This window comes from Chiloscyllium punctatum, chromosome 28 (assembly GCF_047496795.1).
Source record: "Chiloscyllium punctatum isolate Juve2018m chromosome 28, sChiPun1.3, whole genome shotgun sequence".
NCBI lineage: Eukaryota > Metazoa > Chordata > Chondrichthyes > Orectolobiformes > Hemiscylliidae > Chiloscyllium > Chiloscyllium punctatum.
This window is the reverse complement of record NC_092766.1, coordinates 23,283,534-23,427,712: the sequence shown is the minus strand read 5'-3', so window position 1 is coordinate 23,427,712 and position 144,179 is coordinate 23,283,534. Positions and strand designations below refer to the sequence as shown.

At 48.1% G+C, this 144,179-nt stretch overlaps 1 long non-coding RNA gene across 1 annotated transcript; it reads left to right on the top strand.

Annotated features, from left to right (window-relative positions):
* Positions 1-73,191: 73,191 nt before the first annotated feature.
* On the top strand, positions 73,192-138,357 carry LOC140453842 (uncharacterized). Its single transcript, XR_011952500.1, has 4 exons — positions 73,192-73,436; positions 96,776-96,991; positions 136,069-136,174; positions 137,525-138,357. It is a non-coding gene; the product is annotated as an uncharacterized lncRNA (long non-coding RNA).
* The last annotated feature ends 5,822 nt before the right edge of the window (positions 138,358-144,179 follow it).

The following is a 144,179-nucleotide window of genomic DNA, read 5'->3' as shown; positions in this document are numbered from 1 at the left end:
TTGAGGGAAACCTATCTGAGGTTTGGAGGGAGCGCTTTCTGATGTAGTGAGGAAGCACTATCTGAGGTATTGAGGGACAGTTTCTGAGATACTGAGGGAGCATTATCTGAGGTGCTGAGGGAGCACTTTTTGAGGTACTGAGGGAGCACCTTCTGAGGTTTTGGGGGAGCATCATCTGAGGTACTGAGGGAGCACTTTCTGAGCTACTGAGGAAGCACTACATGAGGTACTGAGGAAGCATTATCTGACATACTGAGGGAGCATTATCTGAGGTACTGAGGGAGCACTTTCTGAAGTATTGAGGGAGCAATTACTGAGGTATTGAGGGAGCACTATCTGAGGTACTGTGGGAGCACATTCTGACGTATTGAGGCAGATCTATCTGAGGTATGGAAGAAGCTCTTTCTGAGGTATTGAGGGAGCACTATCTGAGGTACTGGAAGAGCTCCTTCTGAGGTATTGAGCGAGTATTTTCTGAGTTTTTGAGGAAGCACTATCGGAGGTACTGAGGGAGCACTTTCTGAGGTATTGAGGGAGCATTATCTGTGGAACTGAGGGAGCACTATCTGAGGTACTGAGGGAGCACTTTCTGAGTTATTGAGGGAGCACGTTCTGAGGTATTGAGGGAGCATTATCTGTGGAACTGAGGGAGCACTATCTGAGGTACTGAGGGAGCACTTTCTGAGTTATTGAGGGAGCACTATCTGAGGTATTGAGGGAGCATTATCTGTGGAACTGAGGGAGCACTATCTGAGGTACTGAGGGAGCACTTTCTGAGTTATTGAGGGAGCACTATCTGAGGTATTGAGGGAGCATTATCTGTGGAACTGAGGGAGCACTATCTGAGGTACTGAGGGAGCACTTTCTGAGCTACTGAGGAAGCACTACGTGAGGTACTGAGGAAGCATTATCTGACATACTGAGGGAGCATTATCTGAGGTACTGAGGGAGCACTTTCTGAAGTATTGAGGGAGCAATTACTGAGGTATTGAGGGAGCACTATCTGAGGTACTGAGGGAGCACTTTCTGAGTTATTGAGGGAGCACTATCTGAGGTATTGAGGGAGCATTAACTGTGGAACTGAGGGAGCACTATCTGAGGTACTGAGGGAGCACTTTCTGAGGTATTAATGGTGCACTTTCTGAGGTATTGAAGAAGCGCGATCTGAGATAATGAGGGAGAACTATCTGAGGTTTGGAGGGAGCGCTTTCTGATGTAGTGAGGAAGCACTATCTGAGGTATTGAGGGACAGTTTCTGAGATACTGAGGGAGCATTATCTGAGGTGCTGAAGGAGCACTTTTTGAGGTACTGAGGGAGCACCTTCTGAGGTTTTGGGGAGCATCATCTGAGGTACTGAGGAAGCACTTTCTGAGCTACTGAGGAAGCACTACCTGAGGTACTGAGGAAGCATTATCTGACATACAGAGGGAGCATTATCTGAGGTACTGAGGGAGCACTTTCTGAAGTATTGAGGGAGCAATTACTGAGATATTGAGGGAGCACTATCTGAGGTATTGAGGGAGCTCCTTCTGAGGTATTGAGTGAGTACTTTCTGAGGCATTGAGGAAGCACTATCTGAGGTGCTGTGGGAGCGCATTCTGACGTATTGAGACAGATCTATCTGAGGTATTGAAGAAGCTCTTTCTGAGGTATTGAGGGAGCGCTATTTGAGGTACTGGGGGAGCTCCTTCTGAGGTATTGAGCGAATATTTTCTGAGTTTTTGAGGAAGCACTATCTGAGGTACTGAGGGAGCACTTTCTGACGTATTGAGGAAGCACTGTCCGACGTATTAAGGAAGCACTGTCTGAGGTACTGAGGGAGCAATCTCTGAGGTACTGAGTGTGCACTATCTGAGGTATTGAGGGAGCATTATCTAAAGTATTGAGTTAGCACCTTCTGAGGTACTTAGAAAGCCCTATCTGAGGTATTGAGGGTCCACTACCTGAGGTGTTGAGGGAGCACTTTCTGTGGTATTGATGGAGCAGTTTCTGAGGTATGGAGGGTGTACTATCTGAGGAATGGTTGGAGCATTTTCTGAGGTATTGAAGGTGCACTGGCTAAGGTATTCAGGGTGTACTATCTGAGGTATTGAGGACGGACTATCTGAGGTACTGAGGGAGCCCTTTCTGGAGTATTGGGTGTGCACTATCTGAGGTACTGAAGAACCACTATCTGAGGTATTGGGGAGCATTATCTGAGGTATTGAGGGAGCACTTTCTGAGCTATTGTGGGAGCAGTATCTAAGGTATGGGGGAGCACTATCTGAGGTATTGAGTTAGCACTTTCAGAGGTATTGAGGATGCTACTTCTGAGTTATTGAGAGAGTGCTTTCTGAGGTCTGGAGTGAGCACAATCTGAGCTATTGAGGGTGCACTATCTGTGGTACCGAGGAAGCACTTTCTGATGTATTGAGGAAGCACAATGAGTGTACTGAGGGAGCACTATCTGAGTTACTGAGGAAGCACTATCTGAGTTATTGAGGGTGCACTGTCTGAGGTACTGAGGGAGCATTTTCTGAGATGTTGTGTGTGCACTATCTGAGGAACTGAGGAAGCTCTAAATGAGGTATTGAGGCAGTACTTTCTGATGTACTGAGGGAGTACTTTCTGTGGTTTGAGCAAGCACTATCTGAGTTACTGAGGAAGTAGTATCTGAGTTATTGAGGGTGTACTGTCTGAGGTATTGTGGGAGTACTTTCTGAGGTACTGAGTGAGTACTTTCTGTGGTATTGAGCGAGCACGATCTGAGGTACTGAGGAAGCACTATCTGAGGTACTGAGGGAGCATTATCTGACATACTGAGGGAGCATTATCTGATGTACTGAGGGAGCACTTTCTGAGGTATTGAGGGAGCACTATTTGAGGTATTCAGGATATTTATCTGAGCTATTGAAGGTGCACTGTCTGAGGTATTGAGGGAGCATTTTCTGAGGTTCTGACGCTGCACTATCTGAGGTACTGAGGGAGCCATTTCTGAGGTATTGTGTGTGCACTATCTGAGGAACTGAGGAAGCTCTAAATACGGTATTGAGGGAGTAAGTTCTGAGGCACTGATGGAGTACTTTCTTTGGTATTGAGCAAGCATTATCTGAGGTACTGAGGAAGTATTATCTGAGGTATTGAGGGAGCACTTTCTGAGGTGTTGAGGGGGCACTTTCTGAGGGAATGACGGTGCACTATCTGAGGTACTGAGGGAGCCATTTCTGAGGCATTGTGTGTGCATTTTTCTGAGGTACTGAGGGAGAACTATCTGAGGTATTGTGGGAGTATTTTCTGAGGTATTGAGGAACACTATCTGAAGTATTGAGGCAGAACTTTCTGACGTATTAAGGAAGCACTGTCCGACGTATTGAGGGAGCATTTTCAGAGTTGTGAGAAAGCACTGCCTGAAGTACAGAGTGTGCACTATCTGACGTATTGAGGGAGCACTTTCTAAGGTATTGAGTGAGAACTATCTGAGGTATTGAGGGGGCACTTTCCGAGGTATTGATTAAGTATTATCTGAGGTATTGAGGGAACATTTCCTGAGGTATTGAGGGAGTACTATCTGAGGTATTGATGGAGCACTATCTAGGTACTGAGGAAGCTGTTTCTGAGGTATTGAGTGAGCACTTTCTGAGGTAATTCGGGAGCATTAGCAGAGGTATTGAGGGAGCACTTTCTGCAGTACAGCGGGAGCACCTTCTGAGGTACTTAGGAAGCACTATCTGAGGTACTGACGGTGCACTATGTGAGGTATTGAGAGAGCCATTTCTGAGGTATTAAGGGAGCATTTTCTGAGGTTCTGAGGGTGCACGATCTGAGCTATTGAAGGAGCATTTTCTGAGGTATTGAGGGAGCATTTTCTGAGATACTGATGGTGCACTATCTCAGATACTGAGGGAGCACTTTCTGAGGTATTGAGGGAGTACTTTCTGAGGTATGGAAGGAGCTCGTTTTGAGATATTGAGGGAGCACTATCTGAGGTACTGAGGGAGCACTATCTGAGATATTGAGGGAGCACTGAATATTGAGGAAACAGTTTTCTGAAGTACTGAAGGTGCACTTTCTGAGGTATTGAGTGAAGACTTTCTGAGATATTGAGGGAGCGTTATGAGGTACTGAGGGAGCACCTTCTGAGGTATTGAGGGAGCACTTTCTGAGGTATTGAGGGAGCATTATCTGTGGAACTGAGGGAGCACTATCTGAGGTACTGAGGGAGCACTTTCTGAGTTATTGAGGGAGCACTATCTGAGGTATTGAGGGAGCATTATCTGTGAAACTGAGGGAGCACTATCTGAGGTACTGAGGGAGCACTTTCTGAGTTATTGAGGGAGCACTATCTGAGGTATTGAGGGAGCATTAACTGTGGAACTGAGGGAGCACTATCTGAGGTACTGAGGGAGCACTTTCTGAGGTATTAATGATGCACTTTCTGAGGTATTGAGGAAGCGTGATCTGAGATATTGAGGGAGAACCATCTGAGGTTTGGAGGGAGTGCTTTCTGATGTAGTGAGAAAGCACTATCTGAGGTATTGAGGAACAGTTTCTGAGATACTGCGGGAGCATTATCTGAGGTGCTGAGGGAGCACTTTTTGAGGTACTGAGGAAGCACCTTCTGAGGCTTTGGGGAGCATCATCTGAGGTACTAAGGGAGCACTTTCTGAGCTACTGAGGAAGCACTACGTGAGGTACTGAGGAAGCATTATCTGACATACTGAGGGAGCATTATCTGAGGTACTGAGGGAGCACATTCTGACGTATTGAGGCAGATCTATCTGAGGTATGGAAGAAGCTCTTTCGGAAGTATTGAGGGAGCACTATCTGAGGTATAAAGGGAGCACTTCCTGAGGTGTTGAGGTAGCAATATCTGAGGGACTGAGGGAGCATTATCTGACATACTGAGGGAGCATTATCAGAGGTAAGAGGGAGCACTTTCTGTGGTACTGAGGAAGCACTTTCTGAGGTATTGAGGTGCACTATCTGAGGTATTGAGGGAGCACTGTCTGAGTACTGAGGAAGCACTGCCTGAAGTACAGAGAGTGCACTATCTGAAGTATTGAGGGAGCACTTTCTGAGGTATTGAGTGAGCACTATCTGAGTTATTGAGGGAGCACTTACTGAGGTATTGTGGGAGCATTTTCTAAAGTATTGAGGTAGCACTTTCTGAGGTATTGAGGGAGAACCTTCTGAGGGACTTAGGAAGCACTATCTGAGTTATTGAGGGTGCACTATCTGAGGTATTGAGGGAGCCTTTTCTGAGGTATTGAGGGTGCACTACCTGTGGTATTGAGGGAGCACTTTCTGAGGTAGTGAGGGAGCACTTTCTGAGGTACTGAGAGTGTACTATCTGAGGTATTGATGGAGCATTTTCTGAGGTACTGAAGGTGCGCTGACAAAGGCATTGAGGGAGCACTATCTGAGGTATTGAGGGAGCACTATCTGAGGAATTGAGGGTGCACTTTCTGAGGTAATGAGGGACGGACTATCTGAGGTACTGAGGTAGCCCTTTCTGAGGTATTGGGTGTGCAGTATCTGAGGTACTGAGGAAGCCCTATCTGAGGTATTGAGGGAGCACTTTCTGAGGTATTGAAGAAGCCCTATTTGATTTGCTGAGGAAGCACTCTCTGAGGTACTGAGGGAGCACTTTCTGAGGTATTGAGGAAGCACTATCTGAGATACTGAGGGAGTAATGTCTGAGGTATTCAGCAAGCACTATCTGAGGTACTGAGGGTGCAATATCTCAGGTATTGAGGGAGCACTTTCTGAGCTATTGAGCAAGCATTTCCTGAGGTACTGAGGGAGCACTCTCTGAGGTATTGAGGGTGATCTATCTGAGGTATTGAGGAACACTATCTGAAGTATTGAGGGAACACTATCTGAGGAACTGAGGGAGCACTATCTGATGTACTGAGGTAGCATTTTCTGAGGTTTTGAGGGAGCACTTTCCGAGCTATTGAGTGAGCATTATATGAGGTACTGAAGTAGCATTTTTTGAGGTATTGAGGGAGCACTATTTGAGGTATTGGGGGAGTACTATCTGAGGTATTGAGGGAGCACTATCTGAGGTATTGAGGGAGCAAAATCTAAGGCATGGGGAGCACTATCTGAGATATTGAGGGAGCACTTCCTGAGGTATTGTGGGTGCTCCTTCTGAGGTACTGATGGAGCACTTGCTGACGTACTGAGGGTGCACTATCTGTGGTACTGAGGAAGCACATTCTAAGGTATTGAGGAAGTACAATGTGAGTGCTGAGGGAGCACTATATGAAGTACTGAGGAAGCACTATCTGAGGTACTGAGGAAGCACTATCTGAGTTATTGAGGGTGCACTATCTGAAGTAGTGATGGAGCATTTTCGGAGGTATTGAGGGAGTACTTTCTGAGGTACTGAGGGAGTACTTTCAGTGGTAGTGAGCAAGCACTATCTGAGGTACTGAGGAAGTACTATCTGAGGTATTGAGGAAGCACTATTTGATTTACTGAGGAAGCATTCCCTGAGGTACTGAGGGAGTACTTTCTGAGGTATTGCGGAAGCACTATGTGAGGTACTGAGGGAGCAATATCTCAAGCATTGAGGGAACACTTTCTGAGGTAGTGAGGGAGATCCATCTGAGGTATTGACGAACACTATCTGAGGTATTGAGGGAGCACTTTCTCAGGTATTGCGGAAGCACTACGTGAGGTACTGAGTGTTCAATAACTCAAGTATTGAGGGACCGCTTTCTGAGGTACTGAGGAAGCACTGCCTGAGGTACTGAGGGAGCACTTTCTGAGGTATTGAGGAAGCACTGCCTGAGGTACTGAGGGAGCTCTCTTTGAGGTATTGAGGGAGATCTATGTGAGGTATTCAGGAACACTATCTGAGGTATTGAGTGAGCACTCTCTGAGGAACTGAGAGAGCACTATCTGAGGTATTGAGGAAGCACTATTTGATTTACTGAGGAAGCATTCCCTGAGGTACTGAGGGAGTACTTTCTGAGGTATTGCGGAAGCACTATGTGAGGTACTGAGGGAGCAATATCTCAAGCATTGAGGGAACACTTTCTGAGGTATTGAGGGAGATCCATCTGAGGTATTGACGAACACTATCTGAGGTATTGAGGGAGCACTTTCTCAGGTATTGCGGAAGCACTACGTGAGGTACTGAGTGTTCAATAACTCAAGTATTGAGGGACCGCTTTCTGAGGTACTGAGGAAGCACTGCCTGAGGTACTGAGGGAGCACTTTCTGAGGTATTGAGGAAGCACTGCCTGAGGTACTGAGGGAGCTCTCTTTGAGGTATTGAGGGAGATCTATGTGAGGTATTCAGGAACACTATCTGAGGTATTGAGTGAGCACTCTCTGAGGAACTGAGAGAGCACTATCTGAGGTATTGAGGTTGCACTTTCTGAGGTATTGAGGGAACACTATTTAAGGTATTGGGGAGCACTATCTGAGGTATTGAGGGATCACACACTGAGGTATTGAGGGAGCATTATCTGTGGTACTGAAGAAGCACTTTCTGAGGTATTAAGGGGCCACTTTCTGAGGTATTGATGAAGCACTATCTGAGGTATTGAGGCAGCACTTTCTGAGGTTCTGATGAAGCACTCTCTGAGGTACTGAGGGAGCATTATCAGAGGTACAGAGGAAGCACTTTCTGACGTATTAAGGAAGCACTGTCCAACGTATTGAGAGAGCAATTTCTGAGTTGTGAGGAAGCACTGCCTGAAGTACAGAGTGTGCACTATCTGAGGTATTGAGGGAGCACTACCTGAGGTATTGAGGGAGCACTTTATGAGGTAGTGAGGGAGCAATTACTGAAGTATTGAGGGGGCACTACCAGATGTATTGGGGGAGCGCCTTCTGAGGTATTGAGCGAGTATTTTCTGAGGTATTGAGGAAGCACGATCTGAGGTACTGAGGGAGCACTTTCTGACGTATTAAGGAAGCACTGTCCGACATATTGAGGGAGCAATTTCTGAGTTGTGAGGAAGCACTGCCTGAAGTACAGAGTGTGCACTATCTGACGTATTGAGTGAGGACTATCTGAGGTATTGAGGGAGCACTTTCTGAGTTATTGAGGAAGCACTATCTGAGGTACTGAGGGAGCATTATCTGACATACTGAGGGAGCATTATCTGAGGTACTGAGGGAACACTTTCTTTGGTACTGAGAGAGCACTTTCTGAGGTACTGAGGGAACACTTTCTGAGGTACTGAGGGAGCACTTTCTGAGGTATTAATGGTGCAATTTCTGAGGTGTTGAGGAAGCGCTATCTGAGGTATTGGAGGAGCAATTTTTGAGGATCTGAAGAAACGTGATCTGAGATATTGAGGGAGCGCTATCTGAGGTATTGAGGAAGCGATTTCTGAGATAGTGAGGAAGCACTATCTGAGGTATTGAGGGAACATTATCTGACATACTGAGAGAGTGCTTTCTAAGGTACTGAGGAAGCACTTTCTGAGGTATTGAGGAAGCACTTTCTGAGGTACTGAGGAAGCACTATCTGAGGTGCTGAGGAAGCATTATCTGACATACAGAGGGAGCGTTACCTGAGGTACTGAGGGAGCACTTTCTGTGGTACTGAGGAAGCACTTTCTGAGGTATTGAGGGCGCACTATCTGAGGTATTGAGGGAGCACTTTCCGAGGTATTGTGGGAGCAATTACTGAGGTTTTGAGGGAGCACTATCTGAGGTATTGAGGGAGCTCCTTCTGAGGTATGGAGCAAGTATTTCTGAGGTATTGAGGAAGTACTATCTGAGGTACTGAGGGAGCACTTTTGGACGTATTGAGGAAGCACTGTCCGACGTATTAAGGAAGCACTGTCTGAGGTACTGAGTGTGCACTATCTGAGCTATTGAGGGAGCACTGTCTGAGTACTGAGGAAGCACTGCCTGAAGTACAGAGAGTGCACTCAGCTGAGGTATTGAGGGAGAACTTTCTTAGTTATTGAGTGAGCATTATCTAAAGTATTGAGTGAGCACTTTCTGAAGTATTGAGGGTGCACTACCTGAGGAGATGAGGGAGCACTTTCTGTGGTAGTGATGGAGCACTTTCTGAGGTACTGAGGGTGTACTATCTGAGGAATTGTTGGAGCATTTTCTGAGGTACTGAAGGTGCGCTGGCTAAGGTATTCAGGGAGTACTATCTGAGCATTGAGGGAGCACTTACTGAGGTAATGAGGCACGTAGTATCTGAGGTACTGAGAGAGCCCTTTCTGAGGTAATGGGTGTGCACTATCGGAGGAACTGAGGAAGAAATATCTGAGGTATTGAGGGAGTACTTTCTAAGGTATTGAGCGAGAACTATCTGAGATACTGAGGAAGCACTATCTGATGTATTGAGGGAGCACTTTCTGAAGTATTGAGGAAGCACTATCTGAGGTACTGAGGAAGCACTATCTGAGGTACTGAGGAAGCACTTTCTGAGATATTGAGGAAGCACTATCTGAGGTACTGAGGGAGTACTTTCTGAGATATTGAGCAAGAACTATCTGAGGTACTGAGGAAGTACAATCTGAGATATAAAGGGAACACTTCCTGAGGTATTGAGGAAGCAATATCTGAGGAACTGAGGGAGCATTATCTGCCATACTGAGGGCGCATTATCTGAGGTACTGACGGAGCACTTTCTGTGGTACTGAGGAAGCACTTTCTGAGGTATTGAGGGTGCACTATCTGAGGTATTGAGGGAGCACTGTCTGAGTACTGAAAAAGCACTGCCTGAAGTATTGAGGGTGCACTATCTGACGTATTGAGGGAGCACTTTCTGAGGTACTGATTTAGCATTATCTGAGGTAATGAGGGACCACTTACTGAGGTATTGTGGGTGCATTTTCTAAAGTATTGAGGTAGCACATTCTGAGGTATTGAGGGAGAACCTTCTGAGGGACTGAGGAAGCACTATCTGAGTTATTGAGGGTACACTATTTGAGGTATTGAGGGAGCCTTTTCTGAGGTATTTAGGGTACACTACCTGAGGTATTGGGGGAGCACTTTCTGAGGTAGTGAGGGAACACTTTCTGAGGTACTGAGGGTGTACTATCTGAGGTATTGCTGGAGCATTTTCTGAGGTACTGAAGGTGTGCTAGCAAAGGTATTGAGGGAGCACTATCTGAGGTATTGAGGGAGCACTATCTGAGGAATTGAGGGTGCACTTTCTGAGGTAATGAGGGACGGACTATCTGAGGTACTGAGGTAGCCCTTTCTGAGGTATTGGGTGTGCAGTATCTGAGGTACTGAGGAAGCCCTATCTGAGGTATTGAGGGAGCACTTTCTGAGGTATTGAAGAAGCCCTATTTGATTTGCTGAGGAAGCACTCTCTGAGGTACTGAGGGAGCACCTTCTGAGGTATTGAGGAAGCATTATCTGAGATACTGAGGGAGTACTGTCTGAGGTATTGAGCAAGCACTATCTGAGGTACTGAGGGTGCAATATCTCAGGTATTGAGGGAGCACTTTCTTAGGTAAGAAGGAAGCACTATCTGATGTACTGAGGAAGCACTCTCTGAGGTACTGATGGAGCAAGTTCTGAGGTATTGAGCAAGCATTTCCTGAGGTACTGAGGGAGCACTCTCTGAGGTATTGAGGGAGATGTATCTGAGGTATTGAGGAACACTATCTGAGGTATTGAGGGAGCACTCTCTGAGGTATTGAGGGTGCTCCTTCTGAAGAAGCTCTTTCTAAGGTATTGAGGAAGCACTATCTGAGGAACTGTGGGAACACTATCTGAGGTATTGAGGGATCGCTTTCTGAGGTAGTGAGGAAGCGCTATCTGAGGTACTGAGGGAACATTATCTGAGATACTGAGGGAACGCTTTCTAAGGTACTGTGGAAGCACTATCTGAGATACTGAGGACACACTATCTGAGGTATTGTGGGAACATTACCTGAGGTACTGAGGGAGCACTTTCTGAGGTACTGAGGAAACACTATCTGATGAACTGAGGAAGCATTATCTGACATACTAAGGGAGCAATATCTCAGGTATTGAGGGAGCACTTTCTAAGGTATTGAGGAAGCACTATCTGAGCTACTGATGAAGCAATATCTCAGGTATTGAGGGAGCAATTTCTGAGGTATCGAGCAAGCATTTCCTGAGGTACTGAGGGAGCACCCTCTGAGGTATTGAGGGAGATCTATCTGAGGTATGGAGGAACACTATCTGAGGTATTGATGAACACTTTCTGAGGTATTGAGGGAGCACTTTCTGAAGTATGAAAGGAGCTCTTTTTGAGGTATTGAGGGAGCACTATCTGAGGTGTGGAGGGAGGACTTTCTGAGGTATCGAGCAAGCACTATTTGAGCTACTGAGGGAGCAATATCTCAGGTTTTGAGGGAGATCTATCTGAGGTATTGAGGAACATTATCTGAGGTATTGAGGAACACTTTCTGAGGTATTGAGGAGGCACCATCTGATGTACTGAGGAAGCACTCTCTGAGGTACTGAGGGAGCACTCTCTGAGGTATTGAGGGAGATCTATCTAAGGTATTAAGGAAAACTTTCTGAGGTATTGAGGGAGCACTATCTGAGATATTGAGGGAGCACATTCTGAGGTATTGAGAAAGCAATCTTCTGAGGTACTGAGGGAGCACTTTATGAGGTATTGAGTAAACATTTGCTGAGGTATTGAGGATGTACTTTCTGAGATATTGAGGAAGCACTTTCTGAGGTATTGAGGGAGCACTTTCTGAGGTACTGAGGAAGCACTATCTGAGGTACTGAGAAAGCACTATCTGAGGTATTGAGGGTGTTCCTTCTGAGATTTTGAGGGTTCTCCTTCTGAGGTATTGAGCGAGGGCTTTCTGAGGTATTGAGGGAGCATTATCTGAGGTATTGAGGGAACTCCGTCTGAGGTATTCAGCAAAAATTTTCTGAGGCATTGAGGAAGCACTATCTGAGGTACTGAGGGGGCATTTTCTGACTTATTGAGGAAGCACCGTCTGAGGTACTGAGGGAGAAATTTCTGAGGTACTGAGTGTGAACTATCTGAGGTATTGAGGGAGCATTGTCTGAGTACTGAGGAAGCACTGCCTGAAGTACAGAGTGTGCACTATCTGAGGTATTGAGTGAGCATTATCTAAAGTATTGAGTGAGCATTTTCTGAGGTATTGAGGGAGCACCTTCTGAGGTACTCAGGAAGCATTATCTGAGGTATTGAGGGAGCACTTTCTGTGGTAGTGAGGGAGCACTTTCTGAGGTACTGAGGGTGTACTATCTGAGGTATTGATGGAGCATTTTCTGTTGTACTGAAGGTGCGCTGGCTAAGGTATTCAGGGAGCACTATCTGAGGTATTGAGGGAGCACTATCTGAGGTAATGAGGGACATTCTATCTGAGGTACTGAGGGAGCCCTTCCTGAGGTATTGAGCGAGAACTATCTGAGGATCTGAGGAAGCACTATCTGTGGTATTGAGGGAGCACTTTCTGAAGTATTGAGGAAGCAGTATTTGATTTGCTGAGGAAGCAATATCTGAGGTACTGAGGAAGCACTTTCTGAGATATTGACGAAGCACTATCTGAGGTACTGAGGGAGTACTTTTTGAGGTATTGAGCAAGCACTATGTGAGGAATTGTGGGAACACTATCTGAGGTGTTGAGGGAGCACTTTCTGAGGTATTGAGGAAGCAATTTTCTAGGTACTGAGGGAGCACTTTCTGAGGTATTGAGGAAGCACTATCTGAGGTATTGAGGGAGCACTTTCTGAGGTATTGTGGGAGCAGTATCTAAGGCATGGGGGAGCACTATCTGAGGTATTGAGGGAGCACATTCTGAGGTATTGAGGGTGCTTCTTCTGAGGTATTGAGCGAGGGCTTTCGGAGGTATGGAGGGAGCACTATCTGAGCTATTGAGGGGGCACTATCTGTGGCACCGAGGAAGCACTTTCTGATGTCTTGAGGAAGCACAATGAGAGTACTGAGGAGCACTGTCTGTCTTACTGAGGGTGTACCATCTGAGGTGTTGAGGGAGCATTTGTTGAGGTATTGAGGGAGCATTTTCTGAGGTACTGATAGTGCACTATCTGAGGTACCGAGGGAGCTATTTCTGAGGTATTTTGTGTGCACTATCTGAGGAACTGAGGAAGCACTAAATGAGGTATTTAGGGAGTACTTTCTGAGGTACTGAGTGAGTACTTTCTGTGGTATTGAGCAAGCACTATCTGAGGTACTGAGGAAGTACTATGTGAGGTATTGTGGGAGCTCTTTCTGAGGTATTGAGGAAGCACTATGTGAGGTACTGAGGGAGCATTATGTGACATACTGAGGGAGCATTATCTGATGTATCGAGGGAGCACATTCTGTGGTACTGAGGAAGCACTTTCTGAGGTATTGAAGGTGCACTATCTGAGGTATTGAGGGAGCACGTTCTGAGTTATTGAGGGAGCACTATCTGAAGTATTGAGGAAGCACTATCTTAGGTATGGGGGAGCACTAACAGGTATTGAGGGAGCACATTCAGAGGTATTGAGGAAGCACTATCTGAGCTATTGAGGGAGCATTATCTGTGGTACTGAGTGAGCACTTTCTGAGGTATTAAGGGTGCACTTTCTGAGGTATTGAGGAAGCGCTATCTGAGGTAGTGATGAAGCACTCTCTAAGATACTGAGGGCGCATTGTCAGAGGTACTGAGGAAGCACTTTCTGAGGTATTGAGGGAGCACTTTCTGAGGTACGGAGGAAGCACTATCTGAGGTACTGAGAAAGCATTATCTGACATACTGATGGAACATTATCTGAGGTATTGAGGCAGCACTTTCTGAGGTTCTGACGACGCACTCTCTGAGGTACTGAGGGAGCATTATCTGAGGTACAGAGGGAGCACTTTCTGACGTATTAAGAAAGCACTGTCCGACGTATTGAGGGAGCAATTTCTGAGTTGTGAGGAAGCACTGCCTGAAGTACAGAGTGTGCACTGTCTGACGTATTGAGGGAGCACTTTCTAAGGTATTGAGTGAGAACTATCTGAGTTTTTGAGGGAGCACTTTCTGAGGTATTGAGGAAGCACTATCTGAGGTACTGAGGGGGCATTATCTGACATACTGAGGGAGCATTATCTGAGGTATTGAGGGAGCACTCTATGAGGTATTGAGGGTGCACTATCAGAGGTATTGCGGGAACACTTTCTGAGGTATTGCGTGAACACTTTTTGTGGTATAAAGGGAGCACTACCTGAGGTATTGAGGGAGCACTATCTTAGGTATGGGGGAGCACTATCTGAGGTATTGAGGGAGCACATTCTGAGGTATTGAGGAGCACCTTCTGAGGTATTGAGGAATCACTATCTGAGCTATTGAGGGAACATTATCTGTGGTACAGAGGGAGCACTTTCTGAGGTACAGAGGGAGCACTTTCTGAGGTATTAAGGATGATCTTTTTGAGATATTGAGGAAGCGCTATCTGAGGTAGTGATGAAGCACTTTCTAAGGTACTGAGGGAGCATTATTTGAGGTACTGAGGAAGCTCTATCTGAGATACTGAGGGAGGATTATCTGACATACTGATGGAGCATTATCTGAGGTACTGAGGGAACACTTTCTGTGGTACTGAGGAAGCACTTTCTGAGGTATTGAGGGTGCTCTATCTGAGGTATTGAAGGAGCACTTTCTGAGGTACTAAGGAAGCACTATCTGAGGTATTGAGAAAGCATTATCTGACATACCGATGGAGCATTATCTGAGGTACTGAGGAAGGATTATCTGACATACTGATGGAGCATTATCTGAGGTACTGAGGGAGCACATTCTGTGGTACTGAAGAAGCACTTTATGAGGTATTGAGGGTGCACTGTCTGAGGTATTGAGGGAGCACTTTCTGTGGTATTGAGGGAGCAATTACTGAGGTATTGAGGGAGCACTTTCTGAGGTATTAAGGGTGCACTATCTGAGGCACTGAGAGAGCACTTCCTGGTATTGAGGGTGTAATATCGGACATATTGTGGAAGCACTATCTGAGGTATTCAGGGCACACTTTCTGAAGTAATGAGGAAATACTGATGAAGCACTACCTGAGATACTGAGGGAGCACTATCTGTGGTATTGATTGAGCAATTTCTGAGGTACTGAGGGTGCACTATCTGAGGTACTGAGGATGCAGTTTCTGATGTATTGAGGAGCACTATCTGTGGGACTGAGGATGCACTTTCTGAGCTATTAAGGAAGCACCTTCAGAGTACTGAGGGAGCTCTATCTGAGGTACTGAGGCAGCACTATCTGAGCTGTTGATGGAGCACTTTCATAGGTCCTGAGGAAGCACTACCTTCGGTGCTGAGGGAGCATTATCTGAGGTACTGATGGAGGACTTTCTGAGATACTGAGGGAGCACTTTCTGAGGCAATGAGGAAGCACTTTCTGCAGTACTGAGGGTGCACTATCTGAGGTATTGAGGCAGCACTTTCTGATGTATTGAGGGTGCACTATCTCAGGTATTGAGGGAGCACTTTCTGAGGTATTGAGGGAGCCATTTCTGAGGTACTGAGGGTGCACTATCTGAGATATTGAGGGAGCACTTTCTGAGGTATTGGGGAGCACTATCTGAGGCATTGAGGGAGCACTTTCTGACGTATTGGGTAGCACTATCTGAGGTATTGAGAAAGCAAAATCTGAATACTGAGGGAGTATTATCTGACATACTGAGGGAGCATTATCTGATGTACTGAGGGAGCACTTTCTGAGCTACTTAGGAAGCACTATCTGAATTATTGAGGGTGCACTATATGAGGTATTGAGGGAGCACGTTCTGAGATATTGTGGGAGAATTATCTAAAGTATTGAGGAGCACTTTCTGAGGTATTGAGGGATCATATTCTGAGGTATTAAGGAATCACAATCTGAGTTATTGAGGGCGTATCTTCTGAGGCATTGAGGGAGCACTTTCTGAGGCATTGAGAGAGCAATTTCTGATGTACTGAGGGTGCTCCATCTGAGGTATTGAGAGAGCCCATTCTGAGGTATTGAGGGAGCTTCATCTGAGGTATTGAGCAAGTAGTTTTTGAGGTATTGAGGGAGCACTATGTGAGGTACTGAGGGAGCACTTTCTGAGGTATGGAGGGAGCACTATGTGTGGTACTGAGGAAGTACTATCTGAGGTACTGAGGGAGCACTTTCTGAGGTATTGAGGAAGCACTGTCTGAGTTACTGAGGAAGCACTATCTGAGGTATTGAGGGATTACGGCTGAGGTATTGAGGGAGCACTATCTGAGGTATTGAGGAAACACTATCTGAAGTACTGAGAGTAAACATTCTGAGGTATTGTGGGAACACTTACTGAGGTACTGACAGAGCACTTTTTGAGCTATTGAGGGATCACTTTCTAATGTATTGAGGGAGCAGTTCCTGAGGTACTGAGGGAGCAATTTCTAAGGTATTGTGGTAACACTTTCTGAGGTATTGAGGGAGCGCTATCTGAGGTCTTCAGGCAGCACTTCCTGAGACATTAAGGGAGCACGTTCTGAGGCATTCAGGGAGCACTTTCTGAGGCATTGAGGAAGCAAAATCTGAGGTATTGAGGGAGCACTATCTGAGGTATTGAGGAAGCAAAATCTGACTACTGAGGGAGTATTATCGGACATACTGAGGGAGCATTATCTGATGTACTGAGGGAGCACTTTCTGAGCTACTTAGAAAGCACTATCTGAGTTATTGAGGGTGCACTATATGAGGTATTGAGGGAGCAATATCTGAGGTATTGAGCAAGCACCATCTGAGGTACTGAGGGATCAATTTCTGACATATAGAGTGTGCATTTTCTAAGCTATTGAGTGAGCACTCTCTGTGGTATTGAGGGAGCACTTGCTGTGGTATTGTGGGAGCATTATCTAAAGTATTGAGGGAGCACTTTCTGAGATATTGAGGGATCACGTTCTGAGGTATTAAGGAATCACAATCTGAGTTATTGAGGGCGTACCTTCTGAGGCATTGAGGGAGCAATTTCTGAGGTATTGAGGGAGCAATTTCTGATGTAGTCAGGGTGCTGTATCTGAGGTATTGAGAAAGCCCATTCTGAGGTATTGAGGTCTGTCCATCTGAGGTATTGAGCAAGTAGTTTTTGAGGTATTGAGGGACCACGATCTGAGGTACTGAGGGAGCACTTTCTGAGATATGGAGGGAGCACTATCTGTGGTACTGAGGAAGTAGTATCTGAGGTACTGAGGGAGTATTTTCTGAGGTATTGAGGAAGCACTGTCTGAGTTACTGAGGAAGCACTATCTGAGGTATTGAGGGATTACGGCTGAGGTATTGAGGGAGCACTATCTGAGGTATTGATGAAACACTATCGGAAGTACTGAGAGGAAACTTTCTGAGGTATAGTGGGAACACTTTCTGAGGTACTGACAGAGCACTGTTTGAGGTATTGAGGGATCACTTTCTAATGTATTGAGGGAGCAGTTCCTGAGGTACTGAGGGAGCAATTTCTGAGCTATTGTGGTAACACTTTCTGAGGTCTTGAGGGAGCGCTATCTGAGGTCCTGAGGCAGCACTTTCTGAGGCATTGAGGGAGCACGTTCTGAGGCATTGAGCGAGCACTTCCTGAGGTATTAAGGATGCACTATCTGAGGTATTGAGGGAACACTAACTGAGGTACTAAGGGATCACCTTCTAAGTTATTGAGGGAACACTATCTAAGGCATTGAGTGAGCACGTTCTGAGGTATGTGGGAGCACGATCTGAGGATTGAGGGAACACTTAGTGTGGTATTGAGTGACAACTTTGCATGGCATTGAGGTAGCACTTTCTATAGTATTGAGGGAGAATTATCGGAGGTATTGAGGGTGCACTGTCTGAGGTCGTTGGGCAGCACTTCCTGAGGAATTGGAGAAACAATATGTGAGGTATTGAGGGAGCAGTTTCTGAGGTACTGAGAGAGCACTTTCTGAGTTCCTGAGGGAGCACATTCTGAGAAATTGTGTTTGCACATCTGAGGTGTTGAGAAAGCACTTTCTCAGTTATTGTGGCAGCACTTTCTGAGATACTGACAGAGCACTTTCTGAGATATTGAGGGATCATTTCTGATGTATTGAGGGAGCAGTTTCTGAGGTACTGAGAGAGCACCTGCTGAGGTATTTAGGAAGCACTTTCTGAGGTAATGAGGGAGAACATTCTGAGGTAATGAGGAAGCACTTTCTGAAGTATTGAGGCAGCACATTCTGATGGACTGAGGAAGCACAATTTGAGGTACTGAGGGGGCACCTTCTGAGGTATTGAGGAAGCACTACCTGAGGAACTGAGGAAGCACTATCTGAGGTATGGAGGGAGATCTATCTGCGGTATTGAGGAAGCACTACCTGAGTTATTGTGGGAACAATTTCTGAGGTACTGACAGAGCACTTTCTGAGGTATTAGGGGATCACTTTTTGATGTATTGAGAGAGCAGTTTCTGAGGTACTGAGGGAGAACTTTCTGAGGTACAGAGAGAGAACTTTCTGAGGTACAGAGGGAGCACTTTCTGAGGTATTGAGGAAGCATTTTCTGAGATACTGAAGGTGCACTATCTGAGACATTGAGGGTGCACTATCTGAGGTATTGAGGGAGCACTTTCCGATATACTGAAGGTGCACTATCTGAGGTATTGAGGGAGCACTTTCTGAGGTACTGAGGTTGCCCTATCTGAGGTACTGAAGTAGCACTATGTGAGGTATTGTTGGAGCACTTCCTGCGGTCCTGAGGAAGTACTACCTGCGGTACTGAGTGAGCATTATCTGAGGTACTGAGGGAGCACTTTCTGAGATACTGAGGTAGCGATTTCTGAGGTACTGAGGAAGCATTTTCTGTGGCATTGAGGGTGCACTTTCTGAGGTATTGAGGGAGCACATTCTGAGGTATTGAGGGAGCACTATCTGAGGTATTGAGGAAGCACTTTCTGAGGTACTGAGGATTCACCATCTGACGTATTGCGGGATCACGTTCTGAGATATTGAGGAAGCGCTATCTGAGGTACAGAGCAAGCACCATCTGAGGTACTGAGGGAGCAATTTCTGACACGTAGAGAGTGAACTTTCTAAGGTATTGAGTGAGCAATATCTGAGGTATTGAGGGAGCACTTTCTGAGATATTGTGGGAGCATTATCTAAAGTATTGAGGGGGAACTTTAAGAGGTATTGAGGGACCACCTTCTGAGGTACTTAGGAAGCACTATCTGAGTTATTGAGATTGCACTATCTGAGGTATTGAGGGAGCTGTTTCGGAGGTATTGAGGGAGTACTATCTGATGTATTGATGAAGTACTATCTGAAGTAGTGAGGAAGCAGTTTCTGAGGTATAGAGGGAGCACTGTCTGAGGTATTGAGGGAGCATTATCTGAGGTATTGAGGGAGCACTTTCTGCAGGACTGTGGGAGCATCTTCTGAGGTACTTAGCAAGCACTATCTGAGGTATTGAGGGTGTGCTATCTGAGATATTGAGGGTGCACTATCTGAGGTATTGAGGGAGCACTTTCTGAGGTACTGAGGGAGCACTATCTGAGGTATTGAGGGTGCACTGTCTGAGACATTGAGGGTGCAGTATCTGAGGTATTGAGGGAGCACTTTCTGAGATAATGAAGCAGCACTATCTGAGGTATTGAGAGAGCACTTTCTGAGGTGCTGAGGTTGCCCTATCTGAGGTATTGAAGCAGCACTATCTGAGGTATTGTTGGAGCACTTTCTGCGGTCCTGAGGAAGTACTACCTGCGGTACTGAGTGAGCATTATCTGAGGTACTGAGGGAGCACTTTCTGAGGTACTGAGGTAGCGATATCTGAGGTACTGAGGAAGCACTTTCTGTGGCATTGAGGGTGCACTTTCTGAGGTATTGAGGGAGCACTATTTGAGGCCCTGAGAGAGCACTTCCTGGTATTGAGGGTGTAATATCTGACATACTGTGGAAGCACTATCTGAGGTATTCAGGGCACACTTTCTATGGTATTGAGGAAACACTGACGAAGCACTACCTGAGATAATGAGGGAGCACTATCTGTGGTATTGATTGAGCAATTTCTGAGGTACTGAGGGTGCACTATCTGAGGGACTGGGGGAGCAGTTTCTGATGTATTGAGGGAGCACTATCTGTGGTACTGAGGATGCACTTTCTGAGCTGCTGACGGAGCACTTTCTGAGGTCCTGAGGAAGCACTACCTTCAGTACTGAGGGAGCATTATCTGAGGTACTGATGGAGGACTTTCTGAGATAGTGAGGGAGCATTTTCTGAGGCACTGAGGAAGCACTTTCTGCAGTACTGAGGGTGCATTATCTGAGATATTCAGGCAGCACTTTCTGAGGTATTGAGGGTGCACGATCTGAGGTATTGAGGGAACACTTTCTGAGGTACTGAGGGTGCACTGTCTGAGGTATCGAGGGAGCACTTTCTGAGGTATTGGGGAGCACTATCTGAGGTATTGAGGGAGCACTTTCTGACGTATTGGGGAGCACTATCTGAGGTATTGAGGAAGCATCATCGCAGTACTGGTGGAGTATTATCTGACATACTGAGGGAGCATTATCTGATGTACTGAGGGAGCACTTTCTGAGCTACTTAGGAAGCACTATTTGAGTTATTGAGGGTGCACTATATGAGGTATTGAGGGAGCAATTTCTGAGGTATTGAGCAAGCACCATCTGAGGTACTGAGGGAGCAATTTCTGACATATAGAGTGTGCATTTTCTAAGCTATTGAGTGAGCACTCTCTGTGGTATTGAGGGAGCACTTGCTGTGGTATTGTGGGAGCATTATCTAAAGTATTGAGGGAGCACGTTCTGAGGTATTGTGGGAGAATTATCAAAAGTATTGAGGGAGCACTTTCTGAGGTATTGAGGGATCACGTTCTGAGGTATTAAGGAGGCACAATCTGAGTTATTGAGGGCGTACTTTCTGAGGTATTGAGGGAGCTCCATCTGAGGTATTGAGCAAGTAGTTTTTGAGGTATTGAGGGAGCACTATCTGAGGTACTGAGGGAGCACTTTCTGAGGTATTGAGGAAGCACTGTCTGAGTTACTGAGGAAGCACTATCTGAGGTATTGAGGGATTACGGCTGAGGTATTGAGGGAGCAATATCTGAGGTATTGAGGAAGCACTATTTGAAGTACTGAGAGTAAACTTTCTGAGGTATAGTGGGAACACTTTCTGAGGTACTGACAGAGCACTTTTTGAGGTATTGAGGGATCACTTTCTGATTTATTGAGGCAGCAGTTCCTGAGGTTCTGAGGGAGCAATTTCTGAGGTATTGTGGTAACACTTTCTGACGTATTGAGGGAGCGCTATCTGAGGTCTTGAGGCAGCACTTTCTGAGGCATTGAGGGAGCACGTTCTGAGGCATTGAGGGAGCACTTCCTGAGGTATTGAGGATGCACTATCTGAGGTATTGAGGGAGCACTAACTGAGGTATTGAGGGATCACTTTCTAAGGTATTGAGGGAACACTATCTAAGGCATTGAGTGAGCACTTTCTGAGGTATGTGGGAGCACGATCTGAGGAATTGAGGGAACACTTAGTGTGGTATTGAGTGACAACTTTGCGTGGCATTGAGGTAGCACTTTCTGTAGTATTGAGGGAGAATTATCGGAGGTATTGAGGGAGCACCATCTGAGGTGCAGTGCTTCCTGAGGTATTGGAGAAACAATATGTGAGGTATTGAGGGAGCAGTTTCTGAGGTACTGAGAGAGCACTTTCTGAGTTCCTGAGGGAGCACTTTCTGAGAAATTGTGTTTGCACATCTGAGGTATTGAGGAAGCACTATCTAAGTTATTGTGGCAGCACTTTCTGAGACACTGACAGAGCACTTTCTGAGGTATTGAGGGATCATTTCTGATGTATTGAGGGAGCAGTTTCTGAGGTACAGAGAGAGCACCTTCTGAGGTATTTAGGAAGCATTTTCTGAGGTGTTGAGGAGCACTATCTGTGGAATTTGAGGAGCACTTTCTGAGGTAATGAGGGAGCACTTTCTGACGTATTGAGGCAGCACATTCTGATGGACTGAGGAAGCACAATCTGAGGTACTGAGGGAGCAGTTTCTGAGGTATTGAGGATGCACTATCTGAGGAACTGAGGAAGCACTATCTGAGGTATGGAGGGAGATCTATCTGCGGTATTGAGGAAGCGCTATCTGAGTTATTGTGGGAACAATTTCTGAGGTACTGACAGAGCACTTTCTGAGGTATTAAGGGATCACTGTCTGATGTATTGAGAGAGCAGTTTCTGAGGTACTGAGGGAGAACTTTCTGAGATACAGAGGGAGCACTTTCTGAGGTATTGAGGAAGCACTATCTCAGGTATTGAGAGATCATTTCTGATGTATTGAGGAAGCACTATCTGATGTACTGAGGAAACACTATCTGAGGTAGTGAGAGAAAACGTTCTGAGATATTGAGGGAACACTTTCTGAGATACTAACAGAGCAATTTCTGAGGTATTGAGGGATCACCTTCTGATGCATTGAGGGAGCAGTTTCTGAGGTTCTGAGGTAGCACTTTCTGAGGTATTGAGGGAGCACTATCTGAGGTATTGAGGGAGCACTAACTGAGGTATTGAGGGAAACATTTCTAAGGTATTGAGGGAACACTATCTGAAGAATTGAGGGAACACTTTGTGTGGTATTGAGGGACAACTTTGCGTGGCATTGAGGTAGCATTTTCTGAGGTATTGAGCAAGCACCAGCTGAGCGACTAAGGAAGCACTATCTGAGGTATTGACGGAGTACTTTCTGAGGTATTGTGGGAGCAATATCTAAAATATTGCGGGAGCACTTTCTTAGGTATTGAAGGATCATGTTCTGAGGTATTGAGGAAGCACAATCTGAGTTATTGAGGGTGCACGATCTGAGGTATTGAGGGAGCACTTTCTGAGGTATTCAGGGAGTACTATCTGGGGTATTGATGGAGCAATATCTGAGGTACTGAGGAAGCAGTTTCTGAGGTAACGAGGGAGCACTATCTGAGGTATTGAGGGAGTACTTTCTGAGGTATTGTGGGAGCAATATCTAAAGTATTGTGGGAGCACTTTCTGAGGTATTGAGGGATCACGTTCTGAGGTATTGAGGAAGCACAATCTGAGTTATTGAGGGTGCACAATCTAAGGTATTGAGGGAGCACTTTCTGAGGTATTCAAGGAGTACTATCTGGGATATTGATGGAGCAATATCTGAGGTACTGAGGAAGCAGTTTCTGAGGTAACGAGGGAGCACTTTCTGAGGTATTGATGGCGCACTTACTGCGGTAATGAGAGAGCACTATCTGAGGTACTGAAGCAGCGCTATCTGAGGTACTGACGGCGCACGTTCTGCGGTACTGAGGATGCACTACCTGCGGTACTGAGGGAGCATTATCTGAGGTACTGCGGTATTGAGGAAGCACTTTCTGAGGTACTGAGGGATCACTTTCTCAGGTACTGAGGGAGCACTTTCTGACGTATTGAGGTTGCACTATCTGAGGTATTGAGGGATCATGTTCTGAGGTACTGAGGAAGCACTATCTGAGGTACTGAGGAAGCACTATCTGAGGTACTGAGGGAGCACTTTCTCAGGTACTGAGGAAGCTCTATCTGAGGTATTGAGGGATCATGTTCTGAGGTACTGAGGAAGCACTATCTGAGGTACTGAGGAAGCACTATCTGAGGTACTGAGGGAGCACTGTCTGAGGTATTGTGGAAGCACTGTCTGAGGTACTGAGGAAGCTCTATCTGAGGTATTGAGGGATCATGTTCTGAGGTACTGAGGAAGCACTATCTGAGTTATTGAGGGTGCACAATCTGAGGTATTGAGGGAGCACTTTCTGAGGTATTCAAGGAGTACTATCTGGGGTATTGATGGAGCAATATCTGAGGTACTGAGGAAGCAGTTTCTGAGGTAACGAGGGAGCACTTTCTGAGGTATTGAGGGGGCACTTTCTGAGGTCCTGAGGAATCACTATGTGGTATTGAGGGTGCACGTTCTGAGTTATTGAGGGTGCACTATCTGATGTACTGCGGGAGCACTTTCTGAGGTATTGAGGGAGCAATATCTGAGGGAATGAGTTTGCACTATCTGAGGAATTGAGGGAGCTCCTTCTGAGGTATTGAGGAAGCACTTTCTGAGGTATTGAGGAAGCACTTTCTGAGGTATTGAGGGAGCACTTTCTCAGGTGTTGTGGAAGCATTATCTGATGTACTGAGGAAGCTCTATCTGAGGTAGAGAGGGAGCACTTTCTGAGGTATTGAGGAAGCACCATCTGTGTTCTGAGAGACCACTATCTGAGGTACTGAGGCGGCATTATCTGAGGTATTGACGGCACACTTTCTGCGGTACTGAGGAAGCACTGTCTGAGGTACTGAGGGAGCGCTTTCTGAGGTATTGATGGCGCACTTTCTGCGGTACTGAGAGAGCACTATCTGAGGTACTGAAGCAGCACTATCTGAGGTATTGACGGCGCACGTTCTGCGGTACTGAGGATGCACTACCTGCGGTACTGAGGGAGCATTATCTGAGGTACTGAGGTATTGAGGAAGCACTTTCTGAGGTACTGAGGGATCACTTTCTCAGGTACTGAGGGAGCACTTTCTGACGTATTGAGGTTGCACTATCTGTGGTACTGAGGAAGCACTCTTTGAGGTACTGAGGGAGCACATTCTGAGGTATTGAGGGAGCACTTCCTTAGGTTTGAGGGAGCACTTCCTGAGGTTTGAGAGAGCACTTCCTGAAGTTTGAGAGAGCCCATTCTGAGGTATTGAACGATCTCCGTCTGAGGTATTGAGCAAGCAGTTTTTGAGGTGTTGAGGGAACACTATCTGTGGTACTGTGGAAGTACTATCTGAGGTACTGAGGGAGCACTTTCTGAGGTATTGAGGGAGCACTGTCTGAGGTACTGAGGAAGCACTATCTGTGGTACTGTGGAAGCACTATCTGAGGTATTGAGGAAACACCACCTGAAGTACTGAGAGAAATACTGAAGTATTGTGCCGACACTTTCTGAGGTACTGACAGAGCACTTTTTGAGGTATTGAGGGATCACTTTCTGATGTATTGAGGGAGCAGTTCCTAAGGTACTGAGGGAGCAATTTCTGAGGTCTTGTGGGAACACTTTTTGAGGTATTGAGGGAGCACTGTCAGAGGTATTGAGGCAGCACTTTCTGAGGTATTGAGGGAGCACTTCCTTAGGTTTGAGGGAGCACTTCCTGAGGTTTGAGAGAGCACTTTCTGAGGTATTGAGGGAGCACAATCTGAGGTATTGAGGGAGCACTTTCTGATGCATTGAGGGAGCAGTTTCTGAGGGAACGAGCGAGCACATTGTGAGTTGATGAGGGAGCACTTTCTGAGGTATTGAGGGAGCATTATCTGAGTTATTGAGGGTTCACTATCTGAGGTATTGCGGGATCACGTTCTGAGGCAATGAGGAAGCATTCTCTGAGGTATTGTGGAAGCACTACCTGAGGTATTTTGGGAGCAATTTCTGAGGTATTGAGGGAGCACTTTCTGAGGTATTGAGGAAGCACCATCTGGGTACTGAAGGAGCACTATCTGAGGTATTGATGGAGCACATGGTACAGTATTGAGGAAGCACTACCTGTGGTACTGAGGGAGCATTATGAATGGTACTGAGTGAGCATTTTCTGAGGTACTGAGGGAGCACTTTCTCAGGTACTGAGGAAGCACTTTCTGTGGTGTTGAGGGTGCACTTTTGAAGGTATTGTGGGAGCACTTTCTGAGGCATTGAGGGAGCACTATCTGAGGTACTGAGGGTTCACTATCTGAGGTATTGTGGGATCACGTTCTGAGTTATTCAGGAAGCACTACCTGAGGTACAGAGGAAGCACTATCTGAGGTATTGAATGATCACGTTCTGAGGTATTGAGGAAGCACTATCTGAGGTACTGAGGAAGGGCTGTCTGAGGTACAGAGGAAGCACTATCTGAGGTATTGAGGAAGCACTATCTGAGGTACTGAGGAAGCACTGTCTGAGGTACAGAGGAAGCACTATCTGAGGTATTGAGGGATCACGTTCTGAGTTATTGAGGAAGCACTATCTGAGGTACAGAGGAAGCACTATGTGAGGTATTGAATGATCACGTTCTGAGGTATTGAGGAAGCACTTTCTGAGGTCGAGAGCAAGCACCATCTGAGGGACTGAGGGAGCAATTTCTGACACGTAGAGAGTGAACTTTCTAAGGTATTGAGTGAGCAATATCTGAGGTATTGAGGGAGCACTTCCTGAGATATTGTGGGAGCATTATCTAAAGTATTGAGGGGGAACTTTCTGAGGTATTGAGGGACCACCTTCTGAGGTACTTAGGAAGCACTATCTGAGTTATTGAGATTGCACTATCTGAGGTATTGAGGGAGCTGTTTCAGAGGTATTGAGGGAGTGCTATCTGATGTATTGATGAAGTACTATCTGAGGTAGTGAGGAAGCAGTTTCTGAGGGACTGAGGGAGCACATTCTGAGGTATTGAGGGAGTATTATCTGAGGTATTGAGGGAGCACTTTCTGCAGTACTGTGGGAGCACCTTCTGAGGTACTTAGCAAGCACTATCTGAGGTATTGAGGGTGTACTATCTGAGATATTGAGGGTGCATTATCTGAGGTAGTGTGGGAGCACTTTCTGAGGTACTGAGGGAGCACTATCTGAGGTATAGAGGGAGCACTTTCTGAGGTACTGAGGTTGCCCTATCTGAGGTACTGAAGCAGCACGATCTGAGGTATTGATGGAGCACTTTCTGCGGTCCTGAGGAAGTACTACCTGCGGTACTGAGTGAGCATTATCTGAGGTACTGAGGGAGGACTTTCTGAGATACTGAGGTAGCGATTTCTGAGGTACTGAGGAAGCACTTTCTGTGATATTGAGGGTGCACTATCTGTGGCATTGAGGGAGCACTTTCTGAGGTATTGAGGGAGCACTATCTGACGAATTGAGGGTGTAATATCTGACGTACTGTGGAAACACTATCTGAAGTATTCAGGGCACACTTTCTGAGGTATTGAGGAAACACTATCTGAGGTACTGACGAAACACTACCTGAGGTACTGAGGGAGCACTATCTGTGGTATTGATTGAGCAATTTCTGAGGTACTGAGGGTGCACTCTCTGAGGTACTGAGTGAGCAGTGTCTGATGTATTAAGGGAGCACTATCTGTGGTTCTGAGGATGCACTTTCTGAGCTATTGATGAAGCACCTTCAGAGTACTGAGCGAGCTCTATCTGAGGTACTGAGGGAGCAGTATCTGAGGTACTGATGGAGGACTTTCTGAGGTACTGAGGAAGCACTTTCTGCAGTATTGAGGAAGCACTATCTGAGGTATTGAGGGAGCACTTTATGAGGTATTGAGGGTGCACTATCTGAGGTATTGAGGGAGCACTTTCTGAGGTATTGAGGGAGCCATTTCTGAGGTACTGAGGGTGCACTATCTGAGTTATTGAGGGAGCACTTTCTGAAGTATTGAGAGAGCAATTTCTGAGGTATTGAGGGAGCACTTTCTGAGGTATAGAGGGAGAAATTTCTGAGGCAGTGAGGGAGCAATTTCTGAGGTATTGAGGGAGCACTATCTGAGTTATTGTGGCAGCCATTTCTGAGGCATTGAGGGAGCTCCTTCTGAGGTATTGAAGAAGTAGCTTCTGAGGTATTGACGGAGCACTATCTGCGGTATTGAAGGTGCACTATCTGTGGTACTGAGCAAGCACTATCTGAGGTACTGCGGGAGCACTTCCTGAGGTATTGAGGAAGCACTGTCTGAGTTACTAATGAAGCACTATCTGAGGTATTGAGGCATCATGTTTTGAGGTACTGAGGAAGCACTATCTGAGGTATTGAGGAATCACTGTCTGAGGTACTGAGGAAGCTCTATCTGAGGTACTGAGGGATCATGTTCTGAGGTACTGAGGAAGCACTATCTGAGGTACTGAGGGAGTACTTTCTGAGGTATTCAGGGATCTTGTTCTGAGGTACTGAGGAAGCACTATCTGAGGTATTGTGGAAGCACTTTCTGAGGTATTGAGGGCGCACGTTCTGAGCTACTGAGCACTTCCTGAGGTACTGAGGGACCACTATCTGTGGTATTGAGGAAGCACTTTCAGAGGTAGTCAGGTAGCACTTTGAGTTATAGAGGGTGCACTATCTGACGTACTGAGGAAACACTATCTGTGGTATTGATGGAGCAATGTCTGACATATAGAGTGTGCATTTTCTAAGGTATTGAGTGAGCACTATTTGAGTTAATGAGGGTGCACTATATGAAGTATTGAGGGAGCACTTTCTGAGGTATTCAGGGAGTACTATCTGGGGTATTGATGGATCACTATCTGAGGTACTGAGGAAGGTGTTTCTGAGGTATTGAGGGAGCACTTTCTGACGTATTGAGGATGCATTAACCTGAGATACTGTGGAAGCTCTATCTGACGTATTCAGGGAGCACTTTCTGAGTTATTGTGTAATCACTATCTGATGTACTGACAAAGCACTATCTGAGGTACTGAGGGACCACTATCTGAGGTATTGAGGAAGCACTTTCAGAGGTACTCAGGCAGCACTTTCTGAGGTATTGAGGGTGCACTATCTGAGGAATTGAGGGAGCACTTTTTGAGGTACTGAGGGAGCAGTTTCTGAGGTACTGAGGAAGCACTATCTGAGGTATGGATGGAGATCTATCTGCGGTATTGAGGAAGCACTATCTGAGTTATTGTGGGAACAATTTCTGGGCACTGACAGAGCACTTTCTGAGGTATTAAGGGATCACTTTCTCATGTACTGAGAGAGCACTTTCTGAGGTATACAGGGAGCACTTTCTGAGGTACTTAGGAAGCACTATCTGATGTACTGAGGGAGGACTTTCTGAGGTATTGAGGGAGCACTTTCTGAGGTATTGAGAAAGCACTATCTGAGTTATTAGGGAGGACTTTCTGAGGTATAGAGGGAGCACTGTCTGAGGTATTGAGGGAGCATTATCTGAGGTATTGAGGGAGCACTTTCTGCAGGACTGTGGGAGCACCTTCTGAGGTACTTAGCAAGCACTATCTGAGGTATTGAGGGTGTGCTATCTGAGATTTTGAGGGTGCACTATCTGAGGTATTGAGGGAGCACCTTCTGAGGTACTGAGGGAGCACTATCTGAGGTATTGAGGGTGCACTGTCTGAGACATTGAGGGTGCACTATCTGAGGTATTGAGGGAGCACTTTCTGAGATAATGAAGCAGCACTTTCTGAGGTATTGAGAGAGCACTTTCTGAGGTGCTGAGGTTGCCCTATCTGAGGTATTGAAGCAGCACTATCTGAGGTATTGTTGGAGCACTTTCTGCGGTCCTGAGGAAGTACTACCTGCGGTACTGAGTGAGCATTATCTGAGGTACTGAGGGAGCACTTTCTGAGGTACTGAGGTAGTGATATCTGAGGTACTGAGGAAGCACTTTCTGTGGCATTGAGGGTGCACTTTCTGAGGTATTGAGGGAGCACTATTTGAGGCCCTGAGAGAGCACTTCCTGGTATTGAGGGTGTAAGATCTGACATACTGTGGAAGCACTATCTGAGGTATTCAGGGCACACTTTCTATGGTATTGAGGAAACACTGACGAAGCACTACCTGAGATAATGAGGGAGCACTATCTGTGGTATTGATTGAGCAATTTCTGAGGTACTGAGGGTGCACTATCTGAGGGACTGGGGGAGCAGTTTCTGATGTATTGAGGGAGCACTATCTGTGGTACTGAGGATGCACTTTCTGAGCTGCTGACGGAGCACTTTCTGAGGTCCTGAGGAAGCACTACCTTCGGTACTGAGGGAGCATTATCTGAGGTACTGATGGAGGACTTTCTGAGATAGTGAGGGAGCACTTTCTGAGGCACTGAGGAAGCACTTTCTGCAGTACTGAGGGTGCATTATCTGAGATATTCAGGCAGCACTTTCTGAGGTATTGAGGGTGCACTATCTGAGGTATTGAGGGAGCACTTTCTGAGGTACTGAGGGTGCACTGTCTGAGGTATCGAGGTAGCACTTTCTGAGGTATTGGGGAGCACTATCTGAGGTATTGAGGGAGCACTTTCTGACGTATTGGGGAGCACTATCTGATGTATTGAGGAAGCATCATCGCAGTACTGGTGGAGTATTATCTGACATACTGAGGGAGCATTATCTGATGTACTGAGGGAGCACTTTCTGAGCTACTTAGGAAGCACTATTTGAGTTATTGAGGGTGCACTATATGAGGTATTGAGGGAGCAATTTCTGAGGTATTGAGCAAGCACCATCTGAGGTACTGAGGGAGCAATTTCTGACATATAGAGTGTGCATTTTCTAAGCTATTGAGTGAGCACTCTCTGTGGTATTGAGGGAGCACTTGCTGTGGTATTGTGGGAGCATTATCTAAAGTATTGAGGGAGCACGTTCTGAGGTATTGTGGGAGAATTATCAAAAGTATTGAAGGAGCACTTTCTGAGGTATTGAGGGATCACGTTCTGAGGTATTAAGGAGGCACAATCTGAGTTATTGAGGGCGTACCTTCTGAGGTATTGAGGGAGCTCCATCTGAGGTATTGAGCAAGTAGTTTTTGAGGTATTGAGGGAGCACTATCTGAGGTACTGAGGGAGCACTTTCTGAGGTATTGAGGAAGCACTGTCTGAGTTACTGAGGAAGCACTATCTGAGGTATTGAGGGATTACGGCTGAGGTATTGAGGGAGCAATATCTGAGGTATTGAGGAAACACTATTTGAAGTACTGAGAGTAAACTTTCTGAGGTATAGTGGGAACACTTTCTGAGGTACTGACAGAGCACTTTTTGAGGTATTGAGGGATCACTTTCTGATTTATTGAGGCAGCAGTTCCTGAGGTTCTGAGGGAGCAATTTCTGAGGTATTTTGGTAACACTTTCTGACGTATTGAGGGAGCGCTATCTGAGGTCTTGAGGCAGCACTTTCTGAGGCATTGAGGGAGCACGTTCTGAGGCATTGAGGGAGCACTTCCTGAGGTATTGAGGATGCACTATCTGAGGTATTGAGGGAGCACTAACTGAGGTATTGAGGGATCACTTTCTAAGGTATTGAGGGAACACTATCTAAGGCATTGAGTGAGCACTTTCTGAGGTATGTGGGAGCACGATCTGAGGAATTGAGGGAACACTTAGTGTGGTATTGAGTGACAACTTTGCGTGGCATTGAGGTAGCACTTTCTGTAGTATTGAGGGAGAATTATCGGAGGTATTGAGGGAGCACCGTCTGAGGTGCAGTGCTTCCTGAGCTTTGGAGAAACAATATGTGAGGTATTGAGGGAGCAGTTTCTGAGGTACTGAGAGAGCACTTTGTGAGTTCCTGAGGGAGCACTTTCTGAGAAATTGTGTTTGCACATCTGAGGTATTGAGGAAGCACTATCTAAGTTATTGTGGCAGCACTTTCTGAGATACTGACAGAGCACTTTCTGAGGTATTGAGGGATCATTTCTGATGTATTGAGGGAGCAGTTTCTGAGGTACAGAGAGAGCACCTTCTGAGGTATTTAGGAAACATTTTCTGAGGTGTTGAGGAGCACTATCTGTGGAATTTGAGGAGCACTTACTGAGGTAATGAGGGAGCACTTTCTGACGTATTGAGGCAGCACATTCTGATGGACTGAGGAAGCACAATCTGAGGTACTGAGGGAGCAGTTTCTGAGGTATTGAGGATGCACTATCTGAGGAACTGAGGAAGCACTATCTGAGGTATGGAGGGAGATCTATCTGCGGTATTGAGGAAGCACTATCTGAGTTATTGTGGGAACAATTTCTGAGGTACTGACAGAGCACTTTCTGAGGTATTAAGGGATCACTTTCTGATGTATTGAGAGAGCAGTTTCTGAGGTACTGAGGGAGAACTTTCTGAGATACAGAGGGAGCACTTTCTGAGGTATTGAGGAAGCACTATCTCAGGTATTGAGAGATCATTTCTGATGTATTGAGGAAGCACTATCTGATGTACTGAGGAAACAATATCTGAGGTAGTGAGAGAAAACGTTCTGAGATATTGAGGGAACACTTTCTGAGATACTAACAGAGCAATTTCTGAGGTATTGAGGGATCACCTTCTGATGCATTGAGGGAGCAGTTTCTGAGGTTCTGAGGTAGCACTTTCTGAGGTATTGAGGGAGCACTATCTGAGGTATTGAGGGAGCACTAACTGAGGTATTGAGGGAAACATTTCTAAGGTATTGAGGGAACACTATCTGAAGAATTGAGGGAACACTTTGTGTGGTATTGAGGGACAACTTTGCGTGGCATTGAGGTAGCATTTTCTGAGGTATTGAGCAAGCACCAGCTGAACTACTAAGGAAGCACTATCTGAGGTATTGACGGAGTACTTTCTGAGGTATTGTGGGAGCAATATCTAAAATATTGCGGGAGCACTTTCTTAGGTATTGAAGGATCATGTTCTGAGGTATTGAGGAAGCACAATCTGAGTTATTGAGGGTGCACGATCTGAGGTATTGAGGGAGCACTTTCTGAGGTATTCAGGGAGTACTATCTGGGGTATTGATGGAGCAATATCTGAGGTACTGAGGAAGCAGTTTCAGAGGTAACGAGGGAGCACTATCTGAGGTATTGAGGGAGTACTTTCTGAGGTATTGTGGGAGCAATATCTAAAGTATTGTGGGAGCACTTTCTGAGGTATTGAGGGATCACGTTCTGAGGTATTGAGGAAGCACAATCTGAGTTATTGAGGGTGCACAATCTAAGGTATTGAGGGAGCACTTTCTGAGGTATTCAAGGAGTACTATCTGGGATATTTATGGAGCAATATCTGAGGTACTGAGGAAGCAGTTTCTGAGGTAACGAGGGAGCACTTTCTGAGGTATTGAGGGAGCACTTTCTGAGGTCCTGAGGAATCACTATGTGGTATTGAGGGTGCACGTTCTGTGTTATTGAGGGTGCACTATCTGATGTACTGAGGGAGCACTTTCTGAGGTATTGAGGGAGCAATATCTGAGGGAATGAGGGTGCACTATCTGAGGAATTGAGGGAGCTCCTTCTGAGGTATTGAGGAAGCACTTTCTGAGGTATTGAGGAAGCACTATCTCAGGTATTGAGAGATCATTTCTGATGTATTGAGGAAGCACTATCTGATGTACTGAGGAAACAATACCTGAGGTAGTGAGAGAAAACGTTCTGAGATATTGAGGGAACACTTTCTGAGATACTAACAGAGCAATTTCTGAGGTATTGAGGGATCACCTTCTGATGCATTGAGGGAGCAGTTTCTGAGGTTCTGAGGTAGCACTTTCTGAGGTATTGAGGGAGCACTATCTGAGGTATTGAGGGAGCACTAACTGAGGTATTGAGGGAAACATTTCTAAGGTATTGAGGGAACACTATCTGAAGAATTGAGGGAACACTTTGTGTGGTATTGAGGGACAACTTTGCGTGGCATTGAGGTAGCATTTTCTGAGGTATTGAGCAAGCACCAGCTGAACTACTAAGGAAGCACTATCTGAGGTATTGACGGAGTACTTTCTGAGGTATTGTGGGAGCAATATCTAAAATATTGCGGGAGCACTTTCTTAGGTATTGAAGGATCATGTTCTGAGGTATTGAGGAAGCACAATCTGAGTTATTGAGGGTGCACGATCTGAGGTATTGAGGGAGCACTTTCTGAGGTATTCAGGGAGTACTATCTGGGGTATTGATGGAGCAATATCTGAGGTACTGAGGAAGCAGTTTCAGAGGTAACGAGGGAGCACTATCTGAGGTATTGAGGGAGTACTTTCTGAGGTATTGTGGGAGCAATATCTAAAGTATTGTGGGAGCACTTTCTGAGGTATTGAGGGATCACGTTCTGAGGTATTGAGGAAGCACAATCTGAGTTATTGAGGGTGCACAATCTAAGGTATTGAGGGAGCACTTTCTGAGGTATTCAAGGAGTACTATCTGGGATATTGATGGAGCAATATCTGAGGTACTGAGGAAGCAGTTTCTGAGGTAACGAGGGAGCACTTTCTGAGGTATTGAGGGAGCACTTTCTGAGGTCCTGAGGAATCACTATGTGGTATTGAGGGTGCACGTTCTGTGTTATTGAGGGTGCACTATCTGATGTACTGAGGGAGCACTTTCTGAGGTATTGAGGGAGCAATATCTGAGGGAATGAGGGTGCACTATCTGAGGAATTGAGGGAGCTCCTTCTGAGGTATTGAGGAAGCACTTTCTGAGGTATTGAGGAAGCACTTTCTGAGGTATTGAGGGAGCACTTTCTCAGGTGTTGTGGAAGCATTATATGATGTACTGAGGAAGCTCTATCTGAGGTAGAGAGGGAGCACTTTCTGAGGTATTGAGGAAGCACCATCTGTGTTCTGAGAGACCACTATCTGAGGTACTCAGCCGGCATTATCTGAGGTATTGACGGCACACTTTCTGCGGTACTGAGGAAGCACTGTCTGAGGTACTGAGGTAGCGCTTTCTGAGGTACTGACGGCGCACGTTCTGCGGTACTGAGGATGCACTACCTGCGGTACTGAGGGAGCATTATCTGAGGTACTGCGGTATTGAGGAAGCACTTTCTGAGGTACTGAGGGATCATGTTCTGAGGTACTGAGGAAGCACTATCTGAGGTACTGAGGAAGCACTATCTGAGGTACTGAGGGAGCACTTTCTCAGGTACTGAGGAAGCTCTATCTGAGGTATTGAGGGATCATGTTCTGAGGTACTGAGGAAGCACTATCTGAGGTACTGAGGAAGCACTATCTGAGGTACTGAGGGAGTACTTTCTGAGGTATTCAGGGATCTTGTTCTGAGGTACTGAGGAAGCACTATCTGAGGTATTGTGGAAGCACTGTCTGAGGTACTGAGGAAGCTCTATCTGAGGTATTGAGGGATCATGTTCTGAGGTACTGAGGAAGCACTATCTGAGTTATTGAGGGTGCACAATCTGAGGTATTGAGGGAGCACTTTCTGAGGTATTCAAGGAGTACTATCTGGGGTATTGATGGAGCAATATCTGAGGTACTGAGGAAGCAGTTTCTGAGGTAACGAGGGAGCACTTTCTGAGGTATTGAGGGGGCACTTTCTGAGGTCCTGAGGAATCACTATGTGGTATTGAGGGTGCACGTTCTGAGTTATTGAGGGTGCACTATCTGATGTACTGCGGGAGCACTTTCTGAGGTATTGAGGGAGCAATATCTGAGGGAATGAGTTTGCACTATCTGAGGAATTGAGGGAGCTCCTTCTGAGGTATTGAGGAAGCACTTTCTGAGGTATTGAGGAAGCACTTTCTGAGGTATTGAGGGAGCACTTTCTCAGGTGTTGTGGAAGCATTATCTGATGTACTGAGGAAGCTCTATCTGAGGTAGAGAGGGAGCACTTTCTGAGGTATTGAGGAAGCACCATCTGTGTTCTGAGAGACCACTATCTGAGGTACTGAGGCGGCATTATCTGAGGTATTGACGGCACACTTTCTGCGGTACTGAGGAAGCACTGTCTGAGGTACTGAGGGAGCGCTTTCTGAGGTATTGATGGCGCACTTTCTGCGGTACTGAGAGAGCACTATCTGAGGTACTGAAGCAGCACTATCTGAGGTATTGACGGCGCACGTTCTGCGGTACTGAGGATGCACTACCTGCGGTACTGAGGGAGCATTATCTGAGGTACTGAGGTATTGAGGAAGCACTTTCTGAGGTACTGAGGGATCACTTTCTCAGGTACTGAGGGAGCACTTTCTGACGTATTGAGGTTGCACTATCTGTGGTACTGAGGAAGCACTCTTTGAGGTACTGAGGGAGCACATTCTGAGGTATTGAGGGAGCACTTCCTTAGGTTTGAGGGAGCACTTCCTGAGGTTTGAGAGAGCACTTCCTGAAGTTTGAGAGAGCCCATTCTGAGGTATTGAACGATCTCCGTCTGAGGTATTGAGCAAGCAGTTTTTGAGGTGTTGAGGGAACACTATCTGTGGTACTGTGGAAGTACTATCTGAGGTACTGAGGGAGCACTTTCTGAGGTATTGAGGGAGCACTGTCTGAGGTACTGAGGAAGCACTATCTGTGGTACTGTGGAAGCACTATCTGAGGTATTGAGGAAACACCACCTGAAGTACTGAGAGAAATACTGAAGTATTGTGCCGACACTTTCTGAGGTACTGACAGAGCACTTTTTGAGGTATTGAGGGATCACTTTCTGATGTATTGAGGGAGCAGTTCCTAAGGTACTGAGGGAGCAATTTCTGAGGTCTTGTGGGAACACTTTTTGAGGTATTGAGGGAGCACTGTCCGAGGTATTGAGGCAGCACTTTCTGAGGTATTGAGGGAGCACTTCCTTAGGTTTGAGGGAGCACTTCCTGAGGTTTGAGAGAGCACTTTCTGAGGTATTGAGGGAGCACAATCTGAGGTATTCAGGGAGCACTTTCTGATGCATTGAGGGAGCAGTTTCTGAGGTATTGAGGGTGCAATATCTGAGGTATTGAGGGTGCAATTTCTGAAGTACAGAGAGAGCACTATCTGAGTTACTGAGTGAGCACTTTCTGAGGTATTGACGTAGCACATCCGAGATATTGAGGAAGCACAATCTGAGTTATTGTGGGAGCACGTTCTGAGGTACTGAGAGAGCACTTTCTGAGGTATTGAGGGAGCACTTTCTGATGCATTGAGGGAGCAGTTTCTGAGGGAACGAGCGAGCACATTGTGAGTTGATGAGGGAGCACTTTCTGAGGTATTGAGGGAGCATTATCTGAGTTATTGAGGGTTCACTATCTGAGGTATTGCGGGATCACGTTCTGAGGCAATGAGGAAGCATTCTCTGAGGTATTGTGGAAGCACTACCTGAGGTATTTTGGGAGCAATTTCTGAGGTATTGAGGGAGCACTTTCTGAGGTATTGAGGAAGCACCATCTGGGTACTGAAGGAGCACTATCTGAGGTATTGATGGAGCACATGGTACAGTATTGAGGAAGCACTACCTGTGGTACTGAGGGAGCATTATGAATGGTACTGAGTGAGCATTTTCTGAGGTACTGAGGGAGCACTTTCTCAGGTACTGAGGAAGCACTTTCTGTGGTGTTGAGGGTGCACTTTTGAAGGTATTGTGGGAGCACTTTCTGAGGCATTGAGGGAGCACTATCTGAGGTACTGAGGGTTCACTATCTGAGGTATTGTGGGATCACGTTCTGAGTTATTCAGGAAGCACTAGCTGAGGTACAGAGGAAGCACTATCTGAGGTATTGAATGATCACGTTCTGAGGTATTGAGGAAGCACTCTCTGAGGTACTGAGGAAGGACTGTCTGAGGTACAGAGGAAGCACTATCTGAGGTATTGAGGAAGCACTATCTGAGGTACAGAGGAAGCACTATCTGAGGTATTGAGGGATCACGTTCTGAGTTATTGAGGAAGCACTATCTGAGGTACAGAGGAAGCACTATGTGAGGTATTGAATGATCACGTTCTGAGGTATTGAGGAAGCACTTTCTGAGGTCGAGAGCAAGCACCATCTGAGGGACTGAGGGAGCAATTTCTGACACGTAGAGAGTGAACTTTCTAAGGTATTGAGTGAGCAATATCTGAGGTATTGAGGGAGCACTTCCTGAGATATTGTGGGAGCATTATCTAAAGTATTGAGGGGGAACTTTCTGAGGTATTGAGGGACCACCTTCTGAGGTACTTAGGAAGCACTATCTGAGTTATTGAGATTGCACTATCTGAGGTATTGAGGGAGCTGTTTCAGAGGTATTGAGGGAGTGCTATCTGATGTATTGATGAAGTACTATCTGAGGTAGTGAGGAAGCAGTTTCTGAGGGACTGAGGGAGCACATTCTGAGGTATTGAGGGAGTATTATCTGAGGTATTGAGGGAGCACTTTCTGCAGTACTGTGGGAGCACCTTCTGAGGTACTTAGCAAGCATTATCTGAGGTACTGAGGGAGGACTTTCTGAGATACTGAGGTAGCGATTTCTGAGGTACTGAGGAAGCACTTTCTGTGATATTGAGGGTGCACTATCTGTGGCATTGAGGGAGCACTTTCTGAGGTATTGAGGGAGCACTATCTGACGAATTGAGGGTGTAATATCTGACGTACTGTGGAAACACTATCTGAAGTATTCAGGGCACACTTTCTGAGGTATTGAGGAAACACTATCTGAGGTACTGACGAAACACTACCTGAGGTACTGAGGGAGCACTATCTGTGGTATTGATTGAGCAATTTCTGAGGTACTGAGGGTGCACTCTCTGAGGTACTGAGTGAGCAGTGTCTGATGTATTAAGGGAGCACTATCTGTGGTTCTGAGGATGCACTTTCTGAGCTATTGATGAAGCACCTTCAGAGTACTGAGCGAGCTCTATCTGAGGTACTGAGGGAGCAGTATCTGAGGTACTGATGGAGGACTTTCTGAGGTACTGAGGAAGCACTTTCTGCAGTATTGAGGATGCACTATCTGAGGTATTGAGGGAGCACTTTATGAGGTATTGAGGGTGCACTATCTGAGGTATTGAGGGAGCACTTTCTGAGGTATTGAGGGAGCCATTTCTGAGGTACTGAGGGTGCACTATCTGAGTTATTGAGGGAGCACTTTCTGAAGTATTGAGAGAGCAATTTCTGAGGTATTGAGGGAGCACTTTCTGAGGTATAGAGGGAGAAATTTCTGAGGCAGTGAGGGAGCAATTTCTGAGGTATTGAGGGAGCACTATCTGAGTTATTGTGGCAACCATTTCTGAGGCATTGAGGGAGCTCCTTCTGAGGTATTGAAGAAGTAGCTTCTGAGGTATTGACGGAGCACTATCTGCGGTATTGAAGGTGCACTATCTGTGGTACTGAGCAAGCACTATCTGAGGTACTGCGGGAGCACTTCCTGAGGTATTGAGGAAGCACTGTCTGAGTTACTAATGAAGCACTATCTGAGGTATTGAGGCATCATGTTTTGAGGTACTGAGGAAGCACTATCTGAGGTATTGAGGAATCACTGTCTGAGGTACTGAGGAAGCTCTATCTGAGGTACTGAGGGATCATGTTCTGAGGTACTGAGGAAGCACTATCTGAGGTACTGAGGGAGTACTTTCTGAGGTATTCAGGGATCTTGTTCTGAGGTACTGAGGAAGCACTATCTGAGGTATTGTGGAAGCACTTTCTGAGGTATTGAGGGCGCACGTTCTGAGCTACTGAGCACTTCCTGAGGTACTGAGGGACCACTATCTGTGGTATTGAGGAAGCACTTTCAGAGGTAGTCAGGTAGCACTTTGAGTTATAGAGGGTGCACTATCTGACGTACTGAGGAAACACTATCTGTGGTATTGATGGAGCAATGTCTGACATATAGAGTGTGCATTTTCTAAGGTATTGAGTGAGCACTATTTGAGTTAATGAGGGTGCACTATATGAAGTATTGAGGGAGCACTTTCTGAGGTATTCAGGGAGTACTATCTGGGGTATTGATGGATCACTATCTGAGGTACTGAGGAAGGTGTTTCTGAGGTATTGAGGGAGCACTTTCTGACGTATTGAGGATGCATTAACCTGAGATACTGTGGAAGCTCTATCTGACGTATTCAGGGAGCACTTTCTGAGTTATTGTGTAATCACTATCTGATGTACTGACAAAGCACTATCTGAGGTACTGAGGGACCACTATCTGAGGTATTCAGGAAGCACTTGCAGAGGTACTCAGGCAGCACTTTCTGAGGTATTGAGGGTGCACTATCTGAGGAATTGAGGGAGCACTTTTTGAGGTACTGAGGGAGCAGTTTCTGAGGTACTGAGGAAGCACTATCTGAGGTATGGATGGAGATCTATCTGCGGTATTGAGGAAGCACTATCTGAGTTATTGTGGGAACAATTTCTGGGCACTGACAGAGCACTTTCTGAGGTATTAAGGGATCACTTTCTCATGTACTGAGAGAGCACTTTCTGAGGTATACAGGGAGCACTTTCTGAGGTACTGAGGAAGCACTATCTGATGTACTGAGGGAGGACTTTCTGAGGTATTGAGGGAGCACTTTCTGAGGTATTGAGAAAGCACTATCTGAGTTATTAGGGAGGACTTTCTGAGGTATAGAGGGAGCACTGTCTGAGGTATTGAGGGAGCATTATCTGAGGTATTGAGGGAGCACTTTCTGCAGGACTGTGGGAGCACCTTCTGAGGTACTTAGCAAGCACTATCTGAGGTATTGAGGGTGTGCTATCTGAGATATTGAGGGTGCACTATCTGAGGTATTGAGGGAGCACCTTCTGAGGTACTGAGGGAGCACTATCTGAGGTATTGAGGGTGCACTGTCTGAGACATTGAGGGTGCACTATCTGAGGTATTGAGGGAGCACTTTCTGAGATAATGAAGCAGCACTTTCTGAGGTATTGAGAGAGCACTTTCTGAGGTGCTGAGGTTGCCCTATCTGAGGTATTGAAGCAGCACTATCTGAGGTATTGTTGGAGCACTTTCTGCGGTCCTGAGGAAGTACTACCTGCGGTACTGAGTGAGCATTATCTGAGGTACTGAGGGAGCACTTTCTGAGGTACTGAGGTAGTGATATCTGAGGTACTGAGGAAGCACTTTCTGTGGCATTGAGGGTGCACTTTCTGAGGTATTGAGGGAGCACTATTTGAGGCCCTGAGAGAGCACTTCCTGGTATTGAGGGTGTAAGATCTGACATACTGTGGAAGCACTATCTGAGGTATTCAGGGCACACTTTCTATGGTATTGAGGAAACACTGACGAAGCACTACCTGAGATAATGAGGGAGCACTATCTGTGGTATTGATTGAGCAATTTCTGAGGTACTGAGGGTGCACTATCTGAGGGACTGGGGGAGCAGTTTCTGATGTATTGAGGGAGCACTATCTGTGGTACTGAGGATGCACTTTCTGAGCTGCTGACGGAGCACTTTCTGAGGTCCTGAGGAAGCACTACCTTCGGTACTGAGGGAGCATTATCTGAGGTACTGATGGAGGACTTTCTGAGATAGTGAGGGAGCACTTTCTGAGGCACTGAGGAAGCACTTTCTGCAGTACTGAGGGTGCATTATCTGAGATATTCAGGCAGCACTTTCTGAGGTATTGAGGGTGCACTATCTGAGGTATTGAGGGAGCACTTTCTGAGGTACTGAGGGTGCACTGTCTGAGGTATCGAGGGAGCACTTTCTGAGGTATTGGGGAGCACTATCTGAGGTATTGAGGAAGCATCATCGCAGTACTGGTGGAGTATTATCTGACATACTGAGGGAGCATTATCTGATGTACTGAGGGAGCACTTTCTGAGCTACTTAGGAAGCACTATTTGAGTTATTGAGGGTGCACTATATGAGGTATTGAGGGAGCAATTTCTGAGGTATTGAGCAAGCACCATCTGAGGTACTGAGGGAGCAATTTCTGACATATAGAGTGTGCATTTTCTAAGCTATTGAGTGAACACTCTCTGTGGTATTGAGGGAGCACTTGCTGTGGTATTGTGGGAGCATTATCTAAAGTATTGAGGGAGCACGTTCTGAGGTATTGTGGGAGAATTATCAAAAGTATTGAGGGAGCACTTTCTGAGGTATTAAGGGATCACGTTCTGAGGTATTAAGGAGGCACAATCTGAGTTATTGAGGGCGTACCTTCTGAGGTATTGAGGGAGCTCCATCTGAGGTATTGAGCAAGTAGTTTTTGAGGTATTGAGGGAGCACTATCTGAGGTACTGAGGGAGCACTTTCTGAGGTATTGAGGAAGCACTGTCTGAGTTACTGAGGAAGCACTATCTGAGGTATTGAGGGATTACGGCTGAGGTATTGAGGGAGCAATATCTGAGGTATTGAGGAAACACTATTTGAAGTACTGAGAGTAAACTTTCTGAGGTATAGTGGGAACACTTTCTGAAGTACTGACAGAGCACTTTTTGAGGTATTGAGGGATCACTTTCTGATTTATTGAGGCAGCAGTTCCTGAGGTTCTGAGGGAGCAATTTCTGAGGTATTGTGGTAACACTTCCTGACGTATTGAGGGAGCGCTATCTGAGGTCTTGAGGCAGCACTTTCTGAGGCATTGAGGGAGCACGTTCTGAGGCATTGAGGGAGCACTTCCTGAGGTATTGAGGATGCACTATCTGAGGTATTGAGGGAGCACTAACTGAGGTATTGAGGGATCACTTTCTAAGGTATTGAGGGAACACTATCTAAGGCATTGAGTGAGCACTTTCTGAGGTATGTGGGAGCACGATCTGAGGAATTGAGGGAACACTTAGTGTGGTATTGAGTGACAACTTTGCGTGGCATTGAGGTAGCACTTTCTGTAGTATTGAGGGAGAATTATCGGAGGTATTGAGGGAGCACCGTCTGAGGTGCAGTGCTTCCTGAGCTTTGGAGAAACAATATGTGAGGTATTCAGGGAGCAGTTTCTGAGGTACTGAGAGAGCACTTTGTGAGTTCCTGAGGGAGCACTTTCTGAGAAATTGTGTTTGCACATCTGAGGTATTGAGGAAGCACTATCTAAGTTATTGTGGCAGCACTTTCTGAGATACTGACAGAGCACTTTCTGAGGTATTGAGGGATCATTTCTGATGTATTGAGGGAGCAGTTTCTGAGGTACAGAGAGAGCACCTTCTGAGGTATTTAGGAAGCATTTTCTGAGGTGTTGAGGAGCACTATCTGTGGAATTTGAGGAGCACTTTCTGAGGTAATGAGGGAGCACTTTCTGACGTATTGAGGCAGCACATTCTGATGGACTGAGGAAGCACAATCTGAGGTACTGAGGGAGCAGTTTCTGAGGTATTGAGGATGCACTATCTGAGGAACTGAGGAAGCACTATCTGAGGTATGGAGGGAGATCTATCTGCGGTATTGAGGAAGCACTATCTGAGTTATTGTGGGAACAATTTCTGAGGTACTGACAGAGCACTTTCTGAGGTATTAAGGGATCACTTTCTGATGTATTGAGAGAGCAGTTTCTGAGGTACTGAGGGAGAACTTTCTGAGATACAGAGGGAGCACTTTCTGAGGTATTGAGGAAGCACTATCTCAGGTATTGAGAGATCATTTCTGATGTATTGAGGAAGCACTATCTGATGTACTGAGGAAACACTATCTGAGGTAGTGAGAGAAAACGTTCTGAGATATTGAGGGAACACTTTCTGAGATACTAACAGAGCAATTTCTGAGGTATTGAGGGATCACCTTCTGATGCATTGAGGGAGCAGTTTCTGAGGTTCTGAGGTAGCACTTTCTGAGGTATTGAGGGAGCACTATCTGAGGTATTGAGGGAGCACTAACTGAGGTATTGAGGGAAACATTTCTAAGGTATTGAGGGAACACTATCTGAAGAATTGAGGGAACACTTTGTGTGGTATTGAGGGACAACTTTGCGTGGCATTGAGGTAGCATTTTCTGAGGTATTGAGCAAGCACCAGCTGAACTACTAAGGAAGCACTATCTGAGGTATTGACGGAGTACTTTCTGAGGTATTGTGGGAGCAATATCTAAAATATTGCGGGAGCACTTTCTTAGGTATTGAAGGATCATGTTCTGAGGTATTGAGGAAGCACAATCTGAGTTAGTGAGGGTGCACGATCTGAGGTATTGAGGGAGCACTTTCTGAGGTATTCAAGGAGTACTATCTGGGATATTGATGGAGCAATATTTGAGGTACTGAGGAAGCAGTTTCTGAGGTAACGAGGGAGCACTTTCTGAGGTATTGAGGGAGCACTTTCTGAGGTCCTAAGGAATCACTATGTGGTATTGAGGGTGCACGTTCTGAGTTATTGAGGGTGCACTATCTGATGTACTGAGGGAGCACTTTCTGAGGTATTGAGGGAGCAATATCTGAGGGAATGAGGGTGCACTATCTGAGGAATTGAGGGAGCTCCTTCTGAGGTATTGAGGAAGCACTTTCTGAGGTATTGAGGAAGCACTTTCAGAGGTATTGAGGGAGCACTTTCTCAGGTGTTGTGGAAGCATTATCTGATGTACTGAGGAAGCTCTATCTGAAGTACTGAGGGACCACTATCTGTGGTATTGAGGAAGCACTTTCAGAGGTAGTCAGGTAGCACTTTGAGTTATAGAGGGTGCACTATCTGACGTACTGAGGAAACACTATCTGTGGTATTGAGGGAGCGAGGGAGCACTTTCTGAGGTATTGAGAAAGCACTATCTGAGTTATTAGGGAGGACTTTCTGAGGTATAGAGGGAGCACTGTCTGAGGTATTGAGGGAGCATTATCTGAGGTATTGAGGGAGCACTTTCTGCAGGACTGTGGGAGCACCTTCTGAGGTACTTAGCAAGCACTATCTGAGGTATTGAGGGTGTGCTATCTGAGATATTGAGGGTGCACTATCTGAGGTATTGAGGGAGCACTTTCTGAGGTACTGAGGGAGCACTATCTGAGGTATTGAGGGTGCACTGTCTGAGACATTGAGGGTGCACTATCTGAGGTATTGAGGGAGCACTTTCTGAGATAATGAAGCAGCACTATCTGAGGTATTGAGAGAGCACTTTCTGAGGTGCTGAGGTTGCCCTATCTGAGGTATTGAAGCAGCACTATCTGAGGTATTGTTGGAGCACTTTCTGCGGTCCTGAGGAAGTACTACCTGCGGTACTGAGGTAGCGATATCTGAGGTACTGAGGAAGCACTTTCTGTGGCATTGAGGGTGCACTTTCTGAGGTATTGAGGGAGCACTATTTGAGGCCCTGAGAGAGCACTTCCTGGTATTGAGGGTGTAATATCTGACATACTGTGGAAGCACTATCTGAGGTATTCAGGGCACACTTTCTATGGTATTGACGAAACACTGACGAAGCACTACCTGAGATACTGAGGGAGCACTATCTGTGGTATTGATTGAGCAATTTCTGAGGTACTGAGGGTGCACTATCTGAGGGACTGAGGGAGCAGTTTCTGATGTATTGAGGGAGCACTATCTGTGGTACTGAGGATGCACTTTCTGAGCTGCTGACGGAGCACTTTCTGAGGTCCTGAGGAAGCACTACCTTCGGTACTGAGGGAGCATTATCTGAGGTACTGATGGAGGACTTTCTGAGATAGTGAGGGAGCACTTTCTGAGGCACTGAGGAAGCACTTTCTGCAGTACTGAGGGTACATTATCTGAGATATTCAGGCAGCACTTTCTGAGGTATTGAGGGTGCACTATCTGAGGTATTGAGGGAGCACTTTCTGAGGTACTGAGGGTGCACTGTCTGAGGTATCGAGGGAGCACTTTCTGAGGTATTGGGGAGCACTATCTGAGGTATTGAGGAAGCATCATCGCAGTACTGGTGGAGTATTATCTGACATACTGAGGGAGCATTATCTGATGTACTGAGGGAGCACTTTCTGAGCTACTTAGGAAGCACTATTTGAGTTATTGAGGGTGCACTATATGAGGTATTGAGGGAGCAATTTCTGAGGTATTGAGCAAGCACCATCTGAGGTACTGAGGGAGCAATTTCTGACATATAGAGTGTGCATTTTCTAAGCTATTGAGTGAACACTCTCTGTGGTATTGAGGGAGCACTTGCTGTGGTATTGTGGGAGCATTATCTAAAGTATTGAGGGAGCACGTTCTGAGGTATTGTGGGAGAATTATCTAAAGTATTGAGGGAGCACTTTCTGAGGTATTAAGGGATCACGTTCTGAGGTATTAACGAGGCACAATCTGAGTTATTGAGGGCGTACCTTCTGAGGTATTGAGGGAGCTCCATCTGAGGTATTGAGCAAGTAGTTTTTGAGGTATTGAGGGAGCACTATCTGAGGTACTGAGGGAGCACTTTCTGAGGTATTGAGGAAGCACTGTCTGAGTTACTGAGGAAGCACTATCTGAGGTATTGAGGGATTACGGCTGAGGTATTGAGGGAGCAATATCTGAGGTATTGAGGAAGCACTATTTGAAGTACTGAGAGTAAACTTTCTGAGGTATAGTGGGAACACTTTCTGAGGTACTGACAGAGCACTTTTTGAGGTATTGAGGGATCACTTTCTGATTTATTGAGGCAGCAGTTCCTGAGGTTCTGAGGGAGCAATTTCTGAGGTATTGTGGTAACACTTTCTGACGTATTGAGGGAGCGCTATCTGAGGTCTTGAGGCAGCACTTTCTGAGGCATTGAGGGAGCACGTTCTGAGGCATTGAGGGAGCACTTCCTGAGGTATTGAGGATGCACTATCTGAGGTATTGAGGGAGCACTAACTGAGGTATTGAGGGATCACTTTCTAAGGTATTGAGGGAACACTATCTAAGGCATTGAGTGAGCACTTTCTGAGGTATGTGGGAGCACGATCTGAGGAATTGAGGGAACACTTAGTGTGGTATTGAGTGACAACTTTGCGTGGCATTGAGGTAGCACTTTCTGTAGTATTGAGGGAGAATTATCGGAGGTATTGAGGGAGCACCGTCTGAGGTGCAGTGCTTCCTGAGGTATTGGAGAAACAATATGTGAGGTATTGAGGGAGCAGTTTCTGAGGTACTGAGAGAGCACTTTGTGAGTTCCTGAGGGAGCACTTTCTGAGAAATTGTGTTTGCACATCTGAGGTATTGAGGAAGCACTATCTAAGTTATTGTGGCAGCACTTTCTGAGATACTGACAGATCACTTTCTGAGGTATTGAGGGATCATTTCTGATGTATTGAGGGAGCAGTTTCTGAGGTACAGAGAGAGCACCTTCTGAGGTATTTAGGAAGCATTTTCTGAGGTGTTGAGGAGCACTATCTGTGGAATTTGAGGAGCACTTTCTGAGGTAATGAGGGAGCACTTTCTGACGTATTGAGGCAGCACATTCTGATGGACTGAGGAAGCACAATCTGAGGTACTGAGGGAGCAGTTTCTGAGGTATTGAGGATGCACTATCTGAGGAACTGAGGAAGCACTATCTTAGGTATGGAGGGAGATCTATCTGCGGTATTGAGGAAGCACTATCTGAGTTATTGTGGGAACAATTTCTGAGGTACTGACAGAGCACTTTCTGAGGTATTAAGGGATCACTTTCTGATGTATTGAGAGAGCAGTTTCTGAGGTACTGAGGGAGAACTTTCTGAGATACAGAGGGAGCACTTTCTGAGGTATTGAGGAAGCACTATCTCAGGTATTGAGAGATCATTTCTGATGTATTGAGGAAGCACTATCTGATGTACTGAGGAAACACTATCTGAGGTAGTGAGAGAAAACGTTCTGAGATATTGAGGGAACACTTTCTGAGATACTAACAGGGCAATTTCTGAGGTATTGAGGGATCACCTTCTGATGCATTGAGGGAGCAGTTTCTGAGGTTCTGAGGTAGCACTTTCTGAGGTATTGAGGGAGCACTATCTGAGGTATTGAGGGAGCACTAACTGAGGTATTGAGGGAAACATTCCTAAGGTATTGAGGGAACACTATCTGAAGAATTGAGGGAACACTTTGTGTGGTATTGAGGGACAACTTTGCGTGGCATTGAGGTAGCATTTTCTGAGGTATTGAGCAAGCACCAGCTGAGCTACTAAGGAAGCACTATCTGAGGTATTGACGGAGTACTTTCTGAGGTATTGTGGGAGCAATATCTAAAATATTGCGGGAGCACTTTCTTAGGTATTGAAGGATCATGTTCTGAGGTATTGAGGAAGCACAATCTGAGTTATTGAGGGTGCACGATCTGAGGTATTGAGGGAGCACTTTCTGAGGTATTCAGGGAGCAATATCTGAGGGAATGAGGGTGCACTATCTGAGGAATTGAGGGAGCTCCTTCTGAGGTATTGAGGAAGCACTTTCTGAGGTATTGAGGAAGCACTTTCTGAGGTATTGAGGGGGCACTTTCTCAGGTGTTGTGGAAGCATTATCTGATGTACTGAGGAAGCTCTATCTGAGGTAGAGAGGGAGCACTTTCTGAGGTATTGAGGAAGCACCATCTGTGTTCTGAGAGACCACTATCTGAGGTACTGAGGCGGCATTATCTGAGGTATTGACGGCACACTTTCTGCGGTACGGAGGAAGCACCGTCTGAGGTACTGAGGGAGCGCTTTCTGAGGTATTGATGGCGCACTTTCTGCGGTACTGAGAGAGCACTATCTGAGGTACTGAAGCAGCACTATCTGAGGTATTGACGGCGCACGTTCTGCGGTACTGAGGATGCACTACCTGCGGTACTGAGGGAGCATTATCTGAGGTACTGAGGTATTGAGGAAGCACTCTCTGAGGTACTGAGGGATCACTTTCTCAGGTACTGAGGGAGCACTTTCTGACGTATTGAGGTTGCACTATCTGTGGTACTGAGGAAGCACTCTTTGAGGTACTGAGGGAGCACATTCTGAGGTATTGAGGGAGCACTTCCTTAGGTTTGAGGGAGCACTTCCTGAGGTTTGAGAGAGCACTTTCTGAGGTACTGAGGGAGCATTATCTGAGGTATTCAGGGAGCACTTTCTGAGGAATTGAGGAAACACTGATGTACTGACGAAGCACTACCTTAAGTACTGAGGGAGCACTATCTGAGGTATTGAGGGTGCAATATCTGAGGTATTGAGGGTGCAATTTCTGAAGTACAGAGAGAGCACTATCTGAGTTACTGAGTGAGCACTTTCTGAGGTATTGACGTAGCACATCCGAGATATTGAGGAAGCACAATCTGAGTTATTGTGGGAGCACGTTCTGAGGTACTGAGGGAGCACTTTCTGAGGTACTGAGGGAGCACTTTCTGATGCATTCAGGGAGCAGTTTCTGAGGGAACGAGCGAGCACATTGTGAGTTGATGAGGGAGCACTTTCTGAGGTATTGAGGGAGCATTATCTGAGTTATTGAGGGTTCACTATCTGAGGTATTGCGGGATCACGTTCTGAGGCAATGAGGAAGCATTCTCTGAGGTATTGTGGAAGCACTACCTGAGGTATTTTGGGAGCAATTTCTGAGGTATTGAGGGAGCACTTTCTGAGGTATTGAGGAAGCACCATCTGGGTACTGAAGGAGCACTATCTGAGGTATTGATGGAGCACATGGTACAGTATTGAGGAAGCACTACCTGTGGTACTGAGGGAGCATTATGAATGGTACTGAGTGAGCATTTTCTGAGGTACTGAGGGAGCACTTTCTCAGGTACTGAGGAAGCACTTTCTGTGGTGTTGAGGGTGCACTTTTGAAGGTATTGTGGGAGCACTTTCTGAGGCATTGAGGGAGCACTATCTGAGGTACTGAGGGTTCACTATCTGAGGTATTGTGGGATCACGTTCTGAGTTATTCAGGAAGCACTAGCTGAGGTACAGAGGAAGCACTATCTGAGGTATTGAATGATCACGTTCTGAGGTATTGAGGAAGCACTCTCTGAGGTACTTTGGAAGGACTGTCTGAGGTACAGAGGAAGCACTATCTGAGGTATTGAGGAAGCACTATCTGAGGTACTGAGGAAGCACTGTCTGAGGTACAGAGGAAGCACTATCTGAGGTATTGAGGGATCACGTTCTGAGTTATTGAGGAAGCACTATCTGAGGTACAGAGGAAGCACTATGTGAGGTATTGAATGATCACGTTCTGAGGTATTGAGGAAGCACTTTCTGAGGTCGAGAGCAAGCACCATCTGAGGGACTGAGGGAGCAATTTCTGACACGTAGAGAGTGAACTTTCTAAGGTATTGAGTGAGCAATATCTGAGGTATTGAGGGAGCACTTTCTGAGATATTGTGGGAGCATTATCTAAAGTATTGAGGGGGAACTTTCTGAGATATTGAGGGACCACCTTCTGAGGTACATAGGAAGCACTATCTGAGTTATTGAGATTGCACTATCTGAGGTATTGAGGGAGCTGTTTCGGAGGTATTGAGGGAGTGCTATCTGATGTATTGATGAAGTACTATCTGAGGTAGTGAGGAAGCAGTTTCTGAGGGACTGAGGGAGCACATTCTGAGGTATTGAGGGAGTATTATCTGAGGTATTGAGGGAGCACTTTCTGCAGTACTGTGGGAGCACCTTCTGAGGTACTTAGCAAGCACTATCTGAGGTATTGAGGGTGTAGTATCTGAGATATTGAGGGTGCATTATCTGAGGTAGTGTGGGAGCACTTTCTGAGGTACTGAGGGAGCACTATCTGAGGTATAGAGGGAGCACTTTCTGAGGTACTGAGGTTGCCCTATCTGAGGTACTGAAGCAGCACGATCTGAGGTATTGATGGAGCACTTTCTGCGGTCTTGAGGAAGTATTACCTGCGGTACTGAGTAAGCATTATCTGAGGTACTGAGGGAGGACTTTCTGAGATACTGAGGTAGCGATTCTGAGGTACTGAGGAAGCACTTTCTGTGATATTGAGGGTGCACTATCTGTGGCATTGAGGGAGCACTTTCTGAGGTATTGAGGGAGCACTATCTGACGAATTGAGGGTGTAATATCTGACGTACTGTGGAAACACTATCTGAAGTATTCAGGGCACACTTTCTGAGGTATTGAGGAAACACTACCTGAGGTACTGAGGGAGCACTATCTGTGGTATTGATTGAGCAATTTCTGAGGTACTGAGGGTGCACTCTCTGAGGTACTGAGTGAGCAGTGTCTGATGTATTAAGGGAGCACTATCTGTGGTTCTGAGGATGCACTTTCTGAGCTATTGATAAAGCACCTTCAGAGTACTGAGCGAGCTCTATCTGAGGTACTGAGGGAGCAGTATCTGAGGTACTGATGGAGGACATTCTGAGGTACTGAGGAAGCACTTTCTGCAGTATTGAGGATGCACTATCTGAGGTATTGAGGGAGCACTTTATGAGGTATTGAGGGTGCACTATCTGAGGTATTGAGGGAGCACTTTCTGAGGTATTGAGGGAGCCATTTCTGAGGTATTGAGGGAGCACTTTCTGAGGTATAGAGGGAGAAATTTCTGAGGCAGTGAGGGAGCAATTTCTGAGGTATTGAAGAAGTAGCTTCTGAGGTATTAAGGGAGCACTATCTGCGGTATTGAAGGTGCACTATCTGTGGTACTGAGCAAGCACTATCTGAGGTACTGCGGGAGCACTTCCTGAGGTATTGAGGAAGCACTGTCTGAGTTACGAATGAAGCACTATCTGAGGTATTGAGGCATCATGTTTTGAGGTACTGAGGAAGCACTATCTGAGGTATTGAGGAAGCACTGTCTGAGGTACTGAGGAAGCTCTATCTGAGGTATTGAGGGATCATGTTCTGAGGTACTGAGGAAGCACTATCTGAGGTACTGAGGGAGTACTTTCTGAGGTATTCAGGGATCTTGTTCTGAGGTACTGAGGAAGCACTTTCTGAGGTATTGAGGGCGCACGTTCTGAGCTACTGAGCACTTCCTGAGGTACTGAGGGACCACTATCTGTGGTATTGAGGAAGCACTTTCAGAGGTAGTCAGGTAGCACTTTGAGTTATAGAGGGTGCACTATCTGACGTACTGAGGAAACACTATCTGTGGTATTGATGGAGCAATGTCTGACATATAGAGTGTGCATTTTCTAAGGTATTGAGTGAGCACTATTTGAGTTAATGAGGGTGCACTATATGAAGTATTGAGGGAGCACTTTCTGAGGTATTCAGGGAGTACTATCTGGGGTATTGATGGATCACTATCTGAGGTACTGAGGAAGGTGTTTCTGAGGTATTGAGGGAGCACTTTCTGACGTATTGAGGATGCATTAACCTGAGATACTGTGGAAGCTCTATCTGACGTATTCAGGGAGCACTTTCTGAGTTATTGTGTAATCACTATCTGATGTACTGACAAAGCACTATCTGAGGTACTGAGGGACCACTATCTGAGGTATTGAGGAAGCACTTTCAGAGGTACTCAGGCAGCACTTTCTGAGGTATTGAGGGTGCACTATCTGAGGAATTGAGGGAGCACTTTTTGAGGTACTGAGGGAGCAGTTTCTGAGGTACTGAGGAAGCACTCTCTGAGGTATGGATGGAGATCTATCTGCGGTATTGAGGAAGCACTATCTGAGTTATTGTGGGAACAATTTCTGGGCACTGACAGAGCACTTTCTGAGGTAGTAAGGGATCACTTTCTCATGTACTGAGAGAGCACTTTCTGAGGTATACAGGGAGCACTTTCTGAGGTACTGAGGAAGCACTATCTGATGTACTGAGGGAGGACTTTCTGAGGTATTGAGGGAGCACTTTCTGAGGTATTGAGAAAGCACTATCTGAGTTATTAGGGAGGACTTTCTGAGGTATAGAGGGAGCACTGTCTGAGGTATTGAGGGAGCATTATCTGAGGTATTGAGGGAGCACTTTCTGCAGGACTGTGGGAGCATCTTCTGAGGTACTTAGCAAGCACTATCTGAGGTATTGAGGGTGTGCTATCTGAGATATTGAGGGTGCACTATCTGAGGTATTGAGGGAGCACTTTCTGAGGTACTGAGGGAGCACTATCTGAGGTATTGAGGGTGCACTGTCTGAGACATTGAGGGTGCACTATCTGAGGTATTGAGGGAGCACTTTCTGAGATAATGAAGCAGCACTATCTGAGGTATTGAGAGAGCACTTTCTGAGGTGCTGAGGTTGCCCTATCTGAGGTATTGAAGCAGCACTATCTGAGGTATTGTTGGAGCACTTTCTGCGGTCCTGAGGAAGTACTACCTGCGGTACTGAGTGAGCATTATCTGAGGTACTGAGGGAGCACTTTCTGAGGTACTGAGGTAGCGATATCTGAGATACTGAGGAAGCACTTTCTGTGGCATTGAGGGTGCACTTTCTGAGGTATTGAGGGAGCACTATTTGAGGCCCTGAGAGAGCACTTCCTGGTATTGAGGGTGTAATATCTGACATACTGTGGAAGCACTATCTGAGGTATTCAGGGCACACTTTCTATGGTATTGAGGAAACACTGACGAAGCACTACCTGAGATACTGAGGGAGCACTATCTGTGGTATTGATTGAGCAATTTCTGAGGTACTGAGGGTGCACTATCTGAGGGACTGAGGGAGCAGTTTCTGATGTATTGAGGGAGCACTATCTGTGGTACTGAGGATGCACTTTCTGAGCTGCTGACGGAGCACTTTCTGAGGTCCTGAGGAAGCACTACCTTCGGTACTGAGGGAGCATTATCTGAGGTACTGATGGAGGACTTTCTGAGATAGTGAGGGAGCACTTTCTGAGGCACTGAGGAAGCACTTTCTGCAGTACTGAGGGTGCATTATCTGAGATATTCAGGCAGCACTTTCTGAGGTATTGAGGGTGCACTATCTGAGGTATTGAGGGAGCACTTTCTGAGGTACTGAGGGTGCACTGTCTGAGGTATCGAGGGAGCACTTTCTGAGGTATTGGGGAGCACTATCTGAGGTATTGAGGGAGCACTTTCTGACGTATTGGGGAGCACTATCTGAGGTATTGAGGAAGCATCATCGCAGTACTGGTGGAGTATTATCTGACATACTGAGGGAGCATTATCTGATGTACTGAGGGAGCACTTTCTGAGCTACTTAGGAAGCACTATTTGAGTTATTGAGGGTGCACTATATGAGGTATTGAGGGAGCAATTTCTGAGGTATTGAGCAAGCACCATCTGAGGTACTGAGGGAGCAATTTCTGACATATAGAGTGTGCATTTTCTAAGCTATTGAGTGAGCACTCTCTGTGGTATTGAGGGAGCACTTGCTGTGGTATTGTGGGAGCATTATCTAAAGTATTGAGGGAGCACGTTCTGAGGTATTGTGGGAGAATTATCTAATGTATTGAGGGAGCACTTTCTGAGGTATTGAGGGATCACGTTCTGAGGTATTAAGGAGGCACAATCTGAGTTATTGAGGGCGTACCTTCTGAGGTATTGAGGGAGCTCCATCTGAGGTATTGAGCAAGTAGTTTTTGAGGTATTGAGGGAGCACTATCTGAGGTACTGAGGGAGCACTTTCTGAGGTATTGAAGGAAGCACTGTCTGAGTTACTGAGGAAGCACTCTCTGAGGTATTGAGAGATTACGGCTGAGGTATTGAGGGAGCAATATCTGAGGTATTGAGGAAACACTATTTGAAGTACTGAGAGTAAACTTTCTGAGGTATAGTGGGAACACTTTCTGAGGTACTGACAGAGCACTTTTTGAGGTATTGAGGGATCACTTTCTGATTTATTGAGGCAGCAGTTCCTGAGGTTCTGAGGGAGCAATTTCTGAGGTATTGTGGTAACACTTTCTGACGTATTGAGGGAGCGCTATCTGAGGTCTTGAGGCAGCACTTTCTGAGGCATTGAGGGAGCACGTTCTGAGGCATTGAGGGAGCACTTCCTGAGGTATTGAGGATGCACTATCTGAGGTATTGAGGGATCACTAACTGAGGTATTGAGTGATCACTTTCTAAGGTATTGAGGGAACACTATCTAAGGCATTGAGTGAGCACTTTCTGAGGTATGTGGGAGCACGATCTGAGGAATTGAGGGAACACTTAGTGTGGTATTGAGTGACAACTTTGCGTGGCATTGAGGTAGCAATTTCTGTAGTATTGAGGGAGAATTATCGGAGGTATTGAGGGAGCACCGTCTGAGGTGCAGTGCTTCCTGACGTATTGGAGAAACAATATGTGAGGTATTGAGGGAGCAGTTTCTGAGGTACTGAGAGAGCACTTTTTGAGTTCCTGAGGGAGCACTTTCTGAGAAATTGTGTTTGCACATCTGAGGTATTGAGGAAGCACTATCTAAGTTATTGTGGCAGCACTTTCTGAGGTACTGACAGAGCACTTTCTGAGGTATTGAGGGATCATTTCTGATGTATTGAGGGAGCAGTTTCTGAGGTACAGAGAGAGCACCTTCTGAGGTATTTAGGAAGCATTTTCTGAGGTGTTGAGGAGCACTATCTGTGGAATTTGAGGAGCACTTTCTGAGGTAATGAGGGAGCACTTTCTGACGTATTGAGGCAGCACATTCTGATGGACTGAGGAAGCACAATCTGAGGTACTGAGGGAGCAGTTTCTGAGGTATTGAGGATGCACTATCTGAGGAACTGAGGAAGCACTATCTTAGGTATGGAGGGAGATCTATCTGCGGTATTGAGGAAGCACTATCTGAGTTATTGTGGGAACAATTTCTGAGGTACTGACAGAGCACTTTCTGAGGTATTAAGGGATCACTTTCTGATGTATTGAGAGAGCAGTTTCTGAGGTACTGAGGGAGAACTTTCTGAGATACAGAGGGAGCACTTTCTGAGGTATTGAGGAAGCACTATCTCAGGTATTGAGAGATCATTTCTGATGTATTGAGGAAGCACTATCTGATGTACTGAGGAAACACTATCTGAGGTAGTGAGAGAAAACGTTCTGAGATATTGAGGGAACACTTTCTGAGATACTAACAGGGCAATTTCTGAGGTATTGAGGGATCACCTTCTGATGCATTGAGGGAGCAGTTTCTGAGGTTCTGAGGTAGCACTTTCTGAGGTATTGAGGGAGCACTATCTGAGGTATTGAGGGAGCACTAACTGAGGTATTGAGGGAAACATTCCTAAGGTATTGAGGGAACACTATCTGAAGAATTGAGGGAACACTTTGTGTGGTATTGAGGGACAACTTTGCGTGGCATTGAGGTAGCATTTTCTGAGGTATTGAGCAAGCACCAGCTGAGCTACTAAGGAAGCACTATCTGAGGTATTGACGGAGTACTTTCTGAGGTATTGTGGGAGCAATATCTAAAATATTGCGGGAGCACTTTCTTAGGTGTTGAAGGATCATGTTCTGAGGTATTGAGGAAGCACAATCTGAGTTATTGAGGGTGCACGATCTGAGCTATTGAGGGAGCACTTTCTGAGGTATTCAGGGAGCAATATCTGAGGGAATGAGGGTGCACTATCTGAGGAATTGAGGGAGCTCCTTCTGAGGTATTGAGGAAGCACTTTCTGAGGTATTGAGGAAGCACTTTCTGAGGTATTGAGGGGGCACTTTCTCAGGTGTTGTGGAAGCATTATCTGATGTACTGAGGAAGCTCTATCTGAGGTAGAGAGGGAGCTCTTTCTGAGGTATTGAGGAAGCACCATCTGTGTTCTGAGAAACCACTATCTGAGGTACTGAGGCGGCATTATCTGAGGTATTGACGGCACACTTTCTGCGGTACTGAGGAAGCACCGTCTGAGGTACTGAGGTATTGAGGAAGCACTCTCTGAGGTACTGAGGGATCACTTTCTCAGGTACTGAGGGAGCACTTTCTGACGTATTGAGGATGCACTATCTGAGGAACTGAGGAAGCACTATCTTAGGTATGGAGGGAGATCTATCTGCGGTATTGAGGAAGCACTATCTGAGTTATTGTGGGAACAATTTCTGAGGTACTGACAGAGCACTTTCTGAGGTATTAAGGGATCACTTTCTGATGTATTGAGAGAGCAGTTTCTGAGGTACTGAGGGAGAACTTTCTGAGATACAGAGGGAGCACTTTCTGAGGTATTGAGGAAGCACTATCTCAGGTATTGAGAGATCATTTCTGATGTATTGAGGAAGCACTATCTGATGTACTGAGGAAACACTATCTGAGGTAGTGAGAGAAAACGTTCTGAGATATTGAGGGAACACTTTCTGAGATACTAACAGGGCAATTTCTGAGGTATTGAGGGATCACCTTCTGATGCATTGAGGGAGCAGTTTCTGAGGTTCTGAGGTAGCACTTTCTGAGGTATTGAGGGAGCACTATCTGAGGTATTGAGGGAGCACTAACTGAGGTATTGAGGGAAACATTCCTAAGGTATTGAGGGAACACTATCTGAAGAATTGAGGGAACACTTTGTGTGGTATTGAGGGACAACTTTGCGTGGCATTGAGGTAGCATTTTCTGAGGTATTGAGCAAGCACCAGCTGAGCTACTAAGGAAGCACTATCTGAGGTATTGACGGAGTACTTTCTGAGGTATTGTGGGAGCAATATCTAAAATATTGCGGGAGCACTTTCTTAGGTATTGAAGGATCATGTTCTGAGGTATTGAGGAAGCACAATCTGAGTTATTGAGGGTGCACGATCTGAGCTATTGAGGGAGCACTTTCTGAGGTATTCAGGGAGCAATATCTGAGGGAATGAGGGTGCACTATCTGAGGAATTGAGGGAGCTCCTTCTGAGGTATTGAGGAAGCACTTTCTGAGGTATTGAGGAAGCACTTTCTGAGGTATTGAGGGGGCACTTTCTCAGGTGTTGTGGAAGCATTATCTGATGTACTGAGGAAGCTCTATCTGAGGTAGAGAGGGAGCACTTTCTGAGGTATTGAGGAAGCACCATCTGTGTTCTGAGAGACCACTATCTGAGGTACTGAGGCGGCATTATCTGAGGTATTGACGGCACACTTTCTGCGGTACTGAGGAAGCACCGTCTGAGGTACTGAGGGAGCGCTTTCTGAGGTATTGATGGCGCACTTTCTGCGGTACTGAGAGAGCACTATCTGAGGTACTGAAGCAGCACTATCTGAGGTATTGACGGCGCACGTTCTGCGGTACTGAGGATGCACTACCTGCGGTACTGAGGGAGCATTATCTGAGGTACTGAGGTATTGAGGAAGCACTCTCTGAGGTACTGAGGGATCACTTTCTCAGGTACTGAGGGAGCACTTTCTGACGTATTGAGGTTGCACTATCTGTGGTACTGAGGAAGCACTCTTTGAGGTACTGAGGGAGCACATTCTGAGGTATTGAGGGAGCACTTCCTTAGGTTTGAGGGAGCACTTCCTGAGGTTTGAGAGAGCACTTCCTGAAGTTTGAGAGAGCCCATTCTGAGGTATTGAACGATCTCCGTCTGAGGTATTGAGCAAGCAGTTTTTGAGGTGTTGAGGGAACACTATCTGTGGTACTGTGGAAGTACTATCTGAGGTACTGAGGGAGCACTTTCTGAGGTATTGAGGGAGCACTGTCTGAGGTACTGAGGAAGCACTATCTGTGGTACTGTGGAAGCACTATCTGAGGTATTGAGGAAACACCACCTGACGTACTGAGAGAAATACTGAAGTATTGTGCCGACACTTTCTGAGGTACTGACAGAGCACTTTTTGAGGTATTGAGGGATCACTTTCTGATGTATTGAGGGAGCAGTTCCTAAGGTACTGAGGGAGCAATTTCTGAGGTCTTGTGGGAACACTTTTTGAGGTATTGAGGGAGCACTGTCAGAGGTATTGAGGCAGCACTTTCTGAGGCATTGATGGAACACATTCTGAGGTATTGAGGGAGCACTTCCTTAGGTTTGAGGGAGCACTTTCTGAGGTATTGAGGGAGCACAATCTGAGGTATTCAGGGAGCACTTTCTGAGGAATTGAGGAAACACTGATGTACTGACGAAGCACTACCTTAAGTACTGAGGGAGCACTATCTGAGGTATTGAGGGTGCAATATCTGAGGTATTGAGGGTGCAATTTCTGAAGTACAGAGAGAGCACTATCTGAGTTACTGAGTGAGCACTTTCTGAGGTATTGACGTAGCACATCCGAGATATTGAGGAAGCACAATCTGAGTTATTGTGGGAGCACGTTCTGAGGTACTGAGAGAGCACTTTCTGAGGTATTGAGGGAGCACTTTCTGATGCATTGAGGGAGCAGTTTCTGAGGGAACGAGCGAGCACATTGTGAGTTGATGAGGGAGCACTTTCTGAGGTATTGAGGGAGCATTATCTGAGTTATTGAGGGTTCACTATCTGAGGTATTGCGGGATCACGTTCTGAGGCAATGAGGAAGCATTCTCTGAGGTATTGTGGAAGCACTACCTGAGGTATTTTGGGAGCAATTTCTGAGGTATTGAGGGAGCACTTTCTGAGGTATTGAGGAAGCACCATCTGGGTACTGAAGGAGCACTATCTGAGGTATTGATGGAGCACATGGTACAGTATTGAGGAAGCACTACCTGTGGTACTGAGGGAGCATTATGAATGGTACTGAGTGAGCATTTTCTGAGGTACTGAGGGAGCACTTTCTCAGGTACTGAGGAAGCACTTTCTGTGGTGTTGAGGGTGCACTTTTGAAGGTATTGTGGGAGCACTTTCTGAGGCATTGAGGGAGCACTATCTGAGGTACTGAGGGTTCACTATCTGAGGTATTGTGGGATCACGTTCTGAGTTATTCAGGAAGCACTAGCTGAGGTACAGAGGAAGCACTATCTGAGGTATTGAATGATCACGTTCTGAGGTATTGAGGAAGCACTCTCTGAGGTACTTTGGAAGGACTGTCTGAGGTACAGAGGAAGCACTATCTGAGGTATTGAGGAAGCACTATCTGAGGTACTGAGGAAGCACTGTCTGAGGTACAGAGGAAGCACTATCTGAGGTATTGAGGGATCACGTTCTGAGTTATTGAGGAAGCACTATCTGAGGTACAGAGGAAGCACTATGTGAGGTATTGAATGATCACGTTCTGAGGTATTGAGGAAGCACTTTCTGAGGTCGAGAGCAAGCACCATCTGAGGGACTGAGGGAGCAATTTCTGACACGTAGAGAGTGAACTTTCTAAGGTATTGAGTGAGCAATATCTGAGGTATTGAGGGAGCACTTTCTGAGATATTGTGGGAGCATTATCTAAAGTATTGAGGGGGAACTTTCTGAGATATTGAGGGACCACCTTCTGAGGTACATAGGAAGCACTATCTGAGTTATTGAGATTGCACTATCTGAGGTATTGAGGGAGCTGTTTCGGAGGTATTGAGGGAGTGCTATCTGATGTATTGATGAAGTACTATCTGAGGTAGTGAGGAAGCAGTTTCTGAGGGACTGAGGGAGCACATTCTGAGGTATTGAGGGAGTATTATCTGAGGTATTGAGGGAGCACTTTCTGCAGTACTGTGGGAGCACCTTCTGAGGTACTTAGCAAGCACTATCTGAGGTATTGAGGGTGTAGTATCTGAGATATTGAGGGTGCATTATCTGAGGTAGTGTGGGAGCACTTTCTGAGGTACTGAGGGAGCACTATCTGAGGTATAGAGGGAGCACTTTCTGAGGTACTGAGGTTGCCCTATCTGAGGTACTGAAGCAGCACGATCTGAGGTATTGATGGAGCACTTTCTGCGGTCCTGAGGAAGTATTACCTGCGGTACTGAGTAAGCATTATCTGAGGTACTGAGGGAGGACTTTCTGAGATACTGAGGTAGCGATTCTGAGGTACTGAGGAAGCACTTTCTGTGATATTGAGGGTGCACTATCTGTGGCATTGAGGGAGCACTTTCTGAGGTATTGAGGGAGCACTATCTGACGAATTGAGGGTGTAATATCTGACGTACTGTGGAAACACTATCTGAAGTATTCAGGGCACACTTTCTGAGGTATTGAGGAAACACTACCTGAGGTACTGAGGGAGCACTATCTGTGGTATTGATTGAGCAATTTCTGAGGTACTGAGGGTGCACTCTCTGAGGTACTGAGTGAGCAGTGTCTGATGTATTAAGGGAGCACTATCTGTGGTTCTGAGGATGCACTTTCTGAGCTATTGATAAAGCACCTTCAGAGTACTGAGCGAGCTCTATCTGAGGTACTGAGGGAGCAGTATCTGAGGTACTGATGGAGGACATTCTGAGGTACTGAGGAAGCACTTTCTGCAGTATTGAGGATGCACTATCTGAGGTATTGAGGGAGCACTTTATGAGGTATTGAGGGTGCACTATCTGAGGTATTGAGGGAGCACTTTCTGAGGTATTGAGGGAGCCATTTCTGAGGTATTGAGGGAGCACTTTCTGAGGTATAGAGGGAGAAATTTCTGAGGCAGTGAGGGAGCAATTTCTGAGGTATTGAAGAAGTAGCTTCTGAGGTATTAAGGGAGCACTATCTGCGGTATTGAAGGTGCACTATCTGTGGTACTGAGCAAGCACTATCTGAGGTACTGCGGGAGCACTTCCTGAGGTATTGAGGAAGCACTGTCTGAGTTACGAATGAAGCACTATCTGAGGTATTGAGGCATCATGTTTTGAGGTACTGAGGAAGCACTATCTGAGGTATTGAGGAAGCACTGTCTGAGGTACTGAGGAAGCTCTATCTGAGGTATTGAGGGATCATGTTCTGAGGTACTGAGGAAGCACTATCTGAGGTACTGAGGGAGTACTTTCTGAGGTATTCAGGGATCTTGTTCTGAGGTACTGAGGAAGCACTTTCTGAGGTATTGAGGGCGCACGTTCTGAGCTACTGAGCACTTCCTGAGGTACTGAGGGACCACTATCTGTGGTATTGAGGAAGCACTTTCAGAGGTAGTCAGGTAGCAGTTTGAGTTATAGAGGGTGCACTATCTGACGTACTGAGGAAACACTATCTGTGGTATTGATGGAGCAATGTCTGACATATAGAGTGTGCATTTTCTAAGGTATTGAGTGAGCACTATTTGAGTTAATGAGGGTGCACTATATGAAGTATTGAGGGAGCACTTTCTGAGGTATTCAGGGAGTACTATCTGGGGTATTGATGGATCACTATCTGAGGTACTGAGGAAGGTGTTTCTGAGGTATTGAGGGAGCACTTTCTGACGTATTGAGGATGCATTAACCTGAGATACTGTGGAAGCTCTATCTGACGTATTCAGGGAGCACTTTCTGAGTTATTGTGTAATCACTATCTGATGTACTGACAAAGCACTATCTGAGGTACTGAGGGACCACTATCTGAGGTATTGAGGAAGCACTTTCAGAGGTACTCAGGCAGCACTTTCTGAGGTATTGAGGGTGCACTATCTGAGGAATTGAGGGAGCACTTTTTGAGGTACTGAGGGAGCAGTTTCTGAGGTACTGAGGAAGCACTCTCTGAGGTATGGATGGAGATCTATCTGCGGTATTGAGGAAGCACTATCTGAGTTATTGTGGGAACAATTTCTGGGCACTGACAGAGCACTTTCTGAGGTAGTAAGGGATCACTTTCTCATGTACTGAGAGAGCACTTTCTGAGGTATACAGGGAGCACTTTCTGAGGTACTGAGGAAGCACTATCTGATGTACTGAGGGAGGACTTTCTGAGGTATTGAGGGAGCACTTTCTGAGGTATTGAGAAAGCACTATCTGAGTTATTAGGGAGGACTTTCTGAGGTATAGAGGGAGCACTGTCTGAGGTATTGAGGGAGCATTATCTGAGGTATTGAGGGAGCACTTTCTGCAGGACTGTGGGAGCATCTTCTGAGGTACTTAGCAAGCACTATCTGAGGTATTGAGGGTGTGCTATCTGAGATATTGAGGGTGCACTATCTGAGGTATTGAGGGAGCACTTTCTGAGGTACTGAGGGAGCACTATCTGAGGTATTGAGGGTGCACTGTCTGAGACATTGAGGGTGCAGTATCTGAGGTATTGAGGGAGCACTTTCTGAGATAATGAAGCAGCACTATCTGAGGTATTGAGAGAGCACTTTCTGAGGTGCTGAGGTTGCCCTATCTGAGGTATTGAAGCAGCACTATCTGAGGTATTGTTGGAGCACTTTCTGCGGTCCTGAGGAAGTACTACCTGCGGTACTGAGTGAGCATTATCTGAGGTACTGAGGGAGCACTTTCTGAGGTACTGAGGTAGCGATATCTGAGGTACTGAGGAAGCACTTTCTGTGGCATTGAGGGTGCACTTTCTGAGGTATTGAGGGAGCACTATTTGAGGCCCTGAGAGAGCACTTCCTGGTATTGAGGGTGTAATATCTGACATACTGTGGAAGCACTATCTGAGGTATTCAGGGCACACTTTCTATGGTATTGAGGAAACACTGACGAAGCACTACCTGAGATACTGAGGGAGCACTATCTGTGGTATTGATTGAGCAATTTCTGAGGTACTGAGGGTGCACTATCTGAGGGACTGAGGGAGCAGTTTCTGATGTATTGAGGGAGCACTATCTGTGGTACTGAGGATGCACTTTCTGAGCTGCTGACGGAGCACTTTCTGAGGTCCTGAGGAAGCACTACCTTCGGTACTGAGGGAGCATTATCTGAGGTACTGATGGAGGACTTTCTGAGATAGTGAGGGAGCACTTTCTGAGGCACTGAGGAAGCACTTTCTGCAGTACTGAGGGTGCATTATCTGAGATATTCAGGCAGCACTTTCTGAGGTATTGAGGGTGCACTATCTGAGGTATTGAGGGAGCACTTTCTGAGGTACTGAGGGTGCACTGTCTGAGGTATCGAGGGAGCACTTTCTGAGGTATTGGGGAGCACTATCTGAGGTATTGAGGGAGCACTTTCTGACGTATTGGGGAGCACTATCTGAGGTATTGAGGAAGCATCATCGCAGTACTGGTGGAGTATTATCTGACATACTGAGGGAGCATTATCTGATGTACTGAGGGAGCACTTTCTGAGCTACTTAGGAAGCACTATTTGAGTTATTGAGGGTGCACTATATGAGGTATTGAGGGAGCAATTTCTGAGGTATTGAGCAAGCACCATCTGAGGTACTGAGGGAGCAATTTCTGACATATAGAGTGTGCATTTTCTAAGCTATTGAGTGAGCACTCTCTGTGGTATTGAGGGAGCACTTGCTGTGGTATTGTGGGAGCATTATCTAAAGTATTGAGGGAGCACGTTCTGAGGTATTGTGGGAGAATTATCTAATGTATTGAGGGAGCACTTTCTGAGGTATTGAGGGATCACGTTCTGAGGTATTAAGGAGGCACAATCTGAGTTATTGAGGGCGTACCTTCTGAGGTATTGAGGGAGCTCCATCTGAGGTATTGAGCAAGTAGTTTTTGAGGTATTGAGGGAGCACTATCTGAGGTACTGAGGGAGCACTTTCTGAGGTATTGAGGAAGCACTGTCTGAGTTACTGAGGAAGCACTCTCTGAGGTATTGAGAGATTACGGCTGAGGTATTGAGGGAGCAATATCTGAGGTATTGAGGAAACACTATTTGAAGTACTGAGAGTAAACTTTCTGAGGTATAGTGGGAACACTTTCTGAGGTACTGACAGAGCACTTTTTGAGGTATTGAGGGATCACTTTCTGATTTATTGAGGCAGCAGTTCCTGAGGTTCTGAGGGAGCAATTTCTGAGGTATTGTGGTAACACTTTCTGACGTATTGAGGGAGCGCTATCTGAGGTCTTGAGGCAGCACTTTCTGAGGCATTGAGGGAGCACGTTCTGAGGCATTGAGGGAGCACTTCCTGAGGTATTGAGGATGCACTATCTGAGGTATTGAGGGATCACTAACTGAGGTATTGAGTGATCACTTTCTAAGGTATTGAGGGAACACTATCTAAGGCATTGAGTGAGCACTTTCTGAGGTATGTGGGAGCACGATCTGAGGAATTGAGGGAACACTTAGTGTGGTATTGAGTGACAACTTTGCGTGGCATTGAGGTAGCAATTTCTGTAGTATTGAGGGAGAATTATCGGAGGTATTGAGGGAGCACCGTCTGAGGTGCAGTGCTTCCTGAGGTATTGGAGAAACAATATGTGAGGTATTGAGGGAGCAGTTTCTGAGGTACTGAGAGAGCACTTTGTGAGTTCCTGAGGGAGCACTTTCTGAGAAATTGTGTTTGCACATCTGAGGTATTGAGGAAGCACTATCTAAGTTATTGTGGCAGCACTTTCTGAGATACTGACAGAGCACTTTCTGAGGTATTGAGGGATCATTTCTGATGTATTGAGGGAGCAGTTTCTGAGGTACAGAGAGAGCACCTTCTGAGGTATTTAGGAAGCATTTTCTGAGGTGTTGAGGAGCACTATCTGTGGAATTTGAGGAGCACTTTCTGAGGTAATGAGGGAGCACTTTCTGACGTATTGAGGCAGCACATTCTGATGGACTGAGGAAGCACAATCTGAGGTACTGAGGGAGCAGTTTCTGAGGTATTGAGGATGCACTATCTGAGGAACTGAGGAAGCACTATCTTAGGTATGGAGGGAGATCTATCTGCGGTATTGAGGAAGCACTATCTGAGTTATTGTGGGAACAATTTCTGAGGTACTGACAGAGCACTTTCTGAGGTATTAAGGGATCACTTTCTGATGTATTGAGAGAGCAGTTTCTGAGGTACTGAGGGAGAACTTTCTGAGATACAGAGGGAGCACTTTCTGAGGTATTGAGGAAGCACTATCTCAGGTATTGAGAGATCATTTCTGATGTATTGAGGAAGCACTATCTGATGTACTGAGGAAACAATATCTGAGGTAGTGAGAGAAAACGTTCTGAGATATTGAGGGAACACTTTCTGAGATACTAACAGAGCAATTTCTGAGGTATTGAGGGATCACCTTCTGATGCATTGAGGGAGCAGTTTCTGAGGTTCTGAGGTAGCACTTTCTGAGGTATTGAGGGAGCACTATCTGAGGTATTGAGGGAGCACTAACTGAGGTATTGAGGGAAACATTTCTAAGGTATTGAGGGAACACTATCTGAAGAATTGAGGGAACACTTTGTGTGGTATTGAGGGACAACTTTGCGTGGCATTGAGGTAGCATTTTCTGAGGTATTGAGCAAGCACCAGCTGAGCTACTAAGAAAGCACTATCTGAGGTATTGACGGAGTACTTTCTGAGGTATTGTGGGAGCAATATCTAAAGTATTGTGGGAGCACTTTCTGAGGTATTGAGGGATCACGTTCTGAGGTATTGAGGAAGCACAATCTGAGTTATTGAGGGTGCGCAATCTAAGGCATTGAGGGAGCACTTTCTGAGGTATTCAAGGAGTACTATCTGGGATATTGATGGAGCAATATCTGAGGTACTGAGGAAGCAGTTTCTGAGGTAACGAGGGAGCACTTTCTGAGGTATTGAGGGAGCACTTTCTGAGGTCCTGAGGAATCACTATGTGGTGTTGAGGGTGCACGTTCTGAGTTATTGAGGGTGCACTATCTGATGTACTGAGGGAGCACTTTCTGAGGTATTGAGGGAGCAATATCTGAGGGAATGAGGGTGCACTATCTGAGGAATTGAGGGAGCTCCTTCTGAGGTATTGAGGAAGCACTTTCTGAGGTATTGAGGAAGCACTTTCAGAGGTATTGAGGGAGCACTTTCTCAGGTGTTGTGGAAGCATTATCTGATGTACTGAGGAAGCTCTATCTGAGGTAGAGAGGGAGCACTTTCTGAGGTATTGAGGAAGCACCATCTGTGTTCTGAGAGACCACTATCTGAGGTACTGAGGCGGCATTATCTGAGGTATTGACGGCACACTTTCTGCGGTACTGAGAAAGCACTTTCTGAGGTACTGAGGGAGCGCTTTCTGAGGTATTGATGGCGCACTTTCTGCGGTACTGAGAGAGCAGTATCTGAGGTACTGAAGCAGCGCTATCTGAGGTACTGACGGCGCACGTTCTGCGGTACTGAGGATGCACTACCTGCGGTACTGAGGGAGCATTATCTGAGGTACTGCGGTATTGAGGAAGCACTTTCTGAGGTACTGAGGGATCACTTTCTCAGGTACTGAGGGAGCACTTTCTGACGTATTGAGGTTGCACTATCTGTGGTACTGAGGAAGCACTCTCTGAGGTACTGAGGGAGCACTTTCTGAGGTACTGAGGAAGCTCTATCTGAGGTATTGAGGGATCATGTTCTGAGGTACTGAGGAAGCACTATCTGAGGTACTGAGGAAGTACTATCTGAGGTACTGAGGGAGCACTTTCTGACGTATTGAGGTTGCACTATCTGTGGTACTGAGGACGCACTCTCTGAGGTACTGGGGAAGCACCGTCTGAGGTACTGAGGAAGCTCTATCTGAGGTATTGAGGGATCATGTTCTGAGGTACTGAGGAAGCACTATCTGAGGTACTGAGGGAGTACTTTCTGAGGTATTCAGGGATCTTGTTCTGAGGTACTGAGTAAGCACTATCTGAGGTATTGTGGAAGCACTGTCTGAGGTACTGAGGAAGCTCTATCTGTGGTATTGAGGGATCATGTTCTGAGGTACTGAGGAAGCACTATCTGAGTTATTGAGGGTGCACAATCTGAGGTATTGAGGGAGCACTTTCTGAGGTATTCAAGGAGTACTATCTGGGGTATTGATGGAGCAATATCTGAGGTACTGAGGAAGCAGTTTCTGAGGTAACGAGGGAGCACTTTCTGAGGTATTGAGGGAGCACTTTCTGAGGTCCTGAGGAATCACTATGTGGTATTGAGGGTGCACGTTCTGAGTCATTGAGGGTGCACTATCTGATGTACTGAGGGAGCACTTTCTGAGGTATTGAGGGAGCAATATCTGAGGGAATGAGGGTGCACTATCTGAGGAATTGAGGGAGCTCCTTCTGAGGTATTGAGGAAGCACTTTGAGGTATTGAGGAAGCACTTTCTGAGGTATTGAGGGAGCACTTTCTCAGGTGTTGTGGAAGCATTATCTGATGTACTGAGGAAGCTCTATCTGAGGTAGAGAGGGAGCACTTTCTGAGGTATTGAGGAAGCACCATCTGTGTTCTGAGAGACCACTATCTGAGGTACTGAGGCGGCATTATCTGAGGTATTGACGGCACACTTTCTGCGGTACTGAGAAGCACTGTCTGAGGTACTGAGGGAGCGCTTTCTGAGGTATTGATGGCGCACTTTCTGCGGTACTGAGAGAGCACTATCTGAGGTACTGAAGCAGCACTATCTGAGGTATTGACGGCGCACGTTCTGCGGTACTGAGGATGCGCTACCTGCGGTACTGAGGGAGCATTATCTGAGGTACTGAGGTATTGAGGAAGCACTCTCTGAGGTACTGAGGGATCACTTTCTCAGGTACTGAGGGAGCACTTTCTGACGTATTGAGGTTGCACTATCTGTGGTACTGAGGAAGCACTCTTTGAGGTACTGAGGGAGCACATTCTGAGGTATTGAGGGAGCACTTCCTTAGGTTTGAGGGAGCACTTCCTGAGGTTTGAGAGAGCACTTCCTGAAGTTTGAGAGAGCCCATTCTGAGGTATTGAACGATCTCCGTCTGAGGTATTGAGCAAGCAGTTTTTGAGGTGTTGAGGGAACACTATCTGTGGTACTGTGGAAGTACTATCTGAGGTACTGAGGGAGCACTTTCTGAGGTATTGAGGGAGCACTGTCTGAGGTACTGAGGAAGCACTATCTGTGGTACTGTGGAAGCACTATCTGAGGTATTGAGGAAACACCACCTGAAGTACTGAGAGAAATACTGAAGTATTGTGCCGACACTTTCTGAGGTACTGACAGAGCACTTTTTGAGGTATTGAGGGATCACTTTCTGATGTATTGAGGGAGCAGTTCCTAAGGTACTGAGGGAGCAATTTCTGAGGTCTTGTGGGAACACTTTTTGAGGTATTGAGGGAGCACTGTCAGAGGTATTGAGGCAGCACTTTCTGAGGCATTGATGGAACACATTCTGAGGTATTGAGGGAGCACTTCCTTAGGTTTGAGGGAGCACTTCCTGAGGTTTGAGAGAGCACTTTCTGAGGTACTGAGGGAGCATTATCTGAGGTATTGAGGGTTCACTATCTGAGGTATTGCGGGATCACGTTCTGAGGCAATGAGGAATCATTCTCTGAGGTATTGTGGAAGCACTACCTGAGGTATTTTGGGAGCAATTTCTGAGGTATTGAGGGAGCACTTTCTGAGGTATTGAGGAAGCACCATCTGGGTACTGGAGGAGCACTATCTGAGGTATTGATGGAGCACATGGTACAGTATTGAGGAAGCACTACCTGTGGTACTGAGGGAGCATTATCAATGGTACTGAGTGAGCATTTTCTGAGGTACTGAGGGAGCACTTTCTCAGGTACTGAGGAAGCACTTTCTGTGGTGTTGAGGGTGCACTTTTGGAGGTATTGTGGGAGCACTTTCTGAGGCATTGAAGGAGCACTATCTGAGGTACTGAGGGTTCACTATCTGAGGTATTGTGGGATCACGTTCTGAGTTATTCAGGAAGCACTAGCTGAGGTACAGAGGAAGCACTATCTGAGGTATTGAATGATCACGTTCTGAGGTATTGAGGAAGCACTCTCTGAGGTACTGAGGAAGGACTGTCTGAGGTACAGAGGAAGCACTATCTGAGGTATTGAGGAAGCACTATCTGAGGTACTGAGGAAGCACTGTCTGAGGTACAGAGGAAGCACTATCTGAGGTATTGAGGGATCACGTTCTGAGTTATTGAGGAAGCACTATCTGAGGTACAGAGGAAGCACTATGTGAGGTATTGAATGATCACGTTCTGAGGTATTGAGGAAGCACTTTCTGAGGTCGAGAGCAAGCACCATCTGAGGGACTGAGGGAGCAATTTCTGACACGTAGAGAGTGAACTTTCTAAGGTATTGAGTGAGCAATATCTGAGGTATTGAGGGAGCACTTTCTGAGATATTGTGGGAGCATTATCTAAAGTATTGAGGGGGAACTTTCTGAGGTATTGAGGGACCACCTTCTGAGGTACTTAGGAAGCACTATCTGAGTTATTGAGATTGCACTATCTGGGGTATTGAGGGAGCTGTTTCGGAGGTATTGAGGGAGTGCTATCTGATGGATTGATGAAGTACTATCTGAGGTAGTGAGGAAGCAGTTTCTGAGGTACTGAGGGAGCACATTCTGAGGTATTGAGGGAGTATTATCCGAGGTATTGAGGGAGCACTTTCTGCAGTACTGTGGGAGCACCTTCTGAGGTACTTAGCAAGCACTATCTGAGGTATTGAGGGTGTACTATCTGAGATATTGAGGGTGCATTATCTGAGGTAGTGTGGGAGCACTTTCTGAGGTACTGAGGGAGCACTATCTGAGATATAGAGGGAGCACTTTCTGAGGTACTGAGGTTGCCCTATCTGAGGTACTGAAGCAGCACTATCTGAGGTATTGATGGAGCACTTTCTGAGGTCCTGAGGAAGTAGTACCTGCGGTACTGAGTGAGCATTATCTGAGGTACTGAGGGAGGACTTTCTGAGATACTGAGGTAGCGATTTCTGAGGTACTGAGCAAGCACTTTCTGTGATATTGAGGGTGCACTATCTGTGGCATTGAGGGAGCACTTTCTGAGGTATTGAGGAAACACTATCTGAGGTACTGACGAAGCACTACCTGAGGTACTGAGGGAGCACTATCTGTGGTATTGATTGAGCAATTTCTGAGGTACTGAGGGTGCACTCTCTGAGGTACTGAGTGAGCAGTGTCTGATGTATTAAGGGAGCACTATCTGTGGTTCTGAGGATGCACTTTCTGAGCTATTGAGGAAGCACCTTCAGAGTACTGAGCGAGCTCTATCTGAGGTACTGAGGGAGCAGTATCTGAGGTACTGATGGAGGACTTTCTGAGGTACTGAGGAAGCACTTTCTGCAGTATTGAGGATGCACTATCTGAGGTATTGAGGGAGCACTTTATGAGGTATTGAGGGTGCACTATCTGAGGTATTGAGGGAGCACTTTCTGAAGTATTGAGAGAGCAATTTCTGAGGTATTGAGGGAGCACTTTCTGAGGAATAGAGGGAGAAATTTCTGAGGCAGTGAGGGAGCAATTTCTGAGGTATTGAGGGAGCACTATCTGAGTTATTGTGGCAGCCATTTCTGAGGCATTGAGGGAGCTCCTTCTGAGGTATTGAAGAAGTAGCTTCTGAGGTATTGACGGAGCACTATCTGCGGTATTGAGGGTGCACTATCTGTGGTACTGAGCAAGCACTATCTGAGGTACTGTGGGAGCACTTCCTGAGGTATTGAGGAAGCACTGTCTGAGTTACTAATGAAGCACTATCTGAGGTATTGAGGCATCATGTTTTGAGGTACTGAGGAAGCACTATCTGAGGTATTGAGGAATCACTGTCTGAGGTACTGAGGAAGCTCTATCTGAGGTATTGAGGGATCATGTTCTGAGGTACTGAGGAAGCACTATCTGAGGTACTGAGGAAGCACTATCTGAGGTATTCAGGGATCTTGTTCTGAGGTACTGAGGAAGCACTATCTGAGGTATTGTGGAAGCACTTTCTGAGGTATTGAGGGCGCACGTTCTGAGCTACTGAGCACTTCCTGAGGTACTGAGGGACCACTATCTGTGGTATTGAGGAAGCACTTTCAGAGGTAGTCAGGTAGCACTTTGAGTTATAGAGGGTGCACTATCTGACGTACTGAGGAAACACTATCTGTGGTATTGATGGAGCAATGTCTGACATATAGAGTGTGCATTTTCTAAGGTATTGAGTGAGCACTATTTGAGTTAATGAGGGTGCACTATATGAAGTATTGAGGGAGCACTTTCTGAGGTATTCAGGGAGTACTATCTGGGGTATTGATGGATCACTATCTGAGGTACTGAGGAAGGTGTTTCTGAGGTATTGAGGGAGCACTTTCTGACGTATTGAGGATGCATTAACCTGAGATACTGTGGAAGCTCTATCTGACGTATTCAGGGAGCACTTTCTGAGTTATTGTGTAATCACTATCTGATGTACTGACAAAGCACTATCTGAGGTACTGAGGGACCACTATCTGAGGTATTGAGGAAGCACTTTCAGAGGTACTCAGGCAGCACTTTCTGAGGTATTGAGGGTGCACTATCTGAGGAATTGAGGGAGCACTTTTTGAGGTACTGAGGGAGCAGTTTCTGAGGTACTGGGGAAGCACTATCTGAGGTATGGATGGAGATCTATCTGCGGTATTGAGGAAGCACTATCTGAGTTATTGTGGGAACAATTTCTGGGCACTGACAGAGCACTTTCTGAGGTATTAAGGGATCACTTTCTCATGTACTGAGAGAGCACTTTCTGAGGTATACAGGGAGCACTTTCTGAGGTACTGAGGAAGCACTATCTGATGTACTGAGGGAGGACTATCTGAGGTATTGAGAAAGCACTATCTGAGTTATTAGGGAGGACTTTCTGAGGTATAGAGGGAGCACTGTCTGAGGTATTGAGGGAGCATTATCTGAGGTATTGAGGGAGCACTTTCTGCAGGACTGTGGGAGCACCTTCTGAGGTACTTAGCAAGCACTATCTGAGGTATTGAGGGTGTGCTATCTGAGATATTGAGGGTGCACTATCTGAGGTATTGAGGGAGCACCTTCTGAGGTACTGAGGGAGCACTATCTGAGGCACTGAGGAAGCACTTTCTGCAGTACTGAGGGTGCATTAAATGAGATATTCAGGCAGCACTTTCTGAGGTATTGAGGGTGCACTATCTGAGGTATTGAGGGAGCACTTTCTGAGGTACTGAGGGTGCACTGTCTGAGGTGTCGAGGGAGCACTTTCTGAGGTATTGGGGAGCACTATCTGAGGTATTGAGGGAGCACTTTCTGACGTATTGGGGAGCACTATCTGAGGTATTGAGGAAGCATCATCGCAGTACTGGTGGAGTATTATCTGACATACTGAGGGAGCATTATCTGATGTACTGAGGGAGCACTTTCTAAGCTACTTCGGAAGCACTATTTGAGTTATTGAGGGTGCACTATATGAGGTATTGAGGGAGCATTATTTGAGGTACAGAGGGAGCACTTTCTGAGGTATTGAGGAAGCACTCTCTGAGGTATGGAGGCAGATCTATCTGAGTTATAGAGGGTGCACTATCTGATGTACTGAGGAAACACTATCTGTGGTATTGAGGGAGCAATGTATGACATATAGAGTGTGCATTTTCTAAAGTATTGAGTGAGCACTATTTGAGGTATTGAGGGAGCACTTTCTGTGGTATTGTGGGAGCATTATCTAAAGTATTGAGGGAGCACTTTCTGAGGCATTGAGGGAGCACCTTCTGAGGTATTGGGTGTGCACTATCTGAGGGACAGAGGAGGCATTTTCTGTGGTATCGAGGGAGCACTTTCTGAGGTATTGAGGGATAATTTCTGATGTATTGAGGGTGCACTATCTGAGGTATTGAGAGAGCCCATTCTGAGGTGTTGAAGGATATCCATCTGAGGTATTGAGCAAGTAGTTTTAGAGGTATTGAGGGAGCACTATCTGAGGTACTGAGGGAGCACTTTCTGAGGTATGGAGGGAGCACTATCTGTGGTACTGAGGAAGTACTATCTGAGGTACTGAGGGAGCACTTTCTGAGGTATTGAGGAAGCACTTTCTGAGGTACTGAGGAAGCATTATCTAAGGTATTGAGGGATCACGGCTGAGGTATTGAGGAATCACTATCTGAGGTACTGAGGGATCACTTTCTGAGGTATGGAGGGAGCACTATCTGAGGTACTGAGGAAGCACTATCTGAGGTACTGAGGTAGTACTTTCTGAGGTATTGAGGAAGCACTGTCTGAGGTACTGAGGAAGCATTATCTCAGGTATTGAGGGATCACGGCTGAGGTATTGAGGAAGCACTATCTGAGGTACTGAGGGAGCACTTTCTGAGGTATGGAGGGAGCACTATCTGAGGTACTGAGGAAGCACTATCTGAGGTACTGAGGGAACACTTTCTGAGGTATTGAGGGAGCACTATCTGAGGTATTGAGGCAGCACTGTAGGGGGTAGTGTAATTTTTAAACGGTTAGCTGCCTTTTAGTCTTTTCTACCTTATAGTAAACACAAGCAGACACTCGAAACTGTTGCTGGACCTCCCCCATGTTTATGTGAATGAAATAGTTGTAACAGCTTTCCTCGATAGTTGAGAGGCCGCCCTTAACCACAGTTGTACAACATCATCCATATAAGGAAAGAATGGGGAGCTCGAACACTGATTGGCCAAGCGAATGATAAACTAATCGCAGGCACCAGAACCCAAATAAGGAAAACAGTGGGGAATCGGAGCACTCGTTGGTCAAGACAGCAGTAGTAGACCCAGCCCACATATACATGTATATAATGCTGGAGATTACAATGCTTGTGTGTGTGTACCTTTGGGAACAGCACCCGACTTTGCAAAGTTGAATGAAAAAGTTTTGGACAGACTCCTCCGTGTCTTTGTTCCTGGGAAGGGAAATAAAAGTGCCGGAGATGGGGCTGGACAGCCACTTATCTCGCACAGCACTTTCTGAGGCATTGATGGAGCACATTCTGAGGTATTGAGGGAGCACTTCCTGAGGTATTGAGGATGCACTATCTGAGGTATTGAGGGAGTACTGACTGAGGTATTGAGGGAGCACTTTCTAAGATATTGAGGGAACACTATCTGAGGCACTAAGTGAGCACTTTCTGAGGTATTGAGGGAGCACACTCTGAGGAATTGAGGGAACAGTTAGTGTGCTATTGAGGTAGCACATTTTGATGTATTGCGGAGCACTTTCTGTAGTATTGAGGCAGAAATATCTGAGATATTCAGGGATCACTGTCTGAGGTAGTGGGGCAGAGCTTCCTAAGGTATTGGAGAAACACTATGTGAGGTATTGACGGAGCAGTTTCTGAAGTACGGAGAGAGCACTTTCTGATTTCTGAGGGAGCACTTTCTGAGAAATTGTGTTTACACATCTGAGGTATTGAGGAAGCACTATCTGAGTTATTATGGCAGTACATTCTGAGGTACTGACAGAGCACTTTTTGAGGTATTGAGGGATCATTTCTGATGTATTGAGGGAGCAGTTTCTGAGGTACTGAGAGAGCACCTTCTGAGGTATTTAGGAAGCACTTTCTGAGGTACTGAGAGAGCACCTTCTGAGGTATTTAGGAAGCACTTTCTGCGGTGTTGGGCAAGCACTATCTGAGGAATTTGGGGAGCACTATCTGAGGTATTGAGGAAGCATATTCTGAGGAACTGAGGAAGCACTATCTGAGGTATGGAGGGAAATCTATCTGAGGTATTGAGGAAACACCACCTGAAGTACTGAGAGAAATACTGAAGTATTGTGGCAACACTTTCTGAGATACTGACAGAGCACATTTTGAGGTATTGAGGGATCACTTTCTGATGTATTGAGGGAGCCGTTCCTGAGGTACTGAGGGACCAATTTCTGAGGTATTGTGGGAAAACTTTCTGAGGTATTGAGGGAGCGCTATCTGAGGTATTGATGGAGCACATTCTGAGGTATTGAGGGAGCAATTCCTGAGGTATTGAGGATGCACTATCTGAGGTATTGAGGGAGCACTGACTGAGGTATTGAGGGAGCACTTTATAAGGTATTGAGGGAACACTATCTGAGGAACTAAGTGAGCACTTTCTAAGGTATTGAGGGAGCACGATCTGAGGAATTGAGGGAACACTTAGTGTGCTATTGAGGTAGCACATTTTGACGTATCGTGGGTGCAGTTGCTGTAGTATTGAGGCAGAATTATCTGAGGTATTGAGGGAGCACAGTCGGAGGTAGTGGGGCAGAGCTTCCCAAGGTATTGGAGAAACACTATGTGAGATATTAACGGAGCAGTTTCTGAAGTACGGAGAGAGCACTTTCTGATTTCTGAGGGAGCACTTTCTGAGAAATTGTGTTTGCACATCTGAGGTATTGAGGAAGCACTATCTGAGTTATTATGGCAGTACATTCTGAGGTACTGACAGAGCACCTTTTGAGGTATTGAGGGATCATTTCGGATGTATTGAGGGAGCAGTTTCTGAGGTACAGAGAGAGCACCTTCTGAGGTATTTAGGAAGCACTTTCTGAGGTGTTGAGCAAGCACTATCTGAGGAATTTGGGGGCACTATCTGAGGTAATGAGGGAGCACATTCTGAGGACCTGAGGAAGCACTATCTGAGGTATGGAGGGAGATCTATCTGCGGTATTGAGGAAGCACTATCTGAGTTATTGTGGGAACAATTTCTGAGGTACTGACAGCACTTTCTGAGGTATTAAGGGATCACTTTCTGATGTATTGAGAGAGCAGTTTCTGAGGTACTGAGGGAGAACTTTCTGAGATACAGAGGGAGCACTTTCTGAGGTATTGAGGAAGCACTATCTCAGGTATTGAGAGATCATTTCTGATGTATTGAGGAAGCACTATCTGATGTACTGAGGAAACAATATCTGAGGTAGTGAGAGAAAACGTTCTGAGATATTGAGGGAACACTTTCTGAGATACTAACAGAGCAATTTCTGAGGTATTGAGGGATCACCTTCTGATGCATTGAGGGAGCAGTTTCTGAGGTTCTGAGGTAGCACTTTCTGAGGTATTGAGGGAGCACTATCTGAGGTATTGAGGGAGAACTAACTGAGGTATTGAGGGAAACATTCCTAAGGTATTGAGGGAACACTATCTGAAGAATTGAGGGAACACTTTGTGTGGTATTGAGGGACAACTTTGCGTGGCATTGAGGTAGCATTTTCTGAGGTATTGAGCAAGCACCAGCTGAGCTACTAAGGAAGCACTATCTGAGGTATTGACGGAGTACTTTCTGAGGTATTGTGGGAGCAATATCTAAAATATTGCGGGAGCACTTTCTTAGGTATTGAAGGATCATGTTCTGAGGTATTGAGGAAGCACAATCTGAGTTATTGAGGGTGCACGATCTGAGGTATTGAGGGAGCCCTTTCTGAGGTATTCAGGGAGTACTATCTGGGGTATTGATGGAGCAATATCTGAGGTACTGAGGAAGCAGTTTCTGAGGTAACGAGGGAGCACTATCTGAGGTATTGAGGGAGTACTTTCTGAGGTATTGTGGGAGCAATATCTAAAGTATTGTGGGAGCACTTTCTGAGGTATTGAGGGATCACGTTCTGAGGTATTGAGGAAGCACAATCTGAGTTATTGAGGGTGCACAATCTAAGGTATTGAGGGAGCACTTTCTGAGGTATTCAAGGAGTACTATCTGGGATATTGATGGAGCAATATCTGAGGTACTGAGGAAGCAGTTTCTGAGGTAACGAGGGAGCACTTTCTGAGGTATTGAGGGAGCACTTTCTGAGGTCCTGAGGAATCACTATGTGGTATTGAGGGTGCACGTTCTGAGTTATTGAGGGTGCACTATCTGATGTACTGAGGGAGCACTTTCTGAGGTATTGAGGGAGCAATATCTGAGGGAATGAGGGTGCACTATCTGAGGAATTGAGGGAGCTCCTTCTGAGGTATTGAGGAAGCACTTTCTGAGGTATTGAGGAAGCACTTTCTGAGGTATTGAGGGAGCACTTTCTCAGGTGTTGTGGAAGCATTATCTGATGTACTGAGGAAGCTCTATCTGAGGTAGAGAGGGAGCACTTTCTGAGGTATTGAGGAAGCACCATCTGTGTTCTGAGAGACCACGATCTGAGGTACTGAGGCGGCATTATCTGAGGTATTGACGGCACACTTTCTGCGGTACTGAGGAAGCACTGTCTGAGGTACTGAGGGAGCGCTTTCTGAGGTATTGATGGCGCACTTTCTGCGGTACTGAGAGAGCACTATCTGAGGTACTGAAGCAGCGCTATCTGAGGTACTGACGGCGCACGTTCTGCGGTACTGAGGATGCACTACCTGCGCTACTGAGGGAGCATTATCTGAGGTACTGCGGTATTGAGGAAGCACTTTCTGAGGTACTGAGGGATCACTTTCTCAGGTACTGAGGGAGCACTTTCTGACGTATTGAGGTTGCACTATCTGAGGTATTGAGGGATCATGTTCTGAGGTACTGAGGAAGCACTATCTGAGGTACTGAGGAAGAACTATCTGAGGTACTGAGGAAGCACTATCTGAGGTACTGAGGGAGCACTTTCTGAGGTACTGAGGAAGCTCTATCTGAGGTATTGAGGGATCATGTTCTGAGGTACTGAGGAAGCACTATCTGAGGTACTGAGGAAGCACTATCTGAGGTACTGAGGGAGTACTTTCTGAGGTATTCAGGGATCTTGTTCTGAGGTACTGAGGAAGCACTATCTGAGGTATTGTGGAAGCACTGTCTGAGGTACTGAGGAAGCTCTATCTGAGGTATTGAGGGATCATGTTCTGAGGTACTGAGGAAGCACTATCTGAGTTATTGAGGGTGCACAATCTGAGGTATTGAGGGAGCACTTTCTGAGGTATTCAAGGAGTACTATCTGGGGTATTGATGGAGCAATACCTGAGGTACTGAGGAAGCAGTTTCTGAGGTAACGAGGGAGCACTTTCTGAGGTATTGAGGGGGCACTTTCTGAGGTCCTGAGGAATCACTATGTGGTATTGAGGGTGCACGTTCTGAGTTATTGAGGGTGCACTATCTGATGTACTGAGGGAGCACTTTCTGAGGTATTGAGGGAGCAATATCTGAGGGAATGAGGGTGCACTATCTGAGGAATTGAGGGAGCTCCTTCTGAGATATTGAGGAAGCACTTTCTGAGGTATTGAGGAAGCACTTTCTGAGGTATTGAGGGAGCACTTTCTCAGGTGTTGTGGAAGCATTATCTGATGTACTGAGGAAGCTCTATCTGAGGTAGAGAGGGAGCACTTTCTGAGGTATTGAGGAAGCACCATCTGTGTTCTGAGAGACCACTATCTGAGGTACTGAGGCGGCATTATCTGAGGTATTGACGGCACACTTTCTGCGGTACTGAGGAAGCACTGTCTGAGGTACTGAGGGAGCGCTTTCTGAGGTATTGATGGCACACTTTCTGCGGTACTGAGAGAGCACTATCTGAGGTACTGAAGCAGCACTATCTGAGGTATTGACGGCGCACGTTCTGCGGTACTGAGGATGCGCTACCTGCGGTACTGAGGGAGCATTATCTGAGGTATTGAGGAAGCACTCTCTGAGGTACTGAGGGATCACTTTCTCAGGTACTGAGGGAGCACTTTCTGACGTATTGAGGTTGCACTATCTGTGGTACTGAGGAAGCACTCTTTGAGGTACTGAGGGAGCACATTCTGAGGTATTGAGGGAGCACTTCCTTAGGTTTGAGGGAGCACTTCCTGAGGTTTGAGAGAGCACTTCCTGAAGTTTGAGAGAGCCCATTCTGAGGTATTGAACGATCTCCGTCTGAGGTATTGAGCAAGCAGTTTTTGAGGTGTTGAGGGAACACTATCTGTGGTACTGTGGAAGTACTATCTGAGGTACTGAGGGAGCACTTTCTGAGGTATTGAGGGAGCACTGTCTGAGGTACTGAGGAAGCACTATCTGTGGTACTGTGGAAGCACTATCTGATGTATTGAGAGAGCAGTTTCTGAGGTGTAGAGGGAGCACTTTCTGAGGTATTGAGGAAGCACCAACTGAGCTACTGAGGAAGCGCTATCTGATGTATTGAGGGAGTACTTTCTGAGGTAGTGTGGGAGAATTATCTAAAGTATTGAGGAAGCACTTTCTGAGGTATTGAGGGATCAAGTTCTGAGGTATTGAGGAAGCACAATCTGAGTTATTGAGGGTGCACTATCGGAGGTTTTGAGGGAGCACTTTCTGAGGTATTCAGGGAGTACTATCTGGGGTATTGATGCAGCACTATCTGAGGTACTGAGGAAGCAGTTTCTGATGTAATGAGGGAGCACTTTCTGAGATACTGAGGGAGCACTTTCTGAGGTATTGTGGGAACACTTTCTGAGGTATTGAGGGAGCTCCTTATGACGTATTGAGCAAGTAGTTTCTGAGGTATTGAGGGAGCACTTTCTCAGGTATTGTGGAAGCACTATCTGATGTACTGAGGAAGCTCTATCTGAGGTAGAGAGGGAGCACTTTCTCAGGTATTGAGGAAGCACCATCTGTGTACTGAGACAGCACTATCTGAGGTACTAAGGCGGCACTATCTGAGGTATTTATGGCACACTTTCTGCGGTACTGAGGACTCACTGTCTGAGGTACTGAGGGAGCACTTTCTGAGGTCCTAAGGAAGCACTATCTGTGGTATTGAGGGTGCACTTTCTGAGTTATTGAGGGACCACTTTCTGAGGTATTGAGGGAGCAATTTCTGAGGTATGAGGGTGCAATATCTGAGGCATTGTGGGAGCACTTCCCGAGGTATTTAAGGAACTCCTTCTGCGGTACAGAGGGAGTACTATCTGGGGTTTTGAGGGTGCACTTCCTTAGGTTTGAGGGAGCACTTCCTGAGATTTGAGAGAGCAATTTCTGAGGTATTGAGGGAGCACAATCTGTGGTACTGTGGAAGCACTATCTGAGATACGGAGGAAGCACTATCTGAGGTGCTGAGGGAGCACTTTCTGAGCTATTGAGGTAGCACTTTCTGAGGTACTGAGGCAGCACATTCTGAAGTATTTCGGGAGCACTTTTTGACGTATTGAGGGAGCACTTTTTGAGGTATTGAGGGAAGGACTATCTGAGGTATTGAGGGAGCACTTTCTGAGGTATAGAGGGTGCACTATCTGAGGTATTGAGGGAGCACTTTCTGAGGTCTCTCTTGTCATCCCCGGTGTCTCTCGCCCCTGGTCTCTCCTCAAACCCGGTCTTTCTCGCTCCCAGTTTCTCTTGCCCCCGGTCTCTCTCGTCACCCCTAGTCTCTCTCGCCCCCGGTCTCTCTCACCCCTGGTCGCTCTCGACCCCGCGCTCTCACCCCCACCCCGCCCCATCTCTCTCGCCCCCGGTCTCTCTCGATCCCGGTCTCTCTCGTCACCCCCAGTCTCTCTCACCCACAATCTCTCTTGCACCCGGTCTCCCTCTCCCCCGTGCTTTCTAGTCCCCGGTCTCTCGACCCCGGTCTCTCTCGTCACCCCCCGGTCACTCTTGTCACCCCCGGTCTCTCTCGCCCACAGTCTCTCTCATTGCCCCCGGTCTCTCTCACCTCCGATCTCTCTCGCACCCAGTCTCTCCCTCCCCCGTGCTCTCTAGTCCCCGGTCTCTCGCCCCCGGTCTCTCTTGCACCCAATCTCTCTCGTCATCCCCCTCTCTCTAGTCCCCAGTCTCTATCACCCCCGGTCTTTCTCTCTCTGTGCCATGGTCTCTCTCTCGTCCCCTGGCCTGTCTGTCGACCCCAGTCTCTATTACCCCGGTCTCTCTCTATCACCATGGTCTCTCTCTTGCCCCCGGTCTCTCTCGACCCCAGTCTCTCTCACCCTCCCCAACCCCGTCTCTCTCGCCGCTGGTCTCTCGCCCCCCCGTCTCTCTCGCACCCGGTCTCTCTCGTCATCCCCTCTCTCTTGACCCCGGTCTCTCTCTTGCCCACTTTCCCTCTTGCCCGCGGGCTCTCTCCACCCCGGTCTCTCTCGTTATCCCCTCTCTCTCGCCCCCAGTCTCTCTCTCACTCCCCCCACCCCCATCTCTCTTGCCTCCAGTCTCTCGCCCCCTCCCGTCTCAATCGCCCCTGGTCTCTCTCGTCATCCCCTCTCTCTCAACCCCAGTCTCTGTCATCACCCCCGGTCTCTCTTTTGCACACAGTCTCTCATTGCCTCCGGTCTCTCTCGCCCCTCGTCTGTCTCATCGCCTCCGGTCTCTCTCGCCCCCGGTCTCTTTCGCACCTGGTCTATCTCGCCCCAATTCTCTCTATCGCCCCCATTCTCTCTCTCGCCCCCGATCTCTCTCTTGCTCCCATTCTCCTTCTTGCCCCCGGTTTCTCTCTCGCCCCCAGTCTCTCTCTCACCCCCAGTCTCTCTGTTGCTCCCGTTCTCTCTCTCGCCCCCGGTCTCTACCTCGCTCCCGTTCTCCTTCTTGCTCCCAGTCTCTCTCTCACCCCCAGTCTCTCTCTCGCCCCCAATCTCTCTCTCGCCCCCAGTCTCTCTCTCACCCCCAGTCTCTCTCTCGCCCCCAATCTCTCTCTCGCCCCCAGTCTCTCTCTCACCCCCGGTCTCTCTCTCGCCCCTGGTCTCTCTCTCGCCCCCGGTCTCTCTCTCGCCCCCGGTTTCTCTCTCGCCCCCAGTCTCTCTCTCGCCCCCAGTCTCTCTCTCACCCCCATTCTCTCTCTCGCCCCCAGTCTCTCTCTTGCTCCCATTCTCCTTCTTGCCCCCGGTTTCTCTCTCGCCCCCAGTCTCTCTCTCACCCCCAGTCTCTCTGTTGCTCCCGTTCTCTCTCTCGCCCCCGGTCTCTCTCTCGCTCCCGTTCTCCTTCTTGCCCCGGTCTCTCTCTTGCCCCTGGTTTCTCTCTCGCCCCCAGTCTCTCTCTCGCCCCCAGTCTCTCTCTCGCCCCCATTCTCTCTCTCGCCCCCAGTCTCTCTCTCGCCCCCGGTCTCTCTCTCGCCCCCGGTTTCTCTCTCGCTCCCAGTCTTTCACACGCTCCCAGGCTCTAACTCGCCCCCATTCTCTCTCTCGCCCCCAGTCTCTCTCTCGCCCCCAGTCTCTCTCTCGCCCCCATTCTCTCTCTCGCCCCCAGTCTCTCTCTTGCTCCCATTCTCCTTCTTGCCCCCGGTTTCTCTCTCGGCCCCAGTCTCTCTCTCACCCCCAGTCTCTCTGTTGCTCCCGTTCTCTCTCTCGCCCCCGGTCTCTCTCTCGCTCCCATTCTCCTTCTTGCCCCCGGTCTCTCTCTTGCCCCTGGATTATCTCTCGCCCCCAGTCTCTCTCTCGCCCCCAGTCTCTCTCTCGCCCCCATTCTCTCTCTCGCCCCCAGTCTCTCTCTCGCCCCCGGTCTCTCTCTCACCCCCGGTTTCTCTCTCACCCCCAGTCTCTCTCTCGCCCCCATTCTCTCTCTCGCCCCCATTCTCTCTCTCGCCCCCAGTCTCTCTCTCGCCCCCGGTCTCTCTCTCGCCCCCGGTTTCTCTCTCGCCCCCAGTCTCTCTCTCGCACCCAGTCTCTCTCTCACCCCCGGTTTCTCTCTCGCTCCCAGTCTTTCACACGCTCCCAGGCTCTATCTCGCACCCAGTCTCTCTCTCGCCCCCAGTCTCTCTCTCGCCCCCAGTCTCTCTCTCGCCCCCAGTCTCTCTCTTGCTCCCATTCTCCTTCTTGCCCCCGGTTTCTCTCTCGCCCCCAGTCTCTCTCTCACCCCCAGTCTCTCTGTTGCTCCCGTTCTCTTTCTCGCCCCCGGTCTCTCTCTCGCTCCCGTTCTCCTTCTTGCCCCCGGTCTCTCTCTTGCCCCTGGTTTCTCTCTCGCCCCCAGTCTCTCTCTCGCCCCCAGTCTCTCTCTCGCCCCCATTCTCTCTCTCGCCCCCAGTCTCTCTCTCGCACCCAGTCTCTCTCTCGCCCCCAGTCTCTCTCTCGCCCCCATTCTCTCTCTCGCCCCCAGTCTCTCTCTTGCTCCCATTCTCCTTCTTGCCCCCGGTTTCTCTCTCGTCCCCAGTCTCTCTCTCTCACCCCCAGTCTATCTGTTGCTCCCGTTCTCTCTCTCGCCCCCGGTCTCTCTCTCGCTCCCGTTCTCCTTCTTGCCCCCGGTCTCTCTCTTGCCCCTGGTTTCTCTCTCGCCCCCAGTCTCTCTCTCGCCCCCAGTCTCTCTCTCGCCCCCATTCTCTCTCTCGCCCCCAGTCTCTCTCTCGCCCCCGGTCTCTATCTCACCCCCGGTTTCTCTCTCACCCCCAGTCTCTCTCTCGCCCCCATTCTCTCTCTCGCCCCCATTCTCTCTCTCGCCCCCAGTCTCTCTCTCGCCCCCGGTCTCTCTCTCGCCCCCGGTTTCTCTCTCGCCCCCAGTCTCTCTCTCGCACCCAGTCTCTCTCTCGCACCCAGTCTCTCTCTCACCCCCGGTTTCTCTCTCGCTCCCAGTCTTTCACACGCTCCCAGGCTCTATCTCGCACCCAGTCTCTCTCTCGCCCCCAGTCTCTCTCTCGCACCCAGTCTCTCTCTTGCCCCCAGTCTCTCTCTCGCCCCCGGTCACTCTCTCACCCCCGATTTCTCTCTCGCCCCCAGTCTCTCTCTAGCACCCAGTCTCTCTCTAGCCCCCAGTCTCTCTCTCGCCCCCAGTCTCTCTCGCCCCCAGTCTCTCTAACGCCCCCGGTTTCTCTCTCGCCCCCAGTCTCTCTCTCGCACCCAGTCTCTCTCTCGCCCCCAGTCTCTCTCTCGCCCCCAGTCTCTCTCTCTCGCCCCCGGTCTCTCTCTCACCTCCGGTCTCTCTCTCGCCCCCATTCTCTCTCTCACTCCCGTTCTTTCTCTTGCCCCCGGTTTCTCTCTCGGCCTCAGTCTCTCTCTTGCCTCTGGTTTCTTTCTCGCCCCCAGTCTCTCTCTCGACCCCGGTTTCTCTCTCACCCCCAGTTTCTCTCTCGCCCCCGGTCTCTCTCTCGCCCCCGGTTTCTCTCTCGCCCCCAGTCCCTCTCTCGCCCCCGGTTTCTCTCTCGCCCCCAGTCTCTCTCTCGCCCCCGCTCTGTTTCGTCACTTCTAGTTTATCGTCACCCCCAGTCACTCATCAACCCCGGTCTCTTATCACCCCCGGTCTCCCTCGCCCCCATTCTCTCTCTCGCCCCCAGTCTCTCTCTTGCTCCCGTTCTCTCTCTCACTCCCAGTCTCTCTCTTGCCCCACTTTTCTCTCTCGCCCCCAGTCTCTCTCTCGCCGCCGGTCAGTTTCGTCACTCCTGATCTATCGTCATCCCCGGTATCTCATCAACCCCGGTCTCCCTAGTTCCCGGTCTCCCTCTGCCTCAGTCTCTATCGTCCCCGGTCTCTCTCTTCACCATTGGTCTCACTCACCCCCCGGTCTCTCTTGTCGCCCCCGGTGTCTCTCGCCCCTGGTCACTCGTCAAACCTGGTCTCTCTCGCTCCCAGTTTCTCTTGCCTCCGGTCTCTCTTGGCCCAATCTCTCAGGTGCCCCCAGTCTCTCTCGCCCCCCAGTCTCTCTCACTCCCGGTCCCTCGTCACCCCCCCCCGGTCTCTCTCGTCACTTCCTCTCTCTCTCTCTCCCTCGGTCTCCCACATCTCGCCCGGTCTCTCTCGCTCCGGGTCTCTCTCACACACCCCGGTCTCTCTCGCCCCACCAGGTCTCTCTCAATCCCAGACTCTCTCGTCCCCGGCCTCTCTTGCTGTCCCCGGTGTCTCTTGTCCCCGGTCTCCCTCAGCTCCCCCGGCCTCTCTTGCTGTCCCCAGTCTCTCTTGCCCCCGGTCTCTCTAGTCACCCCCGGTCGCACGTCCCCCCCAGTCTCTATCGCCCACCCCGTCTCTCTCTTGCCCCTGGTCTCTCTCTCTCTTGCACCCGATCACTCTTGCCCGCAGTCTCTCTTGTCGCCCCTGGTCTCTCATCGCCCCCAGGCTCTCTTGCCCCTCTGTCTCTCTCATCGACCCCGGTCTCTCTCTCGCCCCGAGGCTCTCTCGCCCCTGGTCTCTCGCGCCCTCAGTTCTCTCTCGCGCCCCCGGCTCTCTCTATCGCCCCCGGTCTGTCTCATCGCCCCCGGTCGCTCTTGCCCACAGTCTCACTTGTCACCCCTGGTCTCTCGTCGCCCCCGGGCTCTCTTGCCCCTCCGTCTCTCTCATTAACCCTGGTCTCTCATTGCCCCTGGCCTCTCGTTGTCCCTGGTCTCTCTCTCACCCCTGGTCTCTCTCGCCTCATGTCTCTCTCATCGTCCCCGGTCTCTCTCTTGCCCCCAGGCTCTATCGCCCCCTCCGGTCTCTCTCTTCGCCCCCGGTCTCTCTTGCCCCTGTTTTCTCTCGCCCCCGGTCTCTCACCCCCCTGGTCTCTCTTGACCCCGGATTCTCTCATCATCCCCTCTCTCTCGCCTCTGGTCTCTCTCGTGCCCGGTCTCTCTCGTCGTCCCCGGTCTCTCTCGCTCCCGGTCTCTCTCACCCCTGGTCTCTCTCGCCCCTTGGTGTCTCTCGCTCCCGGTCTCTCTCACCCCTGGTCTCTCTCACCCCCTGGTGTCTCTCGCTCCCGGTCTCTCTCACCCCCGGTCTCTCTCGCTCCCCCCCGTCTCTCTCGCACCCCCCGTCTCTCTCGCCCCCGGTCTCTCTCATCATCCCCTCTCTCTTGACCCCAGTCTCTCTCTCGCCCCCTTTCCCTCTAGCCCCCGGTCTCTCTCACCCCCACGCTCTCTCACCTCCGGTCTCTCTCTCGCCCCCGGTCTCTCTCTCGCCCCCGGTCTCTCTCTTGCCCTCGGTCTCTCTCTCGCCCCCGGTCTCTCTCTTGCCCCCCGGTCTCTCTCTCTCACACATAGTCTCTCTATCACCCCCGGTCACTCTTGCCCGCAAGTCTCTCTTGTCACCCCTGGTCTCTTGTCGCACCCGAGCACTCTTGCCCCTCCATCTCTCTCATCGTCCCCGGTCTCTCATCGCCCCTGGTCTCTTGTCATCCCTGGTCTCTCTCTCGCCCCAGTCTCTCTCATCAACCCCGGTCTCTCTCTCGCCCCTGGTATCTCTTGCCCCCGGCCTCTCCCGTTGCCCCCGGTCTCTCTCCTAACTCCCAGTCTCTCTTGCCCTCTATCTCTCTCTCGCCTCTCGCTCTCTCTGGTCCTCTGGTCTCCCTCACACCTGGCCTCTCTCGCCTCCCCCGGTTGCTCGTCACCCACTCTCTCTCTCGCCCCTGGTTTCTCTCGCCCTGGTATCTCTTTTCACCCCAGTCTCTCTCACACCTGGACTCTCCCCCACCCCCGGCATCTGATGTCGCCCCCGGTCTCCCTTATCTCTCCCAGTCTCTCTTGCCCCAGGTCTCTCTCGTCGCCGGTCACTCTCGCTCCCCCCCCCAGTCTCCCTCGTCTCCCCCGGTCACTCTCACCCCCGGTCTCCCTCGTCACCCCGTCTCTCTCGCCCCCGGTCTCTCTCGCCCCCGGTCTCTCTCGCCCCTGGTCTCTCTCCCCCCCTGTCTTTCTCACCCCCGGTCTCTCACACCCCCGGTCTCTCTCACCCCTGGTCTCTCTCCCTCCCTGTCTTTCTCATCCCCGGTCTCTCTCACCCCCGGTCTCTCTCGCCCCCGGTCTCTCGTCACCCCCGGTCACTCTCACCCCCAGTCTTTCTCACCCCCGGTCTCTCGTCACCCCCGGTCACTCTCATCCCCAGTCTTTCTCATCCCCGGTCTCTCTCACCCCCGGTCTCTCTCGCCCCCGGTCTCTCGTCACCCCCGGTCATTCTCACCCCCAGTCTTTCTCACCCCCGGTCTCTCTCGCCCCTGGTCTCTCGTCACCCCCGGTCACTCTCACCCCCAGTCTTTCTCACTCCCGGTCTCTCGTCAACCCCAGTCTTTCTCACCCCCAGTCTTTCTCACCCCCGGTCTCTTGTCTCCCCCGGTCTCTTGTCACCCCCAGTCTTTCTCACCCCCAGTCTTTCTCACCCCCGGTCTCTCGTCACCCCCGGTCACTCTCACCCCCAGTCTTTCTCACTCCCGGTCTCTCGTCAACCCCAGTCTTTCTCACCCCCAGTCTTTCTCACACCCAGTCCTTCTCACCCCCAGTCTCTCGTCACCCCCGGTCAGTCTCACCCCCAGTCTTTCTCACCCCCAGTCTCTCGTCACCCCCGGTCAGTCTCACCCCCAGTCTTTCTCACCCCCGGTCTCTCGTCACCCCCAGTCTTTCTCACCCCCAGTCTTTCTCACCCCCGGTCTCTCGTCTCCCCCGGTCTCTTGTCACCCCCAGTCTTTCTCACCCCCAGTCTTTCTCACCCCCGGTCTCTCGTCTCCCCCGGTCTCTTGTCACCCCCAGTCTTTCTCACCCCCAGTCTTTCTCACCCCCGGTCTCTCGTCACCCCCGGTCAATCTCACCCCCAGTCTTTCTCACCCCCGGCCTCTCTCGCCCCAGGTCACTCTCACCCCCCGTCTTTCTCAGCCCTGGTCTCTCATCACCCCCGGTCTCTCTCGCCCACAGTCTCTCTTGCCCCCGGTGTGTCCCGTCGCCCCCTGTCTCTTTCGCACCCGGCCTCTCTCGCTTCTCGGTCTCTCGCTTGCCCCCAGTCTCTCTCTATTGCCGTCCCCGGTCTCTCTCGCCCCCTGTCTCTCTTTGTCCCCTGTCTCTCTCTCTCTCTTATCCCCGGTCTTTCTATTGCCCCCAGTCTCTCTAGCCCCCCAGTCTCTCTCGCAAACCTGTCTCTCGCTCCCCAGTCTCTCTCTCGCCCCTGGTCACTCTTACCCCGGTCTCTCTCACTCCCGGTTTCTCGTCACCCCCGGTGTCTCGGCCCCGGTCTCTCTCGCCCACAGTCTCTCTCGTCCCCAGTCTGTCTCTAGCTCCCGGTCTCTCTCTCGCCACCCCCGGTCTCTCTCGCCCCCGTCTCTCTTTGCCCCTGGTCTCTCTCTCTTACCCACAGTCTCTCTCACCCCCGGTCTCTATCGTCACCCTCGGTCTCTCTCTCGCCCCAGGACTCTCTCTCGCCCCCGGTCCCTCTCACCCCCGGTCTCTCTCGCCCCCGTCTCTCTTTGCCCCCGGTCTCTCTCTCTCGCCCCAGGACTCTCTCGCCCCCGGTCCCTCTCACCCTCCGTCTCTCTCGCCCCAGTCTCTCTTGTCGCCCCCAGTCTCTCATCACCCCTAGTGTCTGCCACCCCGGTCTCTCTCACCCACAGTCTCTCTCACCCCCGGTCTGTCTTGTTGCTCCCTGCCTCTCTCGATCCCCGGCCTCTCTCGCTCCTGGTCTATCTCTCAACCCCCCAGTCACTCTCGCCCCCCGGTCTCTCTCGATCCCACTTTCTCTTGCCCCCAATCTCTCTCGTCGCCCCTGTTGTCTCTCGTCTCCCCCTGTCTCTCGCCCCCCGGTCTCTCTCACCCAAGGTTTCTTTTGCATCCCGGTCTCTCTCGCCCCCGGTCTTTCCCTCTCTCACTCCCGGTCTCTCTCTCTTTCACCCCCGGTCTCTGTCACCCCCGGTCACTCTCGCACCCCCGGTCTCTCTCGCACCCCCGGTCTCTCCCGTCACCCTCTCTCTCTCACCCCCGGTCTCTTTCTCGCCCCCGGTCTCACTCTCGTCCCCTGTCTCTCTCACCCCCGGTCTCCCTTGTTGCCCCCCCGTCTCTCTCGCCCCCGGTCTCTCTCGTTGTCCCTGGTCTCTCATCACCCCCGGGTCTCTCTCTCTACACCCCAATCTCTCTTTCCCCCGGAGGCTTTCACCCCCCCTCGGTCTCTTTCACCCCTGGTCTCTCTCTCTCTAGCCCCCGGTATCTTGCCCCAGTCTCTCTCGTCACCCCCTCCCTCTCACTCTCGGTCTCTTTCTCGCCCCCGGTCTCTCTACCCCCTTGGGCTCACTCTCTCGTCCCCTGTCTCTCTCCCCCCTGGCCTCTCTTTCACCCCCGGTCACTCTCACCCCCAGTCTCTCTCAACCCCACTTTCTCTCGCCCCCGGACTCTCTCGTCTCCCCCTGTCTCTCGCCCCCTTTCTCTCTCACCCCAGGTCTCTTTTGTGCCCCGGTCTGTCTTGCCCCACCTGTCTCTCTCACTCTCCACTCCTGTCTCTCTCTCGCCCCCGGTGTCTCTCGTCACCCCCTCTATCTCTCACCCCCGGTCTCTTTCTCACCCCCGGTCTCTCTCGCCCCTGGTCTCTCTCCCCCCTGTCTTTCTCGCCCCTGGACTTTCTCGCCCACAGTCTCTCTCACTCCCGGTCTGTCTCGTTGCCCCCCGTCCCTCTAGCCCCCCGGTCACTCTCGCAAACCCCTCTCTCTCACCCCCTCGGTCTCTCTTTATCCCCGGTCTCTCTCTCTCGCCTCCAGTCTCTCTCATCCCCGGTCTCTCTCTTGCCCTCGGTCTTTCTCACCTCCAGTCTCTCTTGCCCCCGGTCTCTATTGTCGCCCCTGGTCACTTGTCGCCCCCGGTCTCTCTCACCCCCAGTCTCTCTCGCCACCCGTCTCTCTCGTCGTCCCCGGTCTCTCGTCACCCCTGGGTCTCTCTCCACCCCAATCTCTCTTGCCCGCAGTGTCTTTTGCGCCCCCCCCCGGTCCCTCTCGTCCCCGGTCTCTCTCGCCTCCCCTGGTCTCTCTTGCCTGCCCTGGTCTCTCGCCCCTGGTCTCTCTCTTGTCACCCCCGGGTCTCTCTCGCCCCCCAGTCTCTCTCGTCCTCGGTCTCTCTCGCTTCCCCGGTCTCGCTCGGCCCCCCAGTCTCTCTCACCCCCCCAGTCTCTCTTGTCACCCCCGGTCTCTCGTCACCCACAGTGTCTTGCCCCCGGTCTCTCTTGCCCACTGTCTCTCTCGCCCCCGGTCTGTCTTGTCTCTCACTGTCTCTCTCACACCTGGCCTCCCTCCCTCCCCGGCCTCTCTCGCTCCCGGTCTCTCTCTTGCCCCTGTTCTCTCTTGACCCCACTTTCTCTCGCCCCCGGTCTCTATTGTCGCCCCCGGTCTCTCGTCGCCCCCGGTCGCTCGTCACCCCCGGTCTCTCACCCCCAGTCCCTCATCAACCCCGGTCTCTTGCCCCCAGTCACCATCTCGCCAAGGTCACACTCATGCTCCCAGTCTGTCTCATCGCCCCAGTCTCTCTTGTCAACCCCTCTCTCTCGCCCCCTCGGTTTCTCGTCACTGCCGGTCTCACACCCGCGGTCTCTCTTGCGCCCGGTCTCTCATCACCCCCGTTCTCTTGCGCCCCGGTTGCTCTCAGCCCCCCCTTGTCTCTCGTCACTCCTGGTCTCTCTCGCCTCCGGTCTCGCACACCCCCACTCTCTCAGGCACCCCCCGTCTCTCTCGTCCCCAGTTTCTCTCATACACCCGGTCTCTCTTATCACTCCCAGTCTCTCTCATCGCCCTCGGACTCTCTCGCCCCCATTCTCTCTTACCCCCCGGTCTCTCATCGCCCCCGGTCTCTCGTCGCCTCCGGTGTCTCGTCACACGCAGTCTCTTGCCACCAGTCTCTCTCGCGTCTGGTTTCTCTTGCCCCTGGTCTCTCTCGTCGCCCCTGATCTCTCGTCAACCCCGGTCTCTCACTTCTGATCTTTCTCGCGTCCGTTCTCTCTCACCGCCCCCGGTCTCTCTCTCGCCCCCTGTCTCTCTTTCGCCACGGTCTCTCTCGTCGCCCCCGGTCTGTCTCGTCGCCCCCCCGTCTCTCTTTTCACCCCCGTCTCTCTCACTCCCGGTCTCTCTCTCTCTCGCCCTCGGTCACTCTCGTCACTCCCGGTCTCTCTCGCCCCCGATTTCTCTCACTCCCTGGACTCTCACGTCACCCCGGTCTCTGTCTCTCTCAGCTCCGGTGTCTTGCATCACCACCCCACCCGGTACCTCTCATTGCCCACGGTCTCTCTTGTCACCCCCAGTCTCTCTCGCGCCCCCGGTCTCTCTCGCCCCAAGTCTCTCTCGTCACCCCCGGTCTCTCGTCAACTCCGGTCTCTCGTCACCACCGGTCTCTCGTCAGCCCCGGTCTCTCTTGGCACCCCGGGTCTTTCGTCACCCCTGGTCTCTCTCGCCTCTGGTCTCACTCACCCCTGGTCTCTCAGGCGGACCCCGTCTCCCTCGTCCCCTGGTCTCTTTTGCCCTGGTCTCTTGTCAACCCCCCCCGGTCTCTCTCACCCCCGGTCTCTCTCGCCCCCGGTGTCATTCACCACCCCCCCTCCATCCGGTCTCTAATCGGCCCCGGTCTCTCATCATCCCCGGTCTCTTGCTCCGGGTCTCTCTTGACCACGGTATCTCTCGTCGCCCCCGGTCTCCCTCGTTGACCCTATCTCGCATCGCCCCCGGTCTCTCTCGACCCCGTTCTCTCTCGTTCACCCCGATCTCTTGTCACCCCCGGTTTCTCTCGTCACTGGTCTCCCTCGTCGCCCCCGGTCTCTCTCGCCCCAGTTCTCTTTGCCTATGGTCTCTTGTCAATCCGGGTCTCTCTCACACCCCCACCCTCCCCACCCCAGTCCCTCTCACCCCCGGTCTCTCTCACTAAGGGTCTCTCTTGCCCCAAGTCTCTCTTTTTGCCCCCGGTCTCTTGTCACCCCCGATGTCTTGCCCCCTGTCTCCCTTCTCCCTTGATCTCTCTCGTTCCCCCGTCTCTCTTGTCACCCTCTCTCTCACCCCCCGCTCTCTGTCCCCCTCAGTTTCTCTCGCCATCGGTCTCTCTCATCCTTGGTCTCTGTCACCTCTCACCCAGTGGTGTCTCATCGCCCTCAGTCTCTCATCGACCTGGTCTCTCGTCACACACAGACTCTCAACCCGGTCTTTCTCGCCCCCAGTTTCTCTCGCTGCCCCTGGTCTTTCTCTCACCCTCTTGTCTCTCTCTTGCCTCCCCGTCTCTCTCTCTCGCCACCAAGCCCCCCCCACGTCTCTCTCTCTCGCCCCCCCCGTCTCTCTCTCTCGCTCCCGGTCTGTCTTGTCGACCCGGTCTCTCTTGTCAACCCCTCTCTCTTGCCCCCAGTCTCTCGCATCACCCCCGGTCTATCTCGCACCCCCCGTTCTCTCTCTCACGCCCTCAGTCTCTCTCTTGCCTCCCCGGTCTCTCTCTCTCTCGCCTCCCCAGTCTGTCTCTCTCCCATCCCCAGACTGTCTCGTCACCCCGGTCTCTCTTGTGAACCCCTCTCTCTCACCCGCGGTCCCTCTCACCCCTGGTTTTTCTCTCACTCTCACTCTCTCTCTCGCCCCCGGTCTCAATCGCCCCCGGTCTATCTCGCACCCTCTGTTCTCTCTCTCACGCCCTTGGTCTCTCTCTCACCCTCCTGGTCTCTCTCTTGCCCCCGGTCTCTCTCTGGCCCCCGGTCTCTCTTTGCCCCCTGTCTCTCTCATCAACCCCTCTCTCTCAACCCAGTCTCTCTCGTTATCCCTGGTCTCTCTTATCTCCCCCGGTTCCTCTTGCCCCCGGTCTCTCTCTTGCCACGGGTCTCTATCGCCCCCGGTCTCTCTCTCTCTCGCCACGGTCTCTCTCTTGTTACAGGTCTCTATCGCCCCCGGTCTCTCTCTCTCTCGCCACGGTCTCTCTCTTGCCCCCGGTCTGTCTTGTTGCCCCAGTCTCTCTCGTGAACCCCTCTCTCTCGCCCTTGGTCTCTTCCCCCCCCCCCCCCACCCCGGTTGCTCTCTCACCCCCGGTCTCTATCATCCCTGGTCTTTATCGCCCCGTTCTCTCTCTCTTGCCACAGTCTCTCTCTCGCCCCCGGTTTGTCTCATCGCCCCGGTCTCTCTTGTGAACCCCTCTCTCACCCCAGTCACTCTCACCCCCGGACTCTCTCTCTCATGCCCCCGGTCTCTCTCTCACTGCCCCCTCCCCCCCACCGGTCTCACTCTTGCCCCTGGTCTCTCTCACCCCCGGTCTCTCTTGCTGCCCTGGGACTCTCTCTCTCGCGCCCCTGGTCTCTCTTCCTGCCCTGGGACTGTCTCTCTTGCGCCCCTGGTCTCTCTCTCTCGTCCCCCAGTCTCTCTCTCGCCCCCTGTCTCTCATCGCCCCAGTCTCTCTCGCCCCCGATCTCTCTCGTTGCCCCCGGTCTCTCGTTACCCCCAGTCTCTCTTCAACCCCGGTCTCTCTTGTACGCGGTCTGTCCTGTCACCCCCTCTCTCTCGCCCTCAGTCTCCCTCTCACCACGGTCTCACTCTCACTCTCGCTCCCGGTCTATCTTGTCGCCAACAGTCTCTCTTGTCAACCCTTCTCTCATCCCCCCTGGTCTCTCTCTTGTCCCCGGTCTCTCAACACCCAGATCTCGTCAACCCCGGTCTCTCTCCCCCGGTATCTCTCAACCCGGTCTTTCTTTCCACCCCCAGCCTCTCTCATCGTCCCCAGTCTGTCTCGTCACCCCCAGTCTCTCCCACCCCCACTCTCTCTCATCACCCCCACCCCGGTCTCTCTCGCCCCCGGTCTCTCTCTAGCCCCCCCCCCCGGTCTCTCTCGCCCCCGGTTTCTCTCTCGCCCCTGTTCTCTCTCGTACCCCCCCCCACCCCGTTCTCTCTCGTCCTGCCCGGTTTCTCGTTTCCCCAGGTCTCTCTCGTCCCCGGTCTCTCTCGCTTCTGGTCTGTCTCATCGGCTCCTGTCTCACTCACCCCCGGTCTCTCTTGTTGCCCCCTGACTCTAACTCTCCCTGGTCTCTCTCGCCCCCGGTCTCTCTCACTCCCGGTCTCTAAATCTCTCCAGTCTCTCTCGCCCCCGGTCTCTAAATCTCCCCGGTCTCTCTCGCCCCCGGTCTCTAAATCTCCCCGGTCTCTCTCGCCCCAGTCTCTAACTGTCCCCGGTCTCTCTTGTCGCCCCCTGTCTCTAACTCTCCCCGGTCTCTCTCGCCCCCGGTCTCTAACTCTCCCCCGTCTCTCTTGCCTCCCGGTCTCTAAATCTCCCCGGTCTCTCTCGCCCCCGGTCTCTAACTCTCCCCGGTCTCTCTCGCCCCCCGGTCTCTAAATCTCCCCGGTCTCTCTCTCCCCCAGTCTCTGACTCTCCCCAGTCTCTGTCGCCCCCAGTCTCTGACTCTCCCCAGTCTCTGACTCTCCCCAGTCTCTGACTCTCCCCAGTCTCTGTCTCCCCCAGTCTCTGACTCTCCCCAGTCTCTGTCGCCCCCAGTCTCTAACTCTCCCCAGTCTCTGTCGCCCCCGGTGTCTAAATCTCCCTGGTCTCTCTCACCCCCGGTCTCGAACTCTCCCCAGTCTCTCTCGCCCCCAGTCTCTAACTCTCCCTGGTCTCTCTCGCCACCGGTCTCTCTCTCACCCCCAGTCTCTCATTGCCCCCGGTTTCTCTCGCCCCTGGTCTCTCTCTCGTACCCCCACCCCCCGGTCTCTCTCTGCCCCATTCTCTCGTCGCGCCCGGTTTCTCGTTGCCCCAGGTCTCTCTTGTCCCCGGTCTCTCTTGTCCCCTGTCTCTCTCGCTCCTGGTCTGTCACGTCGACTCCTGTCCTGCTCACCCCCAGTCTGTCTTGTCGCCCCCTGTCTCTAACTCTCCCCAGTCTCTCTCACCCCCAGTCTCTGACTCACCCTGGTCTCTCTCGCCCCCGGTCTCTCGTCACCCTGGTGTCTCTCACCTCTGGTCTCTCATCTCTCCGGGTCTCTCTCTCCCCTTGATCTCTCTCGCACCCCCCCCCCCCGGGTCTCTCTTGTCCCTGTTCTCTCTCGCCCCTGGATTCTCTCACCCCCCCACCATCTCTCTCACACCCCCCACCCCCACCCCGGTCTCTCTTGCCTCTGTTCTCTCTCGCCCCCAGGCTCTCTCGTCACTCCGGCTCTCTCGTCACCCCGGCTCTCTCGTCAGCCGCTCTCTCTCGCCCCCGGTCTCTCTCATCGCCCCCCGGTCTCTCTCGCCCCCCTGCGTCTCTCACCTCTGATCTCTCTCACCCTCCCTGGTCTCTCGTTGCACCCCCCGCCCCCGTCTCTCTCTCGCCTCTGTTCTTGCTCGCCTCCCCCCAATCTCTCTCAATCCCCGGTCTCTCTCGCCCCCGGTCACTCACCCCCCGGTCTCTCTCGTCACCCCCAGTCTCTCTCTCCACCAGTCTCTCGTCATTCCTGGTCTCATTCACGCCCAGTCTCTCTCACCTCCGGTCTCTCACGTCAACCCCCCTCTCTCACCCCCTTTCTCTCTCTCGCCCCTGGTCTCTCTTGCCCCCGGTCTCTCTCCCCCACCCCCCCCAGACTCTCTCGCCAGCCCCGGTCTCTCTCATCGCCTCTGGTCTCCCTCGCCGCAGAGTCTCTCACCACCTCCCCCCACCACCCCCGTCTCTCTCACCCCCCCCCCCCCGCCCGGTCTCTCTCACCCCCCCCAGTCTCTCATGCTCCTGGTTTCTCTCATCACCCCCCGGTCTCACACGTCCCCGGTTTCTCTCGTCACCCCTTGTCTCTCTCTCGCACCCCCTCCCTCTCACACCCCCCCGCTCTCCCGCCCTCCCCTTGGCCCCTTTTCTCTCGCACCCCCCCACCGACCCCCTCTCTCTCTCACCGCCTCTCTCTCTCGTCACACCCTCTCACTCACCCCCGGTCTCTCTCGACCCCCGGTGTTCTCACACCCCTGATTTCTCTCGTCACCCCCGGTCTCTCTCTAATCCCCGGTCTCTTTCATCGCCCCCTCTCTCTTGCCCCCCTCGCCCCCCACTGTGTCTCGCGCCCCTCTCTCTTGCTCCCCTCTCTCTCTCTCGCCACCCCCCTCTCTCTCAGCCCCCCTCTCTTGCCCCCCTTCTCTCGCACCCTCTCTCTCTCTTTCTCACTGCCTCACTCTCTCTCATCACCCCCTCTGTCTCGCCCCCGGTCTCTCTCGACCCCCTGGTCTCTCACGGCTCTGGTTTCTCTCGTCGCCCCCGGTCTCTCTCTTGTCCCCGGTCTCTTTCCTCGCCCCCAGTCTCTCGTCGCCCCCTCTGTCTCTCACCCCCTCTGTCTCTCTCGCCCCCACCTCTCTCGCCCCCCCTCTCTCGCACCCCTGTCTCTCTTGTCTCCACTCTCTCGCCCCCACCCCTCTCTCGGCCTCCCCTCTCTCGCCCCCCTCTCTCTCGCACCCCCCGTTTCTCCCACCCCTTTTGTCCATTCCCTCTCTCTCTCTCACCTGCCTCCTCTCTCTCTCTCTTGCCCCTCTCTCTCACCCCCCTGTCTCTCGTCCCCCCACCCTGTCTCTCCCTGCTCTTTCACACTCTCTCGAATCACTGTCGCCTCATCTCCCTTTCTCTCCTCCTCTCCCTCTCTCTCCTTCTCGCCCCTGTCTCTCTCTCTTTCTCTTGCTGCGATCTCCATCCCTGTCTTGCCCCCTCTGTTAGCCCCCCTCGCGTTCCCTCTGTCAACTCCATCCCTCTCTCCTCTCTCTCTCTCTCTCTCTGTCAGGGAGGGAGAGAGGGAAGAGTGGAGGCAGGTGGAGAAACCGGGATTGGGGGTGTGTGTGATAGAGACGGGAGAATGAATGAGAGTGAAAAGGAGAGGTGTTGAGAAGGAAAGAGTATGCAGAGATAGAGAGGGAGAGCAATGAGGAGAAAGGGTAGGGGAGAGGAAATGGGGAGTCCAGGTGGGAGTGGGGGGACAGAGGGAGTTAAACCCAGCTCCTGAGCTCAGGGCGCGGTGCCCTCCCCTTCCCTGAGGACCAGGACTTGGGGCTGAGTCTGTCTCTCTCCAGCTCAGCTTCTCCAACACAAAGACACACAACAACATCGGTCACTCAACATTTTTATTGGTTACAAATGGAAGTGATGGATACAGTCAGTGGGATGGTGCCTTTTCTCACTGGCCCCTGAGTTGTGAGAAACATTGAAATGTTTCCCTGTAACCCCCCTGTGGGATAAGGATGGACAAACCAGCGCTACCCTCAGTCTGTTACCATAGCGAGAGGCTGCTCCATCGCTGAAACACTGAACTGAAATGAGAAAATCCCGGATGGATTGATTAATGAGGGAATTTGATGGATGGATGGATTTGGGTGAAGGGATATTTCAGCACATTCTTCAGCTGCTGCCTGAACTTAGTCTGGGTCACGGCATAAATCGCGGTGTTTGTGCAGCAACTGAGGAGCTGCAGCATGAAGCCCAATTCCCCCACAAAGGGATAGAGATACACAGACCGATACCCAATCCAATCCATCCGGTACCATATAGAATACAGCATAAACGTTGACCATAACAGGATGAAATTGGCCGAGATCACAAACAGTAAAATGATGGATTTTTTTCGGTTTCTCATTTCAGTGTCAGACTGAGCGTCCCCATTGGTGTGAGCGCGGAGTCTCCTGCGGGCTCTGCTGGTCACTAAAATGTGTCTGACGGTGAGAACATTGAGCAGCAGAATCAGGAGAAATGCGACACCCGGGGTTAGAAAGTGGTGGAGGAACTCGATTGTGATCCAGACTCTGGAGAATACAACAGCGTCTGTTGCATCACAAAACCAGGGGTGGTTCCCCAGCACATACCGAGCCTCGAGCATAAAATACCAGAAAATGTTCTTTAAACAGCTCAGCACAGTCACTGCTCCCAGAACCACAGCCGCCGTTTTCTCACTGCAATATTTACTTTTCAGCTTCTGGCAACAAATGGCCACAAACCGATCAAAGGTGAAAGTGACGGTGAACCAGACAGAGCAGTCAGTAGCTGCATAAAGCAGGACGGCGTGGATATTACACACGGGGACGGAGTACATCAGGAAATAAAACTGTTCCTCATAAACAATGGGAATGTGTCTCAGGATCAGGTCGAGGATAATGACCAGGAGATCTGCCACTGCCATGGCCCCCAGGTAACATCTGACACATGGAGACAATCCACAATCTTTATAAAGCAGGACGTAGATGGTCACTACGTTAACTGTGAGGAAGGAAAACAAACCCATTATCCATCAGCCTGGAGGCAAAGGGACCCATTTGATCAGGGACACAGTGAGATTTTCAAATGTGTCCCTGTATTCAGGGATTTATTAAAATAATTGGAGCTGGAATAACAAATGGGAAGGTCTGAATTACTGACAAATATATGACATAAACCACAAGAAACCAGGGGGCGTTCATCCCTCCCCAAACACACAGAGACACATCCATAAGGACAGATGTTTTCTAGAACATTCCCACACACTCGATCACTCGAGAGCAGACACAGGTCACTCCTTCCCAGTTCCTAATAGGGAGGGTGGGAACGTTGCTGTCCTGAAGGATTCTCTCCCAGTTTCCTGAAGACAAACGGAGTTTGTGAATTTCTGTATTTTGGTCTAAATTGTGGTTGATCCTGTGTCGTGGAGAAATGTAAACGCAGGGAAAACGTATTCACCCCTTTAACTTCCTGAGGGGCCTTCGGAACAGTGTCTCCTTCTCCCTGGAATGGGATCTCTTCCCTCGGGATCTTATCATTTGTTCAATTCACTGACTTCCGGCCGTTCACAAACAATGTCAGGGACAGAACGTTCCGGGGAATGGCAGTTATAGAATGTTGGGGACAGAACGTTCCGGGGAATGTCAGTTATAGAATGTCAGGGACAGAACGTTCCGGGGAATGTCAGTAATAGAATGTCAGGGACAGAACGTTCCGGGGAATGTCAGTTATATAATGTCAGGGACAGAACGTTCCGGGGAATGTCAGTTATAGAATGTCGGGGACAGAACGTTCCGGGAAATGTCAGTAATAGAATGTCAGGGACAGAACGTTCCGGGGAATGTCAGTTATAGAATGTCAGGGACAGAACGTTCCGGGGAATGTCAGTTATAGAATGTCGGGGACAGAACGTTCCGGGAAATGTCAGTAATAGAATGTCAGGGACAGAACGTTCCGGGGAATGTCAGTTATAGAATGTCAGGGACAGAACGTTCCGAGGAATGTCAGTTATAGAATGTCGGGGACAGAATGTTCCGGGGAACCCCTTGACCTGTCCATGACCTTTCCCCATACCCACTCCACCAACACGATGTACTGTGCCTGGGGTGACATTAACATTAATGGGGTGAGAGACGGAGGATCCAATCACAGGAATGGGAACTAAAGGCATTGCCCGAGCAGCTGAAATGGTTAGATATACCACATTCTCAATCCACCTCCCAGAACCAGCCCAGACACCATACACCCAGAGGAGATATCTGTTCACCGTGGAACACTGTACAGACCAGGCCAGTGTCCTGCTCAGTACAATCCAGCAATCTGTCCAGATTCATCCATTACACTGGGACAATACAACCCAGCAATCTGTCCAGATCCATCCATTACACTGGGACAGTACAACCAAGAAATCTGTCCAGATTCATCCATTACACTGGGACAGTACGACCCAGCAATCTGTCCAGATTCATCCATTACACTGGAACAGTACAACCAAGAAATCTGTCCAGATTCATCCATTACACTGCGACAGTACAACCCAGCAATCCGTCCAGATTCATCCATTACACTGGGACAGTACAACCCAGCAATCCGTCCAGATTCATCCATTACACTGGGACAGTACAACCCAGCAATCTGTCCAGATTCATCCATTACACTGGTACAGTACAACCCAGCAATCTGTCCAGATTCATCCATTACACTGGGACAGTACAACCCAGCAATCTGCCCAGATTCATCCATTACACTGGGACAGTACAACCCAGCAATCTGTCCAGATTCATCCATTTCACTGGGACAGTACAACCCAGCAATCCGTCCAGATTCATCCATGACACTGGGACAGTACAACCCAGCAATCCGTCAAGATTCATCCATTACACTGGGACAGTACAACCCAGCAATCCGTCCAGATTCATCCATGACACTGGGACACTACAACCCAGCAATCCGTCCAGATTCATCCATTACACTTGGACAGAACAACCCAGAAATCCGTCCAGATTCATCCATTACACTGGGATAGTACAACCCAGCAATCCTTTCAGATTCATCCATTACACTGGGACAGTACAACCCACCAATCCGTGCAGATTCATCCATTACACTGGGACAGTACAACCCAGCAATCTGTCCAGATTCATCCATTACACTGGGACAGTACAATACAGCAATCTGTCCAGATTCATCCATTACACTGGGACAATACAACCCAGCAATCCTTCCAGATTCATCCATTACACTGTGACAATACAACCCAGCAATCTGTCCAGATTCATCCATTACACTGGGACAGTACAACCCAGCAATCTGTCCAGATTCATCCATTACACTGGGACAGTACAATCAGCAATCTGCCCAGATTCATCCATTACACTGGGACAGTACAACCCAGCAATCTGTCCAGATTCATCCATTACACTGGGACAGTACAACCCAGCAATCTGTTCAGATTCATCCATTACACTGGGACAGTACAACCCAGCAATCCGTCCAGATTCATCCATGACACTGGGACAGGACAACCCAGCAATCCGTCCAGATTCATCCATTACACTGGGACAGTACAACCCAGCAATCCGTCCAGATTCATCCATGACACTGGGACAGTACAACCCAGCAATCCGTCCAGATTCATCCATTACACTGGGACAGAACAACCCAGCAATCCGTCCAGATTCATCCATTACACTGGGACAGTACAACCCAGCAATCCGTCCAGATTCATCCATTACACTGGGACAGTACAATCAGCAATCCTTCCAGATTCATGCATTACACTGTGACAATACAACCCAGCAATCCGTCCAGATTCATCCATTACACTGGGACAGTACAACCCAGCAATCTGTCCAGATTCATCCATTGCACTGGGACAGTACAACCCAGCAATCTGTCCAGATTCATCCATTACACAGGGACAGTACAACCCAGCAATCCGTCCAGATTCATCCATTACACTGTGACAGTACAACCCAGCAATCTGTCCAGATTCATCCATTACACTGGGACAGTACAACCCAGCAACCTGCCCAGATTCATCCATTACACTGGGACAGTACAACCCAGCAATCCGTCCAGATTCATCCATTACACTGTGACAGTACAACCCATCAATCTGTCCAGATTCATCCATTACACTGGGACAGTACAACCCAGCAATCTGTCCAGATTCATCCATTACACTGGGACAATACAACCCAGCAATCTGTCCAGATTCATCCATTACACTGTGACAGTACAACCCAGCAATCTGTCCAGATTCATCCATTACCCTGGGACAGCACAACCCAGCAATCTGTCCAGATTCATCCATTACACTGGGACAGTACAACCCAGCAATCTGTCCTGACTCATCCATTACACTGTGACAGTACAACCCAGCAATCTGCCCAGATTCATCCATTAAACTGGGGCAGTGCAACCCATCAATCTGTCCAGATTCATCCATTACCCTGGGACAGCACAACCCAGCAATCTGTCCAGATTCATCCATTACACTGGGACAGTACAACCCACCAATCTGTCCTGATTCATCCATTACACTGTGACAGTACAACCCAGCAATCTGTCCAGATTCATCCATTACACTGGGACAGTACAACCCAGCAATCTGTCCTGATTCATCCATTACACTGGGACGGTACAACCCAGCAATCTGCCCAGATTCATCCATTAAACTGGGGCAGTGCAACCCAGCAATCTGGCCAGATTCATCCATTACACTGGGACAGTACAACCCAGCAATCTGCCCAGATTCATCCATTACACTGGGACAGTACAACCCAGCAATCTGCCCAGATTCATCCATTACACTGGGACAGTACACCACAGCAATATGCCCAGATTCATCCATTACACTGGGACTGTACAACCCAGCAATCTGCCCAGATTCATCCATTACACCGGGACAGTACAACCCAGCAATCTGCCCAGATTCATCCATTACACTGGGACAGTACACCACAGCAATATGCCCAGATTCATCCATTACACTGGGACTGTACAACCCAGCAATCTGTCCAGATTCATCCATTACACTGGGACAGTACAACCCAGCAATCTGTCCAGATTCATCCATTACACTGGGACAGTACAACCCAGCAATCTGGCCAGATTCATCCATTACACTGGGACAGTACAACCCAGCAATCTGTCCAGATTCATCCATTACACTGGGACAATACAACCCAGCAATCTGTCCAGATTCATCCATTACACTGTGACAATACAACCCAGCAATCTGTCCAGATTCATCCATTACACTGGGACAGTACAACCCAGCAATCTGGCCAGATTCATCCATTACACTGGGACAGTACAACCCAGCAATCTGCCCAGATTCATCCATTACACTGGGACAGTACAACCCAGCAATCTGCCCAGATTCATCCATTACTCTGGGGCAGTACAACCCAGCAATCCGTCCAGATTCATTCATTACACTGGGACAGAACAACCCAGCAATCTGTCCAGATTCATCCATTACACTGGGACAGTACAACCCAGCAGTCTGCCCAGATTCATCCATAAAACTGGGGCAGTGCAACCCATCAATCTGTCCAGATTCATCCATTACACTGGGACAGTACAACCCAGCAATCTGTCCAGATTCATCCATTACTCTGGAACAATACAACCCAGCAATCTGTCCAGATTCATCCATTACACTGGGACAGTACAACCCAGTAATCTGTCCAGATTCATCCATTACACTGGGACAGTACAATCAGCAATCCTTCCAGATTCATCCATTACACTGTGACAATACAACCCAGCAATCCGTCCAGATTCATCCATTACACTGGGACAGTACAACCCAGTAATCTGCCCAGATTCATCCATTACTCTGGGGCAGTACAACCAACAATCTGCCCAGATTCATCCATTACTCTGGGGCAGTACAACTCAGCAATCCGTCCAGATTCATCCATTGCACTGTGACAGTACAACCCAGCAATCTGTCCAGATTCATCCATTACACTGGGACAGTACAACCCAGCAATCCGTCCAGATTCATCAATTACACTGGGACAGTACAACCCAGCAATCTGTCCAGATTCATCCATTACACTGGGACAGTACAACCCAGCAATCTGCCCAGATTCATCCATTACTCTGGGGCAGTACAACCCAGCAATCTGCCCAGATTCATCCATTACTCTGGGGCAGTACAACCCAGCAATCTGCCCAGATTCATCCATTACACTGGGACAGTACAACCCAGCAATCTGCCCAGATTCATCCATTACTCTGGGGCAGTACAACCCAGCAATCTGCCCAGATTCATCCATTACACTGGGGCAGTACAACCCAGCAATCTGCCCAGATTCATCCATTACACTGGGACAGTACAACCCAGCAATCTGTCCAGATTCATCCATTACACTGGGACAGTACAACCCAGCAATCCGTCCAGATTCATCAATTACACTGGGACAGTACAACCCAGCAATCCGTCCAGATTCATCCATTACACTGGGACAGTACAACCCAGCAATCCGTCCAGATTCATCAATTACACTGGGACAGTACAACCCAGCAATCTGTCCAGATTCATCCATTACACTGGGACAGTACAACCCAGCAATCTGCCCATATTCATCCATTACTCTGGGGCAGTACAACCCAGCAATCTGCCCAGATTCATCCATTACACTGGGACAGTACAACCCAGCAATCTGTCCAGATTCATCCATTACACTGGGGCAGTACAACCCAGCAATCTGCCCAGATTCATCCATTACACTGGGACAGTACAACCCAGCAATCTGTCCAGATTCATCCATTACACTGGGACAGTACAACCCAGCAATCTGCCCAGATTCATCCATTACACTGGGACAGTACAACCCAGCAATCTGTCCAGATTCATCCATTACACTGGGACCGTACAACCCAGCAATCTGTCCAGATTCATCCATTACACTGGGACAGTACAACCCAGCAATCTGTCCAGATTCATCCATTACACTGGGACAGTACAACCCAGCAATCTGTCCAGATTCATCCATTACACTGGGACAGTACAACCCAGCAATCTGTCCAGATTCATCCATTACACTGGGACAGTACAACCCAGCAATCTGTCCAGATTCATCCATTACACTGGGACAGTACAACCCAGCAATCTGTCCAGATTCATCCATTACACTGGGACAGTACAACCCAGCAATCTGTCCAGATTCATCCATTACACTGGGACAGTACAACCCAGCAATCTGTCCAGATTCATCCATTATACTGGGACAGTACAACCCAGCAATCCGTCCAGATTGATCCATTAAACAGGGTCAGTACAACCCAGCAATCTGTCCAGATTCATCCATTACACTGGGAGCGTACAACCCAGCAATCTCTCCAGATTCATCCATTACACTGGGACAGTAGAACCCAGCATCTGTCCAGATTCATCCATTACACTGGAACAGTACAACCCAGCAATCTGTCCAGATTCATCCATTACACTGGGACAGTACAACCCAGCAAACCGTCCAGATTCATCCATTACACTGTGACAGTACAACCCAGCAATCCGTCCAGATTCATTCATTGCACTGGGACAATACAACCTAGCAATCTGTCCAGATTCATCCATTGCACTGGGACAGTACAACCCAGCAATCTGTCCAGATTCATCCATTACACTGGGACAGTACAAATCAGCAATCTGTCCAGATTCATCCATTACACTGGGACAGTACAACCCAGCAATCTGTCCAGATTCATCCATTACACTGGGACAGTAGAAAACAGCAATCTGTCCAGATTCATCCATTACACTGGGACAGTACAACCCAGCAATCTGTCCAGATTCATCCATTACACTGGGACAGTACAACCCAGCAATCTGTCCAGATTCATCCATTACACCGGAACAGTACAACCCAGCAATCTGTCCAGATTCATCCATTACACTGGGATAGTACAACCCAGCAATCTGTCCAGATTTATCCATTACACTGGGACAGTAAAACCCAGTAATCTGTCCAGATTCATCCATTACACTGGGACAGTACAACCCAGCAATCTGTCCAGATTCATCCATTACACTGGGACAATACAACCCAGCAATCTGTCCAGATTCATCCATTACAATGGGACAGTACAACCCAGCAATCTGTCCAGATTCATCCATTACACTGGGACAGTACAAGCCAGCAATCTGTCCAGATTCATCCATTACACTGGGACAGTACAACTCAGCAATCCGTCCAAATTCATCCATTGCACTGGGACAATACAACCCAGCAATCTGTCCAGATTCATCCATTACAGTGGGACAATACAACCCAGCAATCTGTCCAGATTCATCCATTACACTGGGACAGTACAACCCAGCAATCTGTCCAGATTCATCCATTACACTGTGACAGTACAACCCAGCAATCCGTCCAGATTCATCCATTACACTGGGACAGTACAACCCACAATCTGTCCAGATTCATCCATTACACTGGGACAGTACATCCCAGCAATCTGTCCAGATTCATCCATTACACCGGGACAGTACAACCCAGCAATCTGTCCAGATTCATCCATTACACTGGGATAATACAACCCAGCAATCTGTCCAGAGTGGAACACTGCGCAGATCATGTCAGGGCACTTATCTTCAAACGCAGATGACACATGTGTACACTATGGAAAACTGGGACAGAGACAGAAAAGCTTCAGTTGCTGGAATCTAAAGAAGACAGGCAGGAAGCTTGGAGAACACAGCAAGCCATGCTGTGAAGTAGAGAAGTCGACGATTCAGGTGTATCCCTTCTGCAAGATTCCTGACGGAGGTCTACACCGAAACATCAAATTCCACTCCTCCTGATGCTGCCTGGCTTGCTGTGTTCCGCCAGCAAGTATTCAGCATGGGAAACAGTGCAGACCACACCCGTGCATTGATCTATAAACGCGGACTAGATATCTGTCCAGCACGGGGAGCTTTGCAGACCACAACAGTGCATTCATCAATAAACCTCAAACAGATAGTCTGACCAGCACAGCGAACTATGCCGTGATTACTCGTGAATTAATCTGTAAACCAGGAGGTGTTACCCTCCCAGCCGGTAGGACTGTGAACCCCACCCCAGTGCATTGATCTGTAACCCAGGAGCAGTTACCCTCCCAGCATGTAGGACTGTGAATCCCACCACAGTGCATTGATCTTTAACCCAGGAGCAGTTACCCTCCCAGCATGTAGGACTGTGTACACCACCCCAGTGCATTGATCTGTAACCCAGGAGCAGTTACCCTCCCAACATGTAGGACTGTGTCCACCATCCCAGTGCATTGATCTGCAACCCAGGAGCAGTTACCCTCCTAGCATTTGGGACTGTGTACACCACTCCAGGACAATTTTTGGAACCCAGGACCAGTTCCCCTACCAGCATGTAATACTGTGTACACCACCCCAGTGCATTGATCTGTAGACCAGGAGCAGTTACCTTCCCAACATCCAGGACTTTGTATACCACCCCAGTGCATTGATCTGTAGATCAGGAGCAGTTACCTTCCCAACATCTAGGACATTGTATCTCACCCCAGTGCATTGATCTGTAACCCAGAAGCAGTTACCCTCCCAGAATGGAGAGCTGTGTACACCAGCCCAGTGCATTGATCTGTAAACCAGGAGCAGTTACCCTCCCAGCATGTCGGACTGTGTACATCACCCCAGTACATTGATCTGTAAAAGAGGACCAGTTAGCCTCCCAGCTTTTAGGACTGTGTACCCCAACCCAGTGCATTGATCTGTAACGCAGGAGCAGTTACCTCCCAGCATGTAGGACTGTGTACACCATCCAGGTACACTGATCTGTAACCCAGGAGCAGTTAGCCTCCAAGCATGTACGACTGTGTATACCACCCCAGTACATTGATCTGGAAACCAGGAGCAGTTATCTTCCCAGCATGTAGGACTGTGTACCCCACCCCAGTGCATTGATCTGTAACCCAGGAGCAGTTACCCTCCCAGCATGTAGGACTGTGTACTCCACCACAGTGCATTGATCTGTAACCCAGGATCGATTACCCTCCCAGCATGTAGCACTGTGTATATTGCCCCAGTACATTGATGTGTAAAACAGGAGCAGTTACCCTCGCAGCATGTAGGACTGTGTACACCACCCCTGTGCATTCATCTGTAACCCAGGAGCAGTTATCCTCCCAGCATGTAGGACTGCGAACACCAGCCCAGTGCATTGATCTGTATACCAGGAGCAGTTACCCCCACCCCCACCCCCCAGCATGTAGGACTGCATACTCCACCCCAGTGCATTGATCTGTAACCAAGGAGCAGTTACCCTCTCAGCATGTAGGACTGCGTACACCACCCCAGTGCATTGATCTTTAACCCAGGAGCAGTTACCCTCCCATCATGAAGGACTGTGTACCCCACCCCAGTACATTGATCTGTAACCCAGGAGCAGTTACCCTCCCAGCATGAAGGACTGTGTACCCCACCCCAGTGCATTGATCTTTAACCCAGGAGCAGTTACCCTCCCAGCATGTAGGACTGTGTACACCACCCCAGTACATTGATCTGTAACCAGGAGCAGTTACCACCCCAGCATGTAGGACTGTGTACATCACCCCAGTACATTGATCTGTAAAAGAGGAGCAGTTACCCTCCCAGCCGGTAGGACTGTGTGCCCCACCCCAGTGCATTGATCTGTAACCCAGGTGCAGTTACCTCCCAGCATGTAGGACTGTGTACATCACCCAGGTACACTGATCTGTAACCCAGGAGCAGTTAGCCTCCAAACATGTCCGACTGTGTATAGCACCCGATTACATTGATCTGTAAACCAGGACCAGTTAACTTCCCAACATCTAGGACATTGTACCTCACCCCAGTGTATTGATCTGTAACCCAGGAGCAGTTACCCTCCCAGCATGTAGGACTGTGTACACCACCCCAGTGCATTGATCTGTAACCCAGGAGCAGTTACCCTCCCAGCATGTAGGACTGCGTACACCACCCCAGTACATTGATCTGCAACCCATGAGCAGTTACCCTCTCAGCATGGAGGACTGTGTACACCACACAGGTACATTGATCTGTAACCCAGGAGCTGTTAGCCTCCAAGCATGTCCGACTGTGTATACCACCCGATTACATTGATCTGTAAACCAGGACCAGTTAACCTCCCAGCATGTAGGACTGCGTACACCACCCCAGTACATTGATCTGTAAACCAGGAGCAGTTACCGTCCCAGCATGTAGAGCTGTGTACACCACCCCAGTGCATTGATCTGTTACCCAGAAGCAGTTACCCTCCCAGCATGTAGTACAGTGTACACCACCCCAGTGCATTGATCTGTAACCCAGGAGCAGTTACCGTACCCGCATGTAGAGCTGTGTGCACCACCCCAGTGCATTGATCTGTAACCCAGGAGCAGTTACCCCCCGCCCAGCATGTAGGACTGCATACACCACCCCAGTACATTGATCTGCAACCCAGGAGCAGTTACCCTCCCAGCATGACGGTTTGTGTAAACCATCCCAGTCCATTTTTCTGTAATCCAGGAGCAGTTGTCCTCCCAGCATGTAGGAGTGTGTACACCACCCCAGTGCATTGATCAGTAAACCAGGAGCAGTTACGCTCCCAACATGTAGGACTGTGTACACCACCCAGTGCATTGATCTGTAGACCAGGAACAGTTACCTTCCCAACATCTAGGACATTGTATCTCACCCCAGTGTATTGATCTGTAACCCATGAGCAGTTACACGCCCAGCATGTAGGGCTGTGTACACCACCCCAGTGCAATGATCTGTAAACCAGGAGCAGTTACCCTCCCAGCATGTAGGACTGTGTACATCACACCAGTACATTGATCTGTAAAAGAGGAGCAGTTACCCTCCCAGCCGGTAGGACTGTGTGCCCCACCCCAGTGCATTGATCTGTAACCCAGGAGCAGTTACCGTCCCATAATGTAGAGCTGTGTACACCACCCCAGTGCATTGATCTGTAATCCAGGAGCAGTTACCCCCCGCCCAGCATGTAGGACTACATACACAACCCCAGTACATTGATCTGCAACCCAGGAGCAGTTACCCTCCCAGCATGTCGGTTTGTGTAAACTATCCCAGTCCATTTTTCTGTAATCCAGGAGCAGTTGTCCTCCCAGCATGAAGGAGTGTGTACACCAACCCTGTGCATTCATCTGTAAACCAGGAGCAGTTGTCCTCCCAACATGTAGGGCTGTGTACACCACCCCAGTGCAATGATCTGTAAACCAGGAGCAGTTACCCTCCCAGCATGTAGGACTGTGTACATCACCCCAGTACATTGACCTGTAAAAGAGGAGCAGTTACCCTCCCAGCCGTTAGGACTGTGTGCCCCACCCCAGTGCATTGATCTGTAACCCAGGTGCAGTTACCTCCCAGCATGTAGGACTGTGTACACAACCCAGGTACACTGATTTGTAACCCAGGAGCAGTTAGCCTCCAAGCATGTACGACTATATATCCCACCCCAGTGCATTGATCTGTCACCCAGGAGCAGTTACCCTCCCAGCATGTAGGACTGTGTACACCACCCCAGTGCATTGATCTGTAATGCAGGAGCAGTTACCCTCCCAGCATGTAGGACAGTGTACACCACCCCAGTGCATTGATCTGTAACCCAGGAGAAGAAACCCTCGCAGCATGTAGGACTGCGTACACCACCCCAGTGCATTTATCTGTAATGCAGGAGCAGTTACCCTCCCAGCATGTAGGACAGTGTACACCACCCCAGTGCATTGATCTGTAACCCAGGAGCAGTTACCCTCCCAGCATGTAGGACTGTGTACACCACCCCAGTGCATTGATCTGTAATGCAGGAGCAGTTACCCTCCCAGCATGTAGGACAGTGTACACCACCCCAGTGCATTGATCTGTAACCCAGGAGCAGATACCCTCCCAGCATGTAGGACTGCGTACACCACCCCACTGCATTGATCTGTAACCCAGGAGCAGTTACCCTCCCAGCCTGTAGGACTGCGTACACCACCCCACTGCATTGATCTGTAACCCAGGAGCAGTTACCCTCCCAGCATGTAGGACAGTGTACACCACCCCAGTGCATTGATCTGTAACCCAGGAGCAGATACCCTCCCAGCATGTAGGACTGTGTACACCACCCCAGTGCATCGATCTCTAACCCAGGTTCAGTTACCCTCCCAGCATGCAGGACTGTGTACACCACCCCAGTGCATTGATCTGTAACCCAGGAGCAGTTACCCTCCCAGCATGTAGGAATGTGTACACCGCCCCGGTACATTGATCAGTAACCCAGGAGCAGTTACCCTCCCAGCATGGAGGACTGTGTACACCACACCAGTACATTGATCTGCAACCCAGGAGCAGTTACCCTTCCAGCATGTCGGACTGTGTACACCAACCGTGTGCATTCATCTGTAACCCAGGATCAGTTATCCTCCCAGCATGTAGGACTGCGAACACTAGCCCAGTGCATTGATCTGTATCGCAGGAGCAGTTACCCCCACACACCCCCAGCATGTAAAACTGCATAATCCACCCCAGTGCATTGATCTGTAACCCAGGAGCAGTTACCCTCCCAGCATGTTGGACTGTGTACCCCACCCCAGTACATTGATCTGTAACCCAGGAGCAGTTACCCTCTCAGCATGTAGGACTGCGTAAAATACCCCAGTGCATTGATCTTTAACCCAGGAGCAGTTACCCTCCCAGCATGTAGGACTGTGTACCCCACCCCAGTGCATTGATCTTTAACCCACGAGCAGTTATCCTCCCAGCATGTACGACTGTGTACAACACCCCAGTGCATTGATCTGTAACCCAGGAGCTGTTAGACTCCCGACATGTAGGACTGTGTACACCAACCCGGTACATTGATCTGTAACCCAGGAGCAGTTACTTTCCCAGTATGTAGGACTGTGTACCCCACCCCAGTGCATTGATCTTTAAACCAGGAGCAGTTACCCTCCCAGCATGTAGGACTGTGTACACCACCCCAGTGCATTGATCTGTAACCCAGGAGCAGTTACCCTCCCAGCATGTAGGACTGTGTACACCACCCCAGTGCATTGATCTGTAACCCAGGAGCAGTTAACCCCCGAACCCCCCCACCCCGCCCCAGCATGTAGGACTGCATACAAAACCCCAGTGTATTGATCTGTAAACCAGGAGCAGTTACCCTCCCAGCATGTCGTACTGTGTACACCACCCCAGTTCATTGATCTTTAACCCAGGAGCAGTTAACGTCCCAGCATTTAGTACTGCATACACCACCCCAGTGCATTGATCTGTAACCCAGGAGCAGTTACGCTCCCAGCATGTAGGACTGTGTACACCACCCCAGTGCATTGATCTGTAACCCAGGAGCAGTTACCCTCCCAGCAGGTAGGACTGCGTAGACCACCCCAGTACATTGATCTGCAACCCATGAGCAGTTACCCTCCCAGCATGTAGGACTGTGTACACCACACAGGTACATTGATCTGTAACCCAGGAGCAGTTAGCCTCCAAGCATGTCCGACTGTGTATACCACCCGAGTACATTGATCTGTAAACCAGAAGCAGTTACCCTCCCAGCATGTAGGACTTTGTACACCACCCCAGTGCATTGATCTGTAACCCAGGAGCAGTTACCCTCCCAGCATGTAGGACTGTGTGCACCACACAGGTACATTGATCTGTAACCCAGGAGCAGTTAGCCTCCAAGCATGTCCGACTGTGTATACCACCCCAGTGCATTGATCTTTAACCCAGGAGCAGTTACCCTCCCAGCATGTAGGACTGTGTACACCACCCCAGTGCATTGATCTGTAACCCAGGAGCTGTTACACTCCCAACATGTAGGACTGTGTACACCAACCCGGTACATTGATCTGTAACCCAGGAGCAGTTACCCTCCCAGTATGCAGGACTGTGTACACCACCCCAGTGCATTGATCTTTAACCCAGGAGCAGTTACCCTCCCAGCATGTAGGACTGCGTACACCACCCCACTGCATTGATCTGTAACCCAGGAGCAGTTACCCTCCCAGCATGTAGGACTGTGTACACCACCCCAGTGCATCGATCTCTAACCCAGGTTCAGTTACCCTCCCAGCATGCAGGACTGTGTACACCACCCCAGTGCATTGATCTTTAACCCAGGAGCAGTTACCCTCCCAGCATGTAGGACTGTGTACACCGCCCCGATACATTGATCAGTAACCCAGGAGCAGTTAACCCCCGCACCCCCCACCCCCCCAGCATGTAGGACTGCGTACAAAACTCCAGTGTATTGATCTGTAACCCAGGAGCAGTTACCGTCCCAGCATGTAGAGCTGTGTACACCACCACAGTGCATTGATCTGTAACCCAGGAGCAGTTACTCCCCCCCAGCATGTAGGACTGCATCCACAACCCCAGTACATTGATCTGCAACCCAGGAGCAGTTACCCTCCCAGCATGTCGGTTTGTGTAAACCATCCCAGTCCATTTTTCCGTAATCCAGGAGCAGTTACCCTCCCAGCATGTAGGAGTGTGTACACCACCCCAGTGCATTAATCAGTAAACCAGGAGCAGTTACGCTCCCAGCATGTTGGACTGTGTACCCCACCCCAGGACATTGATCTGTAAACCAGGAGCAGTTACCCTCTCAGCATGTAGGACTGCGTACACTACCCCAGTGCATTGATCTTTAACCCAGGAGCAGATACCCTCCCAGCATGTAGGACTGTGTACTCCACCCCAGTGCATTGATCTTTAACCCAGCAGCAGTTACCCTCCCAGCATGTCGGACTGTGTACACCACCCCAGTGCATTGATCTGTAACCCAGGAGCAGATACCCTCCCAGCATGTAGGACTGCGTACACCACCCCACTGCATTGATCTGTAACCCAGGAGCAGTTACCCTCCCAGCATGTAGGACTGTGTACACCACCCCAGTGCATCGATCTCTAACCCAGGTTCAGTTACCCTCCCAGCATGCAGGACTGTGTACACCACCCCAGTGCATTGATCTGTAACCCAGGAGCAGTTACCCTCCCAGCATGTAGGACTGTGTACACCGCCCCGGTACATTGATCAGTAACCCAGGAGCAGTTAACCCCCGCACCCCCCCGCCCCCCAGCATGTAGGACTTAATACAAAACCCCAGTGTATTGATCTGTAAACCAGGAGCAGTTACCCTCCCAGCATGGAGGACTGTGTACACCACACCAGTACATTGATCTGCAACCCAGGAGCAGTTACCCTTCCAGCATGTCGGACTGTGTACTCCAACCCTGTGCATTCATCTGTAACCCAGGAGCAGTTACCGTCCCAGCATGTTGTGCTGTGTACACCACCACAGTGCATTGATCTGTAACCCAGGAGTAGTTACTCCCCCCCAGCATGTAGGACTGTGTACACCACCCCAGTACATTGATCGGCAACCCAGGAGCAGTTACCCTCCCAGCATGTTGGACTGTGTACCCCACCCCAGTACATTGATCTGTAACCCAGGAGCAGTTACCCTCTCAGCATGTAGGACTGCGTAAATTACCCCAGTGCATTGATCTTTAACCCAGGAGCAGTTACCCTCCCAGCATGTAGGACTGTGTACCCCACCCCAGTGCATTGATCTTTAACCCAGGGGCAGTTACCCTCCCAGCATGTACGACTGTGTACAACACCCCAGTGTATTGATCTGTAACCCAGGAGCAGTTACCGTCCCAGCATTTTGTACTGCATACACCACACCAGTGCATTGATCTGTAACCCTGGAGCAGTTACCCTCCCAGCATGTAGGACTGTGTACACCACCCCAGTGCATTGATCTGTAACCCAGGAGCAGTTACCCTCCCAGCAGGTCGGACTGCGTAGACCACCCCAGTACATTGATCGGCAACCCATGAGCAGTTACCCTCCCAGCATGTAGGACTGTGTACACCACACAGGTACATTGATCTGTAACCCAGGAGCAGTTAGCCTCCAAGCATGTCCGACTGTGTATACCACCCGAGTACATTGATCTATAAACCAGAAGCAGTTACCCTCCCAGCATGTAGGACTGTGTACACCACCCCAGTGCATTGATCTGTAACCCAGGAGCAGTTACCCTCCCAGCATGTAGGACTGTGTACACCACACAGGTACATTGATCTGTAACCCAGGAGCAGTTAGCCTCCAAGCATGTCCGACTGTGTATACCATCCCAGTGCATTGATCTTTAACCCAGGAGCAGTTACCCTCCCAGCATGTAGGACTGTGTACACCACCCCAGTGCATTGATCTGTAACCCAGGAGCTGTTACACTCCCAACATGTAGGACTGTGTACACCAACCCGGTACATTGATCTGTAACCCAGGAGCAGTTACCCTCCCAGTATGTAGGACTGTGTACACCACCCCAGTGCATTGATCTTTAACCCAGGAGCAGTTACCCTCCCAGCATGTAGGACTGCGTACACCACCCCACTGCATTGATCTGTAACCCAGGAGCAGTTACCCTCCCAGCATGTAGGACTGTGTACACCACCCCAGTGCATCGATCTCTAACCCAGGTTCAGTTACCCTCCCAGCATGCAGGACTGTGTACACCACCCCAGTGCATTGATCTGTAACCCAGGAGCAGTTACCCTCCCAGCATGTCGGACTGTGTACACCGCCCCGATACATTGATCAGTAACCCAGGAGCAGTTAACCCCCGCATCCCCCCCCCTCCCCCAGCATGTAGGACTGAATACAAAACCCCAGTGTATTGATCTGTAACCCAGGAGCAGTTACCGTCCCAGCATGTCGAGCTGTGTACACCACCACAGTGCATTGATCTGTAACCCAGGAGCAGTTACTCCCCCCCAGCATGTAGGACTGCATACACAACCCCAGTACATTGATCTGCAACCCAGGAGCAGTTACCCTCCCAGCATGTCGGTTTGTGTAAACCATCCCAGTCAATTTTTCCGTAATCCAGGAGCAGTTGTCCTCCCAGCATGTAGGAGTGTGTACACCACCCCAGTGCATTAATCAATAAACCAGGAGCAGTTACGCTCCCAGCATGTTGGACTGTGTACCCCACCCCAGGACATTGATCTGTAACCCAGGAGCAGTTACCCTCTCAGCATGTAGGACTGCGTACACTACCCCAGTGCATTGATCTTTAACCCAGGAGCAGTTAGCCTCCCAGCATGTAGGACTGTGTACCCCACCCCAGTGCATTGATCTTTAACCCAGCAGCAGTTACCCTCCCAGCATGTCGGACTATGTACACCACCCCAATGCATTGATCTGTAACCCAGGAGCAGATACCCTCCCAGCATGTAGGACTGCGTACACCACCCCACTGCATTGATCTGTAACCCAGGAGCAGTTACCCTCCCAGCATGTAGGACTGTGTACACCACCCCAGTGCATCGATCTCTAACCCAGGTTCAGTTACCCTCCCAGCATGCAGGACTGTGTACACCACCCCAGTGCATTGATCTGTAACCCAGGAGCAGTTACCCTCCCAGCATGTAGGACTGTGTACACCGCCCCGGTACATTGATCAGTAACCCAGGAGCAGTTAACCCCCACACCCCCCCCCGCCCCCCAGCATGTAGGACTGAATACAAAACCCCAGTGTATTGATCTGTAAACCAGGAGCAGTTACCCTCCCAGCATGGAGGACTGTGTACACCACACCAGTACATTGATCTGCAACCCAGGAGCAGTTACCCTTCCAGCATGTCGGACTGTGTACACCAACCCTGTGCATTCATCTGTAACCCAGGAGCAGTTACCGTCCCAGCATGTTGAGCTGTGTACACCACCACAGTGCATTGATCTGTAACCCAGGAGTAGTTACTCCCCCCCAGCATGTAGGACTGCATACACCACCCCAGTACATTGATCGGCAACCCAGGAGCAGTTACCCTCCCAGCATGTTGGACTGTGTACCCCACCCCAGTACATTGATCTGTAACCCAGGAGCAGTTACCCTCTCAGCATGTAGGACTGCGTAAATTACCCCAGTGCATTGATCTTTAACCCAGGAGCAGTTACCCTCCCAGCATGTAGGACTGTGTACCCCACCCCAGTGCATTGATCTTTAACCCAGGAGCAGTTACCCTCCCAGCATGTACGACTGTGTACAACACCCCAGTGTATTGATCTGTAACCCAGGAGCTGTTACACTCCCAACATGTAGGACTGTGTACACAAACCCGGTACATTGATCTGTAACCCAGGAGCAGTTACTTTCCCAGTATGTAGGACTGTGTATCCCACCACAGTGCATTGATCTTTAACCCAGGAGCAGTTACCCTCCCAGCATGTAGGACTGTGTACACCACCCCAGTGCATTGATCTGTAACCCATGAGCAGTTACCCTCCCAGCATGTAGGACTGAGTACACCGCCCTGGAACATTGATCTGTAACCCAGGAGCAGTTAACCCCCGAACCGCCCCCCCCCCAGCATGGAGGACTGTGTACACCACCCCAGCGCATTGATATGTAAACCAGGAGCAGTTACCCTCCCCACATGTAGGACAGTGTACACGACCCCAGTACATTGATCTGTAACCCAGGAGCAGTTACCCTCCCAACATGTAGGACTGTGTACACCACCCCAGTACATTGATCTGCAACCCATGAGCAGTTACCCTCCCAGCATGTCGGACTGTGTACACCACCCCAGTTCATTGATCTTTAACCCAGGAGCAGTTAACGTCCCAGCATTTAGTACTGCATACACCATCCCAGTGCATTGATCTGTAACCCAGGAGCAGTTAGCCTCCAAGCATGTCCGACTGTGTATACCACCCGAGTACATTGATCTGTAAACCAGAAGCAGTTACCCTCCCAGCATGTAGGACTGTGTACACCACCCCAGTGCATTGATCTGTAACCCAGGAGCAGTTACCCTCCCAGCATGTAGGACTGTGTACACCACACAGGTACATTGATCTGTAACCCAGGAGCAGTTAGCCTCCAAGCATGTCCGACTGTGTATACCACCCCAGTGCATTGATCTTTAACCCAGGAGCAGTTACCCTCCCAGCATGTAGAGCTGTGTACACCACCACAGTGCATTGATCTGTAACCCAGGAGCAGTTACCCCCCCCCCCCCAGCATGTAGGACTGCATACACCACCCCAGTACATTGATCTGCAACCCAGGAGCAGTTACCCTCCCAGCATGTCGGTTTGTGTAAACCATCCCAGTCCATTTTTTTCTAATCCAGGAGCAGTTGTCCTCCCAGCATGTAGGAGTGTGTACACCACTCCAGTGCATTGATCAGTAAACCAGGAGCAGTTATCCTCCCAACATGTAGGACTGTGCACACCACCCAGTGCATTGATCTGTAGACCTGGAACAGTTACCTTCCCAACATCTAGGACATTGTATCTCACCCCAGTGCATTGATCTGTAAACCATGAGCAGTTACACGCCCAGTATGTAGGGCTGTGTACACCACCCAGGTACACTGATCTGTAACCCAGGAGCAGTTACCCTCCAAGCATGTACGACTGTATATCCCACCCCAGTGCATTGATCTGTAACCCAGGAGCAGTTACCCTCCCAGCATGTAGGACTGTGTACACCACCCCAGTGCATTGATCTGTAACGCAGGAGCAGTTACCCTCCCAGCATGTAGGACTGTGTACACCACCCCAGTGCATTGATCTGTAACCCAGGAGCAATTACCCTCCCAGCATGTAGGACTGCGTACACCACCCCACTGCATTGATCTGTAACCCAGGAGTAGTTACCCTACCAGCATGTAGGATTGTGTACACCACCCCAGTGCATTGATCTGTAATGCAGGAGCAGTTACCCTCCCAGCATGTAGGACAGTGTACACCACCCCAGTACATTGATCTGTAACCCAGGAGCAGTTACCCTCCCAGCCTGTAGGACTGTGTACACCACCCCAGTACATTGATCTGTAACCCACGAGAAGTTACCCTAACAGCATGTAGGACTCTGTACCACACCCCAGTGCATTGATCTGTAACCCAGGTGCATTTACCCTCCCAGCATGTAGGACTGTGTACCCCACCCCAGTGCATTGATCTGTAAACCAGGAGCAGGTACCCTCCCAGCATGTAGGACTGTATGCATCACCCCAGTACATTGATCTGTAAAAGAGGAGCAGTTAGCCTCCCAGCATGAAGGACTGTGTGCCCCACCCCAGTACATTGATCTGTAACCCAGGTGCCGTTACCTCCCAGCATGTAGGAAAGTGTACACCACCCATGTACACTGATACGTAACCCAGGAGCAGTTACCCTCCCAGCATGTAGGACTGTGTAAACCACCCCAGTGCATTGATCTGCAAGCCAGGAGCAGTTACCTTCTCAGCAGGTAGGTCTGTGCACACCACCCCAGTGCATTGATCTGAAACCCAGGAGCAGTTACCCTCCCAGCATGTAGGACAGCGTACACCACCCCAGTGAATTGATGTGTAACCCAGGAGCAGTTACCCTCCCAGCCTAAAGGACTGTGTACACCATCCCAGTACATTGATCTGTAACCCAGGAGCAGTTAACCTAACAGCATGTAGGACTGTGTACATTACCCCAGTACATTGATCTGTAAGAGAGGAGCAGTTGCCCTCCCAGCATGTAGGACTGAGTACCCCAAACCAGTGCATTGATCTGTAACCCAGGAGTATTTTCCCCCCCAGCGTGTAGGACTGTGTTCATCTCCCCAGTGCATTGATCTGTAACCCAGGAGCAGTTACCCTCCCAGCATGTAGGACAGCGTACACCACCCCAGTGCATTGATCTGTAACCCAGGAGCAGTTACCATCCCAGCTTGTAGGACTGCGGACACCACCCCAGTGCATTGAGCTGTAAACCAGGAGCAGTTACCCTCCCAGCATGTAGGACTGTGTACATCACCCCACTCCATTGTTCTGTAAGCCAGGAACAGTTACCCTCCCAGCATGTAGGACTGTGTACACCACCCCAGTGCATTGATCTGCAAGCCAGTTTCAGTTACCCTCCCAGCATGTAGGACTGCGTACACCACCCCAGTGCATTGATCTGTAACCCAGGAGCAGTTACCCTCCCAGCATGTAGGACGGTGTACACCACCCCAGTGCATTGATGTGTAACCCAGGAGCAGTTACCCTCCCAGCATGTAGGACCGTGTACACCACCCCAGTGCATTGATCTGTAACCCAGGAGCAGTTACCCTCCCAGCATGTAGGACTGTGTACACCACCCCAGTGCATTGATCTGTAACCCAGGAGCAGTTACCCTCCCAGCATGTAGGACTGCGTACACCACCCCAGTGCATTGATCTGTCACCCAGGAGCAGTTACCCTCCCAGCATGTAGGACTGCGTACACCACACCAGTGCATTGATCTGTAACCCTGGAGCAGTTACCCTCCCAGCATGTAGGACTGTGTCCCCCACCCCAGTGCATTGCTCAGTCACACTGTGTTAGATCCCTGCCCAGCGTGGGAAAGCTGGCAGCCCATGCTGGAAGTGACAGGATGTGCAGCTCCCACCCATTTACTGCTCCATCTCTCCATTGTGCCCTGACAAGAGGCTGACGTTTTTGAGAACATCACTGCGAGAGAGAGATGGCAGGGGACTTAGTTTAATATCATCACATGGGAGGGGTTTGGGGTTTAGACAGAGAGGGGGAGACTGAGAGATAGTGTCATTGAAAGATGTGTTCCCGGGTTTCAAAATGCTGAAATGTAGACACTTCGATCGCATCCTGTAATATGAGTCAGTCTTCCCAGGAAAGATGGGAAAAAGGGATATTGGTGTGAAGTCAGTTGATCATTTGTTCTGCGCATTTGTAACTGGGAGTAGGGTCAGTATAGTCTTCAACTCATTGGTCTGAATCATACAATAATTTGTCTCAGTGCCATTTTCTTTGAGTGTGGCAGAGGGATTATCTGTACGAGGCTGAGCTAGTTTCTTGGTGCTATCTTATCGAACTCACCTCATTAACTGCCCACCCCACCTCATGGTCTTCCTCTCATTCAATACTAGCCCGATTCTCCCACCCATTATTTTCCAATGTACTTTCAGGAAGTGAATCTCCCGTGCTTTCCTGGACTGGCCTCAAAGTGACTCCAGAAACATAGACATGTGATAAACTCTTCAATAGTCTCTGAAATGGCAAAGCAAGATCCTCAATTGTATCAAACTGTTCCGATGTCTTCAAGGATAAAACCAGACAGAACATCCAGCACCAGTTTCGGTATCGGAAAAGGGAATGGTAAACACAATCCTGTCGCCCCTGCAGAGACCTCCTTCCTTAATTCTGAGAGTTTGTGACAATTGTCCCACAGACTACACACAAACACCGGTAAAGAAGGAGAAACATCCACAGAAGAATCCATACACTAAACAAACAGTTCTTCCTAGCCATATCGGAAATTAAAGACAGTAAGTACCAAAACCTTTCATGTACTTACTCCCACACTCTGGGTTCCTCAACTGTTCCAGAAATGGACCCAAAGAAGGAGGTCATGCAACATATTGAGCCTCCTCCATTCTAGTTCATGTTCAAACATCTCCTCAATGCACTTATCGCACTAAATGAATCTATCCGTTAATGTGAGTAAACTTGGAAAACTATAAATAGGAAGTACAGTAGTCCCTTTGGCCCATCGAGTTTGCTACCCAATTCAGTATAATGATGACCGGCCTTTCATTTCCACACTGTACTCTTGCTCTCACCTCATCCGTTTACTGCCTCTAAATCCTTATTTAAATTCAGTGCCTTGGCTTCTAGGTTTGAGCAAATTCCCCAGGTGCCCCAGTCTCTGAGTGCAGATATTTATTCTTATCTCAATGCACAGAGTCCTGCCTGTACCCTTGTTTTAGACATATCAGCCAGGGGAATTACCATCCCTGATTCAATACTGTCACACCCTGTTAGAGTTTTATATATCTCACTGAGATCACCACTCATTTTCATAAAGTCCATGGAATACAGACCCAGTCGCCCCAAATTCTGCTCCCACAACAAGCCTGTCATCCCAGAGAATCAGTCTGGTTATCCTTTGCTGCTCTCCCTCAATGTCAGGTTTGTCCTTTATTAGGTAAGGAGACCAAAACTGCACACAACACTGCACAGTGTTCAAGATGGGGTCCCAACTAAGCTCTGTACAGCTGCAGTAAGTCACCCTTACTCCTGGGCTCAAATCCTGAAATGAAGGTCAATGCATCATTTATCTTCCTAACTGCTTTCTGTTTCTGCAATATTGCTTTCTGTGACTGGTGTACAAGGCGATTCAGATCCTTTTCAATGTTACAGCTCCCCCCTTGGAGGGTCTATGTACACTGGTCAGCATGACAATGCCATTCCCAGTATTGACCTCTGGGTTGAGAACTCTCTGTGCTTCAGGGACCTTGGAGCGCTGCTCAGAAGGAAACAACAAAAAGGAGCATACATCGTTTTATAGAGCAATATGGTTCAAATATAAGCTGACAATCTATTCTTCCCACCAAAGGGCACACCGTCACCTCGACCCACCTTGTTCTCCATCTGCTACGTATTTGCCCATTCACTCCACTTGTCTCAGTTACCTTGGCACTTTTTAACATCCTCCCCACCCACTCACAATCCCACATCCTTTAGTGCTTTCAACAGGCTGGGATATATTGTATTTGATTCCTGCAATCAAATGTTTAATTGGTATTGCGAACAGCTGGGGCCTGAGCACCGATCCCTGCGATACCTCAGCAACCTTCCTGTTAATTTTATTTTTCCAAATTATTTATTTCGTCAATCTGGGTGTCACTGGCTGGGCCAGAATTTATTTCCTGTCCCTAGTTCCCCTTGATAAGGCGATGATGAGCTGTCTTGTTGAATTACTGCAGTCCACTTGCTGTGGATGAATGGTAACTGAATTGCTGAGGAGCACTGGAGAAGGCTGAGATGGATCATCCACTCAGCATTTCTGACTGAAGATTGGTACGAATGCATCAGCCTTATCTTATACACTGAAGTGCTGGGCTCTTCCATCATGGAGGAAGCGGTTATTTGTGGAATCTCTTCATCCAGTGAATTGTTTAATTGTCCCCAGCGTTTCTCGACGAGAAGTGGAAGGACTGCAGAGATTACATCTGATCCGTTGCTTGTGGGATCACTTAGCTCTGTCTATAACTTATTGCTTCTGCTCTTTGGCACACATGTAGTCTTGTTTCATGCTTCACCAGGCTGACATCTCAATGTCAAGTGTGCCCGGTGCTGTTCCTGCCCTCCTGCACACTCTATTGAACCAAGGTTGATCCTCTGGCTTGATGGTAAATGTTGTGAGGGGGACATGCCAGGCCATGACGTTGTGTGGGAGTACAATTCTGCTGCTACTGATGACCCACAATACCTTATGGAAACCCAGACTTGAGCTGCTAGATCTGTTCGAAGTCTGTCTTGTTTAGCACGTGGATAATACCACTCAAACTGATGGAGGATATTCTCAATGTGAAGGTGTGACTTGTCTCCACAATGACTCTGCGGTAGTCACTCTTACCAATATTGGCATGGGCAGATACTTCTGCAATTGGCTGAATAAGGATGTGGTCAAGTATGTATTTTCCTCTAGTTGGTTCCTTCACCGCCTGCCACCGACCTAGTCTAGCTGTTATATCCTTTAGGACCCGGCCCGCTCGATCAGTAATGCTATATCTGAGATACTCTTGGAGGTGGACATTGGAATCCCCCACCCAGAGTACATCTTGCATCCTTACCAGCGTCAGTGTTTCCTCCAAGTGTTGTTCAGCATGGAGGAATATTGATTCTTCAGTTGAGAGAGGCTAGTATATGGTTATCAGCAGGAGGTTTCCTTTCCCATGTCTAAAATACACCGTGAGACTTCATGGGATACAGAGTCACTATTGAGGACTGTATCTCACTCTGCCGTCACATCTGCTGTGTCTGTCCTGCTTGTGAGACAGGAGATGTCCGGGGAAGGTGATGGGGTGTCTGGGACAGAGTCATACTCACAGAATCTTACCTTAAATACAATGTCAGGCTGTTGCTTCACAAGTCTGTTTATTTCTATTCACCGTTTCCTGACAGCTGTCCCATTCTAGAAACATGGCCATATATTAGCCACAATCCACTAAGATTTAATTTTGCAAACTAGGCTTGGCGCTTTACCAAAGTTTTTTTCTGAAAATCTAAATGTATTACATCCAATGTTTCTCTTTCATTTGTCTTACTGTCTGTTTCACAATCATAATTCCCATTTCTTAAATATATGTTAAAGTTGTCTATGACCATTATTTTCAGTCCCAATAATTTCTCCTAATCCATTTACTTACTATGTTCTCTGTTCCGTGTACTATGTCATTTTCCCACACCAGACTTGGTTTTCCTAGTATTGTTAGAAAGTTCTGTGAAGACAGAACTGAAGTAGTGACTTCATCGTTCTGCCATTTCCCTGTTTCCCATTGCCTATTCTCTGGTTTCAGGAAGCTGCACTTACTTTCTCATACCTCTCTCATTGACATGATTAAACAAGCTATTACAGTTCACTTTTCAGAAACCGATCAATTCGTGCATTCAGCTGCTCAATAATTGACCTTGCACACCATACACTCTCAGTACTATAGACTATGTGCCAACAGAAATACAGCACGATCTATATTAGTCCCATTTTCCAACATCAGGTCCATAGCCGGGAATGCCATGACACTTCCAAGTTCCCGTCCAAGCACTTTTTAACGGTTGTGAGGTTACCCATGATAACTCCCCTTTCAGCAAGTGCATTCCAGACCACAACACCTTCTGGGTGAGAAAAAAAATTAAATTCTCTCTGTACCTCAAACTCCTCACTGTAAAATTGTGCTCCCTTGTTCTTGACCCTCTGACTAAAAGAAACAACTGTTGTCTATCCACCCTGTCCATGTCCCTCATTATCTTATCCTTCTGAATCACATCCCCCTCAGCCTTCTCTGCTCCAAAGTAAACAAGCCGAGCTTATCCAGTCTCTCTCCACATCCTGGTGAATCTCCTCTGCACACCCTCCAGTACAATCACATCCTTCCTGTAATGTTGCTCCCAGAACTCCACACAATATTACATCTTGGCCTAACGAAAGCCCTGTATAGCTCTTATAATCTACACACTGATTAATAAATGCTGCACCCAAGGTCCAATTCTTAACTAGCCCATTATCCTGTCCAGTCACATTCAGGGATGTGTGGAGGTGCACAGTCTAAGCTTCTCGTGCGCTGCCATTCATTGAGTACTCTCCTGTCTGGTTCCTTCTTCCAAAGTGCATCTCCTCATACTTACCAGGTTTACATTCCATCTGTCAATGATCCAACCGTCTGACCATTCCTTCTGTATCTTCCTGCAACATAAAGCCTTCCTCCTCACTGCCAATGACCCGGCCAATCATTGTATCAAACGCAAACATACTTATCACAACTCCCACCTCCTCTACACACCTCCCTGCAGATTCACATCTACACCATTTATGAGTACCACAAAAAATAAGGGAAACAGCACTGATCCCTGTGGTACACCAGGGGACACTGGTCTCCAGTCACACAAACAGCCTTCTCCCACCACCCTCTGTCTCCTGACACTACGACAACTTTTGTTATAACTTGTCAAGTTATTCTTGATACTGTGAGAATACTTTATTTCTCAGTTTCTCATGTGGAACTTTGTCAAAGGCCTTGCTACAAAACTAAATAAGCGACTTCCACAAACTAATTCAATCAAATTCATTAAATGTGACTTCCCTCTGATAAAGTCATGATGATTATCGCTGATCACCCTTGCCACTCTGATTAGAGTTCGATTTTTTTCCTTCCCTGTTTTCTCCAGTAATTTTCCTATCAATGATCTCACTTGTCTATAGTTCCCTGATCTATCTCTACCACCCTTACCATGAAGTGGAATCACATTAGCTGTTCTCCAGTCCTCTGGCACCTCCCCTATGGTCAGATTCTAATTACAATTTTCAGTCAGGGTCTTTCCTCCTTTGACCCTGACAGCAGCCTGTGATACAACTCATCCAGACCGGGGATTGGTCCAATTTTATACCGGTCAAAGCCTCAAATTCCTGCTCGTATTTTACGTCAATCTGTTCGAGAGCTTTTCAGTCCATCTTCTCGAATTCTCTACCTGACTCCTCCTTCTCCCTAGTAAAACAGATGCGAACGTCTCATGTAACAACCTATCAATGCTCACCAGCTTCTCACACAGATTGCCCCTCTTTGGTTTCTAATGGACACTAACTGTTGGCTGATTATTCTATTCTACTTGTACATGTAGAATATCGTGGGATTCTCACTAATCTCGCCTGTTTGCACTTCTCCATGTCCCTCTGTTATTCAGTCCCCTCGATATTTCTAAGTTTCACTGTAATCAAAATATGAAAAGCAAGATCACAAGGTGAGTTTCCCCATCAGACAATCTTGCAATTTTATGGATTAATCTGGATAATACTTTTGCAGTTCCTCTGTAGTCAGTATATTATATCTTAGATTGGGACTCCAAACGGTACACAATACTTTAAGTTTAGTCTCACTAACACTCTATGCAACTGGTGCACGACATGTTCTACATTGCAATTACATTCACATGAATGTAAACCTAATTTTAACTGTCCCGTTTGCATATATCTTTCCCAATACTTTGCGCTTTATTTTTTCTTATGAGCTTGCTGTGTGAGTTCTCAAAATATTGCTCCTGAATATCCAACTATACGTTATCCATTGGTTCCTCATTGCTTATGTCTACAAGAATCATCTTTCAAACCATTCCAAAAAGTGTTTGCTACTTATGGCTTTCATTTCATCGATGCGTTATCATACTTCCCGGTTTTGCCATTACCTTCTATATATCTAGCAGCACGTTCTTTGTAATTGAGTCCAACAGACACCCGACCGCAGATGACAAGTTAACTGGTCTGTAGTTCACCGCTCTCTATCTTCATCCTTTCTTAAACTGTCGGATAATATTTATAAACTTCACCTTATTCAGATTAGCTAAATGCCTTTCAGTAATGTGTAGGAAAATAACATGAAAATCCGCAATGCAATCAATATGTCCATTACTGCTTCATTTGAAATACTTGTATGTACTACATCTGGTCTGTCAGATTTATCAATACTCAATCTGGCTGTCTGTTCAATGAAGACCTCATCACTGATATGAATGATCTTTGACTTTACTTACACAAATCCCATGGTCTCTTGGTATTTCTGGGAGAATTTCTGGATATTCTTCCTTGAAGATGGACACAAAAATAACTGTTTCATTTCCCTGTGATTTTTCTGTTCTCTCCAATAAATGATCCTGTCTGCACACTCACTGTCCCACATTTGAGCGTGTTTTTGATTTTATTTCATACATTGACAGAAGCTTTTTAGCAGGCTTTTGCTTTTCTTTCGTTTGCATGCTTTACGTTTTTGATTTTCTTCTCAGTTTCTTGGCCATCCTTTACTGGGCCTTACATTTCTCTGAATCCACTGGCCTACTACAACACTTGGCATTTTCCTAAGCTGCCTGCTTTGATCTAATAAGTAGATGAAGGTGGGGCTGATGGGATGGCAGGTGGACACATAGGAACGTTCAAAATGGCGGTGCTGAGTTGCAAGTTTGGACTGGGATAAGATGGGGTTTGAGGAAGTGGGGAAACTGGTGAAATCCACCATGATCCCTTGTGGTTGGAGGGTCCCAAGTCGGAAGATGAGGCTTTCTTCCTCCAGGCTTGTGGTGGTTAGGGAGTGGCGATGGAGCAGGCCCAGAACCCTCATGTCCTTGGCAGAGTGGGAAGGGGAGTTAAAGTGTTCAGCCACAAGACGGTGGAGTTGGTCAATGTGGCTGTCCCAGTGATATTCTCTGAAATGATCCACAAGTTGGCGTCCTGTCTCTCCAATGTAGGGAAGAATACATTGGGTGTAATGGATGCAGTCGATTAGGCTTTTTGTCTCCGTTCAGCACCTATCACTTCCAACCCCACGTTCATCTTCCTATCGCATTCCCAGCTACCTCCCTTTTGCCACACCCACTTCTCATTTATCCCTCAGCCCCCTTGGCCCACAAGTCTCATTCCTGATGAAAGGCTTATAGTCAAACATCAATACTCCTGCTCCTAGTATGCTGCCTGTCTATGATTTTCCAGCACCATACTCTTCTACTCTGATCTCCAGCATCTGTAGTCCCCACTTCCTCCTCACACCTTCATGGCTTGCATGACTCAGATTTATAACGGTTACTTCAAATAAATCAAAAATTGTCGTGGACTCAAACATCATAAACGAAAACCAATGCATTATTGTCACTGGTCCCAAAAGGTCATTTACAGCAAAGTTTTCAATGAGCTCTTCTGATCATCCAACTCCAATTCCTAAGTAACCTGATCTCGAGCTCGGTGCTAGACATAATATTAATACAAGCCATCTCAAACATGCTCATGAAATCCATTTTTCTCAGCATTAGCATTCAGTTTGGTTAATGCAGCTTAGATCTAATTTAAACAGTACATTATTCCTGCAGTACCCACAAACGTGTATATCTCATTTTCCTATTTTATAACATACCCAGTATTTGTATTGCAGCTTTTACTTTGATATATAATTCCCATCAATGTTTGCTCCTCCTTTCTGTTTCTGAGCTCCACCTCATTAGATTCTGTAGAACCTGAGCGAAGTGGGCTCTGGGTAAGTTAATGTTGGAGATCATCTCGCCACATCATTTACGCTCTTCTTCAGATCTCCTGTTATGCTGGTGGGGTAGAGAAGGACAATGATCTTTCAACAATGCTGTGTATTTGCCCAGCCAGCTGAGACTGCTGTAACCTGGGTGGGGACCTTACAGCAGGCTTGTAAAGTGTTGCTGCTGCTGAACAGGGTCTTAGTGAGATCACATCTGGAGTAGTGTGTACAGATTTAATCTCCTCAATGAGGAACGGATATTGTTACATTCGAAGCAGCTCAGAGATAGTTCCCTCAATTAATTCCTGTTATGAAGTGTTAAACTATAAGGAAAGGATGATCAGGTTGTGTTTAGAAGACCGAACGATGACCGTATTTTTACATCGGACACCGGAAGGAGTCAGCAATCGAAGTCAATTACACAATAAATGGAGGAATCCATTCCACTTCTCCAGCTTGTTGCACAGGAACAACAGAAGGAAATTCATACCTTCGACCCTTTTACACCAGAACAGGACAAGGGTATTCAGTCCCGGAGCCTAATGTAAGGTTACAGGAGGAGGCCAATCATCCCCTCGAGTCAAAACACTGGGCCCAGAGTAGGCCACGCTGCACCAGTATCCTGTTACACAGCAACAGGATCAGTCCATTCAGCATCTTCAAGTCTGTAACACAGGAACTGGAAGAGGCCACACAATGACTGGAGATTTGCTACACTGAGATAACAGGAGGTCAGTCAGCCCCTCCGATCCTTTGTAGGGGAATTGGATAAGGATACAAAGTATCAGATACTTTTTTTTAGTAAGAAAGTTGGAGGTAATTCAGATATGTGTCTGTTGTGTCAGATCAGGAGAAGACCAATCACTCCCTCAGTCCCATCTCAGGGATACATCAGGAGACTGTTCAGTATCTCCAGCCTGTTATGGAAGAAAAAGAGAAGACCCATCATCCCCTCAAAATGTTACACAGCAACAGGAAGATTCCATAATCCCCCAACCCTCTAACACATCAACAGGAGGAGGTCATTCTGGCCATAGAGATTAGAATATCATAAAACCAGAAAGACGTCAGCCCATCGATTTTGTACACCACCAGGATGATGAATCCATGCAACCACACATACCTCTCACACAACAATTGGAGCAGATCCTTTAAAAACGTTTCCACGTTAAACAGGAATTCAAAGAAAACGTAAAGGTTTTCAAAAGGGAAGAACTTACAATAACTGTATACATTAAATTAAAACATATCGATAAAACTATCGCAATTTACGGCAAATTATTAGAATCCATTGTAGAGGACATTTGCAAAGTCAAACCACAATCCATCAGAGTCAACACGATTTTACGAAGGATCAACTGAGTATGAATTGTTTGCGTGAGTTACTTAAGGATGTAGCAAGCAAGTTAGATAGTAGGATTCTTGGAGATGGAATGTATCTGGTCTTCTTGAAGGCATCGGATATGTTGCTTATCCAAAGAGTAAGTGGTCAGATCAGAGAACATGGGTTTAGGAGTAAATTATTAGCTTGGATGGAGGATTGGTTAACCAATAAAATGCAGTCAGATGAAATAAATGTGTCATTTTCTTTTGGCAAATGCAATTTGTGGAGTACCGCAGATTTCAGTACTTATGCCTCAACTATTTGCGTTCGATATTATTACTCGGTTGATGAGATAGAAAATACTATTTTCAGAGGACACTAAGTTTGTGAGAAGATTTGTAACTCAGTGCTTGTTGTTGTGGTCCTGTTCGCCGAGCTGGGAATTTGTGTTGCAGATGTTTCGTCCCTTGTCTAGGTGACATTCTCAGTGCTTGGGAGCCTCCTGTGAAGCGCTTCTGTGATCTTTCCTCCGGCATTTGTAGTGGTTTGAATCTGCCGCTTCCGGTTGTCAGTTCCAGCTGTCCGTTGTAGTGATCAGTATATTGGGTCCAGGTCGATGTTCTTATTGATTGATTCTGTGATGAGTACCATGCCTCTCGGAATTCCCTGGCTGTTCTCTGTTTGGCTTGTCCGATAATATTAGTGTTGCCCCATTCGAACACCAACTAGCCTCGAAACGACACGACCAACTATCCTTAGGAGTCACACACGCAGATGACAAGCAACATGAGTTCGATTGGGACAACAGATTCAATCAATAACCACATCACAGAAGTGCTTCACGGGAGGCTCCCAAGCCCTGAGGATGTCACCTAGACAGAGGACGAAACGTCTGCAACACAAATTCCCAGCTCGTCGAACAGAACCACAACAGAAGACACTAACATTGGTGGGAAATTACTTTGGAATGAAGATGGAAGAGATATCAAAATAAACATGGATAGTTTGGTTGAATGGTCCATAATTTGGCAATGAAAATTAAATTGGATAAGGATGGGTTATTCAAGTTGGCCAGCATCATCGGAAGGAAAATTATTCGCAAAATGTACAGAAACTTCAAAGTGGTTAGGAGCAGAGGGATATCGGTGTCCACTTGCATTTCACAGAAACCCAGCATGCAGGTACTGCAAGCAATGAGAAATACAAGCATAATTTCAAAGTTCATTTGGACAATGCCAGACTAGAAGGTTAGGGTGTGTGACTGTAGCTATGCAATGCTTTCGCGAGGCTGCAAATAGAGTACAGTTTAGATGCCCAGTCTTGTGGAAGGATCCACTTATATTGGAGTTAATTCAGAAGAGGTTCATTAGATTGATTCCAGAGATGAAACGGTTGTCTAATGAAGAGAAATTGAGCAGTTAAGGACGATATTCTTAAGTTTATAAGAATGAAAGGAGATCTCATTGAGATCTGCAAACTGTTAAGACTAATTGTGAATGTAGATGTGGAATGGATATTTTTTTTCATGTGGTGCATTCTACAGCAAGAGCCCAGCGTTTTAGGATTGAGAGATGGCAGTAAAGTGGAACAGAGGCCACAATGACACCTGTCATGCTTCTATTCAATAGCGGAGCCGAGAGGACATCAGCCATGATTGTATTCAATGGCGGAGCAGTGATGACATCAGCCATGTTTGTATTCAGGGGTGGAGCAGAGAGGACATCAGCCATGTTTGTATTCAGGGGTGGAGCAGAGAGGACATCAGCCATGTTTGTGTTCAGGGGTGGAGCAGAGAGGACATCAGCCATTTTTGTATTCAGGAGTGGAGCAGATAGGACATCAGCCATGTTTGTATTCAGGGGTGGAGCAGAGATGACATCAGCCATGATTGTATTCAATGGCGGAGCAGGGATGACATCAGCCTTGATTGTATTCAATGGCGGAGCAGGGATGACATCAGCTATTATTGTATTCAATGGCGGAGCAGTGATGACATCAGCCATGTTTGTATTCAATGGTGGAGCAGAGAGGACATCAGCCATGTTTGTATTCAGGGGTGGAGCAGAGATGACATCAGCCATGTTTGTATTCAGGGGTGGAGCAGAGAGGACATCAGCCATGTTTGTATTCAGGGGTGGAGCAGAGATGACATCAGCCATGTTTGTATTCAGGGGTGGAGCAGAGAGGACATCAGCCATGTTTGTGTTCAGGGGTGGAGCAGAGAGGACATCAGCCATTTTTGTATTCAGGAGTGGAGCAGATAGGACATCAGCCATGTTTGTATTCAGGGGTGGAGCAGAGATGACATCAGCTATTATTGTATTCAATGGCGGAGCAGGGATGACATCAGCTATTATTGTATTCAATGGTGGAGTAGGGATGACATCAGCCATGTTTGTATTCAGGGGTGGAGCAGAGAGGACATCAGGCATGTTTGTATTCAGGGGTGGAGCAGAGATGACATCAGCCATGTTTGTATTCAGGGGTGGAGCAGAGAGGACATCAGCCATGTTTGTATTCAGGGGTGGAGCAGAGATGACATCAGCCATGTTTGTATTCAGGGGTGGAGCAGAGAGGACATCAGCCATGTTTGTGTTCAGGGGTGGAGCAGAGAGGACATCAGCCATTTTTGTATTCAGGAGTGGAGCAGATAGGACATCAGCCATGTTTGTATTCAGGGGTGGAGCAGAGATGACATCAGCCATGATTGTATTCAATGGCGGAGCAGGGATGACATCAGCCATGATTGTATTCAATGGCGGAGCAGGGATGACATCAGCTATTATTGTATTCAATGGCGGAGCAGTGATGACATCAGCCATGATTGTATTCAATGGTGGAGCAGAGATTACATCAGCCATGTTTGCATTCAATGGCGGAGCAGGGATGACATCAGCCATGATTGTATTCAATGTTGGAGCAGGCTGACATCAGCCATTATTATATTCAATGGAGGAGCAGGGATGACATCAGATATGATTGTATTCAATGGGGGAGCAGGCTCGAGGGGGTAAATAGACGACTGATGCTCCTTGTTCTTATTCAGCCCTTCGAATGTGTTACACAGGAATGGGGGAGGACTGGCTATCAAACAGGAAACAGGCACTCTGGATAAATAAGTCTTAATCAGTTGGACTGATCATAAAATGTTGAGTCATATAGCGACCACCGTTGGGTCCTCAACTATTTACAATCCATATCAACGATCAGTGGGATTGAATAGATGTACTGAGTTTGGCGATGTCGCGGTGATAAGGAAGAAATTACATTATCAAGAGAGGATGGAGAGCCTGCAAATAGGTACAGAGTGGTAAAAACAATGGATAATCGTTTGGCAGGTGCAATATAACTTGATATAACCTGTCATTTCATTTACAGGACTAATGGAAGGTAGTATGTTACTGAAATAAAGAGGGATTACAGGACGTAATGATACTGTGTAGTGGGGGGTTCACTCAGATCCGTTCAGACATGGAAGCATTTGCTCCATCCCTGATCGTCTGCTCCTTGACGCTCCAAGTGACTCCATTGCGCTCCGTACACATGGAATATTTTGTTGTGGTTGGTTAGTGGTGGGATGATGTTTTGAAATGTGTATCAAGGGGACAGCCTTTATCCAAGATAAACTCATTCCTTTCTTCATGGAGAACAGAAGACGATGGGAATGGCTGCCTGCCTTTGAATGAAGGAACTGTGGCTGCTGTCAGGACATGATGTACTGTGCATGGACACACGGCAACATTAACAGCGAGAGAGCTCCTTCAGTTCCTCTACCTCTCCCCATTGATATGGGTACTCTGAAGATGCCATGTACACCATCGGGAATCCCACTATACTGGGAAAAAAAGGATACACTCGATAGCTCCCTGCTGTGGGAGAAACAATCTATTTACCTTATCCACTATATACAACCTCCGGCACCGAATGGTGATATTGATATTGAGATAGTGGCGAATGATGGAAATGTCAGCAGCTAATGCCTGGAATGTTCCGGATCATTGAAGCTGAATGAAACTGTAACCCTAACAGCCACTGGCAGGACTGCCCTACCCCCTGGAATGAAGCTTCAGGTCGTGTTGAAGGAGGTGACACCACTCTATCACCAGCTGTTTGTGCAGTCAGGATCCCCTCACGCGTTGCTCCTCCCATAAATGGAGCTTTGGAAGCTGTTCCTGGAAAACCCGGGATGGATACAGTAGTTCCCTTTCCCCACACACACTCACTGCCTGGTTTCAGAGCTTCCCCTCTCTGCAGCCTCTGCTCCATTTGTTGTTCATGTTACAGACCCAGATGCTGTAACTACAGTCCCCATGTTCCATCCAGAGTTGGGTCACCAAATCCTCAGGTCTCCCTGAATGTCTGAGGCAGCTTACCCCACAACCTCCAGCAAACCATCCCCAGCCTCATCACTAAATTTTCAATTACAGGAGTCAGTCACAATCCCCTCGGCTACAAGTGTTGTTGACCAGACCAGATCCCTGAAAAATATTTTAAGAAGGCCGCTTAGACCTAAACATTTCCTTATTTTGAATATAGATGGGAAGTGCGTGTTCCAGATATGTTGTGACTGGTCAAACCAGTCGACATTAAGCAAATATAATCTATTCAAATGCTTTAGTTAAAATACAATCAAAGAAAATACTATTTTTGGATAGCTTATATATTGGAATACTTGCACAAACAATAGATATCGTATCTTCTTGGTTTAAACCGCTTGGCACAAAGATATTTTCAAATACAGATCCTTACAACAGTTTTCCAATCCAGGGGGAAACAACATCTACAGAGATCTCAGAGAGAAAAGCAGCTGGGGATCATGTATTGAAACTTCCAACCCTTCTGGGATCCCCAGCAGCTTCTGAATGCTGCAGCTAAAAGCAAAACGAGGAAACCAGGTCTTGGAGAGCTGGCCACTGCCCTTCCATTGTTACCACCGTTTTAATTTAAAATAAAGCCTTTTTCTGTTTTTTGCTTAAACTGTTTTCAGACAGGAGTTCTGCACTTCTGTCTTTAAAACCTCTCTTCAAAATAAATCGAAGAGAAAATAACCTTTATACAGTGATAGTATCCTGAGACTCCATCTATAATAAAATAATCCATCAATATACAAGGGTGAATTCATTTTAGACGTCCTAGTCTTCCTGTGTTAGTAGTCTGCAAAGCATATATATATTTCATTGACTGAGTATACAATTGTTCACAACTTGTTTCGATTTCAGTCATTTTACTCCTGCCACAAAATGCCTTTGTCTTTCTTCATTCAAGTCTCCACAACATGTTAAAACTTAGGTTTTCTCGCCCTGTAACCTGTATAATTTCAAATTGAATGGCAGAAATAATAAGCTCAATCGGAACAGACTGTTATTTCTCTCCCTAAACTTCTCCAAAAACATTAAGGGACCACGATCAGTGAAAAAGACTTGGCTCATGTATGTTATTTGCAATTTAAATGCTGAAATGTTGCAACACCAAGCTCAAGGCCTCCTTCCCCATTGTAGAATAAATCTGTTGGTGTTTCCACTGGACACTCCAACCACACGTTACATAATGGAGCACTTCTCATCTCTCCAATATTCCTTCTGAATGGCATAGCTCCTCATGTCTCAGCATAAAAGAATTGCTTGCTCCTGTACCTCTTAATGCTATAACCTATTTACCTGATACTCCTGGCCTATGCCATTAAACCTTACTTTCACAGATATATGATTTAAGAAGATCTCACACATTCTTCTCAATCTCTCACAGAAACCAAACTTTGATTTCTGAACTCAGTCATCATCATCATCAGCCATTTCAGCTTCTAATCTTGCCATTGATACTCTCTGCTCTTCCACACGAGTTCTCACGACTGCAGGAAGTGAATTGTTGAGCTTCTCCAAAATAAGAATCTCTCTAACAGTGTCATAGGTTTGCTCTGTTTTTAATACCCTTACCCACCTTTAAAAATTACTTTGTTTGATCCTTTCAAACTCAATGTGCGTTTAACCAGGGACCCTTTTTTAGATTCCTGAAACACTATCTGTCGGCTTCTGACACAACGTCATATATACTTCAGATGGCTTTCTTTGTCTCCTCATACTGGCCAGATACCTCCTCCAAGAAGGATGCAAATACCTATCAGCTTGGTTTGGATCAACTAAATCCACATGGTCACTGAGCAGTACATTTGTTTAGCCAGTTCATCAAATGAAATTCAAAAGGTTTCCCCATCCTTCTCATCAAATTTAGATAATGCCAGGATGTATTTAAACAGAACCCCATTAGACCATTGGTTATAACAGGGCTGTTCAGCCTCACTATCCTCCTTATCCAGCCTACCATCTAACTTCATCTCCGCCTTCTATGCCAACTTTCCTCTCTAATTGCTAACTTTTTAAAGTTGAAACTCTCTGCTTTTCTTCTGTCTTTTTCTCTGTTTCGCCTTCACTTCCTTTACAATTCTTTCTCATGTTCAAAGTGCCTCATTTGAAATTGAATTCTAGCCATTTCCAAAGAGTCTGATGGTGGTTCAACAAAATGTAATTGCCGATCTATAGCTGTAATTATCTCTCATTTTCTCACAGACAATTACAACCCCAACTCCAGCTTGTCTGTCAATTCCTACTGATTTGTCTACATTCCCTTTTGTAAAACTGCCAAATTCACTTCTTCCTTACCCAGAGAACTCTTAGTGACTGAAATAATCTTTATACACAAAACACGGATTAAACCAACCGAATTCAACATCCGGAACAAGAGGCACTAACAGCTACCATACACGACCTTTGAACCCAATAGTCTCCCAGTGCATAATCTCCAGTGTCTGCATGAGCTTATTCTGGATTCTCTGGTTTCCTCCCACAATACAAAAATGTGCATGTCAGCTGAATTGGCCATGCTAAATTGTTTGTAGTTTCCAGGGATGTGTGGGTTAGGAGCCTTAGTCGGGATAAATGTGTAATAATAGGGTAGAGGATTGGGTCTGGGTTGGTTACTCCTCAGAGGGTCGGTGTGGGCTTGGTGGGTCGAATGGCCTGTTTGTACAATGTAGGGATTGAAATTCTAAACCCAATTTAGTTTTATCGATTTGGAACCAGACATGACTCGTCAATTTGTAATAGACCAACTAGACTGCCTCAAACTATATTAGGAGGGTAGCTTGGATACACACCTTTTCTTATTTTAAAAGATAGATGTGAAATGGTTGTTCCAGATGTGATGTTACTCGTCAAACAATTCACCATTAAGTAAAACACAATATATTTAAACCCTCTAATGAAATTCCATACACAGTGAAGAGGAATTTAGAATAATTTAACTATTGGAATCCTTTCCCGAATAATAGATACAGTATCTTCTACAAATGAACTGTTCCAATATACTAACATCCCATAAACAAACCCCTTGGCAAAAAGGAACATTCAGACAAACATTCTTGCATACAGTTCTCCAATCCAGGAGGAAGCAGCATCAAGTCAGGTTTCAGAGAGAGTAGCAACTGGGGATAAGTTACTAGGCCGTTGTTACTACTATTTATTATAAACCCTAAAAGCGTCGTAAGTTATTTACTTGAGCCTTTTTCAGTCGGCAGTTTTGCCTTCAAGATCACTTATTTAAAGAAAGGAGAACTTTTTTTAAAAAAAGTGACTGCATTGGCACACAATTTAGATGCCTGGTCCTTTACTTAAAGGGCTTCCTCATGTTACTGATCGCAAGGTCACCCGAGAGGGACAAATACAGGTACAGACCAAGTTACAAGGATGTGTCTCATAACTTCTGAAACACCCCTGTCCATAGACCATCTCATGGGACATACCAGGAAGTGAACAACAGCCTGACACACACCATTTCACTGTTTCTGACCTTCACAATGCCAGCACTCGATACACTAGGGAGCTAAAAGCTAAGCCCAGGGAAAGATACAGAGGAACAGAAAGATTCACATCAAAAACTGAAACAGACAGTTAATTAATTGAAAAATCTTGCGGAAATATGTGGAAACAGACAGGGCAGTGGGACTAACTGGAGAAGTGAAATCTTCGAGAGTAAACTTACAAGAATGAAAACATTGAATACAGGCATTGTCAGATCAGCTGAAATGGTTTGTTACATCAAATTCTGAATCTGCTTCACAGAACACCACAAACAACATAAACTGGGACAAGATGACAGCCCAGCATGGAGAGCTGTGCAGACCCTGCTAGTGTGTTGCTCAGTAAACTGCACCATCTGCCCAGCATAGTGAGTATTGCAAACTTTACTATCACATGCAAACTATATTCGCATCAGATTACTGTCTATAATGGGAAGATACTGTCTATAATGTCTATAATTGATGCATGTGTGTTTTTGCATGCATGTTCATCAGAAACTGAGAGAGAGTGCGTATTTGTGCGCAATTGGCATGTTTGAATGTGAAACTCATTGTTTAAGAAGGAACGCACATGGAGGAACCTATTTTAAATAAGAACAACTAGCAGGCTTTTTGTTAGTCGACAGAGAGAGAACGAGAGAAATTGCATGGACAGATGAGGTAAAGTGTTTGAGAATGTTAAAATAAAGGCATTGCCAGACACAATAACAATATACATCGGCGTGCACATGAATGACAGATGGATGGGAGTTTCGTGTGAGTTCGAATCAGATTTGCTTCGGCAGGTTTGAAGCCGCGAGTGTCAGCAGCAGAATATTGGCTTCATTAAGACAGTATTTCATAGCTCAAGGTTCAAACAGCAGATGGACTAAACCAGTGAGATATATTCTGGAGTGATGAGTATTTCAAGTTAGAAATGGTCAGGGTATGGTGTCAGGAATCAGCTCATTGTCAAAGGGACCTCGCACAGTGGTGACTTGTCGGCTTCAGCCGCAGATATTGGCCAGGAATGGGATGGAAACAGTGGAAGGAAGTGGAGTTTGTCACCAGAACAGTAGAGAGTGACCACCCTGCTCTTAATATTTAAATAACAAAGGCAATGATACAGTAAGTTGTAGTTCTCACCTGGAACTGATTAGGTCAACAGAGAGAAGAATGAGTAACAATGCCAGTGCTGAAAGGGAGACAATAATTGAACACATTCATTGATGTAGTTAGTCGTGGTCTGTAGAGTGAATATATGGATTGAGAGTTTCAACAGGAAAATAATAGTGACAAGAAGGATAGAATATAAGAAAGAACAGTAATACAGTCATAACCGGTTAATAGAAAAAAAATCTGGACAGTGACACTTACCAGGAACACCAACGATAGCCAGGAAAGGTTAATAAAAATATTGAGTAATGAGAATAGTGTAATAAATCATCAATGATAATGACCATCAACACAATGCAGAAAGATACCAAACATAATTGAATAAACCCCTGTCTATTGATGGAACATGCCAGTCTAGTGTTCCCAGATTCTGATACATTTTTGGAACAATCTAATGTCCTCTGGTTCTGATCAATTGTTGGAACATTCCAGTCTAATGTTCTCAGATTCTGATCTCTCCTCCCCCTCTCTCTGGATCTGCTGATCCCTGTCAGTGCTGTCGGTGATGCTCCGGCTCATGTTAAGGGATAATACATTGAACAGCGCCCATTTATCTTTAAAAGATGGAAACGCTCCACTGAAATAATTAGAATCCATGGAGATTGGCATTGATCACAGTCACTGTACAAACACTGGGAATCCGAGAAAAGGCTACGGCAATGGATGAATGGGCACTGCACAACAATCAACAGACAGGAGGGTTCCCTCCAAGTTCTGGAACACTTCAGTTGTCAAGGACCTTCAACCTTGGACCTACGGGTGACCAGCCTCCAAGGCGGACTTCAGGAAAGGCAGCAGCGAAAAGTGGCCGAGCAGAGGCTGATAGCTAATTTCTGTACCCAAAGGGAGGACCTCAAATGGGACCTTGGTTTACTGTCACAATACAGGTGACCACCATTGCACGATACACACACACACACACACATACACACAGACAAAGACCGACATGCACACATATATTTTGTGGGGTGAATTTGCACTTGCAGACTTTCATTGTAATTTGCTCAAAACTGCATGAATTCATGTAAAACTCTGAACTCAAAAATTTCATGGTTTCATGTAAATCTCACTGTTATCTCACTTTTCAGATTAGAATCAATCTAAACATTATGGCATAGACAGAGAACACAGGGGGCTAACACTTTCAGCATATTGTCTAGCTAACACACTGTTACAGGTAACCTGAGAATGCAACATTTTTAAAAAAATGTTCTGTGATTTACACATGAAAGAAGTGAAACTATAATGGTATTAGAACAGATAAAAATTCAACACACAATCAAGGTATTTTTCAATGTATAATTTCAGTTACATCACACTGTAAATGTTTGATATAAATTCTGTGCCTTAGAAGTGTGTCCTCCACTATCACCTGATGAAGGAGCGGCGCTCCGAAAGCTAGTTTGCTTCCAATTAAACCTGTTGGACTATAACCTGGTGTTGTGTGATTTTTTACTTTGTACACCCCAGTCCAACACCGGCATCTCCAAATCATGACTGAGCAAACAGATTCAATTAACCAGTTCCACACATCACTTTTCATATCACTATAAAAGAGAACAATTACTGGGTTTGGATGGAATGGATGAGGATTGCTGAGGGATGGACCAATCTTAAATCTTTTTTTTATCTTGTATATGAGAGTATTAGCAGAACACTGCAGGAGTCTATATATGTTCCACTCTGTTTATGAAAGGAGGCAGTTATAGAATAACAGATCGGCTGCATAAAGAAATGTTGCGTGGGCAAGTTTCTAGATACCTCAATACAAAGTACGGTAATTATTGACCAGTGTGAGGCTACTCCTGGTTTTAAGTGCCCTACTACCAAATCCTGTCATAACCTTGAGACAGAGGATTGAGACTGCTGCTCAGCAATAGGCCGAAATAATTCTGTCCCTATGGGCCTCTTACAGAGGGATAATAGAAGGCCATTCATCCCATATTAGCTTGTTGTTACTTGAAAAGGTGGAAATCTAGAATATTGTCACATTTTGCCAACAGAATCATTCAAAACAAAGAGATGTGTCACTGCAGCTGTATGAGGTGTTACTGATAGGGCACCTGGAGTGCACCTGGTTGTGTTTCTGTAACTGAGAAGGGATGGACCCCCATTAGATACAGTTTAACGGCTGCTCGTAATCCACGGGTTGCTGTGTCATTTAATGTCTCGGGTCTGTTACACAAGGACAGGAGGAGGCCATGCAGCCTCTCGGGTGTGTTATAGAGGAAGAGGAGGAGGCAATTAAGCCTCTTGAGTCTATTACAGAGGGACATGAGGAGGCCATTCAGCCTCTCGAGCCTGTCACAGAGGGGCAGGAAGTGTTTATTTAACATTCAAGTCTGTTACGCATAAATATTAGTTTTAAATTAGTTTTGGAATAGGAAAGACCTGATGTAAACATTAATGTTCTAACTTTGAACAAGGCCAATTTTGAAAGTGTTAGGCGAGCCCTGTGAAAGGCTGATTGGAATACCCTATTCACAGGTAAAGGGATGGTTGGTAAATGCAAGGCCATCAAAACTTAGTTTCAGAGAGTCCAGAGCCAACGTGTTCCCATTAGTGAGAGGGGCAAGGCTGGTGGGTGTAGGGAGTGCTGGATGGCCAGATATATTGATGCTCTGGTCAAGGTAAGGAAGGAGGCATATGTCAGGTAAACAGAGCTGAGGTCACGTGAATCCCGAGAGGTGTATAAGGGCAGCAAGTGCATAGTCAATGGGGAAATCAGGCCAGAAAAATGTGGACATGAGATGGCTTTAGAAATAGGGTTAACGAGACATTGAAGAAATTCTACAAATCCTTTAATGGTAAACGATTAACTAGGGAAAGAATAAGGCGCGTTAAAGATCAGTAAGGTTACCTATGTGTGGAACCACAGGAGATTGGAGGGATTAGAAAGAACAATTTCACCTCAGTATTTAATGTGGAGGACGTTACAAGAGCGAGAGAATGAATAAATATATAGTGATATCTTGAAAAGTATCTATATCACAAGGAGGTGTTTGACATTTTAAAACACATAAAGGTGAACAAATCCCTGGGACCTGATCAGTTGTATCCCAAATGTATGTGGGAAGCTAGGAAAGACATTGGTCAGCATTTTGCTGATATATTTGTATCATTGATTTCCACAGGTGAGGTGTCAAAAGACTGAAGGGCTGCTAACATAGTGTCATTATTTGAGAAAGTAAGGAAAACCCAGGTAACTATAGATCACTGAGCCTGACGTCAATGGTGACTAATTTGTTGGAGGAAACTTTGATGGAAAGGATGTGCATGCATTTGAAAATACAAGGACTGCAGAGGGCTTTGTACATTGGAGTTCACATCTCAGGATTCAATGTAAACTTTAGACGAAGTGATGAAGATGATTGATGAAGGCAGGACAGTGGATGTTGTCTTTATGGAATTCAGTAAGAAAACCAAAATGTTCCACATGGTAGACTGGTTAACAAGGTTAGACTGCCTGGGATCCAGGGAGAGCTCAGCATTTAGATCCAAAATGTTCTTGAATATTGGAGACAGGGTGTGACAGTGGACATTTGTTCAATAAACTTGGAGACCTGTGACCAGTGGTGCTGCTCGCAAAGATCAATCGTGGGTCCACTGCCTTTTGTCACTTGTATAAATCATTTACATTTGAGTATATGAAGTATGGTCAGTAAGGTTGTAGATAATAACAAATTTGTTGGTGCAGTCGTCAGTCAAGAATGATCTCTCAGACTATAATGGGACTTTGCTGAGGTGAACCGAGGAGTGGCAGATGGGGTTTATTTTAGTTAAATGTGAGGTGTTGCATTTTGGCAAGACAAATCAAGGCAAGGCATATAGGTAGGGTCCTATCGAAAGCTGCCAATAAAGGAGAACCTCATATAAATTATGGAATACCTACAGTAAGGAAACAGGCTATTCAGCCCATCGAAGCCACACCGACCCACTGGACAAACCCCTACCCTATCCCTCTCAGTCTGCATTTCCAATGGCTAATCCACCTCGCCTACAAATCCCTGGGTAGTATACGCAATTTAGCATGGCCAATCTACCCTTATCTATATGTCTTTCTAATGTCGGAGGAAAACATAGCATCCGGAGGAAACTCATGCAGACACGGGGAGAATGTGCAAACCCCACACAGACTGTCATTCAAGGATGGAGTTAAACCCAGATCGCTGCGCTCTGAAGCAGCAATGCTAGTCACTGAGGTACTGTGTCACCTTGTGGTACAGGTTCTCCCTTCCTTAAAAGTGCTGTCACAGGTAGACAGCGCAGTGAAGAAGGCACTTGGTGATCTTCCCTTTATTGGTGCGTGCTTTGAATCTGAACATTTTCACGACGTGTTGCATCTGTACAGGACATTGGTTTGGCCACTTTTGTAAAATTGCTTTTAATTATGGTTACCCTACTGTCGGGAAAATGTCAAACTTGAAAGGGTACAGAAGAGATGCGAAAGAATGTTGCAGGTGTTGGAGGATTAGAGTTACAGGGAGAGGTTAAATAGGGTGGGGCTATTTTAAAGTGTTGAGGCTGAGGGGGGACGTTAAAGAGGTTTATAAAATCATGAGGGGAATAGATAAAGTAAACAGTCAACGTCTTTTACCCAGGATAGGCGAGTCCAAAATTAGAAGGCAAAGGTTTAAGGTGAGAGGGGAAAGATTTAAATAGGGACATGAGGGATAACATTTTCACACAGAGTCTGCTGTGTGTATGGATTGAACAGACAAAAGAGGTGGTGGAGGCAGGTACAGTTACACCATTTAAAAGGCATTTGGATGGATACATGCATGGGAAGGGATTAGAGGGAGATGGGCCAACTGCTGGCAAGGGGGAACGAGATTAATTTCGGATATTTGGTCGGCATGGACGACTGAACTGAAGGATCGTTTTCTGTGCTGTACATCTCAGATAGTCTATTGCTTCTTGAGTGTGTAACACAGGAACAGGAGGAGGCTATTCAGCTTCTGAATTCTGTCACTCAGCTTGTTTGCTCAATTGCTGAGAGTAAAATACAAAAATACATCAGTCAGATTTTGATGGTGTTTTACAGCTTTTAGTCAAGAAAAGCTGTAAAGAATGTGAAGAGGCCATTCAGTCCCTCACCTCCATTCCACAGGAGCAGCAGGTGAGCACAGAGCTATTGGAGCCTGTTACTCAGGAGCAGGAGGAGGACATCTACTTTCACAAACTTGGGATCAGGAGGCAGTCACTCAACTGTTTGAAACTGGGCCACAGGGAAATCTGGAGGCTAGTGAGTTTCCATGGTCCTGTTACGCAGGAACAGGAGGAGGTGACTCACTTCCCACCAGTATGGGACACTGGGAGAGAAGGGGAGTTTGCTTGGAAAAAGAAATAAATACATGAATAAGTTGCATTCGTGGTCCATTCAATCCTGCCCCACCATTCACTAAGACCACGGCTGATCTGATGGTGATTCCCTCATTCCATTTTACGGAGACTGCCCTCTCTGCAGCCTCTGCTCCATTTGTTGGTCATGTTACAGACTCAGATGCTGTAACAACAGTCACCATCACTCATCCAGAGGGTCAGGTCTAAGGGTGAGTCAGGATTTGAAGGGTCCAATCACAAGAATGAAAACACAAAATAAAGGTATTGCCACATTCGCAATCAAACTCCCATAACCAGCTGATCCATAATACATTCAGGATGGAGCACTGTGTAGATATGGCGAGTGTACTGCTGAATACAAACCAGCAATATCCAGAATGGAACTCTGTGCAGCCCACACCAATACTTGATCTATAATCCTGGGCTAAATGTCCAGCGTGGGGAGCTGTGCAGACCCCACTTGCTCATTCATATATAAACACAGGTTGTTGCATTGTTCGGTAACACTGTGTTAGATCACTGCCCAGTGTGGGGAAACTTGCAGCCCATATTGGAAGTGACAGGATATGCGGCTGTCATCCAGTTACAACTCCATATCTCCAATGTACCTTGAAAAGGGATGCTGCAGATGTGAAAATCATTGCAAATGGAAACAGTTGATATGCCAATATTCTGATCAAGGCGAGTATCACACAAGTATTTAAAGATGAAATAACTAAGATAATATCCGATGAGCTTTTGTGAATGTGCAAGGAAGAAAGGGGGGATGGTGATGTTATAGTGGTTGCACTATAAGCCTCCAAATCAACAATGGGAATTGGGTGAACAAATAGGCAGGGAAACTGGTGAGAGTAGCAGGAGCAATAGGATTGTCATAATAGATTTAAAATTTCCTAATATAAACTGGGACATCCAGATGGTTCAGAACTTCAATGGAATGTAATTTCTTAAGTTTGTTCACGAAAGTTTCCCCAAGCAGTATATAAAGGGTCCTACACGGGAATGGACACACTCGACCTACTGTTGGGAAATAGGGATGAATAGGTGACGGTGGTAAAGTGGGGGAGTATTTTGGGAAAAGTGACTAGCGCTGTATTAATTTTAAAATAGATATGGGAGGGACAAAATTGATCCACAGATTCAAGTCTAAATTGGAGCAAGGCATATTTTGTTGTAATTAGACAGGGGATTGCAGGGGTTAATTGGAGTATTTTGTTTTCAGGTTAAAGGATGTCGGGCACGAGGGAGGGCTGTAAAAGTGAGATAGCTCGAGTTCAAGGTTTATATATTCCTGTGAGGGTGAAGGGAAAGTGAGGCTGGAAGAGAAAACCCTGGATGACAAGAGATATTGAGGCTCTGACCAGCAAAAAAAGGAGGCGTGCCCCAGGTGCAAGCAGCTGGAATCAAGGGAATCCCTGGAGGTACACGGGAGATATTGGAGTTTAATGAAGAAGGAAATCAGCAAGGCGAAAAGGGAGTATGAGATAGCATTGGCTGAGAGGATTAGGGTGAATTCAAAATCACTATAGTAAAGAAAAAGAACAACTAGAGAGAGAATAGGATGCCTTGAAAACCAAAATGGGCACGTATGTGTACAACTTCAAGAGGTGGTTGAGGTCCTCAATTTCCCCTATGTGTTTATCATGTAGAAAGACATGAAGACCTGTGACCTTTGGAAGTTTAGTTGAGATATTTTAGTACTGTCCATATCACAGTAGAACTGTTGTTGGACATATGAGAATGCACAAAGTCAGATAAATCTCTTGGTCCTGACTAGATATATCCAAGAGCACTGCAAGAGGCGAGATAAGACTGTTAAGAGTCCAAAGTCCTGGAAGACTGGGCAGTAGCAAACGTGGTGCCCTTCTTCAAGAA